General features: G+C 43.9%; 2 protein-coding genes and 1 long non-coding RNA gene across 9 annotated transcripts in view; all 3 read left to right on the plus strand.

Annotated features, from left to right (window-relative positions):
- Positions 1 to 12,156: 12,156 nt before the first annotated feature.
- KCNJ16 (potassium inwardly rectifying channel subfamily J member 16) lies at positions 12,157 to 78,036 on the plus strand. Of its 6 annotated transcripts, none has more exons than XM_025279385.3 (2): positions 12,157 to 12,903; positions 76,218 to 78,036. In XM_025279385.3, the coding sequence occupies exon 2, from the start codon at positions 76,315 to 76,317 to the stop codon at positions 77,575 to 77,577; it is 1,263 nt and encodes a 420-aa protein (XP_025135170.3). In that variant the 5' UTR covers positions 12,157 to 12,903; positions 76,218 to 76,314; the 3' UTR covers positions 77,578 to 78,036. The 6 variants fall into 6 exon arrangements, with proteins under 6 accessions (XP_025135170.3, XP_025135169.3, XP_025135171.3 ...); XM_025279384.3 differs by lacking the exon at positions 12,157 to 12,903 and adding an exon at positions 16,027 to 16,233; XM_025279386.3 differs by lacking the exon at positions 12,157 to 12,903 and adding an exon at positions 50,241 to 50,623.
- A 29,948-nt stretch (positions 78,037 to 107,984) lies between these two features.
- KCNJ2 (potassium inwardly rectifying channel subfamily J member 2) lies at positions 107,985 to 120,530 on the plus strand. Of its 2 annotated transcripts, none has more exons than XM_006047567.4 (2): positions 107,985 to 108,120; positions 114,224 to 120,530. In XM_006047567.4, the coding sequence occupies exon 2, from the start codon at positions 114,444 to 114,446 to the stop codon at positions 115,725 to 115,727; it is 1,284 nt and encodes a 427-aa protein (XP_006047629.1). In that variant the 5' UTR covers positions 107,985 to 108,120; positions 114,224 to 114,443; the 3' UTR covers positions 115,728 to 120,530. The 2 variants fall into 2 exon arrangements, with proteins under 2 accessions (XP_006047629.1, XP_006047628.1); XM_006047566.4 differs by lacking the exon at positions 107,985 to 108,120 and adding an exon at positions 108,758 to 108,956.
- Positions 120,531 to 142,910: 22,380 nt separating this feature from the next.
- Positions 142,911 to 144,179, plus strand: part of LOC102401240 — a 4,035-nt gene continuing 2,766 nt past the window's right edge. The window contains exon 1 of the long non-coding RNA XR_326573.4: positions 142,911 to 143,952. This is a non-coding gene — a long non-coding RNA (uncharacterized LOC102401240). The remainder of the gene's footprint in view (positions 143,953 to 144,179) is intronic.

The raw sequence follows: 144,179 nt of genomic DNA on the forward strand, positions 1-144,179 counted from the left end.
GCAGAGTTGCTCTGACTGCCAGGAATTCGGCCTGGTTGTTTCCTCCCCAGGACCTTGAAAATCATGTCTGGGACCAAGGAAGCCCTCTGCTAACACTCAGAGGAAAACAAGTATTTTCACGAAATGGGGAGAATTCAAGGAAGAAAAGTGACTTAACGCAACACCTAGGTCCACAGCATGCACGGTGAAGACGAGACCAAGACAAGCATTTGGACGTGTGTCAACTCCTAGTTCCTTGCTTCCAGGATAATGAACCTTCACTCAAGAGGTGGGCTCTGCCAGTGTGCGTTTTTCTCCCTGAAGAATACCTGTAAGACATCCGTTTTTGTTCCAGAAGAGATTTCGCATCTAAAGACATCAAGTTCACTTGTGGTGGGCCCCAAGAACCACAGGCTAACGTGTATGTACTAGCAAGAGTCATGATAAAGAGACCCCAGGCTCCTGTCTAGACGCGTGACATTGAGGTCCACTTCAAGGCTCCTGTTTTTATTTGTAAAACAGGAGTGATAATTTTGTGTTGACTCCTGAGGTTACAAGGATTAAATATGATAACATACTTCAAACACTTTACGTACTTCCAGGCCTTTAGCAAATGCTACACAGAATGCAGCTGCTATTAATCACTCCAAAGGGTGGTTTTCAAGTGAGTTTTTTTCTCCTGCGGTGATTCTCTTTCAAATAGTTGGTAGGAAAGGATTTTTATCTGTTTGGGGGGAAAATAAGAACATATAGAACAAATCTACTTTTTAATTCCTTTGTTATGATATACTCTTCCCCTCAGCAAATATCTAGAACAAGAACAACTTAGATTCAGTACGAAAGGATCCTCATTCTCAAATGGTCATCTAACTAAAGACCAAAAGAACCATGGCAAGATGTGTGTTATTGTCTCCCTGGGCTTATTGGGCTTCCCTGATGGCTCAAGCAGTAAAGAATCTGATTTCAGTTCAAGAGACAGGGGTTCGATCGCTGGGTCAGGAAGATCCCCTGTAGGAGGGCATGGCAACCCACTCCAGCATTCTTGCCTGGAGAATCCCATGGACAGAGGAGCCTGGTGGGCTACAGTCCACGGGGTCGCACAGAGTCGGACATGACTGAGCATGCGGGCTTATCTTTTTCTTCCCTTGGTTTACTAGGCTTCACGGTGAATTCCCATTACTAGAATTGCATCATTAGCATATAGTTAGTATGTTAGAGAGCTCTGAAGAGAACTCTGCTCCCTAGAAAGTGGGTACCTTGGCCTTACCAATAGTATAAAGATGTCACTTTCCGTACTCTACAATTTCAAGTGATTTTCTTTTATGAATTTTAAATGCCCACCGAGTCTTGCTTGATGTAGAGGCACTGATTTCTTCTACACACAGAGCAGGTGCTGCTTTTCGGAAGTTGGAGGGATAACGAGATTACAGATTTTCCAGCCCACCTGTGCACGCAGATGACACTTCTGGGGTTTGGGGAGCTGCAGTCGGTTTCTGGCACCGTCACTTTGCTGGTGTGGCACTTGTTCAGACATTCTCAGGTTTCACTGAGCTTATGATTTTCCATCTGGTTGTTTTGGAATAACTTCCCTTTGTTCACTGACCAACCCAACAAATAGTAAACGGTGAGGAACAAAAATATTCAGGATCCGGGTGCCAGGAAGGCTGTGTTTCTGTGACAGAATTTGGCTTCATTTTTAGAAATAACACACATTTTTCCACCCCTCCAAATACTACCATCATCATCTCATTCCGAGTTAGGACAAGCTAAGGGAGCAGGTCCCTGTATAAATTATATTCTCTACTTACTACCATTTCTGGGTATGTGTTCACTTGCTAAATTGTATCCAACTCTTTACAACCCTGGACTGCAAAATGCCAGTCTTCCCTCAAACACAAGTAATTTCCAACTCACTGTGTTGAGAGACCATATTATTTGTTGCAGATGAAAATCCCACTCCTGAATTAGAATGTATAGACTTAGAGCTCTGTTTACAGAGAGAATTGATTGGCATGTTCTAGGAGAAGGAACGGAGAAGGCAATGGCACCCCACTCCAGTACTCTTGCCTGGAAAATCCCATGAATGGAGGAGCCTGGTAGGCTGCAGTCCATGGGGTCTAGAAGAGTCGGACACGACTGAGTGACTTCACTTTCCCTTTTCACTTTCATGCATTGGAGAAGGCAATGGCAACCCACTCCAGTGCTCTTGCCTGGAGAATCCCAGGGACGGGGGAGCCTGGTGGGCTGCTGTCTATGGGGTTGCACAGAGTCGGACACGACTGAAGTGACTTAGCAGTAGCAGGCCAGCAATATTACCAAATATCTGAACTGCATATTACAGGGCCATCTTTCTGGTAAAGTAATTTGACTTGGTTTATTCAAATCTGTTACCACACTAAAAACTGTGTGATAATTGGGTCGTATGTTAAAAAGAAAGTAAGAGAGAAGGAGGTGGCTAAAGTTCTAGCTTAAGCTCATTGAATAACACATTACAAATAAATTTCTGGACGATAACATGGAATGTTCACAAAATTTCTACACTGGAAGAAATCTTAGATTTGACTTTAGTCATCTTCATTTTATAGATGAAAAACAGAGACGAAGGAAAGTTAAAGGACATCTCAAGGTCACAGTTTAGTAAGTGGCAAAGTTGGGACCACAGGCTAGAGCTCTCAATTGTAAGACCAGTGTTTTTCCAAATATATAATCCGAGTGTGTCTTCTCTTCAACATTTTCCATTTCAATTATTTAATATACATCTACTGTTTCCCACACTATGTCCACGCATCTCATTTGAATGCTCTCTAAAGCCCAGACATGTCAATTGTTTGATGAGACTGAATAAAGTGACCCAGAATTTACCTTTTATTATATTTCAGAAATCACTTCTCCAATAGTTATTTTTTACATTTTACTGAAAATAGCTGTGCATTGGTATTGTCAACAGTAGTATGCTATTTCTTTCTCTTTTTATGTTCAAATAACTTCCATTTGAGGGTTTCAGCTGGCTGTTTCTGCCTCGGACTGTTCTCATGTTTTGCTTCCTCTTCCCCGGGGACCTGTGGAGCCCATCACCTGTCACAGGTCTAGAGCTGATCAGACAGGAGTATTTGCGACTGATTACTGCTCTCTGATCTCCTCCAGGTCCTGAGACGGGAGCAGAGCCAAAAAGTGAACTTGATACAATGCTGCCTGGCCCCGTACGCTGCCCAGCTCAGTCTCTGCTTCTTGAATCCCTAGGGTCCATTCATCTTGGGGCGCTCTCTCTTTACATAAATCACCCCAGGTGGTATTACAGGCAAGCCATGATGCTGTATTCCAATAGCTGGGTTATGCTGGAAATTACAATCATATGAGAGAAATCTCCTATGTAGAATGACAACAGGAACCCAGTAAGGGCAGGGCATTAGAAATGTGAGTTCCCACTTTAAAAATAATCTGGGTTTTTAAATGTAATGTGTTTCTCTTCTTTGCTTAAAACTTCAGAAATTTAGTGGGCAATGCTGGGAACGCTAGGACAGTTAGACAACAGTGAAGTCTCAGGTTTTGATAATGTCTCATCTCTATGGAAAAAAAAAATGAAAGAAGCATGACTCACAGTCTTTGACAGTTTACAAAGAATTGTACCACGCTACTCTGAGAAAGCCAAATATACTGGTTCCATAAAGGGAATGGAGATATTTGTCTTCAAAGAAGTACAGGCAAAGGGGTTTAATACCTTTAATGAAACAGTGTTCTCCTATGAAGTATCTGCCTGTTTCTTTTTCACTCTCACTGTAAGTACTGAGTCTTAACAACTGGACTGCCAGGGACAAAGAAGTTCCTGGTGATTAAATTTTTGTTTTATGCCTCAACCCTATTTCCTCCATAAGTCCTAGCTTTGGAGTTTATTATTATCAATATTATTTTGGTAGATTATGGTGATTTTTAAGAATAGGCATGCCATGTTACAGCAGAACTAACTGCTACAACTATAAAGGAGAACTGAACTGCACCAGGACCCTCTTGCCTTGGTCATGCTGTTTCCTATGAAGGATTTGCTCTCAACCCTCACCATTAGCACGAAAATCTCTCCGTGTTACTTCCTTCCTCTTCATGTCTGAACTTGTCCTCTGGCCATGCCATTCCTCAGGGCCCCATGGCTTCACTGCCACAGGGTGAACCTCACCAGTTGGCAATGCCTCGGACTCTGAGATGGGCTTTCCAAAGACCAAATGGACTCTTTTCTTGCCTTTTCAAAGAGAGCCACACAGGAAGGAAAACAAGAAATTCAACTTTTAAGCTGGGCTATTCATGGCCTTTGCTAAATCCTGGCAGAGAACCCTGGCTTTTCATTACGATTCATCTCACTGATTTCCAAATGGAATAATGAACCAGCCTTTTCATTAAGGCCATAGGGAAGCCAAGTGGGGTTGCCCAGGTCAGTAAGTGCTGCTATCTGATGAGTGAGAAACGGGTTACTTTTCAGTACTCATTTGGGGAGTTCTGTGTTTTCTTTCAGTGGGTACTATTCTGTGCGAATCAGCTCAAGGGGCGGGAGAAGTCCAGTTCTGCCTTCTCTCTTCAGCTAGAACAATCTATGCCTCTCTGCTCTGTGGGCGGTCGGAGACAGATAGACGGGCTCAGGAACCGGAAGTGGGGTGTTCGTATTCTTATTTCCTGCCTTCTGGAGAGCCCGCCATCACACCAGCTCCAGAACATTCTATCCCCCAACTGAACTTACTTACCAAGCAGAAACAGAGTCGCAAATGTAGAAAACAAACTTGTGGTTATGAAGAAAGGGAGGTGGGGAGAGATACATGGAGATTGGGATTGACTCGTACATACTACTAAATATAATAATAAGGACCTACAGCACAGGGAACTCTACTCAGTGGTCTGTAATGACCTACCTGGGAATGCATTTTAAAAAGAGGGCTATATAGATGTGTATAACTTATTCTCTTTTCTGAATAGCAGAAATTAACACAACATTATAAATCAACTACACTCCAGTAAAAATCAATTATAAAAAAAATCACCCCCCACAAAAAGGAACATTCTTTTCCTATAAACAAGAGTATGATTTCATTAGTTTCTTCGATTTTCAACTGAAGCCAACACACACTCATGCGCGCGTGCGCACACACACTCATGCACACAAACACATATACTATGATGCTTCTTTTTTCTACCAACCCCCACTCCCTCAAGCCTGGAGGAGGAAATGGCAAGCCACTCCCATATTCTTGCCTGGAAAATCCCAAGACAGAGGAACCTGGTGGGTTACAGTCATGGGGTCGCAAAGAGTCGGACACGACTGAGTGACTAACACACACACACACACACACACACACTCCCTAGATGTATCATTTTGCATAAGATTGGAGGATGGATTTATTTAAACTCTGTTCTAAATTAATTATTAGGAAATATAACGATTTTTAACACTGAATCTAATAAAATACTTTCTGGATAAATAATATAATGCTTTCAGTTCAGTTCAGTCACTCAGTCGTGTTCGACTTTTTGTGACCCCATGGACTGCAGCACACCAGGCCTCCTTGTCCATTACCAACTCCCAGACTTTTCCCAAACTCATGTCCATTGAGTTGGTGATGCCATCCAACCATCTCATCCTCTGTCGTCCCCTTCTCCTCCTGCTCTCAATCTTTCCCAGCATCAGAGTCTTTTCCAATGAGTCAACTCTTCACAGGAAGTGGCCAAAGTATTGGAGTTTCAGCTTGACATCAGTCCTTCTAATGAACAGGCAGGACTGATCTCCTTTAGGATGGACTGGTTGGATGGCCTTGCAGTCCAAGGGACTCTCAAGAGTCTTCTCCAACACCACAGTTCAAAAGCATCAATTCTTTGGCGCTCAGCTTTCTTTATGGTCCAACTCTTACATCCATACATGACTACGGGAAAAACAATAGCCTTGACTAGATGGACCTTTTTTGGCAAAGTAATGTCTCTGCTTTTAATATACTGCCTAGGTTGGTCATAATTTTTCTTCCAAGGAGTAAGCGTCTTTTAATTTCATGGCTCCAATCACCATCTGCAGTGATTTTGGAGCCCCCACAAAATAAAGTCTGCCACTGTTTCCACTGTTTCCCCATCTATTTGCCATGAAGTGATGGGACCAGATGCCATGATCTTAGTTTTCTGAATGTTGAGCTTTAAGCCAGCATTTTCACTCTCTGCTTTCACTTTCATCAAGAGGCTTTTTAGTTCTTCTTCACTTTCTGCCGTAAGGGTGCTGCCATCTGCATATCTGAGCATATAATGCTTTAATTTGAGCTAAATTTACTATATAATTCTCTGTAGTTTATAAATTATTGAAATGAATGCATTATATTTACTTACTTGGATATTATTAAATGTCATCCTTGAAGGTATTATTTTGTGTCCAGTCTCGAAGTCTTGTCTGACTCTGCGACCCCATGATCTGCAACAGGACAGGCTTCCGTATCCTGCTCTGTCTCCTGGCGTTTGCTCAGATTCATGTCCACTGAGTCAGTGATGCTATCTAACCATCTCATCCTCTGCTGCCCCCTTCTTCTTTTGCCTTCGATCTTTCCCAGCGTTAGGGTCTTTTCCAGTGAGTCGGCTGTTTGCTTCAGGGGGCCAAAGTATTGGAGCTTCAGTTTCAGCATTAGTCTTTCCAATGAATTTTATTATAGTTTTAGACTATATCATAGTCTTTTGAGTTTCAGGACCCAGTTCCAACCCTGTAAGGGACAGTTTCCCCCACCAATAACGGGTGATTCTCCAGACACTGATTGGGTGTCTTATCATTTAACTCAATTTTGAAATGGTGTTGGCATCAGATTCTGTAGTTTAAATGTTCAGCCCTACAAGACTGCCTCCTTTGCTCTTCAGACACCAGTTATGAGCCCAGATTGTTAACTGTGTTTCTGACCACCAACTAGCTCCATATTGTAGATTCCAACAACCCCGCTCTGACTCAGAATGTCAACCGTGGGTCCAGGTTGTCACCTGTACTTCTGGCTAACTGGCTATCAATCAGAGAGTCCCACAACCTTCTCCTTGGGTTTGATTGATTTGCTAGAGTGGCTCACAGAACTCAGAGAAACAGGACTTACTAAATCACCCATTTATTAGAAAAAGATATAACTCAGGAACAGACAGAAGAGAGGCACAGGGCAGAAAAGGTGCAAGGTTTCCATCCCCCTCCAGGTGAACCACTAGCCCTGGCCTGACACATGCTCATCAGCTTTGAAGCTCTCTGAAACCCATCCTTTTGGGTTTCTATGGATGCTTCATTCCGTGGTCATGACTGGTTAAATCATTGGCCTGTGGTGGTAGATTTGACCTCTGGCCCCTCTCTCCTCCCCAGAGGTTCAAGAGGGTGGAACTGGTAGTCTCAACCTCTAATTACAGTTGTTACCTTGGTAACCAATCCTCCAACCCTCACCAATTTGGGTTACCTGCAGGCTTTCCAAAAGCTATATCATTAGCATAAAAAAGACAACTTTATTGCTCTTATCACAGGAAATTCCAGGGTTTTAGGGGTTGTGTGCCTGGAAGAGATCTTATAAATCCCAACATCACTCTTAGACTGAACTTTCTGAACATCTAATTCCTTACATTATTAACTTTTTTAAAAAGAAAAAATGGTAGTGGGTTAAGGATTGTGATGAGATAGTATATAACTCGTTAGATATAACCATTTAAATATCTTCAGTTCAGTTAAGTTGCTCAGCATCAATTCTTTGGTGCTCAGCTTTCTTTATAGTCCAACTCTTACATCCATACATGGCTACTGGAAAAACCATAGCCTTGATTAGACGAGCCTTTGTTGGCAAAGTAATGTCTCTGCTTTTTATTTATTTATTTATTTTAATTTTATTTTATTTTTAATGTCTCTGCTTTTTAATATGCTGCCTCGGTTGGTCATAAACTTTTCTTCCAAGGAGTAAGCATCTTTTAATTTGATGCCTGCAGTCACCATCTCCAGTGATTTTGGAGCCCCGAAAAATGAAATCTGTCACTGTTTCCATTGCTTCCTCATCTGTTTGCCAAGAAATGATGGGACCGGATGCCATGATCTTAGTTTTCTGAATGTTGAGCTTTAAGACAACTTTTTCACTCTCCTCTTTTACTCTCATCAAGAGCATCTTTAGTTCTTCTTCACTTTCTGCCATAAGGGTGGTGTCATCTGCATATCTGAGGTTATTGATATTTCTCCTGGCAATCAGATATCTTTGTTAGAGGTAAACAATAACATCCAGCTATCTTGTTTGTGTGCATGCTAAGTTGCTTCAGTCCTGTCAGACTGTGTGGGACCCTGTAGACTGTAGCCCACCAGGCTCCTCTGGCCCGGGATTCTCCAGACAAGAATACTGGGGTGGGTTGCCATTTTGTCCTCCAGAGGATTTTCCCAACCCAGGGATCCTACCCAGGTCTCCTGCATTGGCAGGCAGTTGCTTAACCACTGCGCTACCAGGGAAGTCGGTGTAAAAGGGTACCCACTACTTGAATCTGCTCAATAAGTATTTCTTATTGGGCTTACCTTGTAGCTCAGTTGGTAAAGAAACTGTCTGCAGTGTAGGAGACCTGGGTTCAATCCCTGGGTCAGGAAAATCCCCTGGGGATCTAGACTGGGAACCCACTCCAGTATTCTTGCCTGGGAAATCTTATGGACAGAAGAACCCAGTGGGCTACAGTCCATGGAATCTCAAAGAATCTGAAATGGCTTAGCAACTAAACCACCACCATTTCTTGTTACTCTCATTTTGATTCTGATGATTATAGACACAGTAAAAATACACAGTTGGAAAATTTCAGGGAAAAAAAAGTTATCTTCAGTTTTATTTTTTTTTAACTGTGAAGCCATTCTTTATTATCTTCTGTCATACAGTGTCTTTTGTTTCTTCTGTCATTTTTGTTTATTTATTTACTTTTGGACCATGAAGCGTGTAGGCTCTAGTTCCCCAGCAGGGGCTGAACCCAGGACCCCTGCATTGGAAAGGCAGAGTCACCAGGGAAGTCCCTTCTCTTCAGTTTCAGAGCAATGCTTTTAGTCACTTACACAGAATCTAACAGGCTGGAGTAGATGTCTCCTTCATTAAATCAACTCATTTGAAAAGACACTGACATAGATGCATTTCATTCACATTCTGTACAAATCACTGCCTTTAGGAAATTAAGGTTTTACCCTTTTAAAAAAATTAAAAAAAATCATTTAATGAAATATTGTGCCTTATGTTAAAAAATGCTAAAATGGATTTCTCCTTGGAATAATAAATTCAAGTGGATTATTTTTCCCTCAACCCCCCACCCGCCCCCAGCTATTGTCACATATGCTCTGGAAGATTTGGAACAGAGAGGAGTACACAGAATCTGTTAGTTTTTGTTGTTGTTGTTTTGTTTCTGAGGAGGAAATGGAGGAGAGGAAGGCAGGAAGGAATCAAGGAGGCAAGGCTGTCTGGCAGGCAAAGCACGGGTGAGCAGAAACCTACTTTGAGTCAGAGTTGTAGCTGCCTCACAACACGAGGCGTTTTGATTTGTGGTTTGTGGGACTAGCTGTGTGAACTTTATCTTTACAAGAGGAAAAATCCCGTTTGCATAAGCAAAGGCATCACATTTCAATCTTATTCCCTTTGGAGATTCAAAGGCTCTCAAGTTCTCCCTCCTCCATAGACAAACATCAGCTCCGTCAGGCTTCTCCGCAGCCCGCACAGGACAAGTTAAAAACACGTGACTCTAGTAGACAAAACAAGAAGATAGACAGACTCACGGGAAATGTCTAGATTTTGAAAAGTACCTGATGTGGAAAAAAATTAAGAGAGACATAGGGATGGAAAATTCCTTTGCTGGCTTCCTGTTCTCTTTCCTGCTAAGGTGGGATTAGTTACCAGCTGTCAAAAGAAATATCACTTTTAATTCTTATTTAGGGGGGAAGGAAAGCATTAGAGGAAAATATGTCTTGGAGGAGAGGGAGGCTGGGAGGACCTCCCTTTTGACAATCTGTCTCTGCAGCTTGAAACAGGACAAGTGGGGAGTTAAGGAGAGGAGAGACAGTTATGTTGCCATATGAAAATCAAAGACAGCTGAGGACCTTGTGTAGGTAAATGGTCTCCTTCTAATATTTCCTAATGAAATAATCTAGGAGGTAATGAAGTTAGTCAGGAGTTTGGGGCTTCAAGTATTCAAGTAATTATCTCAGTCTTCCCTTGGGGAGAGAGAAAGAGTTCCTAAAAGAAATATGGTCTTTAGAATAAGGGCATCCTATGTAATCCAATCAACCTTCCTGGAGGATTGTTGCTGAGTCGCTAAGTTGTGTCTGACTCTTTGCGACCCCATGGACTACAGCATGCCAGGCTCCTCTGTCCTCCACCATCTCTAGAAGTTTGCTCAAATCCATGTCCACTGAGTCGGTGTTGCTATCTAACCATCTCCTGCTTTTTGGTGGATAAGCACCTCTCCCAGAGAAGCTGAAGCGCCGATATTTTGGCCACCTAATGCAAAGAACCAATTCATTTGAAAAGACCCTGAGGCTGGGAAAGATTGAGGGCAGGAGGAGAAGGGGATGACAGGGGATGAGATGGTTGGATGGCATCACCGACTCAATGGACATGAGTTTGAGCCAACTCTGGGAGATGGTGAAGGATGGGGAAGCCCGGTGTGCTGTAGTCCATGAGGTCACAAAGAGTTGGACACAATTTAGAGAGTGAACAACAAGTGTTTGGGCACACCTTCAAACAGCACACTGGAGCATCTACAAACCTGTCTCAGAGCACAGTTCCAATTGATGCCGACAGCTCAGAGTAAATCCTACCAGTAAACACAGGTGGAGATTGACTGTGGAGTACCAGAAATCCAGCACCTGTCTCACCAGATCTTCTTCACCTGCTTTTCTGGGATGTCAGGAATCCCATGGTTACTGATGCATTCTTTTGCTTTAAGACGAGAGCTCCTTGCCAGTGATTAAAAACCAAGATTCAAAACTGTGAATATAATTGAATCTCAGTTTTTTACTTAAAAGCACATTGGGGAAGAGTGGGAATAACTTTGCCAAAAGAAATTGAGGCTGCTGAATCATTTTTATCAGCTTTTTCACATTCTTATTCATAGTGTCTATGGTAAACATACATAACTTAAATATCTGAGAGAGATTCTCAAAGGTAGTCTCCTGTTCTCCCCTCCCCCGCTCTGGGAAGAACCTGTTAGCATGATTCATTCAGCGTATTGAGCTCATTTGAATGATAGTCAGTTGCATCATTTCTGTTTAAATCTCTTGCTGCAGTAGTGTGCGTCAGCTTATAAAATGCTGAACTGGATTGCACCTTGAGGAAGCAAATTCAAGTTAACCTTTTATTTTTTTTTTCCTTTGCCTCTTATCATGGAGGGCTTGGAGCATGGTAAAACAGAGAGTCCTTCAGGTGGAAATGAGACACAGTGAAGGAAGGTTTTGAGAGTTGGAATGATAAAAAGAGCGAAAAGACCCAGGCAGAATCCAGTAATTATGATGTTGGGTGTGTTCAAACAGGCAGCAAGAGAGTCTTGGAATTTCAGAGAGACTGAAGATTTGTCCATTTGGAGATGGACAAAGATAGGCCAGCTCAGTAAGACAGCTGAAGAAAAGGGCCAAGAACACTACAATCAATCACTCAAAAGGGTTTGGTCTCCAAATATGGTATACTTGCTTCCTTTTTTAAAAAAGCGTTCATCCCTTAGTATCAGTTGTGTTACAGTTTTCTGCTAGACACTCTGTTGGATTCAACGGGATAAATTTCAGTCAATCCTGACCCATGAGTGTATAAAACTTGGTGAAGGACATGACACGTGCAACAAAGAACCACAACATAGAGATCAAAGGGAGAATGCCTTTAAAAAGTTAATCTTTTTTTCAAAATCATTTAAAAATAAATTATGAATCAATGCAGTAGACAAGAATAGACTGAGTCAAAGGAACCTTGAAGGAAAAAATATTCTTTCAAAAAAAGATTATTTTACAGAGCAGTTTTAGATTTACAGTAACATTGAGGGAAGATACGGAAGGATATGGGGCTTCCCAGGCAGCTCAGTGGTGAAGAACCTGCCTGCCAGTGCAAGAGACTTCAGTTCGATCTCTAGGTCAGAAAGGTCCCCTGGAGAAGGAAATGGCAACCCACTCCAGTATTCTTGCCTGGAGAATCCCATGGATAGAGGAGCCTGGGGGCTACAGACCGTGGGGTCACAAGGAGTCAGACACGCCTGAGGCTATTTAGCATGCATGCACGTGATGCTATACATCCATCATTGTTAAATCATACAGAGAATTTTCATGGCTCCAAAAATCCTCTGGGCTTTCCTGTTTATCTCTCCCTCCCTCTGCTCCTCACCAACCCCGATCTTTTATTACCTCCATAATTTTAGCTTTTTCGGAATGCCATATACTCGGAATCATACTTTATGCAGGCTTTTCAGATTGCCTTCTTTCACCTAGAAACATGTATTTAAGGTTTCCCTGTGTATTTTCAGGGCTTGGTAGTTCGTTTCTTTTTAGAACTGCATAATATTCCATTGTCTGGGTGTAGCACTGTTTATTCACCTACTGAAGGATGTCTTGATTCCTTCTAAGTTTTGGCACTTATGAATAAAACTTCTATAAATACTCTGTGTACAGGTTTTTGTGTGGACTTAGGTTTTTAACTCTTGGTCTCAGTAAAGACCAAGGAACATGATTGTTGGGTTGGATGTAAAAAAAATAAGGTTTTAAATTCTAGAATTTCAGTTGACTTGGAGTTAACTATATGTTAATCATTAACCAGGAAAGAGGAACATCATCTTTGAAGAATGCAAATTGCATAGTTTAACTAGCTTGGGGCTCTGCAAACATTTTTTTCTGCAAAGGGCCAGATGCTAAATATGGGAAGTTTTGAGGACCACCTGGTCTCTGCTGAGACTCTGAGGGTCACAGAATTCTGCTGCCATAGGGTGAGTACAGCCATCGATGACATGTAAATGAATGGAAGAGTGGGGCTATGTTTAAAAAAAAAAAAACTTTATGGATCCTGAAGTTTGAATTTCATATAACTTTACATCACAAAATATTACTCCTCTAGGAATCTTCTCTCTGCCATTTAGAAATGTAAAAACTATTCTTAGCTCTCAGGTCTTACAAAAGCAGAAGTAAGGCTGAACAAACAAAAATAGTTCGTCCACGACAGAGCTAGAGTGGCACCAGCTCAATTCTATGCTCTAGAATGCTGGATGGGGTATAGAATTTGTGTGGTATATCTTCTTTTTAGAGTCTGTCTTCTTTTTAGGCCATGACTAAAATCATCGGACAGCAACAAAGTACAGATTATTGGAAAAGGTATCAGAGTTCTACCACTTGAGTAATGAATTCTTTCATCATCTTGTCATTTGTCAAATCTTTAAACAGGCTTTTTTCGGTTTGCCTCAGTTTCTCTCTGTTTCCAGGAGGCCTGTAGTTCCCCAAAGCTGAACTTCAAGACGTTTAGTTTTCAGTTTAAGGTAGATTTAGGAAGCACAGAATGTGACAGAGAAGCCGATCCAGATGATAATTTGACTTGGCTTTGGCAAGTGTTTTTCTGCTTACATGTGAGTATGGGCGTGCCTGGTGTTCTGGGAATTTACTTCAAACAAAGGGACGAGGCGGCGGCGATGGTCTGACTCGGGCTTGGGAGCCCATCCAGGTCCCCATCTTGCCTCCTCGTCTCCTACAGGGTCTTTCCTATGCCATCCGTCTTCAGCTGCCTTGTCTCCTCGGCAGTCAGCCAGACAAAGCCACCTTCCCTGAGACTGTCCTTGTAGAGAGAGTCATGTGTGTTCCGTTCAGTCCTTTCCTATGGACCACTAATAAAAAAATCCCAGCTCCCCGTCCAGGAACAGAGCAGAGTGACTGATAACTCTCACTAAGCAGTCTGCCCCGCAGACTTGTGAATGCCCCGCAACGGAAGTGGCCTCCATGTGTGTGGGCATGCAGGCATCTCTCCAGTCTTCAGATTTCTTGGCAGAAAGGCTCACCTCCAGGTCCACTGCCTCCCTGACATTTATGGGTGATTAAAAAGATATGTCCCTTGAAGGGTTTAAGCTCTTCTCCTGGGTTACTGCGTAACAGGTTGCAGATCACGCGCTCCTATCAGAATGTCCAAGCCTGATGGAGAGCTCGCAGGCTTGGAACACCAAGTACCAGCCTGAGTAGGAGCTGCGGTTGTAGTTGTTGTTATTATTATTTCCACTTTACAGATGAGGAGACTGGGATACAGAGCGGTCAAGTGGCTCCCAGTGTCACAAAGACAGTGAGTCCCAACACGGACATCCAATCTTGCCTCCTCAAGTGTTCATGCTGTTAAAAGTGCGAACACCTAGAGTCTGTCATACGGAGAGAAGTAAGTCAGAGAAAAAAACATTGTCCATTAATGCATAGCTATGGAATCTAGCAAGACAGCACTGATGAACCCATTTGCAGGGTGGGAGGAGACGCAGACAGAGAATGGGCTTGCGGACACAGCAGGGGAAGGAGCAGGTGGGAAGAATTGAGAGCTCTGACACGGGGTCAACTCGGTGCTCTGTGATGACCTAGGGAGGTGGGATGGGGAGGGGAGGGAGGTTTGAGAGGGAGAAGATAATGTGTGCACAGAGCTGACTCACCTTGCTGTACAGCAGAAACCGATACAACGTTGCGAAGCGACTATACTTCATTTTTTTTAATTTAAAAAAAAATGCAAACACACACCCAACAACACCCCAACAGCAACTCTGGTCGGAACTTAGGCACGGCCCCTTAAATTTGGAGGGTTAACCAAATTGGACAAGGCTTCCAGACCCCTGCCTACCAGCGCTCTTCCCAGGAAAGAAAAATGCTGGTTTCTGGCCAGCACAAACCTCCCTTGGCAACCCTCTGCATACAGCCCCGCCCTCCCCCTCCCCGCCCCCAGGTTCTGAAGAGCTGGGATTGTTATTTCTTTCCTTTCTTGTGGCTGACTTTCACCTTTTCTGGACCTTTCTCTTGACTGTACCACCTCGTTGAGTATTATTCAATTTTCTGACTCTCGATCAGTCAGCTTGACCCCATGACTGCCTCAAAATTTCATCTCACGCTTGAGGACTGATTGCTGGGGCAGAGGGACCATCAGATTGTACGTTCTAGACTTGAACAACAGCCTGTATTTTCTTTATTATCTCTGTCTTAAACTCTGATTCTTTTTTTAAAGATTTTGTTGTTGTTATTGTTGTGGATGGTTTTTAAAGTCTTTATTAAATTGTTACAATACGCTTCTGTTAGCTGTTTTGGTGTTTTGGCCACGAGGCATGTGAGGTCTTAGCTCCCCAACCAGGGATGGAACCTGTGCCTGCTGTGTTGGAGGGTGAAGTCTTAACCAGTGGACCACCAGGGAAGTCCTTTAAACTCTGACTCTTGAGGTTGTGGGCAGGAGAAACCTTCAGCCTTAGTCTCTTTCTTCTGTTTCTCAAGGCTTATTCACCTGTGGTTGCCTGTGCTTTGGGAGCATGTGTGCACGTGTGCCGTCTCTTTGCGACCCCATGGACTGTAGCCTGCCAGGCTCCTCTGTGCATGGGGTTTCCCAGGCAAGAATACTGGAGCGGGTTGCCATTGCCTTCTCCAGGAGACCGTCTCGACCCAGAGATCAAACCTGCATCTCCTGTTTTGCAGGCAGATTCTTTCCCACTGAGCCACCTGGGAAGCCACACTTGGAACTGCGCTGTACAGGGTAGATGACCACCGAAGACACGCTGAGTAAAGGGACGAGTGGCTGCTTAGCCATTGCAGGTTGTCTCGTCTCCGTTTTCATCGGCATCCCCTTTCAACTCTGACCTGCTCAGATGTATGCAAAGAACTCTGACAAAAAGAGCTTCTTTGCATTGCTCCAAGTCTGAAAACTGAGCCTTCAATAGCCCTGTCTGTAAATATTTGAGTCACTTACGGGCACTGCTGAACATATTTCTGGCCCAGGAAATCTTCCTCCTTTGTGTTCCAGAGCAAGTGAACAGTGAGTCAGGGGACGCCTGGGTGACCTTCTCCCCGGACCTCCTCCAGGGGTGCAGGGGCGGGGCCCCAGCCGCGGTCTCAGCTGACCGGTTGGCGCCGGCTTCCTAAGATGCCACGGGCTACCTATGCGTGTTCCCAGGGTGGAACTGTAGGAACAAGCCAGTGTCAATGGTTAACCCAGGCTCTTGGGGTCTGGAGCTTTTCTTGCCTGTATTATTAACTAAAGAACATTTTCACTCTTGCCCAGCTGTGAGTTCCTAGCTCCTAGATCCTCGGGAGAAAGGACACAGGTAAGCCTGGCTCTGTTTTTGTCCTTATTCAAAGTCATTCAGTCTGCGTTTGTTCATGCTGCCCTCTGATCAGAAAGCAGCAAAACTCTGTATCCAGCAATGTCAATATCAGTGTGGAATCAGATGCAATTAAGACAATTTAATTCCCTATGTGAGGGCTTTAAGTAGGCATCTTGTGAAACTTTGGTAAAACATAGTCTCAAATTGGTCTATAAAGAGCTTATGAAAGAGACCTTATGTTCCATTATATATGTAGATATCTAAAAGTGACTTCTTCAGATTCTGTATTTAATAGCGGATGGAGTATTTCATAACTGCTATCAAAAGCAAATCATGGCATCCATATATATGTACACATTTATGAATATATGGCTTCAGTGAAATGTACATTTAAGCATCCCCTGAAAATACTTCAAGAAAGTAGGCTGATTATTTTCTGAGGATTGTATATGAGACGATATAAAAACATCCATTTCTCTAGACTGATTTTAACATAGCTTCAAAATAGAGAGTTTCTATTCTAATTTCTATTTCTCCTGTATGTTCACCTTAATTTCTCCAAAGCTTTTTCTCTTGTCCATTAAAATCTGAGACCTTTTGTCTTTGAATATTTATTCAGAAAACTATAGACTTATCAATTCTTGCTCTTTGGACACTATGAATCTTTTAACATGTAAAATCAAATTGTCTCCCTTGTTGTTGGATGGAAGTGTATAAGTGGAAAACAAGCACTGTCTTATAAACCCAATGGATTTTGGTCATTTGCATCATACTCTTATATGGTTATAGGAATTGAGAGGTCTTTAGGGAAATGGGACTGGAGTGTTTCTTCTAAACATCTACCCCTTCCAGCTACAAGAGACAGACCTTAAAGAAGAAAAAGCATATTGATGCCTTTTTGCCACTTCACTTTGGAAAATGTAGACCAACTGCTCTCTGTCAGATTTTAACCAACAAAGTGACCTGAAGTCCCTATGCCACAGCTCTTTTGTTGAATACCACTGTAGAGTTCCGGAAATTAAGCCAAAAATAAGTATAAAAGTGAACAGGGTCCAGAGTTCAATTCAATTCAAAAAAAGAAGGGAGAGACAGAAAGAGAGACAGAGACAGGGGGAAAACCAGAGTAACTAACAGAAGCAATTCCTTAAGTGTTTTTTTAGAACACATGAGCATCTGTGATAAATCCAAGACATTAGTCCCATGCAAAACAAGACCATGACAACATCTGAAACTGGACAAAAAGACTGAAGTGGGAGGGGCACTCAAGTTGCTATTTTAATGCGTTTTCCCCAATAAGTATATTTTTAATTGCAAAAGAACAAGAGTTTTCAAGGACATTGAAAAGTATGCTTTTTCCATTATACATGTGAGTGGTGAGTCCACATCAAGATTTGGATATAAATTAGTTGAAAGAAATTAGGGAAAAGCATAGTTTGGGGGAAAACAATAGATATATAAAGAACGAGTACTTAGAGTAAATATTTATAACCAGGACAACCCAAGGATTTAGTTGAATTGTTTCTTTTCTGAATTTGTAAAACCCATCACTTAGCGGATGGTTTGGCTTTTATCCTCCATGAATTTATCCTAGAGCACCTTATGTTACTTTCTTTTTCTAGGAAAAGTAGCCTCAAATCTAACTTTAGGAACAGTAGATGGAAAATGTCATTATTTTGGGCATCACACGGACTATAAATATTTTTATGGCAGCGTGGGGAAATGGGCATTCATATGCTTACTATGTTCTGGGTGAAGTGGCTCTTCACTTCAAGTTTGGAAGGAGCTACTGTCTTAATTTTATAGATGGAGATCTAGGTTTTCTGCTCTAGCTGTGTAATCTGGGGAGAGCCATGTAACCTTCAGGTCTCAGATTCAAACTCACTCCTGTCTGAATTCCAAAATACATGTGCTTCTCATTACTAGATGACCTCCTACCTTTTCCTAGTATGACGTTACCCACAGTTATGAGACTTGATACAACCGCAAAGAGGAACTGTCTCTACAGATGTCATACGTGTGGCCATTGTCCGTAGAGTGGCTGAGGACACGCATGGGTACCCTCTCTGAAACTGATGAGTGAGTGATGTTTTCTCCACGGATATCAGTTTCAGCAAACTGGCAGGTACCTGTCATCGCGCCTCCATCCCTCTACGTAACGGAAACCTTAACCCTCAAGAATCTACCCGATCCTTTTTATAAGGTGATGACTGACACTGATCTTTTCCAGGCATTTATGTCACATTGATAAATACGTTTCTTCCAGAATGGAGGGCATCTTGCTGTTTGGCTTTCCCGCTAGTATCATTCTTTTGGATAATGGGAAATAAATAAGTTAAAGTCCTAAAGAAGACAAAGACATACATTTTGTGTGAAAAATGAAAACTCTAGAATTCTAATTTTTTTTCTTGCCACCACAGTCTCAAATTCTTGACCTCTATAAGACAGTGACATGGAAATAAAGGGTCATCTGATCATTTCCCTGACTGGATTGTTACTGCACTTACAAAAAAAATCCAATTTTCTGTAATTTATTCATTGATTGATCCTCTCAACAAATATTTACTAAATGTTAAAACATGTGAAAGAATGAGGGTTCTGTGGGAGATTGTTTGTTGCAATGAAGCCATTTTCCTTAGGAACTTAGGAAAAACAATTTGCCATTGAGTGATATAATGCTTCATGTATTTAACAAATATTTGTTGATTGACTACTCTGAGCCAGGCAGTGATTAGACTTCAAACATATACTGATGAAAAGCAAAAGACAAAAGTTTCTGCCTTCAGAAGTCTCATATTTTAGTAGATGTCTGGGAAGACGGTCAGTAAGTGAAATACATTGAACATTAATGGTGATGTCTTATAGAAGAAAACATAATAGAGAAAGAAATCAGGTGCGGGGGTGGAAGAGTGGATATTGTGTTAGTTATTTTAGAACAACAAGCATTTGTTGTCTCAGAGCTGGTGTTGGTCAGGAAGCCAGTTTGTCTGGGTCCTCGGGACCAGCATCTCCCCCGCTGCAGTCAGAGTCCAGTGGGACCAGAGGCATCGCCAGCCTTGCCCAAGCAGGGTTCCCCTCCAAGCTCAGTCACACGGTCCCTGGCAGAACTTGGCTCCTCTGGGGCAGTTGGCGGGGGGCTCAGTCTCTACGGCTTGTTGGCTCGAGTCCTCCTCCAGTTCCTTGCCACTTGGACCTCTCCATAAGACAGCGCCCAGCATGGCAGCTGCTTTCCATTAACTCAAGCAAGGGAGTAAGCAAGACAGAAGATAGAGTCTTTCTCCAGCCTCATCTTGGACGTGACAGCCCCTCAGCTTGGCCACGTTCTATTGAATGAGTCATTTCTTCCAGCCAGCCCTCAAGGGGAGGGATTTCACAAAAGCCTGAAGGAGGCGGGGGGTCACAGGGGGCCAGTGCCAAAGCTGCTTGCCACAGGTTTACATGTTTAAGTAGGACAGCCCGGGAGAGCTTCACCGAGGAGGTGATGTTTGGTCAAAGAGCTCAAGGTAGTGAGGAATCGAGCAGGCAGATACCTTGGAGCAGAGAAGGTTGGGTAAACGGAGCAGCCCGTGCAAGCTCTGACGTGCTGGGCCTATTTGAGAAGCAACAAGACCAGTGTGGCTGAAGTAAAGTTACAAAGGGAAGAGGGGTCCTGGAGGAATCATCTATGTGCCAGGATTGTTTTCCAAGATGGAGAGGATTCTGCAAGCGAGATATGTCTGAGATTTTCTTTTTTGAGATGTTAAAAAAGACCAGGGTAGGTATAGATTTCAATAGTTAGACAGGGAGCAAGAATACTGTGTGTGGCAGGTAGGTGATGGTGATGAGCAAAATACAGAGGTGGGGGTGAGGGTGACTGAAGCCCTGCTTCCTGCAACTCGACCGACAGAAAATAACACTGTGCTCACCAACTGAGACGTCTAAGGAATGCCCCGGTCTCATCTACACAGAAACTCATGCCAGCTGTTGCCAACAGACGGGAAACTACAAGGCAATTGTAGATTTCTTGGGGAGTAAACCAACCCTTGGAGAAGGCAATGGCACCCCACTCCTGTACTCTTGCCTAGAAAATCCCATGGATGGAGGAGCCTGGTAGGCTGCTGTCCATGGGGTCACCACGAGTTGGACTCGACTGAGCGACTTCACTTTCACATTTCACTTTCACTTTTCACTTTCATGCACTGGAGAAGGAAATGGCAACCCACTCCAGTGTCCTTGCCTGGAGAATCCCAGGGATGGGGGCCTGGTGGGCTGCTGTCTCTGGGGTCACAGAGTCGGACACGACTGACGCGACTTAGCAGTAGCAGCAGCGGCAAACCAACCCTGAATATTCACTGGGAGGAGTGACGCTGAAGCTTCTGAAGCTCTAATACTTTGGCCACCTGATGCGAAGAGCCAACTCACTGGAAAAGACCCGGATGCTGGGGAAGATTGAAGGCAGGAGGAGAAGGGGACGACGGAGGATGAGATGGCTGGATGGCATCACTAACTCAATGGACATGAATTTGAGTACACTCCAGGAGATAGTGATGGACAGGGAAGTCTGGCGTGCTGCAGTCCATGGGGTCGCAAAGAGTCGGACACAATTTAGCAACTGTACAACAAGATTGTTTTCAGTTAAGTTTCTAGGCCAAAGAGCTCCGCTTTGGGGGAAAGAAAGGCTTGTCTGGACCGTATAATGGTCGCACTGGAGGAGCCCACTGCAGGGTCATCTGCATCCTGCTTTCCTAGGAAGCCAGCATCAGAGGAGAAGTCTTTTTCATCATTTTTAGGTGTGTGCACCCTCGAGTTTTGAGCTGTTTACACACACGGGCTGGATGAGTGGATGGCTTGACTTTTATTATAGCTGTTATTCAGTAAAGGAGATGGAATCAATTCTTTTCCTCCTGTCCTCCCAGGGGCTTTCTACTCTAAGATCAAGGATTCAGATGCACCATGCATATAGCAATTGAAAGAGGATTTGACTTTTAAAGCTTTCTCTGGCTCCACATTCACTGTCTTTCAAAAATAGACCTGAAACTGTCCACGATGCAAGGGAAAAGTGAAAAAAAGTCAATAATCTGAGTAAGAAACAGCCCCCAGAATAGGTTTACCCAAAAGTTCCACATAAAGAAGGTGATTTTTCTCTTAACAATGTCGAGAAATATCACAAGTTCTGATTTTATTTAAACTCTGTGAGTATAATTTTAAAGACTTCAAATGGTTGCAAGGCTTTAGATTATAGTCCATAAGATTTATTCTTTTAACTCAAAAAGAAATATTCAGTTTTTCTCTTTTTTTAAGAAAAAAACTTATGTTCCAGCAAACATGACCAAAACCATATTTCATCACAATGAATTTTCATTTTTCATTCTATTCTATCTTAAATTAGAACCATGTTCCCATGCAATCAATAATCATTTATTGGGTCTGGTACCAAGATGACAAAGATCCGGTCCCTATCCTCAGTCTGGCAAAAAAAGGCAGATCTGTAAATAATTAAGGGTAATTCAATGACCTAGTACCACCATAACATAAGATATAATTAGCACACTAACGAATTGAACTTTTTTTCATGGAAGCAACATGGTGATAGACAAATGAGTGGCCTGTTGCTCTTGTCCTGGGTATGCTTTTTGAATTCAGAACTTGTACGTGGTGGAATACTGTTTTTTCTATGAACTCTTTTACAAGAATTTTTTTCCAGAGCTTAGTCTGACAATTCTTTTAGAATTATTGCTTTCTTTCCACTATAGTTTGGTAACTGTATAAGGGTTATCCAAAAAAAATAGAACCAATATGATACACACACACACACACACACACACACACATATACATATATAGAGAGAGGGAGACATAGGAAGAAATTTAATGCAAGTTTTGGGTCATATGATTGTGAGGGCTGGCAAGTCTGAAATCTGTGAGGTAGGCTGGCACTCTGGAAATTAAGAGTTAATATTGCAGTCCTGAGTCCAGAATTTTCAGGGTAGACCAGCAGGCAGGAAACTGGTGGACTATGTTGCAGCCTCGAGGCAGAATTTCTTTTGTTGCTTCTTTGGGAAACCTCACTCTTTACGCTTAATATCTTCGCCTGATTGGACAAAGCCCGCCCTCACTATGGAAGGTTGTCTGGTTTGCTCAAAGTCTACAGATTGTAAAGGTAAACCACATCTAGCAAACATATTCACAACAACATCCAGAGGGTGTTTGACCAAACTGGGCTGGTGCATGAAGTCATCCCTCCCAGGAACACAGGGAGTCTTCACCATGCTTGTGTTTTCCCATGTAGCTGTCAGACAGTCTAAGTTTGCAGCCTTAGTTTCTATAAAAAGAGATTAACTACATTTTACTTTTATATATATTTAAAATTCCACAAAACGGATATGCCCAACAATGCCATCATTTGTGTGTAGAAGGATCCAGATTCGACACAGCACGTTCTGTGCTACAATTTTTTAATAAGGCAATCTGGATAAAGACAAGAATTTCCTTTTCTTTTAATTGAGACAAAGAACAAATGTACTTTATTTAAAAGACACCCCAGCCTCCCAGTGGCATTGTCTCTCTTTCCTTTTCCCTACCATGTATTTCAGCTGTTGTATAGTCTCTCCTAGATTTGTGTGTAGTCTACTTTTTCTTTTTATAAAAAAAATTATTGGAGTAGAGTTGATGGACACTGTTGTGTTAGTTTCCGGTGGACAGCAGAGTGATTTAGTCACACATATACATGTATTCCTTCTTCTTCAGTTTCGCTTCCCATATAGGCTATCACAGGATATTGGGTAGAGTTTCTTGAGCTATGCAGTAGGTCCGTGCTGGTTATCTAACATACAGTAGTGTAGATAGTACTGTGTGTATGTTCATCCCAAGCTTCTGATTTACTGCTTCCCCCCTCCATGTTTCCGCTTCCATAACTGTAAGTTTGTTTTTAATATCTGTAAGTCTCCTTCCGTTTCATAAGTAAGTTCATTTGCATCATCTTAAAAATTGGATTGCACATATAAGTGATAACATATGATATTTGTCTTTTTCTCTCTGGTTTACTTCACTTAGTGTGATAATCTCTAGGTCCATGTGTGTGCTGCAAATGGTATCATTTCATTCTTTTTTATAGCTAAGTATGTGTAGTTTGCGGGCTTCCCAGGTGGCTCAGCAGAAAAGAATCCGCCTGCCAAGGCAGGACACTTGGTTCAATCCTTGGGTCGAGAAGATCCCTGAAGAAGGAAATGGCAACCCACTCCAGTATTCTTGCCTGGAAAAATCCCATGGACAGAGGAACCTGGCTGACTACATCCATGGGGTCGCAAAGAATCGACCATAGCTTAGCAACCAAACAACAAAAATGTGTATTTATTTTTCATATATATGAGTCCTGCCCCCAGAGGACTGTGTTCACAGGAGTAGCAGCATCTCAGGAGCAATGAGAAGCCACAAGATAAGCAGGGTGTATCTTTGAAGCATTAATTTAACTCAGCTTTTTCAGGGAGAGTAGATGAAGGAAAGCATTTAACTGATAAGCCTGGTTAAAAAATTATCTTTGTAATGCAGCATGTATTTTAAAGAAAAACCTTAAGACTGGAATACTGTGATTTTGGGCCCAGTCCTCTGGGTTATACTCTCAGATCTCCTAGGATTTTAGAGGTCGGGATAAGGGTCATATACTCATTTCTCTTTTGGTTTTGTTTTTTAATGAACAATTTTGAGAAGCACTATAAAAGGGGAATTTTTGTGAGGCTAAATACATGGGATAGGTTGGTACTCGATTGGTTAAAGGGCTCTGCCCACCTTCACCCCCAACGAAAACAGCTCCTCACCCACAAAGTTGGCAGTCTTCTCACAATTATGTACTTATTTCATGTACTTATTTCCTGAACAGTAGTTTTCAGGACATTCTGTCTCTACTCTTAGGAAAATAATCCAAAGTAACCAGCTTTCCTGGTGGCTCAGTGGTAAAGAATCTGTCTGCAATGAAAGAGACCTGGGTTTGATCCCTGGGTTGGGGAGATCCCCTGGAGAAGAGAATGGCTACCGGCTCCAGGGAGTTTTCTTGCCTGGAGAATCCCATGGACAGAGACTGGCAGGCTACAGTCCGTGGGGTTGCAGAGTCGGACACGACTGAGGGACTAACACTTTCAGCGTCATGAAACAAGGCACCTGCTTAATGGCCAGACCGCCCCCACCCCAAAATGTCCAATAGATCTCTGATTCAAAGTTCTCCTGTGTGGAAGCCACTGCCTTGAGTCTGCTGAAGAAGGCCTTAAGACTGATGTATGCATGCTCAGTCACTTCAGTCATGTCCAACTCTGCAACCCCATGGACTATAGCCCACCAGGCTCCTCTTCCACTGGATTCTCCAGGCAAGAATACTGGAGTTGGTTGCCATGCCCTCCTCCAGGGATCGAACCCACATCTCTTATGTCTCCTGCTTTGGTTCTTTACCACTGGCACCACCTGGGAATACTAATAAGACTGGTCAACTTGCACTTACCTGAAAGATGCACTCAGCTATCCTGATGAAGTATGAGGTTATTAACTGACCTTTAACATTCTCATCATGTACCACTGAGTTCTATTTATAGACGGCACAAGAAAATCTTTCCCTGGACATGCAATTAAAATTTGAGAAGATGCCGGAGTCTTAGAGGCTGTGTGCGACACACCAGGATTGCCACATCGAGAAGCCTGGTCCTTTTGTTCAGGTCAGGACTGAGTCAGCTTGTGGGTGGTTGGAGAACACTCAGGGAGAAAGCAGTGTGGCTAATTTGAGCAGATGACCTAAGACTTATGAGTTACACATATTTAAATTTAGGCTTTGTGGGAAGGGAAGGCGTTGCACTTCCTTATGACTAAAATTTTTATTTAACTGTACCAGATAACAATATTGAGTTGGAGATAAGATTACAGCATTTACACCAGAAGTTTAAAAGCTAAAGAAACATTCAGAGAAACAAATCTGAACAAAGGGAAACCATAAACAAGCCACCCCAAACCAAACCCAACAGAAGCAAAACAAACTGTGATTTCTGCTCACAGCGGGGCTCAGAACACTGTTTGGTCCACGCCTTCTGTTGCTGTAGCGGGATATTTTGTGTGGGCTTTTCCTAAACACCTGTGTCACCCCATTCCCGTTCTTTGTCGGCATAAAGAGTGGACCCTGCTTCTGCAGTTGTGCCTGGAATTTTATGTGGGGAAAAGTGACTGTGTTAATTATGCACAGAGTGGAACCATGATAACTCTGCCGTGGGTCTGGTCTTTGCAAGCATCAGCATGCGAGTGACCCCACTGCCACTCAGGAGACAGAACAGCTTTTATACTTTGGCTTCACAGATTGAACAAACCGTATCTCTGTTCTTCCAAGTGGGTGTGCAGTACTCATTCCACTGGGCACTAGGGTATACAAGGATAAGTCTATCAGCTCTTTGCTGTTGGGAAAGACAAAAACAAAGCCTCTCCAAGGAGCATGAGGGCAGAAAAATCAACTTTGCTGGGAAATTGAAGGAAGGGTCACAGTGGACGTAATTCTAATACTTGTGTTTCAGTGTAAAGAAAAAGGGAATGCTTGCCTGGCTTCCTTACGCCTTACAGACTTCATGCAGAATGTTTCCTGTGGCCCAGGGTAGCCTGAAACGATACAGGAAATTCAGTTCTGGAATGTGTGGCCCCAGTTTCGCTAAACTGATACAATCCAAACCTACCACCCCTGACACCTGCCATTTAGAATACAAACCAGCCCTGTGACAGAGTGGTGGGATGGGTGGGGGAGGTCGAAGGTGGGGGAACACAGGTGTACTTATGGCCGATTCAAGTTGTCGTATGGCAGAAATTAATACAACATTGAAAAGCAATTATGGTTGGCTTAGTCACTAAGTCGTGTCCAACTCTTTTGCGACCCCATAGACTGTAGCCCGCCAGGCTCCTCTGTCCAGGGGATTCTCTGGGCAAGAATGCTGGAGCGGGTTGCCATTCCCTTCTCCAGGGGATCTTCCTGACCCAGGAATCGAACCCAGGTCTACCTGCTTTGCAGGTGGACTCTTTACTGATTGAGCCACCAGGGAAGCCCACTCCAATTTAAAGTAAATCAACAAGAAAAAAACAAAACAAGAAGTGATTGAAGTATAGGTCTTATCTCCAGACAGCTGACTGTGTGGTGACAGAGAGGCCTCGTTCCCTCCGACTCGTGTTTCAGCAGAAGCATGGTGTAATAGAGCCCAAGCTCAAGGTGAGACCCACGCACACAAACAGGCTCTGGGCATGCTGCATGCTTGATGGCTTCCCGGGGTCTTGCTTTGGCTGTCTGGTGTTAGATCACCTCTATTTTTCAGAAAGGAAAACTGGAAAACAAATAATATTACAAATGGTATTCCCTGAGATCCTCTCATCTCCACCTTATTTCATGTGGGTGAACCGTGGTGCTAAATGATCAGCAGCCCCGTCCCCACACTGACCCAGACCTCTTCCTTCTCCTCATGAGGCTTGCTCGTTTCAGACGCCGACCATTTTCCCACAGGAATGAGGTTTGTCTTGCTCAAGTATGACTTGCTCCTCTTTTACCTGAGGGGGAAAATACCCAGAGCTATTAAAATTAAGAAATTCCTGGAACTTCCGTGGTGGTCCAGGGGTTAAGGATCTGCCTGTCAACACAGGGGACTCGGGTTCGATCCCTGGTCCGGGACAGTCCCCTATGCTGAAGCGCAGCTAAGCCTGTGCTGCACGACTGCTGAGACCCCTGAGCCCTGGAGGCTGTGCTGGCCCACAGGAGGAGCTGCGCAGCGAGGAGCCAGCACCAGCGACCCAGGGTAGCCCGGCCTCCCGCTGCCAGAACAAGCCCGCACGCAGCAACGAAGACCCCGCACGCAGCAACGAAGACCCAAAGTAAACAACTGAGGAAATAAATAAAAGAGATGCCTTGGCTGGTGGCAAAATTGCTTGACGATGGATGATAAAGGGAAAAGAAGCACTGAATAGGAAATAGTTACGCCTATCAAAATGCTATGCCCAAACTGTATCATAAAAACCACCTGTTTATGGTCACCATCCTAAATGGGTTTTCTCTACTGTGGGATTAGATTATGTTTGATATTCTCTTTCAGCTTCACCTTCGGCCTGTGGCTCTTCTTTGATGCTGTCTAGCAGGGTGGATTTGGTGTTTTACAAAGACTTCATGTTTTCTCTGTATCGTGAGAACAGGTGGCTTCGTCCGTTCTTGTAAGGGTTTGTGTCCACAGCGCAAGCTTTCTGTTACCAAAGTTAGGGAAAGCGGATGTTTCTGCTGAGTTTCCCGAAGAGGGGAAACGTACGCAATGTTTCGCCTGCCAACAGCAGAGGAGCATGTGTCATTTCACAGCGGAAATAGTATTTTCAATTTACTCCCTGCTTTCTTTTCTTCTTTGTTTTTAATTTAACTTTTTATTAACTTGATGACAATGTTGTGTTTGCTGTAGGTGTACAGAATTTGGTTCACTTACACATATATCTGTTCATCTTCGGGTTCTTTTCCTGTAAAGGTTATTACAGAATGCTGAGTAGACCTCCCTTGCTATACAGTAAATCCTTGTTGATTATCTGTTTTATATGTACTAATATTGGTATATATATGACTTTGAAAAACTTTCTTGGAGTATAGTTCCTTTACAATGCTGTGATAGCTTCTACAGTTAAGCTAAAAGAGTTAACTCACTTTACTCACTGATTTTTATTTAACAATAAAAACACAGGGTGTTAACTACGTGTGTGCATTGTTCTAAAGGCTTTACAAGCATTCATTCTTCTACCCCCATGAGAAAGCTCATTTTTACAGAGAAGAAAACAAGGGCTCAGAGAGGCCATGAAATGTCCCCAAGGTCACACAGCTATTAGTAGTAAATGGAATAGCTGACTTCGGACCAGGCAGGCTTTCTTTCTCTATAGGATGTGTTTTTAACCACTAATCCATGTGCTCTAAAGAACCTCAGTTCAGTTCAGTCGCTCAGTCGTGTCCGATTCTTTGCGACCCCATGAATCGCAGCACATGAGGCCTCTCTGTCCATCACCAACTCCCAAAGTTCACTCAAACTCACGTCCATCGAGTCAGGGATGCCATCCAGCCATCTCATCCCCTCTCGTCCCCTTCTCCTCCTGCCCCCAATCCCTCCTAGCATCAGAGTCTTTTCCAATGAGTCAACTCTTCGCATGAGGTGGCCAAAGTACTGGAGTTTCAGCTTTAGCATCAGCCCTTTCCCCATAAATTCATATCTGTGTGTTTACTAGGAACGCTGAATAATATTAACACGTAATTTGGATTGTTCACCCAACATTCGAGAAACCTTTGCACGAAACTCCAAGTGAAAGCCTGAGAAATGCACAGGCACTGAGACAACGGACTCAAACGCTGCCCCCGGACCCTGTTCTCTGCTCTCCGTTTATTGGCTTCTTTGAAGAATTCTGTTTTGCACGCCAAGCATTAAATTGTACTTTCTCTATCAAAGACATTCAAAGGATAGTAAAACGGCAAATCAGAAACAGAAAAGAAGATATCTGTACTCTATTTAATGGGCAGAACCCCAGCCTCACCGGCACATGGATTTGTCATTTTCATCAAAAGTTAATAAACACAAAAAGAATTTTAGCACCATAAATCAACAAGGATTTCACTCCACTGAGCAAGTATAATATCCAATCTAAGGAAAGTAATATTTCATTGATGGGGAAAAATACAGTCGTTCTTTATGTTCCTAATGACAAATGGAAATCTGCAGGCTTTAATACCAAATATTGAACTAATACCAAACAGGTCATTTGTTTGAGGGAAAAAAGCATAAATAAATGTAGAGCCCAGTGGGCCTTGACAGATTTTTTAGTTTACAGCTTGAAGTCTCTAATTATTCAGTATAAAATAGACCTCTTTCTTTTTCTGCCAGTGAATATTAACCTCAATAGTTAGAAGTTACTGCTCATGGTATGCAAATATTTCCAATGGGAGTTTTCATGGTAAAAGTAGAAGCTGCCTTTAGTTTTCACTCTTGCATTAAAATTACTGCATTGGCCAAAATGTTTGTTTGGGATTTTTCCACAGTATGTTACAGAAATACCCAAACAAAATTTTTAGCAAATGCAATAATTAAGAATAACAGTTATATGAAGTCACCTGTGTTAACTACTCACTGCATAGCAAATCCTGTATTTCATTTATTACAGATGAAGTCAAATTTATATTTTGAAGAAGAGCAGCTGATAGACACAAGGATCAGTGTAATGGAATTGTCTTTTTAATAGTAAAATATTTTCAGTAGTCCCTGAATGAAAAAATACACATATATTTTAAAGAAAGCTGTCAGCATTACATTTTTACTATTCAAAACTAATTACTTGAAAATGTGCTATGGTACTGGAAAATAGCTTGTCCTGTGCTAAGTCGCTTCAGTTGTGTCCAACCAACTCTTTGTGACCCCATGAACGGTATCCCACCAGGCTCCTCTGTCCATGGTGTTCTCCAGGCAAGAACACTGGAGTGGGCTGCCATGCCCTCCTCCAGGGGATCTTCTCGACCCAGGTCTCTTATGTCTCTGGCATTGGCATGCATTGGCATTCTTTACCACTAGCGCCTCCAATAATTAATCATTTTCTGGCATTCATCACAAGAATGTCTCTGGAAGAAATAGGATGTTCATATTTTAAGCTGAAAATAAAACCACTGTTGGACACGTTTGGCAGTTGCCCAACTCTTAGGACCTTTAGTGCACTCGTCTTAAAGACCCTGAGCTCCTAAGGGTTCTAATAAACCTCTTTGTCATGTGTGGCATTTCCTTTTACGTAGTCTCAGCTTTTAAACTAAAGACCAGATCCTTCAGTCGCCTCTTTTTGTTTTTCTTGTTTTGTTTGTTTTTACTCTTTTCCTGATTTGATCCCTAACGAAAATAACAAAAAGATCTGTGGTAGCACGTCAAAGTTTAGACAAATCTATTACAACAATAATCACGTTTTATCTTCAAAACAACTCTGTGAGATCAGTGAGAATAAAGTAGCAGAATTCTTTTTTTTTTTTTTTTTGACATTTAAAAAAATTTTAGTTTTAATTGGAGGATAAATGCTTTAAAATATTGTGTTGGCTTCTGCCATACATCAGCATGAGTCAGCCAGAGGGATACACATGTCCCCTCCCTCTTGAACCTCCCTCCCACACATCTAGGTGGTCAGAGAACACCTATTTGAGCTCCCTCTGCTATACCGCAACGCCCCCACCAGCCGTCTCTTTTACATATATTACTGTCTATGCTTCCATGCTCCTCTCACTTGTCCACCCTCTCCTTCCCCTACTGTGTCCGCAAGTGTCTTCTCTGTATCTGCAACTCCATTGCTGCCCTGTAGATAGGTTCATCGGTGCCATCTTCCTAGATTTCATATGTATGCTTTGATATAAGAAATTTGTTTTTCTCTTTTTGACTTACTTCGCTCGGTATAATACACTCTAGGTTCATCCATGTCATTAGAACTGGCTCACATGCCTTCCTTTTTATGGCTGAGTAACATTAGTCATAGAATTCTTAAGGATATCGGCGGGAACATTAAGGATCAGGTCGGTCAAGTGATACAAGGCAGACAAGGCAACCCACATCCCAGGGTGTCACCTCCATATCCACGTCTCTCTCGAATACCACGTGTCTCCTCCTCCTCGTCCTCGATCTCTGCAAGAGAGAAGTCTTCAGAGGATGACAGCTACCTTCTCAGTGGGCAATTTGTACCATAGAATCAGACAGACCTTGGTTTTAATCCAGATTCTGCCCCTGATGCCTTTTGTGACTTACGTTTGAGGTTCCCAAAGTGTGGACTGGCTCTAACAGAGTTCAGATCAGGTGAGAACTTCTTGTTTGTTGTTTTTTAGTAGCTGACTTTTTGTGAACCCATAGACTGCACCACGCCAGGCTTCCCTGTCCTCCACATCTCCCAGAGTTCGCTCAGACTCATGTCCATTGAGTCAGTGATGCCATCCGACCATCTCATTCTCTGTCATCCCCTTCTCCATCCGCCTTCAATCTTTCCCAGCATCAGGGTCTTTTCCAATGGGTCAGCTCTTTGCATCATGTGGCCATATTATTGGAGCTTCGGCTTCAGCCTCAGTCCTTCCAATGAATATCCAGGACTGATTTCCTTTAGGATGGACTGATTGGATCTCCTTGCAGTCCAAGGGACTCTCAAGAGTCTTCTTTGGCATCACAGTTCAAAAGCATCAGTAAAATGGAACTTGTAAAAGATACAAACTCTCAGGCTCCATCTCAGCTTTTCCGAGTCTGTCAGCAGCCAGGGTTCTTGGCCTCCTGAATCAATAGAAGTTGAGGCTGGACAGGAAGCTCAGGTGGGGTTTTATTGGGGTCCCTCCTGTGGCAGGAGGGAGTGAGAACAAGCAAGAGGCGCCCTTGTCCACTCGCTCCCCAAGGTGGGCCGGTTCCTTATTTGAGGTGATGGGTAGGAGTGTGTCCAGGGGTCAAGTCAGGGTGGTTTAGGTGTTTGGCCCAGCCCCTGAAGTGGTGCTGTGTGCAGGAGACACTCAAGGTTTTGCCCCGGGATCTTCAGAGGGGCCAGTTGGGGGTTTAGGTCTCTTTGTGTCCCTGCAGTCCAGACTTTGCCCCCACTGCCCATGCACACTGTTGATTTTAGTTCCGAGCAGTTTCTTGTATTCTGTTGCTGGAGGAGACATGTGTCCTGGAGCAAGCTCTGCAGCAGAGGATCCGAGGTCCCAGCCAGTCCCCGTCGGCTCTGGGGAGGGAGCCCAGGGCATCTAACAAAGCCCACCGGTGATTCACACCCACAGTCAGGTTTGGGAACCAGCAGAATGTGTGGGCCAAGGCACTTCACCACCAGCAATGAGACCTTATGCCTGCTTTCACTGAACTCTCCCTATGCCCAGATTCCTGAAGTTGGAAGAGAAAGTGAAAGTGAAATCACTCAGTCGTGTCTGACTCTTTGTCGACCCCATGCACCAGGCTCCTCTGTCCATGGGATTTTCCAGGCAAGAGTACCGGAGTGGGTTGCCATTTCCTTCTCCAGGGGATCTTCCCAACCCGGGGATTGAACCCAGGTCTCCCACCTTGCAGGCAGATGATTTCGCTTTCCCTGGTGGCTCAGATGGGTTCAATCCCTGGGTCAGGAAGATCTCCTGGAGAAGGGAATGGCAACCTACTCCAGTATTCTTGCCTCCCCCCGACCCCCCCCCCCAAAAAATGGGCTCGAAGTTGGAAGAGAAACAACCACCTAAAGCCATGGGTCTTTGTTTGCTCCCAGAGCTCCTAAAGCTGGGATTTTGGACTGGGAGGAGACCATGAGGGAAAAAAAACCCACACACACTTTATGTTACTGAGGTGTAAACCTACAGGGTTTCCATTATGCGGTAGTTTGTAACCAGAGGGGCCACTAATACATAAACTAACTTCACTAGGAAGAAGGGAAAATATTGAGCTGTAAACTAGGCTTGCCACAAAGTGTAACATTTTTCCTGACGGTTACCCACATCTCTGTTTACCAAATCTGTATGTAGATAAAACATTAAAAGCTAGTTACTTCAATATTTACAGAGAACACACGGCTCTGACTAACTCTGTTTAGAATCTCTAGTTATATCACACTCAAGATAAAGGCAGAATGTGTATTCTTAGCACTCTCTAACCTTGGCAGTAACTGTCTCCATCATCCAAGGTCTGGTGCTGACATCCTGGGGAAGCTTTAAGCTAAGAGCTCTGACCGGGACTGGAAGGGTCCACTTCGGTCCGGTCTCAGCTGCCTCTTTGCACAGCAGGAAAGCTGTTCCGTCATGTGCTCAAGCATTTATTTTTTTAGGCTCCACCTTGAATTTAATCACACACTTATCTGCCAAAGTATTTGTGCTGGTAAAACAGGGTGACTGGATCCAGGCAGATCCTGCTGATTCTGCTTCTGTCCAAAGGGTCAGTGGCAAAAAGGCTGATGATGGCGATTTTATAATTGAATGGGGGTAATTGTTCTGGGTTTTTTGTTTTCCCCTTGAAAGAAAATGCTGCAGGCTTGAAAGCTCTAAGATAAGGGGGAAAGTTTACCGCAAAACACTCTGTGCTTTCTCACAAACCTCCAGCTAGTAGAAAACAGGTCATCTTTGTTCCAGTCTGGCTGGGTAAGATTGACACAGCACGTGGGTAATTGAGGCCAGTGGAAACCTTTGGAATTTATTTTCCCAGGTACTTTTCTTTTCTGGGCTGGATTATGGACCTCATTTAGACACACAGAGTCTTCCTTACACACTGAGTTTAATTCATTGGGTTCATTTAGCATATTCGTCTGTTAAAGATACTTAAAAGCCCATAGATGTCACTGGGAATGAGCAAATTCTTTAGTCTCTCTTCAATGATCTGCAGTTTCTCTACTTAAGTGACCAGGAATGTATCAAGTACCATGCAATTTTGCTGAGTTTGTCAAACAGAGAATCTGAAAAATGGACATGTCCTCCATTTCGTTAGCCTCGATGGCCAGAAATGTAACCAAAACCTTTCAGAAATACTGTTTAGCAGGTTTATGGCTACTGAAAAAATACTTTAAGTCCTTAGCCAGGCAGGTAAAAGTTTTGCCATTTGGGATCCAAATTCATGTCTTGGACCTCGGTGCCACCATTTCTCTTTCTCACTTGACAAAAATGTGGTGCTATTTCCTCCCATCTGGAGTATGTAAGCCCCCTCCCTCTTATTTGAACAAATGTCTCAAAGTTAGAACCAAGTCCACTTTTCCCTGGTTGCTCAGTGGTACAGAATCCGACTGCCAATGCGGGAGACATGGATTCCATCCCTGAGTCGGGAAGATCCCCTGGATGAGGAAATGACAACCCACTCCAGCGTTCTTGCCTGGGAAATCCCATGGACAGAGGAGCCTGGTTTGCGATCGCAAAAGGGTCGGACACGACTGAAGCAACTTACATCCACCTTTTACAGGATACCTTTCCAACTGAAATAAACCAACAAGAGCTCCTTTCGAATTCATGCTGGTTTCCATCCCCTCTTCTGCTTACCCACCATCCTCCATGACAGTTTCCCACTCAGTTGACTGTGGAAACATAACTGAAATAAAAATACAACTTAAGTGATTATTTCCTGTTTGTTACCTCTTGTCTTTGAAACCGCTTACTAACTTCCTATGGACTGGCATCATGTCTTATAAATCATAAATTTGTAAGTAGCCTACTTGTTATTGACCTCTTCAACTCTTTAATCAGTAGGAATTAAGAAGAGGAATTCCAGGGAGGCTTTACAGAGGGGTTATGCTGCAGCAGGATCGGGTGGGTAAGGTGACCTTGCTCCATCTCTGTGGGGCCTTAATGGGGGCAGACTGGTGGGTCAGGTGGAAGGGTGGCTTTGGTGGTTAGCCCACCTCCTTCCTGGTGCTGTGTGTAGGAATCACGTGTAGTACCCTGCTTTGCTTCCAACACCTCAGAAGTGGCAGCTGGTTTTTATTCAGTCTTTTTGTAACTTGCTCATAATTTGCCCCAACTCTGCCTGCACTGGATCATTTGTAGCCCTTTATAGTTTCTTTCTATCTGTTGCTCTGGGAGATGTGTGTTCATGCCCAGGCACTGCAGCAAAGGCTTCCAGGTCCCAGGTCTCAGCCTGTCTCATACTGACCACCTAGAAATCAATAAATGGGGTGGGAGGGGGCCAAAGAACGGCATTTACTTCTTTGGGGCAAAGAATAAAAAGTTAGGCTTATTGGGCTTCCCTGGAGGCTCAGATGATACAGAATCTGTCTGCCATAATGGAGACTTGGGTTCGATCCTAGGTTGGGAAGATCCCCTGGAACAGGAAATGGCTACCGACTGCAGTATTCTTGCCTGAAGAATCCCATGGACAGAGGAGCCTGGCGGGCTATAGTCCATGGGGTCGAGAAGAGTCATACATGACTGAGAGACTTAACGCTGACTAACTAGGAATTATATATAATAGGATTTCGGTTCAGTTCAGTGGCTCAATCTCCTCCCACCTTCAGTCCTTTCCAGCATCAGGGTCTTTTCAAATGAATCAGTTCTTCACATCAGGTGGCCAAAGTATTGGAGTTTCAGTGTTAAAATCAGTCCTTCCAACAAATATTCAGGATTTACTCCTTGATAAAAAAGGGCTTCCCTGGTGGCTCAGAATCACCCTGACCTCCTACTCCATGAAGAGTGACCTTTCCTTTATTTTACCCTCTTGTATAATACATTTATTTTGAGACTCTCTGTTGCATCAACTATACAATCAAGTATTATGATGACCTGGGCAGGGTGGGGGGAGCTTAACTTAGACCGAGTGATGGGGGGAGGGATGGTTATTTATCCTGTGTAAGCAGAACCTCATTTATGGACCAGAAAATCAGGTGTTTTTTTAGACCAGAAGGTCTAAAATGTGGTCTGTGTTACAAATGAAAACTTTGAAAATACCTATTTAAGAGCACATTTGCGTAAACCGTAGAGGGATATATATATATATATATATATATATATATATATATATATAATTATTATTTTTAATTTAGTTTTTTATTGTCTTATGAATCTCAGTTTCCATATGGGAACAAAATAACTTAAACCACATCTTCCAAATATGTTCTTGCTCCCTTTAGCCTGTATATTCAGATTTATGTGATAAAACTATATAAGTGGATTTACCCCTAGAAAAAAGATATCTAGTGATCTGTAGGTACCATGTAAAACTGAAGAGCAACTTTTAAAGATTTCTGTCACTTTTTGATAATGTGATATTTTACAACCTAAGAGTGAGTTTAGTGTCCAGAATGGCATTTCTGGAGAAAAACAAAAAAAAAACTTTGAGGTCAAGCAGCTGGTTTGAAATCACTGAATTTACTCATCTAACAATTTGCCAAGATTGAAAGGTAGTAGCAGATTCCTCAGAGAGGAAGAGATAGATGGAGAAAGTCCTAAAGGACGTAGGAGACGCTTTCAGATCCCAGCGTGGATGTTGATCAGCCTCCCGCGACGCCCTTAGCTGGGTGGCTTAACACAACAGAAACGCATTGTCTCACGGCTCCCAAGCCGGAAGTCTGAAGTCAACGCGACCCTGCTTCCAAAGCCCCACAGGAAGCCCCGCCCTTCCCGCGCCCAGCTTCCGGTAGCCCTGGGCGTTTCTTGGTTTGTGGCCGCGTCTCTGTCGGCATCTTCACGGGCTTCCCAGGCTTCGTCGCTCTGCGTGTGGTCCTTCTTTGAAGGGCAACTTTCACACCAGGTGAGGGCCGACTCTGATGACCTCATCTTCACTCGATGACATCTGTGAAGACTCTGTTTCCAAATCAGGTGCGGTCATTGACAGGTACCAGAGGCTAGAACTTCAGAATATCTTTCTGGGACGTCACACTTCAGTCCATAAAAGACAATGACAGAAAGAAATGAGAGGCTCCAGACTTTCCTCAGAAAAGAGTTGCTGTTTAGTTGCTGAGTCGTGTCTGACTCTTTGTGATCTCCTGGACTGTAGCCGGCCAGGCTCCTCTGTCTATGGGATTTCCCAGGCAAGAATACTAGAGTGGGTTGCCATTTCCTTCTCCAGGGGATCTTCTTGACCCAGGGATTGAACCTGCGTCTCCTGCATCGGCAGGCAGGTTCTTTACCACTGAGCCAACAGGGAAGCCCCAGAAAAGAGAAGAGAAACACAACAAAATGAAGAATGGTTTTACTTTCTTTTTCTGCATTCTTTCTACTGTTAGGCTTTTAGTTGATGTTGGCCAGTATGGAATGGTAAACTGGTATGAGGTGGAAGCATTTGTTTTCCTGCTTAAAGTTCTGACTCATCACTCTGAAGGTTCGCCCTGACTATTGGCATTCGATTAATCATCACTAGTACATCATGAGAAACGCTGGGCTGGAAGAAGCACAAGCTGGAATCAAAATTGCCGGCAGAAATATCAATAACCTCAGATATACGGATGACACCACCCTTATGGCAGAAAGGGAAGAGGAACTAAAAAGCCTCTTGATGAAAGTGAAAGAGGAGAGTGAAAAAGTTGGCTTAAAGCTCAACATTCAGAAAACAAAGATCATGGCATCTGGTCCCATCACTTCATGGGAAATAGATGGGGAAACAGTGGAAACAGTGTCAGACTTTATTTTTCAGGGCTCCAAAATCACTGCAGATGGTGACTGCAGCCATGAAATTAAAAGACGCTTACTCCTTGGAAGGAAAGTTATGACCAACCTAGACAGCATATTGAAAAGCAGAGACATTACTTTGCCAACAAAGGTCCGTCTAGTCAAGGCTATGGTTTTTCCAGTGGTCGTGTATGGATGTGAGAGTTGGACCGTGAAGAAAGCTGAGTGCCAAAGAATTGATGCTTTTGAACTGTGGTGTTGGAAAAGACTCTTGAGAGTCCCTTGGACTGCAGGGAGATCCAACCAGTCCATCCTAAAGGAGATCAGTCCTGGGTCTTCATTGGAAGGAATGATACTAAAGCTGAAACTCCAGTACTTGGCCACCTCATGGGAAGAGTTGACTCATTGGAAAAGACTCTGATGCTGGGAGGGATTGGGGGCAGGAGGAGAAGGGGACAACAGAGGATGAGATGGCTGGATGGCATCACCGACTGGATGGACTGAGTTTAAACTCTGGGAGTTGGTGATGGACAGGGAGGCCTGGCGTGCTGCAGTTCATGGGGTTGCAGAGTCGGACACAACTGAGCGACTGAACTGAACTGAAGTAGGTTACATTAATACTGTCCATAAACAACATGGAAAAATACATTTCACAAAGAGGAAAGGAAAGGAAACATAGAAAAGGGAAAATAAAAGGAACATTTAACCATGGATTAAGGAAAGGTGGAAGGCATGAAGTGTTCTCCGAAGTAGTTATCCTGTAAACATGAAGAAAATTGGGATTCAGGTCTTGACGCAGTAACTCATGACTCAGATTTTCTTCCATAACTTTTCTTGTGGGCCCCAGACAGCTGCCCTGCATTCTGAAGCTCCCTCTATATTTTCCAGACTTCCTAGCCTAAAAATAAAATAAAATAACAATAGTAACATTTGCATTTACTTAAGGTTTCTTGGGGTGGGATCAAACTGAATATAGAAGTAACCTTCACAGAGTATCTGCTGGGAAAAACAGGCTCAAATATTTTGGCCAACCCTGTTGTTTGGTCCTTATTTTTCAGGGCAACAATAGCAGCTTTAAGTGTTGTATGGAAGCTGCAGTTTCATGAAACACATGTATGTAAAGTGGATTTCCCACATTTCCCACAACCAGGTTGTAATGATTGTTTTGAGAGGTTGAGTATACAAACGAAGGCCAATATCTTATACAACAAAACACCTCTAACCACTGAGTTCTGTAGCAAACACCCCTGAAAAATACATTTTTGTAGCAATGGATCCACAATGGTCAAGAATTGGTCATTGACTTCCAACATCCCCAATTTTTTCCCATACTTCTAACTTAGAACCAACCGGAGGACTGCTCATTGCAGAAGACACCTCATTCCAGTTAACCTGATCTCAGCTTCTCAAGCCCACAGCCCTGGATCAGACCATACCTGAAACCGTTTTTTGTTTGTTTGTTTTAATCTGTAATTCTTTCCCACTCTTCTGCCTCCATTTGGGTCTCTGCCAAACATGAGTGATGGTCACAGACTAGCTTGCTAAAGCAAACTGAATGACAGCCCCTGCTTGTTCTCATCTCATTTCTACAATATTTTATTATTTCTATATGTTGTTGTTTGGTTGCTAAGTCATGTCTGATTCTTTGTGACCCTGTGGACTGTAGCCCACATTCTCCAGGCAAGCACACTGGAGTGGGATGCCATTTCCTTCTCCAGGGGATCTTCCCCACCCAGGGACTGAACCTGCATCTCTCGCATTGGCAGGTAGATTACTTTACCGCTGCGTCAACTGGGAAGCCAAACCTTTAAATGACAGGATGAGCCCTGCCCAAGATTAGATAATCACTTAGGGCCACTAGACATTCAGTGGAGTGCCAGTAATTTTAAAAACCGGACGGACTGTTGGAACTGGTTCAAACTTGGGTCAAGACTCCTTTGACCTGGTTCAGATGGGTGATAATTCAGCATTTCTCATGGTTCTCTTTCCAGGTCATTGCAGCAAAGCTTTTGCTCCATGTGCTTCCTGCACACAATCCGAATGGGGGGTCATTTTCTTTGTGAAATGACTTCATCTGTGATGAAGTTTAATTTAAGTTTAGTATTTAAGTTTAAGTTTAATATTTCTTTGAGATGGTCTATTTTGCCTTTATTAACTGAGAAGTACATGATCTTTGAATTTTTAGAAGGCTTCAGTTCTAATCCTTCTGTTAACTTTTATTCATAGTGAGAGTCGTCTATTCTTTGGGAAAGTCTATCGATATGGTGGTTTTATTTAAAAATTGCTAGTGACATTAGTACCTATTTTATGGGTTTCTTAAGCATGGAAGCAATTTCTGTGAAGTTGCTACCAAAGTTTTAGTACTCATACGTATGTAGCCTACATGCAGTGGGCTTCCCAGGCGGTGCTAGTGGTAAAGAATCCAGCTGCCAGTGCAGGAGCCAGAAGAAGCATGGGTTTGATCCCTGGGTCGGGAAGAACTCCTGGAGTAGGAAGTGGCAACCCACTCCAGTATTCTTGCCTGGAGAATTCCATGAACAGAGGAGCCTGGTGGGCTACAGTCCATGGGGTTGCAAAGAGCTGACATGACTGAAGTGACTGAGCACAGCACAGCACTCATATATGCAATACATAAAAGTTACTCAGTCACATCCCACTCTTTGCGACCCCATGGACTATTTGGTTCAAGGAATTCTCCAGGCCAGAATCCTGGAGTGGGTTGCCTTTCCCTTCTCCAGGGGATCTTCCCGACCCAGGAATCAAACCTGGGTCTCCTGCATTGCAGGCGGATTCTTTACCAGTTGAGCCACCAGGGAAGCCCCTATTAATCAGAATAATGGCTCACATTTCCAAAGGAAATAATCTCATGTGACAGCACAGAACATTTGGAGCAAAGATTTATAAACTGCTGGTAACTGGCTAGCTTTCCAGATTGTGTTAGCCTTCAGACAAGCATGGATACCTAACAATTAAGCATTATGTCATATGGAGAATAAAGGCAATTGTCTTCATAAATCAGTTGATGTTTACTTGCTCTACTGAAAAATATGTCTCTCAGACCTGGGATAATTTGGGGTTGGGGAGGCAGGGCTATGTTTAACCTCAAGGCTTTCAATGACCTGTGCAGATTGAGCAGTTAATAGCGAGCAACTTGGTTAAGGTTTTTTTGATATAAACTTGCCTTTTTAAGTAATTTTTATTGGACTACAGTGGATTTACAATGCTGTGTTAGTTTCTTCTGCCCCGCGACGTGAATCAGCCATCCATATCCGTGTATCCCCTCCCTTTTGGGCTTCTTCCGAGCGCGGTCACTACAGTGCATCAAGTAGAGCTCCTGGTGCTGTGTGGTATGTTCTCAGTTACGTATTTTATGTGGTTGTTTGTGTTGTTCAGTCACTAAGTCGTGTCTGACTCTTTGTGACCCCATGGACTGCAGCATACCAGGTTTCCTTGTCCTTCACTATCTCCCGGGGTTTGCTCAAATTTGTGCCCATTGAGTCAGTGATGCTGTCTAACCAGCTCATCTTCTGCCGCCTCCTTCTTCTCCTGCCTTCAGTCTTCCCCAGCATCAGGATTTTTTCCCAAGGAGTAGGCTCTTCACATCAGCTGGCCAAAGTATTGGAGTTTCAGCAATAGTCCTCCCAATGAATATTCAGGGTTGATTTCCTTTAGGATTGATTGGTTTGATCTCCTTGCTGTCCAAATGACTGTCGAGCATCTTCTCCAGCACAATGTAAAAGCATCGATTCTTCTGCACTCAGCCTTCTTTATTGTCCAACTCTCATATCTGTCCATGACGACTGGAAAAACCACAGATTTGATCAATAGTGTATATATGTCAATCTCCCAATTCCCCTCTTTTCCTCTTGGTATCCATATATTTGTTTTCTACATCTGTATCTCTATTTCTGCTTTGCTAACTTGACTTTTTGGAGTATATACAAATCTACATTTGTCTATACCACTCCAGAGGTGTGGTAAGGTACATGACCTGGCCAGCTGAAGAAGGTAGCGTGCTCTTTATTTTCTTTTGCATCCTATGAGAGTCAGAGAAAGCATCTGACATGGGGAAACGCTCCTTTTGCAGACATGACATGTGTGCAAGTTTAATTCTGAATCAAACAAAGGAAAAATTCCTGGGCATTTTACGTGCATTTTTCTTAATATGATCACAGAATTGGAGTTAGCCATTTAATCCTGAACGAGACATGACCTCACTGGGGTTTGTTCCCCAACTAAATTTCGGAGTTCCACACCAGGACGCGTCAAATTGCCTGTTCGCTTCCATTCCTATTGCTGATGTCAGGGGCTTGTTTGAGGGCGGGGGCGGCTTGGGGAGGGGGGGGGGCGCTGCCTAACAAATGTTTTCAGAACAAGCCTTTGTGGGAAGTTCACTGTTTTTGTCATAAAGTCCATTTAGTGGTCAATCTGGAAACCCAGGCTGGAATAAGTTACCTTGTTAAAATTCTTCAATCCCAAAGCATTGGTTTTTCTTGGTGAATTTCACTGAGAACTAGAGACACAGGTCTTTACAGGGGAGGGGGGTCCCGAACAGGAGCCTGTCAAACAGCGTTTCTAAATGCACATTTTCAACCAGATGGTTGGTTTGTTTTTTAAGGGACATTCCTGTATTTGCTGTATCAGTCAGGATGGTTACAAATTACTTTTCTTTTATCAATGCAATTTTCCAATTCAGCTTTCTCACAATAAAAGAAAAACAGTGAATTAGATATACTGATGCAATTTTGCAGGCAGATTCTTTACCTTCTGAACCACTAGAGAAGCAACTTTTTCTAAATATGACGTGTTTTTACAGCAGGTTCTGTAGCTTCCTAACAAAGGCTACCACATGAAAACATGTCAGATACCCAGTGGAACATTCCCAAGGAGGAACCCTCAACACAGCTCTGCAATAGCATAGTTTCTAACTTCCCTATGCTGATGGTTTCAATTATTTTCCATCCTCTTTAAATCTCAGATCCTGCCTTCTGTACCCGCTGTCCACCTCCTTATGGAACCAGGAAATAAAGTCACCAGCTTCTTGCCATCCACCCTGCAGACCTGACTGCAACCATACCCACCTTTGAGATCTTCCTTGACTCTCCCCCAACCCCTCCCTTCTCTGAGCAATTCCTTTCTTTTCTCTCTCCCTCCCTGAAAAACTTCTGCTTCTTGGGGATTCAGATTCCCAAGTCCCTCTTGAGTCTGTTCCCTCTGCTTCTTCCCCTTGCTGTGGTTGTTGTTCTGTTGCTAAGTTGTATCTGACTCTTTGTGACCCCGTGGACTGCATCACGCCAGGCTTGCCTGTCCTCTTCTATCTCTCAGAGTCTGCTCAAACTCATGTCCATTGAGTTGGTGATGCCATCCAACCATCTCATTCTCTGTCACCTTCTTGTCCTCTTGCCTTCAATCTTTCCCAGCATCAGGGTCTTTTCTAATGAGTTGGCTCTTCATATCAGGTGGCCAAAGTACTGGAGCTTCAGCTTTAGCATCAGTCCTTCCAATAAATATTCAGTGTTGATTTCCTTTAGGATGGACTGGTTTGCTCTCCTTGCAGTCCAAGGGACTCTGAGGAGTCTTCTCCAGCACCATGATTTGAAAAATCAATTCTTCATTGCTCAGTCTTCTTTGTGGTCCAACTCTCAAATCCATATGTGACTACTGGAAAACCCATAGCTTTGACTATGTGAATCTTGATCTGCAAACTGCCATCTCTGCCTTTTAATATACTGCCTAGGTTTGTCATAGCTTTTTTCCCAAGAAGCAACCATCTTTTAATTTCATGGCTGCAGTTACTGTCCACAGTGATTTTGGAGCCCAAGAAAATAGTATCTTCCTCACTTTCCTCCCTATCTGTTGTCTGGCCAATCCAATCTTACCATTGTTGCCAGAACACATGCTCTTAAATTCTAATCAAATTCTTACTCCCCTGATCAAAGCCCTAGCATCCTGGCTGAGAATAATTGAAATTCTTGGACCTGAACTTGCCAGATGCAGTTCACCACTCCAGCTCTGTCTCATACTTCTCTGCATCCTAGAGCTGGCCATCAAGCCAAATAAACACTTTGACTCTCTCTGCTAACTCCTATTCTGTGTTAAGAGACTTTGTTTCCACCACTTGCCTTCAGGATGAACAGAAGAAGGGTGTAAATTACACCCTTGGGAAGGAGTGACTCATAAGTAACTACTGCAGTGTGGATTCCATAAAGAATGGTCCCAAGCACACCCACAGCTTTAAAGAAGGCAGCTGTCTACCCGAGAATGAGGAAGGAACCACATGAAAAGAAGTGTATTCATAAGCAGAATTTTAAGTTAAATATTTATAGAGTTTTCTTAATTCATGATAAGGACTTCATAAAGGTTTACTGAATTACAGGGAAACATTTAAAACTTTTTTTTTTTTTGGTGGAAAGGAAAATTTGCCTGCTTTTCTTTTGAAAAAAATTTATTTTATTTTATATTGGAGTATAGCTGATTAACAATATTGTGACAGTTTCAGGTGAGCAGTGAAGGGACTCAGCCGTACAGATACATTTTCCCCTTCTCCCCCAACTCCCCTCCCACCCAGGCTGCCACATAACACTGAGCAGAGTTCCCTGTGCTGTACAATAGGTCCTTGTTGGTTATCCATTTTAAATAGAGTAGTGTGTACCTGACCACCCCAAATTCCCTAACTATCCCTTCCTCCTACCCTTATCCTTTGCCCCCTGCAATCATACGTTTCTTCTCTAAGTCTATGATTCTTTTTTATAAATAAGTCTATTTGTATCATTTATTTTTAGATTCTCGATCTAAGGGATATCATATGGTATTTCTCCTTCACTGACTTACTTCAGAACAAAACAGTTAAAACTTTAAATCACTTTTTGTACTCTCCCTCTTAACAAGCCAGCCATTTAAAATTCAGGTTTTCATTCCATTAAAGAAAATGACGACTTTGATTAAGACTTAGTGGTATCTAACCATTGCTTACTGATACATATATAATTTAATATATATCAGCTTTGCCCAATTCTATTTCCAGTACAGACACTGAAGGCTAACTTTTTTTTTTTTTTTTCTGACCCAAATATTAGAAGCTCGTGGTTTTTCTGGGACTTTGTCTTTCTCTGCCTCCCTATCCTCATTCCCAGGAGAAGTTTAATTTTGATGAAATTGGATCTTCAAAGTGGAATTTTGAGTGGAATCTGAGCAGACTCTGGACTTTCCAAATAACATCTCAGTAACTGTGATTTCGGAGAAGGTGATGGCACCCCACTCCAGTACTCTTGCCTGGAAAATCCTATGGATGGAGGAGCCTGGAAGGCTGCAGTCCATGGGGTCGCTGAGGGTCGGACACGACTGAACGACTTCACTTTCACTTTTCACTTTCATGCACTGGAGAAGGAAATGGCAACCCACTCCAGTGTTCTTTCCTGGAGAATCCCAGGGACAGAGGAGACTGCTGGGCTGCCGTCTATGGGGTTGCACAGAGTCGGACATGACTGAAGTGATTTAGCAGCAGCAACTGTGATTTAAGATACATCACATTTTAAAAGAGAAGCTTAGAGACGAGCACCTAGGACCTTGAACAAATCCTAAGACACAGCTTGTGACCCAGGGCTCTGATGGAGCAGACCCTTGTCAGTGCCCAGGAGCCGGTGTGCACCCTCTTACCTCCCCACTCTCTGACACATCCCATCAGCAACTGGGCATCAGTCAGGGTCACAGTCTACACCACAGAGCTAGGCAAACTCTGTACAAAACTAAAATAGAGTCACCGATTTAGAAATATATAGAAAGCTCCATTGGGTTGCAAAGAGTCGGACATGTCTAATCGACTGAACTGAACTGAAAAAGCTCCTTGAAAAAAAAAAACTATGGCAAACTTAGCACGTTAGAAAGCAGAGATGTCACTTTGCTAACAAAGGTCCATCAAGTCAAAGCTATGGTTTTCCCAGTGGTCATGTATGGATGTAAGAGTTGGACTATAAAGAAAGATGAGAGCCGAAGAATTGATGCTTTTGAACTGTGGTGTTGGAGAAGACTCTTGAGAGTCCCTTGGGATGCAAGGAGATCCAAGCAGGCCATTCTAAAGGAGATCAGTCCTGTTTGTTCTTTGGAAGGACTGATGTTGAAGCTGAAACTCCAATACTTTGGCCACCTCATGCGAAGAGTTGACTCATTGGAAAAGACTCTGATGCTGGGAGGGATTGGGGGCAGGAGGAGACAGGGATGACAGAGGATGAGATGGCTGGATGGCATCACCAACTCAATGGACGTGAGTTTAAGCAAACTCTAGGAGATCATGAAGGACAGGGAAGCCTATCGTACTGCAGGCCACGGGGTCACAAAGAGTCGAACACAACTCAGTGACTGAACAACAAAGTGAAAAACAAACTTATGGTTTCCAAAGGTGAGAGACGTGGGGGAAATGAATGAGGAGACTGGTATTGACATATACACAGTGCTATACATAAAGTAGAAAACTGTATAGCATATTATACAGTATATATATCTACTCATTATTCAGTGTAGGTTCCCAATGCAATCTATAGGAGAAAAGAACATAGAAAAAGAAAGATACACGTATCTGACTCACTTTGCCATGCACCTAAAATGAATACAACATTGTAAATCAATTGTGTTACAGTAAAAAATTAAAAAAAAAAAAAAAGAAATTGGTGAATTCTATGATCAGTCCTTCTTTTCCCTGTGGAGAACCTATCATTAAAATTTGCCTGCACACAACTGCTCATGAACAAGCTGGACATCCCAGCAGTCTTGGTTGACACCTGCTCTCTTGGTGACTCATCATTTTGTCATTGGTCCCAACCCTCTTCACTTTCAAACCTGACAATTTAAATCATCAGTCTGCATATCAGGATCCTAGGAGGCTTTGGGGGGGTTTTCCCTGAAGGAAGTGAAATCTGACTTGGAAGGTAAGAAGTAAGTGTGAGATTCTTATCATTTTTGTCAAAAGAACTGGCTATCTGGAGTAGAATGGGACAGGAACCTCCTATAAGAGCCACGGGAGACACATGTTTGTCTGAGTTGAAGGAAGGATGTCCTCATTGAGAGAGGTGAGTCATCACAAAAGAGGAAGAGAGCATGAGCCGGGCACTTTGGTCCTTGTCAGTGGCAATGTCCCCACAGAGACCAAGGGCCACCTCGAGGGGCAGTTGTGAGGTGGGCTCACAGGCTTCTGAGGGTTTAAGATGACCTCTCGCAGGTGGCTCAGTGGTGATGAATCTGCCTTCCAGTGCAGGCGATGTGAGTTCAATCCCTAGGTAGGGAAGATCCCCTGGAGAAAGAAACAGCAACCCACTCCAGTCTTCTCGCCTGGGAAATCCCATGGACAGAGGAGCCTGGTGGGCTGTATAGTCCATGGGTTTGCAAAAGAGTTGGACACAACAGAGAAACTAAACCAAAATAACAACTCTCCTGACAGCACCTGACAGCCACTGTGGCCATTCCTACAGGGTCTTCGCCTGGGAATGTGTGTGTTTGGGAGATGGTACAACAACCAGCAGGAGAAGTGATTCATTCCAGTTCAGGGGGAAAAACAATCCAAGTAGAATTTTGTATGGCGCCTCATTAAGTTTGTTTTTTTTTTTTTTTTGGACTAGCGATTCGTTTCATATATGATATTATACATGTTTCAATGCCATTCTCCCAAATCATCCCACCCTCTCCCTCCAACAAATCACAGAAGAAATCAAAATATGCATAGAAACAAATGAAAATTTAATTAAGTTTTTAAATGGGACAATGATCACTGATTTGAGAGGAAGTCCCTGCTAATCCATTGACCACGGATTGATCTCTGAGTCCAGATGTTGAAATCTATTACCATCATCTACTCCACTTTGGTACGGTTTGGCCAGGGAAAGGAAAATAAGTCCGTGAGTTGTAAATAAGCTAAGGATGTAGGTAATGGACGAGACTTCCCTGAGTGGCTGGAGAAGAATGCCCTGTTTAGCAGTGAGAGGTTCAGACACTTCCTCTGTCTCCTCCTTCACCCACAGGACTGTTAGAACAGCAGGAAGCCCTCCAGCCAGCAAAAGTGACTCCTGTGAAGTTTGTCTGGGTCTGTCCAAAGCCATGGTTTCAGCAGGAACTGAAGCTATGCCAAACAATGTAGAATTTTCCCTTAGGTATGGAAAATGGTGTTAAATAATTCTGCCCGTTACCTAGTGTCTACATTTGTTTTGTTGTTGTTGTTTAGTTGCTAAGTTGTGTCCAAGTCTTTTGTGACCCCATGGACTGTAGCCCGCCAGGCTCCTCTGACCATGGGATTTCCCAGGCAAGAGTACTGGAGTGGGTTGCTGTTTCCTCCTCCAAGGGATCATCCTGACCCAGGGTTTAAACTCACGTCTCCTGCATTGGCAGGAGGATTCTTGGATTCTTTACCACTGAGCCACCAGGATTAGACTGTGATTAATTTGTAGATGAATGTTAGAGCTATTTTAACTAATTTTTACTGAGAAGGTGTTAAAAGGTTTTATATTTTCTATGGTTTATATGGTTGTATACAATGATATAAATGATGTTTTATTTAAGATGGAACTAAGCAAAGTATTTTGCATACTGTAGGACAAAATGGGATAGAAAAAGATTTTTTAAAAACTTGATCACTCACTTTTCACCCACATGTGGTTGGTAATGAAACTTGCCTAAAGCAGAGACCGTTATTGGTCCAGTAATAGTATTTCATTCTTTCCTCTTGATTCTATAATGAAACCGTGAGAGCAAATAGGACTTCCCTGATGCCTTGGTGGTAAAGAATCTGCCTGCCAATGCAGGAGACACACGTTCGATCCCTAGGTCAGGAAGATCCCCTGGAGGAGGGCATGGCAACCCACTCCAGTATTCTTGCCTGGAGAAACCCATGGACAGAGGAGGCTGTCGGGCTACGGTCCATGGGGTCGCCAATAGCTGGATCCGACTAAGCACCTGAATGACAACCAATTGTAACTGTGGTCACTTTGGGGGAATTTCTAGGTGGTCTGGGGGTTAGGACTTGGTGCTTCCACTGCTGGGGGCTGAGTGCAGTCACGGGCTGGAAAACCACAATCTCACAGGCTGTGCGGCATGGCAGTCTGGGGGCTTAAGCAGACTGATGTGGCAAGTGGAAGTGCGTACACGCACATTCTCATCCACCCAGTTAGTCTACGTCTTTTGTTTGGTGCATTTAAGAACTTGCCTGTCAACGCAGGAGATGTAAGGGAAGCAGGTTCGATCCCTGGGTCAGGAAGATCCCCTGGAGGAGGGCGTGGCAACCCACTCTAGTATTCTTGCCTGGAAAATTCCATTGACAGAGGAGCCTGGTAGGCTACAGTCCATGGGGTCGCACAGAATCAGACATGTCTGAAGCGACTTAGCACACACAGTCCATTTACATTTAAAGTAGTTATCTCTCTGTATGATCCTATTACCATTTTCTTAGTTGTTTTGGGTTTATTCTTTGTAGGTCTTTTCATTCTCTTGTGTTTAAGACATCTTCTTTAAGACTCTGAAAAGAAAAAAATTTTTTTTTAAAGATTTTTTTGCTGTGGACCATTTTTGTTAAAAGTCGTTATTGAATTTGTTACAACATTGCTTCTGTTTTATATTTTGTTTTCTTGTCTGGGAGGCACGAAGGATCTTAGCTCCCAGCCAGGGATCCATCCCACACCCCCTGCACTGGGAGGTGAAGCCTTAGCACTGGATGGCCAGGGACGTCCCAAGAAGTGCTTATTTTTTTTAATAAAAATGACGCACGAGAGTCATTGGAGGGCATTTACTTAATCAAAAATTACTAAGCTGACAGCATTTTATACAGCAAACTGTCCGTCTCTCCTGTTAGAACAAGAAAACTCCCAGAAAAGTAAGCCCCTCCCAAGCCCCACCTTCCTTCCCAGCCCACCAGCCCCATTTTCTACTCCATTTGACAGCAGAGCTCCTCACAAAGCAGATGCATGTGACCCCCACTTCCTCTCATTCCTGATCTAATTAGGCATTTGTCTCCGAAACTCTACTGAGACATCTTTCATCAGAGCTACCGGACATCTCAGAGAAACGTCCCACAGTCTGCTCTCAGTCCTCGTCTTGACTTCTCACTAGCCTCTGGCACACAGGATCAATCCTTTCTCTTGTATTATTGTCTTCTCCTCATACCACATCTCACAGGTTTTTTTTCTACTGCAAGAAATTCTCCTTTTCAGTCTCCTCTCTTGGCTCATCCTCATCTTCCCAACTTGAAACTGACTCGTCCCAGACCTCAGTCACTGGAAGCTTTCTCTTTTCTAACTGCCCTCACTCCTTGTGTGGGCTCATCCATGTTCCTGGTTGTAAATGCTGTAAATGTACTCGTAACTTCCAATCCTACACCTCTCCTGAAATTAGAGAAGAATGCATGTGCGTTGTCTACCTGACCTCATTTGGTTGCGAGTGTGTCCAATTACCACGATAAAACCTCAACTGCAGAGTCCCCACTTCAAAATTCCTTCTCCTACTTCCATCATCTTACTAATTGGTACTAGCATCCACTCAATTTCTTGGAAATGGCCACATTTTCATGACTAGTTCATTCCAAATTGTAAGACTTCCCAATAGGTGAAAAAATGGACACTGAGTAAGACTTATTCTCTCATATCCCAAACTTAGAACAAAGAGACAAGCCAGGAAATAAAACTGGAGTCTCAGAAAAACAATCTAAATGCTGTCCTGGAAACCATTACTGAGGTTGTCAGTGGTCTTCTGGGGCACACATGCCCTTGGAACCCAAATGAAATGCTCTTTGCCTTGTGTGTACGATTGCACGATGAGACAGGGTGTGTGTTTGCACAGAAAAATCCTTACCGCGACAATCTAGGGCACCCTCACTTAAGAACACACTTGGAAGAAGTTGTTCAAGTCCTGGAGTTGTTAGTGAGAAGGAAAAAAAAAAAAATCCCTCCTCTGGGACTATGAGATGTTTAAGGGCAATTTTGGGTTGTTTTGTGAATGGGGGCGAGCCTTGTTAAATAAGCTTAAAAGACAAAGATATCGATGGGCAGGAAGGGAGGCTATTTCTTCTGGACTCTTGCTTTCTGGAAGTCACCACTGGCAAGACTGTGTACTACGGGTAGGCATGGGAACAAGGGAAAGAAAGTGTTGATTCACTGGAGGCGAGCAGAGAACGCAGTGGCCTTTGTGTCTGCTGAATGCGTCCGGAAAGGCAAAGGAGAGCCAGATTCCCCGGTGGGCTTTCTCATCTCCATGGCGGTGGGCGCCAATGGCTACAGAGAGAGCTTGGAGGAGCAGAGCGGAAAGAACCCCCAAGCGCCAGCCTCCGCGCTCCTGTAAGACGCGGACACAGGGTCTGAGCTGACCTGCACCACCTGTCACTAAGGTAAGACCACGTAGTGGGTTCCAGAGAGAACCAAGCTTGAACGAATTGCTCTTCTGCTCTTGGAAGCTCATACTCTTTTTGGGTGGGCTCCTTTGCAATGCTTCCTTTGGTTCCGTCGTCATGCTTTATTGCTGTCCAGTCTAGGGCTAGAAGTAGTCTTCCTATAATCTCTGGGGAGAGCTGAATCAAGCAGATTAGAAAGCAAGCACCATTTTTAGATCAGGGAAGTAACCATCAGAGAGAGAGACTTAAAAGCATGATGACTTATTCAGCCTAACATGGCTTATTGATGTGGGACAACGTGGCAAAGATGTGTCCTCAATTCCCTGTGGAAACAGTCTTTCATGAAACCCTCTTTTCCGTGTCTGTGTCACTCTTCTCTGCCCCACGTGACAACAGAGCAGCGTTGAAGATTTGAGACTGTGTGCTAAGATATGCTGTCATTGATTTGGCATTTATCATGCCTTTACAGCTGCTAATATAGACAGAAATACTGTAAAGACTCTAGAAAAAAAAAAAAAAAAACTGCTGAAAGGTAACGTCAATAAATAGTAAGCACTTCGGTCATTGACGTCTGATAGGGTAGGAAAGCACTGGGCTTTTACACTTTGCACGTTCTCCTTCTGCTTGTTCTTGTCTTTTGGTTTGCAACCTGGAGGGTTGCCATGGAGTCGATAACATCGGTTAACAGCCCATGGCTTCAGATTTTGTTTCTCTGGTGAAGTGAGCAAAGGCTGATATGCATGTAACTTGTTTACCTGGAAATTCCAGGGTTGGACAGATGCAGGTCTCCGGGTTTAGCCATGTTGTCATTATTGTTTAGTTCCTGAGTCGTGTCCGACTCTTTGCAGCCCCAAGGACTGTAGCCCGCCCGGTTCCTCTGTTGGTGGGATTCTCCAGCCAAAAATACTGGAGTGGGCTGCCGTGCCCTCCTCCTGGGGGTGTTCCATCTCTTGCATTGCAGGCGGATTCTTAACTGCCGAGCCACCTGAGAAGCCCAGGTTTAACCATAAATACATCTTAGTTATGAAACTCTTGAAGCTTTTCATTTTCTTTTGATATGCCCCAGTTTTAAGTCTTTTATTGAATTTGTTACAGTATTGTTTCTCTTGTTTATATTCTGGTTTTTTGGCCACAAGCCATGTGGGACCTTAACTCCCCAACCAGGGGCTAAACCTTCACTCCATGAACTGGAAGAAGTCTTAACCACTAGAGCGCCAAGGACGTACCTAAGCTTTCCTTTTCAAAAGCCCTTCCCCCTCCTTTATCTTCCGGTGAGCCTAGAAATCCTTCTGAGAATTCAGATGGGCCTGGGGAATATCCCTAGAGGTCCTGAAAGCCCATAACCCTGATGGTACAGCCTGCCCTTCCCACGTGATTCCACTTCAATCTGCCTCCTTCTCAAAAGCCGTTCATAACCTTTCTCTCTCTTAGCTATCATTTAATCTCCTTCGACATGATACCTGGCACACACAGTGAACACAGACTCAATGGAGACAATTATTATTAGCTTCATTTTAGAGAAGAGGGAAACTCTGATACAAACAGTGATAGTTATTAGCTAAGCTTAAAGTCGTGTCTCAACTCTGAGGCTCCACTCCGAGGAACATACATCTTATTCTCAGGTTTGAGAAAATTACCAGCCAGTTGCAATTTTGCAGCAAGGAAGGTTGAATATTGTGATGTCAAAGTTGTGGCAATTTTTAAAATCAATTTTTACTGGCATATAGTTGCTTCACAATGTTGCATTAGTTTCTGCTGTACAGCAAGGTGAATCAGCCACACATATATGCATACCCCCTCTTGTCGGGATTTCCTCCCATTTAGGTCACCTCAGAGCACAGTAGAGTTCACTGAGCTTTATAGTAGATTCCCATTTGTTGTCCATTTCATGTTGGTATCATTCAGTTGCTCAGTCGTGTCCAACTCTTTGTGACCCCATGGACTGCAGCACGCCAGGCTTCCCTGTCCTCTGCTGTATCCCAGAGTTTGCTCAAACTCATGTCCATGGAGTCAATGGTGCCATCCAGCCATCTCATCCTCTGTCGCCCCCTTCTTCTCCTACCCTCAATCTTTCCCAGCATCAGGGTCTTTTCCAAGGAGTCAGCTTTTCCAACAAGTCAGCTTTTCAGATCAGGTGGCTGAAGTATTGGAGCTTCAGCTTCAGCATCAATCCTCCCAGTGAATATTAGGGGTTGCTTTCCTTAGGCTTTGCTGGCTTGATCTCCAGTGTCAATTGTGTATATGTGTCAGTCCCAACCTCCCAGTTGATTCCACCTCCACCCCTTGGTCCTGGCAGTTTGCACCAGCCTCGACCCGCTACTCACGTGGTGTTCTGAGCAGCAGTATTCCACTGTCCGCTTCCAGACGCCCACATTCCATGGCTGGGCCGCGCCTCTCTGATGAGGCCAAGCTTCTCAGTGATGCAGCCGGGGTCCAGGAAGGTATGCAGGAGGGGCTGGCATGAGGGGTGATGAGAGTCAAGAGGAAGGTCAAGGGTCAAGAGGGTCAAGGGTACAGGCCAGGGACGTTCTTCTGTGTGCATGTGATTTAATAAAGACAAATCAGCCATTTCACATTTTGATCTTTTTAAAAATCAAAACAGCTGCCCCTCAGAGGTAGAGACGCAGACGTAGAGAACAGATGGGAAGGGGGAGGGGGGCACGAACTGGGAGAGTGGCACTGACGTGCACGCCACTGTGTGTAAATAGAGAGCTAGTGGGAAGCTGCTGAGTGGCCCAGGGAGCCCAGCTCAGTGCTCTGTGATGACCTAGAGTGGTGGCATCGAGGGATGGTGGGACGGGAGGCCCCAGAGGGAGGAGCATGTATCCACATAGATGATTCATATGTCAGAAACCAACACAATGCTGTAAGGCAGTTATTCTCCAATTAAAAAAAAAAAAAAAAAAAAAACATCAAAAGCATCTACCCCCATCACGATTACTGTGACTGCTTCCAATCAGCCAAGGCAAAATTCCTGTTTTGGTCCAGGTGAAAGCCACTGACATTTGGGGCACACCTATCATTTTATAATGCGACCTGATTTCATTCCCATCAGTATCCTTTTAAAGGGGCCAGGATAAAAAAGAGATAAGATAACTAGTCAGAATTCACATAGGTAAGTGGTACAGATGAGATTCCCATAGAAATCAGTCAGACTCCAAAAATCAAATCTAAATGATTCAGAGAAAGACACTTCATTTGTTTGCATTACATAAATAATATAAATGGAATAACAGGTTGTGACAAGTACCTGATAAAGACTTTCTGGGACCCAAACCATCAAAACCTGAAGTTGGTTTCCCTGCAAGATCCCTCACATTTGCATTGAAGGGAAGCCTGGAACCAGCTTCCCTGATGGCTCAGCCGTAAGAATCCACCTGGCAATGCAAGAGACTCTGGTTCCATCCCTGGGAGGGGAGGATCTCCTGGAGGAGAAAATGGCAACCCACTCCAGTATTCTTGTCTGGAGAATCCCATGGACACAGGAGCCTGGCAGGGTACGTGACCATGGGGTCACAAAGGGTCAGACACGACTTAGCGAAGAGACCACAAATAAGCAGCCTTGCATACAAGACTAACAGACCCCAAAGCACCTCCTGCCTTTGGAGCTTCCCTGCCAGCCATTATTCTGGGCTTCCCCTAATTTTTCTCTTAAGAAAAATCTATGATTTGGCCTGGGATTTTTTTTTTAATTTAGGGTGCACACAGAAATACAAAATAAAAGTAAAGACAGATCAGCTAAAAAGCTGACGCAATGAACAAGGGCATAAGCAGTACCAAAACATGGGCCAGTTTGATCTTTCCTATTGGCATGAAAATATGGCTCATAATTATTAAAAGTTAAAAAGTAGACCCAACTGTTTTTACTTTAATGAGAAGATGAGGTCTTTCTTACACTTCATTTTTAATCCTCCTGGACTGTCTTTCACCATTGTTCATTTCATAAAGTTGTTCATTTCATGAAGTGCTATTTACTAGTTAGCAAAAAACACCATAAAAACCTTTAAATCTTTGTATAAAAAGAAGCCTTCAGAGTTGCCTAATTCAACTTGCTAACAAATTCAGGAAATTCTTCTATATATATATTCTTCAAGTGGTCATCCATTTTCTGAATCACTAGCCTCACTCTTCACCAGATTGTTACAGCTTCTAAAACGGGTGGTGACTACAGCCGTGAAATTAAAAGATGCTTGCTCCTTGGAAGAAAACGCTATGACAAACCTTGACAGCAAATTAAAAAGCAGACATAGCACTTTACTGACAAAATTCTGTATAGTCAAAGCTATGGCTTTCCCAGTAGTCATGTACAGATGTAAGAGTTGGACCATAAAGAAGGCTGAGTAGCGAAGAACTTGATGCTTTCAAATTGTGATGCTAGAGAAGACTCCTGAGAGTCCCTTGGACTGCAAGGAGATCGAACCAGTCAATCCCAAAGGAAATCAATCCTGAATATTCATTGGAAGGACTGATGCCGAAGCTGAAGCTCCAATTCTTTGGCTACCTGATGTGAACAACTGACTCATTGGAAAAGACCCTGATGCTGGGAAAGATTGAAGGCGGGAGGAGAAGGGGACGACAGAGAATGAGATGGTTGGATGGCATCACCAACTCAATGGACATGAATCTGAGAAACTTCGGGAGACAGTGAAGGACAAGGAAGCCTTGCGTGCTGCAGTCCATGGGTTCACAAAGAGTTGGACATGACTTAGCAACAATAGCAAAGTGTTTTTGAGTCCACGAGTGAATATCTCCTGCTTCGTCCATTCTTTTCCTAGGTCTCCTGTACCAGTTCTTCACTACTGCCATGACTTCTCCTGAAAAGCAGAACATCCAGAATTGGACATTAGACCTCAGTGATGGAATCGCTGCAGTTCAACAAACTTTTATTACTTTCACAAAGAGCTCTGTGTGGATGAAAATCTATTTTTGTTGACTCTTGGCCTCGATTTTCTGGGAAAGATTTTTCAGCTTGTTGGCCACCCCTCCCTTCCTCTCTGATCCTCTTTGCTGACCTCCTGAGCTTGGGGATGGATCAGCTTTCAGTGGAATCATCTGCCTAGATTTCCCTGCTGTGAATTTTCCCAGTGCCTGGGGCTTAAGGGACCAGACCCCACATGCATGCCCATTAGCTGCTTGTTCTGAGATGGGTCAATCCTGACTGCTCCTGAATGGCTCAAAAACATGTCGCAAAGAACTCAGCCAAGTACCCAGTGCTGCTCTGAACAAGCTCCCCAGTCCTAGTGACTGAGCTTCCTCTTTTTTTTTTTTTTTTTTTTTTTTGATGAGATCAAATCCAAAGAACCACCTTCACCCTGCTTCTTCTGCCAACAGCTCCTTTCCTCATTAAAGCTTAGAACTTTAGCTCTGGAAGGAGCTGACTTTCTTATAGTCCTTTTCCCCTCAGCGTTGACTTTCTTTTTGACTCCAGATAAATCTACCAAACTAGTTAAGCTTTCATTGTTTATCACTTGCATGCATGCAACTCTGCGGACCTATGGGCTGTAAGCCTGCCAAGATCCTGCCATGGGACTCTCCAGGCAAGAATACTGCAGTGGGTTGCCATGCCCTCCTCCAGGGGATCTTCCTGACCCAGGAATCAAACCCGAGTCTCCTGCATTGCAGGCAGATTCTTTACTGCTGAGCCACCAGGGAAGCCCTTCTTTATCCCTTGCAAACTATAATATAGAGAATGGATAAACAAGGTCCTAGTCTATAGCACAGGTGCTGGTGGTGGTTCAGTCGCTAAATCGTGTCCGACTCTTGAGACCCATGGACTGTAGCCCACCAGGCTCCTCTGCCCATGGGATTATCCAGGCAAGAATACTGGAGTGGGTTGCCACTTCCTTCTCCAGGGGATCCTCCCGACCCAGGAATTGCCTCCTGCATTGCAGGCAAATTCTTTACCAAGTGAGCTATGAAGGAAGCCCAGGTAACTACATTCAATATATATGACCAAATATAATAGGAAAGAATGTGACAAAATATATACCCCACTCTCCCAATTTATTCCTCCCCTATACACACTACTATATGTAAAATATAGCTATAAAGACCTACTGTACAGTACAGGGATCTACTCAATACTCTGTAATGACCTATGTGGGAAAAGAATCTAGAAAGGAGTGGATACATGTGTATGTATAACTGGTTCACTTTGCTGTACAGCAGAAACTAACACAACATTGTAAATCAACTGCACTCCAATAAGTTTTTGTTAAAAAAACAATGTGTGTGTATGTGTGTGTGTGTATATATATATATACATATATATATATATGTAACGGAATCACTTTGCTGTGCAGCAGAAATTAACACATTATAAATCAACTGTACTCCAATAAAATAAATGTTAAAAAATTCTTCATCTTCAAAATGGGGATGGTATTAATACCTGGTTCACAGGCTTTGGAAGGAAATTAAACAAATTCACGGAGGTAAAGTACGGGCAGTTAAGAAGCGTTTCTGTTCACGCTGGGGATAGTACATACACAACCCTTGTCCGCCTGGAGTCTTGTGCCCCATCCTGAAGCCCAGCTCCACACACAGGCTCAGTTGCTTTTATCCATACCTGTTTGATGGGAGTGATCACCTTCCTTGGTGTCTACCTGCTGCCCACACTCACCTCTCTTTTTAAAGCATGTATTGTTTGTATTCATCTGTTTTTGGCTGTGCTGGGTCTTTGCTGCCACATGGACTCTTCTCAACTGCAGTGAGCAGGGCTGCTCCCTAGGTGCAGTGACGGCCTCTCCGTGTCGTGGGTTCTCTCGTTCCAGAGCTCAGTCTCCAGTGAGCGGGGCTGCTCCCTAGGTGCAGTGCCGGCCTCTCAGTGCCGTGGGGCCTCTCGTTTCGGAGCTCAGTCTCCAGGTGTGCGGTTGCAGTAGATGCGACATGCGGGCTTAGCTGTGATGCAGAACGTGGGATCCTCCCGGACCAGGGATCGAACCGTGACCGATGCGATGGCAGGCACACTCTTGTCCATTGGACCACCAGGGAAGTCCAGCCTCTCCTGAACTGCTCAGCTCTGTATTTCCCTATCCTTGTCGGCCTCGCACTATGTGGCTAAGACACGAACACGAAAGCCCTCCGAGTTCTTTCCCCCACACTACCCTCCCTCAGCCCCACTGAATCCCTGGCCGTCCATGGTTGCTGGGGGGGGGGCCTCCCTCCAAGCACAGCTGGTGTCCCACTCTGGTGGATAATCCCAAATCCGTAACCACTGACCTCTGGGCTCTGGCCATCCCATTGCCTCTCAGCCCACACATTAGATTTGGTTCCAAGAAAGGCATGGCTGTCTTCTCCCTAAATATGTGCTCCCAGCCATGGGGCTGACCCTCGGAGCTCCCCAGGCCCACAGGCTGCAGCCGTGAGCATAGCCAGCCATATTCCACCACCAGCTGCTGCATCAGGCTTAATGATGACCTCTGAGGCTGCAAGGCTCAGAACATGGCTGTCCTCCATGCGCAGGGCTGTAAGGTGAACCTCCGCAGTGGAAGAAGGCACTCCTTCCCGTCTAAAAAATCTGGACTGGAACATAGTGCATTCTTCCCCCAGGGGCACTTCTTTTGCAGTGAAGATGGAAATGTGATTTCTCTCATCTGACCCTTAGATTGCTTTGTATTGTTTCATGAGATGGGCAGTCAGGTGTGGCCATGAGTCTCAGGGAAAAATCAAGTGCGTTATGGACTTGAAGGTCCTTGAAGCCTGTGGTGCATGCAGCGCAGACCACGTGGGGAGGACAGGAGGGAGCGGGGAGGCAGCAGAGAGCAGCAAGGTCAAGGGCAGGTCACAACCGGCTTCTGTCGGGGTTTGCATGGGAAAGGCCAGAGGGCTTTGTAGCTGCGAGTTCAAATGACTTAGGAGAACTCTGGGTGATTAAGGGTGCTTCCAAGTTGCTTCATACCTGGCCCTGGGATGAGAAGGCAGAGGAATATTACCTTCGGGGGGTTGTAGCCACCTAGAGGAGACATGGTCCTGGGTGCGGTAATTTGTGTATCAGAGTTGTGCTCCCCACTGAGTTCCTTTCTATCTCTTTTAAGAATTGTCTATCCCTCCCTGGTGGCTCAGATGGTAAAGAATCTGCCTGCGATGCAGGGGACTGGGGTTCAATCCCTGGGTCAGAAAGATCCCCTGGAAAAGGGCATGGCAACCCTCTCTAGTATTCTTGCCTGGAGAATCCCCAGGGACAGAAGAGCCTGGCAGGCTACACTCCATGGGGTTGCATAGAGTCAGACATGACTGAATCAACTGAGCACACACATGGGCTCAACAGATGGACCTAACAGCCAAACTTCTGAGCTTCCCTGGTGGCTCAGTGGTAAACAATCCACCTGCCAACGCAGGAGACATGGGTTCCATCCCTGATCTGGGAAGATCCCACGTGGTGCAGGGCAATTAAGCCCATGTGCCACAACTATTGAGCCTGTGCTCTGGAGCCTGGGAGCCTCAGCCCCTGAAGCCCGCGTGCCCTAGAGCCTGTACTTTGCCACAAGAGAAGCCACCGCAATGAGAAGCGCACGCACCGCCCCAAGGAGGAGCCTCCACCTGCCACAGCTAGAGAGAAGCCTGCCCTGTGCAGCAGCAAAGACCCAGCACTTAAAAGGAAAAAAAAAAAAAAAGTCACGCTTCTGGTTGTAGAAGGAACTGATGTCCAAACCAGCCTGTGTTCTTTGGACCAGAGCAGTACGAAGCTTTACCCTTGCCCCTCTTGTCAGGGCACTCTGTGACGTCACCCACACGGGATTGTTTTCCCTTTGTGTTCACCCACTTTGGCTCAATTCCAAAGGGCGTCCAGAGGCAACGGGCCTTCCCTCCAACCCACCCGCGGGCTCTGTCATCTCACAACTGGGGACGTTCTTCTCCGTGGAAAGGCATCGCCCAGTCTGCTCTCATGGCGGCCTTACCGCACCCCCACCGCGGCGCTGGGCTTCCTCCGCCCTCCTCCCTTGCCGGCCTCTTTCCATTCTGAGTGCCTCCGTCAGGTGGCTTTGCTGGCTGGCGGTCCCTGAGGCTTGAGTGCACATCCAGGGCTGATCTTATCAGTGGAGTGGCTAGACATAGCTCAGGAAAGCACAAAAAACAACCTCAGATGCTCAAATATTTTCCCACAACCTGCGAGTTACAGGAATAGCATTGTCATTGTTGTTCAGTGGCTCGGTCGTGTCTGACTCTTTGCGATCCCAGAGACTGCAGCACACCAGGCTTGGCTATCTCCCGGATCTTGCTCAACCTCATGTCCTTTCGGTGATGCCATCCAACCATCTCATCCTCTGTCACCTGCTTCTCCTCCGGCCTTCAATCTTTCCCAGGATCAGGGTCTTTTCCAATGAGTATCAGGTGGCCAAAGTATTGGACTTTCACCTTAAGCATCAATTCTTCCAATGAATATTTGGGGTTGATTTCCTTTAGGATTGACTGGTTTGATCTCCTTGCTGTCCAAGGGACTTTCAGAAGTCTTCTCCAGCACTGCAATTTGAAAGCATTAGTTCTTCAGCACTCAGCCTTCTTTACGATCAACTCTCACACCCATACATGACTATTGGAAAAACCATAGATTTGACTATGCAGACCTTTGTTGGCACCTTTGGTGTCTTGGCTTTTTAATAGGAATAGCACACTTAATTCTAGGAAACCTGCTTCAAGCCTTTATACAAAGGGTATGTACACCGAAGATGATGACGCTCACTCTCATGCACCATCTAGAACCTAGCTTGGAGACCTGGGCTGCAATCCTTTCTTTCACTTTCTACCTCTATGATAGGCAGTGAACAACTCCATTTCCCTAAGGTTTAGTTTGTTAATTTGCAAACCCAAAGAAGGTATAATAAAACGGGAATTGGGGGCTTGCTCTTAGGACTAGGAAAGAGTGCCCCAGAACTGAGGACCCTCGAGAAGAGACCCAGAAGGACCACGGAGCCAGCGTCACTGGCAATGGAGGCTGGGAGCGCCTTGGAGGACTTGATGAGCATCGCACGTGGCCTGTGGGTGGGACCTCCCTGGATGCATCACTCAACCGCTTGGCCATCACCTATTAGAGGGCTGAGATTTTGATTAATGCTGTTCTATTGAGCTGACAGTAAAGTCTCCTTGTGGAGGTGGACCGGGGGGATATGCCTACACATCCTGATGTGTTGCTTCATGACAAAGAGTGTTCTTAGATTCAGATGACAAGGATAGATGTCACGCATGGCCCTGCAGGGGACACCAGCTTGGCCTGATGGCACAGACATAGATGTTGTGTCTCAGCCCTGGGCCCCAGAACCCAAGAAGCAAATGGCAGCTCTTGGTTGGTGGTGCTGGGGAGTGGAATTCACAAGATTTTTGTGCCAAGTAGCCAAATCCAAATGATTAAGAGAGCAAATATCCCCTCGACCTATTACATCTCCTCTCTTGAATGTCTGTGGGTGTGGAATCTGGCATGAGTATATTCACAAGCTGTTGAATATACTCATGTCTTTGAGGGCAGGCTTCTGATTTTTTTCAATGGCATCTAGTCTATTTTTCTATGGGAAATTTGGATGAGGTTTGGGAGTTTAAATTGTCAATGATATTTACATTTCTCAGTTTAAAAACCAATAGTTCTTTCTCTGGTCCTAGATTCTATGAAGGGGAAATAGTTATTTTAGTTCATAGCATATTCTTTCTGTTAAGATTTTAAACTTCTGCAGTACTGCCAAGGCTCATCAATTGAATGAATTTTTCAGAAATGTTATCTCCCTTACATGGGTGCAAGCTGGCATTTTCATTAAGTCGAAGCCAAAAGTTATTTTGTTACCAGAGAAAAGATGCCTCTTTGTCACCTCCTCCAATCAGCCTCAAATGAAAGGCAGCTACAGTTACAATAGTTATGAATGATTTTTAATAAAATCAGTAGCTAAAAATTGTGGAATTTTCAAAACATATTGGAAATCTCTCTCCATGTCGCTGTGCTGTGTACATTATTGGCTAAAAATGAATTTTGATTTGGATGAGGGGGATCTATGTATTTGTTCAAGCCTAGTACCTCTTGAATTTCCATAGGCAGATTATTTGCTGGATGAATTAGCCCAAGGAATTAAAAATAAAAATTTATAAACCACTTTTTGCTCCACTACCCAGAATGTTCCCCTTGATTACATCCTGCCTCTCTGATAGCTTGAATTCAGGGAACAGAAAGTCATTTTACAAGCCAGTAGTGTACAGAAATGGGGCACGCTTTTCGGAGCCTGTGATTTATTCCAAGCCAAATGCAAATCGATTTCTCACTTCTTTTCTCCTATGGTTTATCTATGGCACCGTCTTTCTTCATTTGCCTAGAAAATCAAGTATTAAGTACAAAAGTTGAATCCTGGGGAGGCGCCTTTTGGGCCTTAAATGCTGGGAGAGGTCTCAGACCTAAACGCCTTTCTTTTGGATCTACAACGTGATGCCACCTTCATATTCTGAACTCTAGTTGTGGCCTGTGGATCCAGTTGCTCTTCAGCATGTGGAATCTTAGTTCCCTGAATAGGAATCAAACTCACGTCCCCTGCCTTGCAAAGCAGATTCTTAACCAGTGGACCAACAGAGAAGTCCCTCAGGGGCCTGTCTTGACAGAGCTTGTGGGGTGTCCTTGGCAAGATTGATATCAGCTCAAGGGCAGTAATCATCCTTGTCATCCTTGGGAATATTTCCCCCCCATGCCAACCTAGTTAAAGGTTGATTGCAAGGAAGAATACACAGAGGCTGTTTCCATGACCTTTCCAGCTCCTTACAGGCATTGGTAGGATAGAGCCTTTTACACTGCAGGTGAAAGACTGACTTTACATCTTACCTGGAGATTTAAGGGGAAAGTGCACCCATCTGCTTTAGACTCAACTCCCCAGTGTTCAACCCAGTGACTATTCCCACCCAAGAAATGCTGGGAACATATCATTTCTTCTTTTTTTTATTGGGGTATAGTTGTCTTGGGGCTTCCCAGGTGGCATTAGTGGTAAAGAATCCGCCTGCCAATGCAGGAGACATAGGAGACCCGAGTTCAGTGCCTGGGTGGGGAAGATCCCTTGGAGTAGGAAATGGCAGCCCACTTCAGCATTCCTGCCTGAGAATCCCATGGACAGAGGAGCCTGGTGGGTTACAAGCCATAGGGTTGCAGAGTCAGACACGACTGAAGCAACTTAACATGAATAGTTGCTTTACAATGTTGTGTTAGTTTTGCTGTACAATGAAGCAAACAGCCATATGTATACTTAGATCTGCTCCCTTATGGGTCTCCCTCCCACCTACCCCCATCCCACCCACCTAGGTTACTGAATCAAAGACAACACAAACAGATGGAGAGATGACACCATCTTCTCGGCTTGGAAGAATCAATATAGTGAAAATGACTATACTATCCAAAGCAATCTACAGATTCAATGTAATTCCTATCAAATTACCAATGGCATTTTTCATAGAATTAGAACAAAAACATGTACAATTTGTATGGAAATGCAACAGATCCCAAATAGCCAAAGCAATCTTGAGAAAGAAAAACAAAAATGGAGCTGGAGGAATCACTTCTGTTTTTAAGCTAAGTATTGCTAATCTCTGGTGGCTCGGATGGTAAAGAATCTTTCTGTAATGCAGGAGACCCGGCTTTGACCTCTGGGTTGGGAAGATTCCCCCTTCCCAAGGGTGTCTCTGAAGACACCCTTTAGAGAAGGAACCCACCCCAGTATTCTTGCCTGGAGAATTTCATGGAGACAGAGGTGCCTGATGGACTACAGTCCACGGGGTTGCAGAGAGTTGGACACAACTGAGCGATTAACATAACATTGCTAACCTGGGTCAGCCCTGTTTGTATAGGCATTCACAGGTAATGAAATCTAACCTTCCAACTTAGGTAGGGTGATTTCTTCTTCTTCTGTAGCACTCTAGTGGAAACTGAAGCACAATCAGAGGAGAAGTAGAGGAAATGAAATACATGGAAACTCAAGAGTCTATCAAATGCACTAACTTCTGCCAGCTACCTAAGTCTTCTGTTTTCTGTAGTGAGTGGCAATGCTTTTTTGCCAAGTGCCTTTGAAAAGGCTCAGGCTAATAGAAAACTAATCTCATGTGACAGGCAACACACAGCTTAAGGTATTGTCTCCATGGCCTGTCTATCCAAATCTTCCTAGAGAAATCATTTGTCTTTTATTTGAAGACCGTATCCATCTGACTGTATCCACAAAGGAAAACAGGAACTGAAATAAGAGCCAATCACAGTTGCTTTGTTTTCCTCCCCAGTAAAGATGTCCTGAGTTTTCATTTTGACAGCTTAGAACAGACACTCAATCATTTAAAGGTCAAAGATGCAGTAGATACTATCCAAGGAGTTCCTGGTCCATGAGCAAATGACATTTTTGAGTTCAATGATACCCAGAAGATTGAACAGATTAATAAACAGACTCTCTGTAAGTGTCAAAAAAAGAAGATAATTTGCAGATGATTCTCACAAAATGGGAATATAACCACAGAGAGATAGGACTTGGTTTCTGGTTGGAATCCCATGCATACCAAGCTTGGAGAAGGTCAAACCTGACAGCACACACACTTCCCATAACATCTGTTTCCTTTGGAATGGGCAGTTAGGTTCTACCAATGCAGCTCCCAAATCAGACTACATGGGAGCCATCCTAGGTCGGTCAGAGATGACCTGGTGTTTAAAAAGCAACGTGAGTGACTAGTAGGAAATGGGTTGTATTCTGAGTGATACTTGTGATTCTTCTGAGCTACTCTGGCACGGGTCTGGAAGGTTGTGGGCATGCTAAGTCACTTCATTCGTGTCTGACTCTTTGCGACCCTAGGGACTGTAGTTTGCCAGGCTCTTCTGTCCATGGGATCCCCTAGGCAAGAATACTGGAGTGGGTTGCCATTTGCTACTCCAGGGGATCTTCCCAATTCAGGGATCGAACTCACATCTCTTTCATCTCCTATGCTGGCAGGCCAGTTCTTTACCATTGAGCTACCTGGGAAGCCTTGAAAGTTTTATCAAGGCAATTATGTGCTAGGAGGGAACTTTTAAACAAACATGGAAACTGACAATCTAACCATTCTTAGAAAAAGTAAAATGGCAGATAACTCTCAATCTCTCCCTCTTTTTTATTAATTTTATTGGAGTATAGCTGAATTACAAAGTTGTGTTTCCAGGTGGACAGCAGAGTGATTCAGTTATACACATACATACATTCCTTCTTTTCCACATTCTTTTCCTATGTAGGTTATTACAGTCTATAGAGTAGTGTTCCCTGTGCTATACTGTAGGTCTGCATTGGTTATCTATTTTATCTATAGTGGTGTATGTATGTTAATCACAAACTGCTAATTTATCCCTACGCCCACCCCATGTTTTCCCTTTGGTAACCATATGTTTGTTTCTGAAATCTGTAAGTCTGTTTCTATTTTGTAAATAATTTCATTTAAATCCCTTTTAATTAGATTCCACATATAAGTGACACCATGTGATATCTGTCTTTCTCTGTCTGACTTACTTCACTTAGTTACTATCATCTCCAGGTCCATACTCCACTCTTTCTCTCTCCTCATTTGGATCGATACTTGAATGGACTGTAGCCATAGCTACGAGCACAGCAGTTAACTCCTCATTAAATGCCAGGGACTGTGAAAGCAGGTTTGGGGACATAGCTCATTCACTCCTCCTAGCAACCTGTGAGCTGCTGCTTTTCACGAGGGCAGGCAGAGGCTCAGGGACTATCAGGCAGAAGTGCACAGTCTTGCTAGTGATCAAGCCTCTGAGCTCAATGTCATGTCTGTTAGAACCCAGCATCTCAGTTCTTGAAGTTTCAAGACAGTAGATCTCAGTCGTGAGACTATATGACAGTCCACGAGGGAGCTGAGTCGGGGATGGAAGCAGAATGATGGGGGTGGGACCCGGAGATCTTCAGGTGTAACAGGCTTCCCTAGAATCTCAGAAGGAGGTGGTTAATAGACTACAGTTTAAAGAACACACATCTCCATCTCTGCTTTGCAAATGGGTTCATCTGTACCATTTTTCTATTAATAGAGTCCACATATATGCATTAATGTATGATGTTTGTTTTTCTCTGATGGGATTGCCATATAAACAGTACTACATATATAATAGGTAACTTGAGAACCTACCATATAGCTCAGGAAACCCTACTCAATGCTCTGTAGTGACCTAAAATGGAAGAAAACCCTAAAAAGGGGGGATATATGTAAACATATAGCTGATTCACTTTGCTGTACAGTAGGAACTGAGATGACATTGTAATCAACTATACTCCAGTAAACACTGAAACACAAAAGTGAACAAAGAAACAGCCCTCATACCCTCCTGCTTGTAGGGGTATTTGAAGGAGATTTTAGGTTCCTGAAGATGAGTTATGAAGAACTGGCTAGGGCCAGCTCTTTAGGCCAATCAACAAGGAGATCAAACCAGCCAATCAATCCTAAAGGAAATCAATCCTGGAAGGACTGATGCTGAAGCTGAAGCTTCAATACTTTGGCCACCTGATGCGAAAAGCCAACTTGTTGGAAAAGACCCTGATTCCGGGAAAGACTGAAGGCAGAGGACAAGAGGGTGGCAGAGGGTGAGATGGTTGGATATGGACATAAATTTGAGCAAACTCCAAGAGATAGTGCAGGACAGAGGAGCTTGGCTTGCTGTAGCTCATGGGCTTGCAAAGAGTCAGACAGGGCTCAGCGACTGAACCACAGCATCATAAATATCTAATTGCCCTCTTCAAATTCACCTGTCTCAAAAGATCATTTCCTTGTGTCTTAAAGATCCATTGACATAGACCTTAAAGTAGTCAAGTTGGAAAATGGCACAATGTTTAACATTTTCTTTCCAAAGCGATTGCAATTATTAGGATGAAAGAAGGATCCTTAAAACAGACTTGCGAACACCAGCCGAGCAGCGCAGGCATCAGCAGCTTAGTAGGTGGGAGTGGGTAGGGGAGGGAAGGCAGCTGTGAGGGAGAGGAACCGCTTCAGATGCCTGTTGAACTTGAGCTCTGCTGTATGTAGCCCTGATCTGTGGCCAGCTGCTTGCATGGTTTCTCCAGCAGCCAAATCTGACCCAACTCTCTCTTCCCCCACTTCCTTGTTTTAAATGAGATCTGGTTTTACTTAGATGAATTAAATGTCACTATATTTGTTTCTGTGAATTGTTCCAGCAGAACTTACAGCATCAGTGTCTGATTTTGAACGTCTGCAAGACTGTCAGCCTCTCTGGGCTATTTTTAGTTGCCTTTTAAAAGTTCTAATAAATGCTTTTAGACAGCGATTGGTTTCCTTTCCCTTTAAGGAGCCTCAGAATTGGGATGCTTCAAAGTACCAGCTGAAAATACCTATTTATTCTATATATTTTTTTTTTTTTTGCAGAAGGAATGCATGTTCATTGTAAAATTTTAGAAAGCATAGATAGACAAATTAGAAGGAAAAAAGGGGAGAAAAAGTATATCATACCAGAGAGGGTCACAATCCATATTTGGTTTATATCATTCTGTCTTTTCTCCATGTTTAAATGTATTTAAACTTAAAAAAATTATATTGTACAAGATGTTTTATAGTCCTTTTTCATTTTTTTCCACCAAACAATATGTTTTCTATTTTTTCTGTCATGCTTCTACTCTATCACATTTAATGGCTACATTAAAAGTAATGAGTAATGATACCATTGTACCATTACCTATGAAACAAGCCCACATTTATTAGATAGTAAGCCATATCCAAAATCTGCTTCTACAAAGAGTCCTACAAATTAGCCACATCTCTCTGTTCATTCATGATGGTTTCTTCAGGATAAATTGTTACAAGTGAAATTGCTAGATCTGAAACTGTACCAAATTCACACACTGTTGTCGCATGTAGCCAACTCACTTCCAGAAATAGTTCAAATTATATATATATATACACACACACACACACACACACACACACACACATACACACACATACACATATATATGGGCTTTCCAGGTGGTGCTAGTAATAAATAATCTGCCTGCCAATGCAGGAGACCGGGGTTCCATCCCTGGGGCGGGAAGATCCCCTGCAGGAGGACACAGCAACCCACTCCAGTATTTTTGCCTGGAGAATCCCATGGACAGAGGAGCCTGGTAGCCTATAGTCCATGGGGTCACAAAGAATTGGGCACGACTGAAGCGACTGAGCACACATGCACACATACACATGTGTGTGTGTGTGTGTGTGTATATATATATATATATATATATATATATATATATATGTATGTATGTATATGCTGTGGTTTATTTGTTAAGTCATGTCTAATTCTTTTGCCATCCCATGAACTATAGCCTACCAGGCTCCTCTGTCCATGGGATTCTCAAGACAAGAATATTGGAGTGGGTTGCCATTTCCTTCTCCAGGAGATCTTCCCAACCCGGGGGTTGAACTCACATCTCATGTGTGTCTGTCACATGTAGCCAACTCACTTCCAGAAACAGTTCAAATTATATATATATATATATATCCACCTGTAGGTGAATTCTTTACCACTGCACCACCTGGGAAACCCCTATATTTTATCTTTGAAATAAAAATACAATAGCATGCATTTGCATTAGGAGAACCACATTTCTAATCATTGAATCATCTTTTTAACAAGTTCTATTAAACACGTTTTAGTGCCAGACATTTTTTTTTTTTTTTTTTGGATCTCCATATCCTCGCCCTTTAACTTCACTGCTGGAGAACTGTATTGTGGAGCTTGGACCATTCCCCATGGTAACAGGAGAAGGGTTGTTTACATTTCAGGATAATCACACTGGATGAAAGTGACAAGAGATGAAGGCCATTGTGGAAACCAGGAAAGCCCAGGTTCTTACCTGATCAGGAAAGCGTGAATTCAGCGACAAAAAACACAGATGAGTTCCTGTGGTGGTAGGTTCTTGTGAGAACCAGGTCTTAAAACCGTCCAAGAACAAAGGACACTGCAGCCAGCCTACAACTAGCAATACTGAGAGCCTCAACAAGGAGAATGACGCAAACTGACAGAACAGGGCAAGGGGCCTGTGCTGAGAGCATCGTTACCCATGGCAGGAGCCAGGAGGGCTGAGGGGCATCTCTCAGCTCCGGCACCCAACCTGCTCTGCTCCCCGGGATTGGTGGATAGACTCTTCCCTCCCCCATGGCAGGGGCCAGGAGGGCTGAGGGGCATCTCTCAGCCCTGGTGCCAGCTCCTGGACCCGACCTGCTCCACTCCCCAGGACTGGTGGATGGACTCTTCCCTCCCCCATAAAGGAGCCAGGAGGACTGAGGGGCCTCTCTCAGCCCCGGTGCCAGCTCCTGGACGCTACCTGCTCTGTTCCCCTCGGGAAATGGCGCTGCCCCTGAGGCTCCAGCCACTCCCCAGATCCCTCACTCATCTTGCTTTCTCTGTGGTATTTACTCCACACTCTCCGTGATCGTCTCCTTTTATTATTTATCAATGCCCAGCTCGCAAATGCAAAGGTGGGTGCGTGCACACATGCTAAGCTGCTTCAGTCACGTGTGTCTCTTTGTGACCCCGTGGACCGTAGCCCACCAGGTTCTCCCGTTCGTGGGATTCTCCAGGCGAGAACAGTGGAGTGGGTTGCCATGCCCTCCTGCAGGGGATCTTCCCGACCCAGGGACTGAACCCCAGACTCTTGTGTCTCTTGCATGGCAGGCTCTGTACTACTTGTGCCACCTGGGAAGCACCACAAAGGTGGCTGGCTCATTCTTGAAGGTGGGTAGGACAAGCACACAACAGAAGTTCAATTAAAAAAAAATTAATTCAAAAATGCAAAATAAGAAAAAAAAATCACAAATTTTCTACTGGAGAGTTTTAGAGACCACTGGGGAAGGGCTTTCCTTACACAACAAGGGGAAACTGAACTGTGGTCTCTCAAACAGACATTAAGATCTCATGATAACAACTAAGATGGGATGGCAGGTTTATTTTCAAGATAAGAACAATAAATACCTTCAGAGCGGGCTCAGCAATGCAGGTATATAGCATTTAAAACAGAAGACAGCGTGATAAGCTGTTTGAGAATTAACTTGTTAACATTACTGAGCTTGTCAGTCTTATTTCCTTTAGGTTGGTTCCTCAGAGTAAATAGCAATAAAATTCTTAAACTAAGCTGGAAGTATATGTATCATGTACATAGGGGTGTGTGTGTGTGTGTGTGTGTGTATGTGTTGAGAACAAGGTCTAGGGGATTTTCTATTTGGTAATAGTTGTGAACTGATGCTTTTGAATGGTGGTATTGGAGAAGACGCTTGAGAGTCCCTTGGACTCTTAGGAGATCCAACCAGTCCATCCTAAAGGAGATCAGTCCTGGGTGTTCATTGGAAAGACTGATGTTGAAGCTGAAACTCCAATACTTTGGCCATCTGATGTGAAGAACTGACTCATTTGAAAAGACCCTGATGCTGGGAAAGATTGAGGGCAGGAGGAGAAGGGGACGACAGAGGATGAGATGGTTGGATGGCATCACCGACTCAATGGGTATGAGTTTGAGCAAGCTGTGGGAGTTTGTGATAGACAGAGGAACCTGGCAGGCTAAGTTCACGGGGTTGCAACAAGTCAGACATGACTGAGTGACTGAACTGAACTGAATAGTTGTGAAAGATGAAAGAAAATGACTCAGCCCCTAGGGTTTTGGGGAAGTGGTGGAAGAAAAGAGAAATGGCCCAGGCGGCTTAACAGTAGGAAGCAGTGATGACATCCACGTCTCTCGGGGACCACACATGGTCTGCCCTTGTTGTTTTCTCACTCAGTTGTGTCTTTGTGACCCCGTGGACCGTAGCCCACCAGGCTCCTCTGTCCATGGGGTTCTCCAGGCAAGACTACTGGAGTGGGTCGCCATTTCCTCCTCTAGGGGATATTTCCAACTCAGGGATGGAACCCAAGTCTCCTGCATTGCAGGCAGATTCTCTTCCATCTGAGCCATGAGGGAAGCCCAAAGGAAAAGTGGGCTGAAAAAAGGATCTCCAGATAAAGCTAACAGCAATATCACCAGGGTGGGATTTTTGCATGTTTCCAGCATCTCCCTTCTCAGCTTATTCTTAAGTTTGCTGATAACATATTATAACATATGTTATAATATATATGTATTTATATATTTAGTAACATACATGTTATCAGTGAACTTAAGGAGACGCTGAGTATGAAACCCCTCTATTCAGTGTAAAACTTTGTAAATTGATTCAGAAAGAGAAGCTGTAAGATTCTATCTGGGAAGAGGTAAAACCCATGGTTACTGAGAAGCTGGACCGGGGTTGGAGGGGTAGGGGTAGGAGGGGAGAGGGAACAGAGGTGGAATGGAAGCTCGATGTGTAGCCATGGCTACTCCGGGGGGTGTGAGAGCAGCTGAGAAGAGAACATGAAATGGGTTTGTCAGCAAGGGAGACACTGAAATCAGGCAGACAGGGGGTACGTGGAGGAGGACGAGCAGCATCTTGCAGGGAGTGAGTGAAGCAGACATTCAGTGACTGAGTGTCAGGCCCTCATAAGAGCATCTGAGTGTCTTATTGACGATTCCAGGCAAGGTCAGGCTCAGGCTTAATTCCAAGACAAAAGTTGTGGGATAGATTTTGTGCAAAATAGCTTGTTTGGGTTCTCTCCTAACTTATTAGCATCCCTCTTTCTTGCCTCTTCACCAACCAGAGCCCATCCACTTGCCCCTGGATCACACCTCTCCTGTACTCCCTCTCCCCTCCCTCCCACCCTGACTCCTACCAACAGATCCTCAAAGACCATGACCTGCATGGAGAATTCAGGCCACCCTTTCTAATCTCTACCCTGTCAACTCTCACGTTTCCACTAAAATTTACCCCATCTAATAGTTTTGCCAGGAAAGTAACTTGATTCTGGATGACTTCATGAAAGTCATTTACATGGGAAAGAAAGTGCTTGTTCATCTCAAAGGCCACAGATGTGAATAAGTGAATTTTATCGAAGATATTTTAGACTTTTATTGGTTCTGCCTCTCCATTTATACAGAGATGATTATTGTTGCTATTCATATATTTATATTAAGTAGATGCTAGTGACCAGATCAGATTTTATTCCAAAAGTGACAGAGGATTGTAATGTCTTAGCCACTGTGTTATACCCTCAATGTGCTAATGAGAAGCTTAGGCCTGAAGAACTATTTACAGAGTATTCTGCTTGGTAAACAACTGAGTTTGAGAGTATATAGCAAAATGGCAGAAGCGCTTCGAAACTGGTAAGCCTGACTGAGGCGCTTTTGTGCTTTGAGAATAGGGGATAGATACGCAGGCTGCTCCTTCCTTTTGCTGAAAATATTCCCTGTCGTTTCTACGTGCACGCTCCGAAGCTCAGTCACGTCCAACTCTTTGTGACCCCATGGACTGCAGCCCACCAGGCTCCTCTCTCCATAGGATTTGCCAGGCAAGAATCCTGGAGTGGGCTGCCATTTCCTCCTCCAGGGGATCTTCTCGACCCAGGGATGGAACCCCTATCTCCTGTGCCTTGGCAGGTGGGTTCTTTGCCACTGTGCCACCTTCTGTAGCCCATGCACTTTATTGGTAAAGGTTTCTCCCTGAATTCACACCAAGATCTGAAAAACCTGGGGCCTAACAGCAGATGTCACTAGTCAGAGCAGACCGAGGAACGCTTTGTAATGTCTTGACTTAGCACAATGAGCAAGGTTGGAGAAAAGTTGTTATCAGGGTTGGATCTCCTCACCCTTCTAACTTTCTTTCTCTCACCTGTGTGTCAGGAGTTCCTCCTAAGTTTCTTTGAAAATTGTGATGAACTTGGATGCTGTTTTCAGGGAGACCCACCCTCCTCACTATGTGTTGCCTCCTACTCAAGCCACATCTATAAAAGAACTCCACGTCAGGACAAAGTCCATGTAACACTGAAGATCCTTTCCTATCTCTCTCATTAATCGCCAGGCAAGATAGTTTGAAACTGGGCTAGAAACAGGGACCTTAGGTCTACCATTTGTTTTTGAAGTTTATAGCCCACCATTTTGTAATTTCAGTGCTCAAATTTCCATTTTTATTAAAAAAAAAATGGAGTTTTGCAGGCAATGAAATAGCCACCATTAGTTTTAGGAGACCAAGGAATAAAGCATGCAAAAAGAAATGCACAGGCAGGGACACTGAAGATAGTTTGCATGCGTGGTTTGTTGCTCAGTCGTGTCCAACTTATTGCTACCCCATAGGTTGTGGTCCCCCGGGCTTCTCTGTTCGGGGGATTTTCCAGGCAAGGATACTGGAGCAGGCTGCCATTTCCTACTCCATGGTACTTTCCTGACCCAGGGATCAAACCCGAGTCTCTTGTGTCTACTGCATTGGCAGGTGGATCCTTTACCACTAGCACACCTGGGAAGCCCTGAAAATACTTTTTCATGATGATGGTGACAAGATGGCTTTGAAAGCATTCAGGTAATTTTAAATCCCAGTTTTAATTCTGAGGAAAACAAATGTTAACTATAGAAATGTCCAGTCAATCAGCAAACCTTATCCTCTGTTCTTTATCCATAAACTATTAGAAAAGTGCTCAAGTTAACACAACATATGAAACAGGGGTCTAAACATAAAAAACACCTATGTTGTTTCTAGCCATTTTGACAACAGGGCCTTTGTAAAAATCTTAGCACATGGGTAGGCTGAGAAATGGTAAACACTAAATTAATTAGTTTGGCTATGATCTAACATTTAGCTTAAAAGAAACTGCCTTTTAGGAAATGCATCATTTACGTGGTGGGGAAATTGAAGGATAGATGAATAAACTGTACACATTTAAACAGAATCTGAACACTTTTCTCTGGACAAGTTGGAATAAATGATCAGGATAATAAACCACAGTAGAAGACCTGATGGTTTCAGGAATAGAATTCTCACAGCTGTTAACTTGTATCCCTGACATTGTTACATTATGCAGAAATAATTTTTCCACTGATTCACATTTGCTCACTTGTAGCTTGTATTAATTGAAACTTCATTCACCAATTAGTATACTGTGGAAGGTATTTTTTAAAAGGGCTTGTTTTTAACAGTTGTTGGCACTACTGAAACTCCAAGCAATGCCAAGTAAATGCCATTTCAAAGAAAAACCTCTCTTTTTCCTTTTGGCAGCAGGAAAGAGCAGTGTGTCTCACAGCAGCTCTTGATTTATGACTCCCACAACGGGTGCAGTTCCCTTGAAGGAACTGGGTTAGAAGGAAGCATGGATGAAGAGAATAGCCCTATCTCTGAATCGGCTTCTTAATTTGCAGTCCTGTGGGCCTCTGATGAGACTGTTGCATTCTCATGCCTCCAAGGATCAGATGAAGGAGTAGAAACTGACAACTTTGAATAGCTTCCTGTTTGTAAGATGTCCATTCCAGGCACATCAGACAAACCTACAAAGAACCCCGTATCCTGTGGGCAACATTTGTGGAAATAGGTTTTTTTTTTTTTTAATTTAAATGTATTTTTAATTGGAGGATAATTGCTTTGCAGTATTGTGTTGGTTTCAGCCGTATCTCAGCATGAATCGGCCGTAGGTATACACATGACCCTCCTTCCGGAACCCCCCTCCCACCTCCAGCCCCATCTCACCCTCTAGGTTGTCACAAGCCATGGGGTATTTTACCTTCAACATTTCAGGATGTGTTTGCTCAGCCATGGGCCATATCCTGAAAGTATGCGGCTGTCTCCCCAAAATGCAATTGAAGAGCTGACCAAAGACAGAAATGCTGACCAAAGACATGTGGCTAATCAAGGCAGATCTGAAGGCTGATGGATGAAGCAGCCAGAGCAGACGGATAGACGGGGAGAACTTGGACATGCCTCCCAGGACATCTTGGCTGTAGACAGAGTGTCCGTCCTCACAATGGGCCACCAGACAAAGTGCTTATTGTAAAGTGGGCCTGGTCCCTGGAGAAGAAAAATGATGCCTGTTGACTTGGGGGGTGGGGGTGGATTAACTCATTCCTCCCTTTCATAGTGGGAAGGCACTGGATGAATACTTGGTGATTAATTTCTTTGGTTGGTTTCAAGGTGGAGGTGTCTCAGTGTCTACAATAATATTTATTCCTGTGAAATTTTTTATGCAGTCCAGCAACAAGATCCTCTAGTCCAACGTCTCCCCCTTCCTCCACTCTCCCCTACCTGGCACAGGTAGATGATGCAGAAAACAGGTTCTAGTAACTAGTGAACCATTAGCACTGGGCCCCAGGGACTTGGCGTTTTTGGCAGATAAGTAACTAAAGACCATTCAATATTGAATTATTCAAACTTACTTTCAGACTTGAGCTGGAAAACCATTGACCTATATTGAAGATGCTGAAAGCAATAATAACTGTAGGTATCAATATAACTTGATCTTTTAAAGACCGAATGGATTTGGAGGGAGGAAAATGCCTTTGCCCAGGCAGGGCCGTGAAAACCTTAGCAACACGGTGAAGAGCTGGGTGAGAGGGCCCAACCGCAGCATGCTCCCTTTAAGAGGGAAGCAAGAGGAGCGGCCTTGGCAAATTTTCGGCTTCTATTCAGAAAGAGAAGAGCTTCCAGTGTCAGAGAAAAAAAGGAAAGAAAGACAGAAGAAGAAAAAAAAAAAAAAAAAGGATGGATGTTTTGAAACAAAGGCAGGAGCAATTTTATACTTTATTGAAAGCTTACCTGGGAGTGGTTTTAACTCCTCCAGGGTTAAGAAAGATTTTTTTTTTTCCTCTCAAAACTAAAGGAGGAGCTAGGGTAAAGGAGTTGAGTCTGAAATAGCATCCTTGTCAGTTCTGTTCTGGCCTGGGAAGTAGACAAGGAAGAAATACCTCCGTGGAAGAGAGAAGAGGCTGCAGATACAGAAGGCAAGGGGCTGTCTACGCTAGAACCTGTATGTAAGTTACATTGTAACAGTAATGTAGAAACCCCCTCTTTTCTTAAGTTAATTTTTACTGGAGCACAGTTGCTTTACAATGTTGTTAGTTTCCACTGTGCAGCAGGATGAATCAGTCACAGGTGTACATATATCCTCTCCCTCTTGGCTTCCTTCCCCCTCAGGTTACCACCGTGCATTAGGTAGAGTTCCCTGTGCTATATGATATGTGATCATTAGTTATCTATTTTATAATATTTTATACACCATATCAATTGCATATATGTGTCAATCCCAGTCTCCCAATTCCTCCCTGCTCACCACCCTTTGGAACATAGAAACTCTTAATTGCCTCCTTTTTCTAAGGAAAACCATCTGACTTAAACAGAAAGCCTCTAAGAGAGTTAGACAAATACCTGAATTCTATTTTGCCTTTTTACATTATAGATTGTTTTGTTTTCTAAATGTCCTCAGTCCAGAAGAGTCTACAAAATGAAAACATTTTTGTTTTTTCTTTTTTTAACGTTGGGTCAGAAGAGGCTGTGAGGCCTCATTTGGGATAATCATAGTGTTTACTGAAGCCTTATGCATATATAAAAATGTTATTTTCTCTAATTACATATTTGTTCCTGTAATGACTGAGCTGGATTCTAAACTGAAATGAGTGATCAATACTTAATGTTTCTGCCGTTCAGATAAAGTCTGAGCTGTTTCAGCCGGCATCAAATTGCTTCGAATTGGGCCAATTGCTCTAAAGACGGGAATTGAAAGCTAAAGAAGCGTGTGGAATTTTCTGTTTTTCAGGTTTGAAGTGAAAAAACCCAAACTCGCCAATAGCCGCGCTCCTAGGACCCTTGCTTCCCCGGCAGTCACCGGGATATACCCCCGGGCGCTGGAGAGCATGACCCACTACTGCAGCGGCTACCCCGTCGTGAGCGTGGACCCCAAGTGCCCGGGGTACGCGCCGGAGCACCTTCTGGCCGAGAAGCGCAGAGCGAGGAGGCGTCTGCTGCACAAGGACGGCAGCTGCAACGTGTACTTCAAGCACATTTTCGGGGAGTGGGGCAGCTACGTGGTGGACATCTTCACCACCCTCGTGGACACCAAGTGGCGCCACATGTTTGTAATCTTCTCGCTGTCCTACGTCCTCTCCTGGCTGACCTTTGGCTCCGTCTTCTGGCTCATAGCCTTCCACCACGGCGACCTGCAGAACGATGGCCCAGACGCCACGCCTTGCGTGGACAACGTCCACTCCTTCACGGGGGCGTTCCTCTTCTCCCTGGAGACCCAGACCACCATCGGCTACGGCTACCGCTGCGTCACCGAGGAGTGCCCGGTGGCCGTGCTCACGGTCATCCTGCAGTCCATCCTGAGCTGCATCATCAACACCTTCATCATCGGGGCGGCCCTGGCCAAGATGGCCACGGCCAGGAAGAGGGCGCAGACCATCCGGTTCAGCTACTTCGCGCTGGTGGGCATGAGGGACGGCAAGCTCTGCCTCATGTGGCGCATCGGGGACTTCCGCCCCAACCACGTGGTGGAGGGCACGGTGCGCGCGCAGCTGCTGCGCTATGCGGAGGACGGCGAGGGGCGCATGACCATGGCCTTCAAGGACCTGAGGCTGCTCAACGACCAGATCATCCTCGTCACCCCCGTGACCGTGGTGCACGAGATCGACCGCGACAGCCCCCTCTATGCGCTCGACCGGAAGGCCGTGGCCAGGGATAACTTTGAGATCCTGGTGACGTTCATCTACACCGGGGACTCCACGGGGACGTCCCACCAGTCCCGGAGCTCGTACATCCCCCGGGAAATCCTCTGGGGCCACAGGTTTCACGACGTCTTGGAAGTGAAAAGGAAGTACTACAAAGTGAACTGCCTGCAGTTCGAGGGCAGCGTGGAGGTCTACGCCCCCTTCTGCAGCGCCAAGCAGCTCGACTGGAAAGACCAGCAGCTCCACAGCGTGGAAAAGGCCCCGCCTGTGCGAGCATCTGCCCCACCCGACGCCAAGGTCAGAAGAAGGTCGTTCAGCGCTGTGGCCATTGTCAGCAGCTCGGAAAACCCGGAGGAGACCACCCCCTCTGCCCCCGAGGAATGTAAGGAAGCCCCGTACCAGCAGGCCCTGCTGACTTTAAATAGGATTTCTGTAGAATCCCAGATGTAGTCCTGAATCTTAACTGTGAGGGCTACCTACCACCCAGCGGTTCTTACTCTCTAGCCAATCACCATAAGGCAAGTAGTTATGTATAAACAGAGCTTTTGAAGAATGTGGAACCTATCTTTGATGGTGATGAAAGATAAATAGAGCAGGTTAAGCATGATAAAAGATATCTAAACATTATATTATATACATTTGTTTAATTTTTTTTTTTTGGCTAGCAACTGTTGTATTAGGGAGGCTATCAAGAAGCCTAATTGATTAAATTTCATCTCTTTTAATTATTCCATACACTTGTGTTATCAGTTGGAAGTTAATATTTCAGTAATAAGGAACAAAGATAGGATACGAGGACAAATAATAATAGAGAGTAGAAAGAAAAATAGCATGGATGATAAAATGTTAAACATATCCAAATTGATAGTGTAATGAGCTACCTATAAAAACCTTATGTCTTACAATCAAGATGTGCAAGGAGTGCATTCAGTAACTTGTGATGTTGAGCTGTTTCACTGTGAACTCACCCGACCCGTTTGAGTTACCGTGTTCACCCCTCCCAGGGTCTTGGTATCAGCTGGCAGAGAATGTGTCTGTAAGAAGTAACGTATCACCAAATTCTGACAGAGCCTACATGCCACTTGCCAGGGAATGATCAAAAAGGGCTACTGCTGCTGCTGCTGCTGCTAAGTCGCTTCAGTCGTGTCCAACTCTGTGTGACCCCATAGACGGCAGCCCACCAGGCTCCCCCGTCCCTGGGATTCTCCAGGCAAGAACACTGGAGTGCGTTGACATTTCCTTCTCCAGTGCATGAAAGTGAAAAGTGAAAGGGAAGTCGCTCAGTTGTGTCTGACCCTTAGCGACCCCATGGACTGCAGCCCACCAGGCTCCTCCATCCATGGGATTTTCCAGGCAAGAGTACTGGAGGAAAAAGGGCTAGAAGTTACTTTTTCTCTCGTCCGTAAGGCAGAAAAAATGTTGGCATTACTTTTCAGAGAGAAATTTCTCTCTCAAACGCCCTGGGAGATTGACTCCAAGGAGTGGCTGTATGTGGAAGAGCAGAAGTAAGGCAAACAGCTTTGTAACGCCGGTGACGAGGGGGCTTCTTCCAGCCACCTGCCCCCACCTTCTTTGAGGAGGAAGGACTGGGATCCTGGAGAGTCATAAACAGTCTCAGACTCTCTGAGAGAAAGCATGTCCCTGTATCTTGAAAGACTGGAACTCTGGTTACACATGGGATGGGACCTTTTTTATTTTTATTTTTTGGGCAGTTGGGTGGGGCGTTAGGAGGTGGGGAGACTGTGAGGAGAAAAGTCTTTATTTTCGCCTACGAGCAATTATGTATATTTTCTATCTCGGTCACTTTAGAAAACAGAAACAACTTAAACTCTGGATTTTAAGAAACCCTTCCTTGGAACTTGGAACCATCATTTAAATGAAGGATTTTGTGAAATATAATTAAGGTGAATCACCTTAATTTTGAATGCACATCTTGAAGCAGATCAGCTAAGTGCTTCGGAATTACTTAAATTGTAGGGCAGGAGATAAATGTGTACACTCTATTTCCATGTTAAGAGATGTTAATCATGGTTACTTTAAACACAAACCTGATCACCTAGGAATGAAGAGTCACTCTAAGCTTTATCAACTGAAGAATTATCAGCTACCTTCAGAATTATCTGTGTGATTTTTTTCCATTGTTGCTGAGCTGACATTAAGTATAAGCCACAGTTCTCTTTTTGTTTATTTATATAAATATAAATATGTATACACATAGTTTTTGCTCTTTTCTGGAAAATTCCCCCCTCTCACCATTTAAATTAAAGCACACAAGTAAATTTTACTGAATCAGAGTACCAGATTACCAATAGAAGTAAAATATATGGGTACATAAGCTATTTTTCTTTTGTTTGCTTTTCCTCCCTCCCTTCCTTCTCTCCTTTTCCTCCTTCTTTCTTTTGCCTATGAGCAATAAAGTCATTTTATAAATGCACACGTGCAAATCTTTTATTCCTGCTGTTGTATGGATAAGAGATCTCTGAAGATCACAGGTTGCAACATTGTCCTGGAGCTTAATGTCAGAGAGAAAAATCATGCAATTTATTTTTCTCATCTTGCTTCAGAAATGCAAAATCCATTTTTTAAATTGCACATGCCCTATCAAGTTGGATTTCAGAGTGGCAATTACTCAGCTAAATTAGAGTACTGCCATCTACCAAGTAGAAAACCACCTCCAGAACAACGAGCAGACTTGCCCCTCTCCCCCTTTATAGCTTGCTTCACACCAGTCTAGTTCCATTCACTTTACTTCCTGGATGCTGCCTGTCCTGGTCTTGCATGGATGTCCAATAAATACATTCTGTCCAGCAAACCTCTTACCCAGATTAGATGTATTAATATGACCAGCATCCTGTGTAATACGTATCTCTCATTTTCTGTTTAGATTGATAACACGCTCTGATGCCCCAATGAGTTACTTTATGATAAAGATCTTAAAATTGTGCAAAAAGTGTGTGCCTAGGCTGGTGGGAACTCTGTGGATGTGGTCAGCGCTGGGACAGGGCACCAAACATGAGATTCTTGTTCCTTCGAATTAGGATGTGTGCAGAATTAGAAACCATTTTAATGGGTTTCTAACAGCTTGCAGAACAGCTCTATTCAAATGAACGGTTAAGTGCTCCTGTAAGCATTGAAAGAAATCAGTCTTCAAAATAGCATTTCTAGTTTGAAACACTCTGTCAATGACGAGAATTTTCTTTTTTCTGGCATGCCTCTTCCCCTAAAAAAAAAAAATGACATTATTCAGTAGACCTAATTAGACAGAAAATAGATCGTGGCATCGAGGCTCTGCTGTCGTGTGTATTTCAGCCTGGGAGGAGGGAACACAGGAGGAGAGAAAGAAAAGCTCTTTCCTGTACCACCGACTAGGTGCTTTCCACAGATGCACTTAATCACCACACAAAAACAGTGGGGTGGATATTTTTAATTTCTACATCATCTCATCAAATATCTCATTCTTGACTACTTCTTGACTGACAGATTCCCAGCTGGGATAACCAAGTACCTAGGTTAAAACAGAAAATTCCAACTACGTTTCCCAGTCTCCCTTGCAGTCGAGGGTGGGGTGGAGGCTGTGCTTCTGTGAGGTAGTTCTGGTTCCTGAGATGTCAGCAGAACTCTCTGAATGTGACCTTTAAGAAAGCTCATTGGGACTTCCCTGGCCATCCAGTGGTTGGGACTTTGCCTTCCAGCACAGGGGCTGCAGGTTCAATCCCTGGTCAGGGAGACTCAAGGCCAAAAAAAAAAAAAAAAAAACAAACTTAAAAAAGATGCAATATTGTCACAAATTCAATAAAAACTTAAAAATGGTCCACATCAAAAGAAAATCTTTAAACAATACAGATAGCTTTTCGGCTGGGTCTGTCTTAGCTGTCTGTTACGCTCATGCATTCACCCTTCTCCTCACCTGGACCTCAGTCATGGTAGCTGGAGCTCCTGCAGCCATCTCCTGAGTGTGAGGATCAGGGATATTCCTTACAAGGGAAACTGGACAAGTAGGAAAGCGTGTGAGCCTAGGTAGCACACCTCCGGACTTGTGTAGAGATGACAATAAATACAATTTCTGAGAGTAATCTTAAAGGAAATCAACCCTTAATATTCACTGGAAGGACAGACGCTGAAGCTGAAGCTCCAACACTTTGGTCATATGATTTAAAGAGTCGACTCATTCGAAAAGACCCTAGTGTTGGGAAAGAATGAAGGCAAGAGGAGAAGGGGGTGACAGAGGACGAGATGGTTAGATGGCTTCACTGACTCGATGGACATGAGTTTGAGCAAGCTCTGGGAGATAGTGAAAGATAGGGAAGCCTGGTGTGCTGCAGTCCATGGGGTTGCAAAAAGTCAGGTACAACTTAGTGACTGAACAACTATGCGACTCAGAGTAAGGCATAGATCTAGCGGAACTGGCTTCCCTGGTGACTCAGATGGTAAAGAATCTGCCTGCAATGCAGAATACCTGGGTTCCATCCCGGGTCAGGAAGATCTCCTGGAGAAGGAAATGGCAACCCACTCTAGTGTTCTTTCCTGGAGAATTCCATAGACACAGGAGCCTGGCGGGTTACAGTTTATGGGGTCACGAAGAGTTGGACATGACTGAGCAACTAACACGAGAAGGAATTATCCAGGAAGCAAAGACTCGGAAGGAAAAATAAAACGGATGTACAAGTTACATCCAACTTGAACTTGGAGATGACCTTTGATGGAGTGGGTCTCTGTGGAAACCACAGATTTTCTGGAAGGGTTGAGGAAATGCCTCTATGATTGTGAAACAAATACAAAAGGATTGTTCTGGGCCTGGGAATGCCCCGGAGACACCGAGGACTAAGTGACTTCAATGTGAGAGTGGGCCTGGCTCCAGTGGGCTGCCCTTCCTCTCCTTCTGCCCCTCCTGCAGATTAGGTTCTGTGTTTGAATGGGGCCCTCACTAGGGCTGGTGAAATCTATGGAGACCCAGGCCGGCAAGTGCTGTGCAGCTTGGGCAGAAAAGCAAAACTCCCCCGAGGCCGTGTTTAAGAATCCTCGGCAAAAACGAATGAGAACCTCCATATAGCACAGGAAGCTCCCCTTACTGCTCTGCAGTGACCTGAACGGGAAAGCAGTCCAAAAGGGACGGGATATATGGATATAGATATATGTGCGTATATAGATATAGGTATAGTTGATTCATTTTGCTGTGCAGTAGAAACTAACACAGCTTTGTAAAGCAATGTACACCAATAAAAATTTAATTTAAAAAAGAAGAGCTCCTGGCAAGGTCAGACTGCATGAATTCATCTACATGAACTCTAAGTATATATACCAAGAAACCCAGACCCTGGTTTTAAATATTTTATTTCATTTCTTCAGAGTTGGCCAGGATACATGCCAAGCGGATTCTCTGGACCACTCTTATTTAAATGATTAGGCACTTATTCTACTCAGTTTAAAATATTCTACTAGTTCCGTCTATTATAAGCACTGATTCTTCCGTTTCAAATGTTCTGCAAGGCGTGTGTATAAACACCTGAGCTTTTTTTTTTTTCTTTGAACTTGTTATTTCGATTAGGGTATAGCCAATTAACAATGTTGTGATAGTTTCAGGTGGACAGCGAAGGGGCTCAGCCATGCATACACATGTATCCACTCTCCCCCAAGCTCCCCTCCCACCCAGGCTGCCACACAACACTGAGCAGAGTTCCCTGTGCTGTACAGCAGGTCCTTGTTGGTTATCCATTTTAAACACAGCAGTGTGTCCATGTCCATCCCAGACTCCCTATCCTTTATCCCCAGCAACCATAAGTTCCTTCTCTAAGTCTCTGAGTCTCCTTCTGTTTTGTAAGTAAGTTCGTTTGTATCATTTCTTTTTAGATTCCACACATAAGGGATGTCATATGACACTTCTTCTCTATCTGAATTCACACAGTATGACAATCTCTAGGTCCATCCATGTTGCTGCAAATGGCATTATTTCATTCTTTTCAATGGTTGAGTAATTGTCTGTATGTATGACGTCTTATTTATCCATTCCTCTCTCAATGGATGTTTAGGTTTCTCCCATGTCTTGGCTACTGTACAGTGCTGCATTGAACACTGGGGTGCATGTACCTTTTTATTTCATGTTTTTCTCCGGATGTATGCCCAGGAGTCCCCGGAACTTTTTTAAAAGGAAGCTTCACCTGTGGACTTTTGGAATCCCCACCTCTGCACCTGGGGCAATCTTTACAACCCCATGGACTGTAGCCCGCCAGGCTCCTCTGTCCATGGGATTCTCCAGGCACAAATACTGGAGTGGGTTGCCATTTCCTTTTCCAGGGGATGGTCCGGACCCAGGGATTGAACCCAGGTGTCCTGAATTGCAGGCGGGTTCTTTACCATCTGAGCCACCAGGGAAGCCGGCTAAATCACAAAACCCGGCTAAATCACAACCCTACACTTGCTGTGCCCAACCTCTCTCTTTCCTCTTACTTTCACTTTTAAGGGAACGGGATGCAAACACTTGGGTACTACACACAGAACGCAGGGAGGAATCACACAGCCCAACAGCCAAGGCAGCAGGGAGGTGCTTGGCAAATTCTCTGTGAAGGCCTCCTGGGAGGGCAGAGCTTTAAAAATAAAAGTTAGTAACTGGGACGCAGTTCAGATCCAAGTGTGGGCAGAACGCAAGCAAGGCAGCCTCCGGGGACTCTCTCCCGAAGAGACGACATCTTCCTGCAGCTGGGACACCATCGTTCGCCTGCATCGCTTCGGAAGCTTTTCTGCAGTAAGAGAAACCCCACGTCGGAGAGAATTCGCAGGCTCCTTTTTCACGGCTATTAGTTTACTAAAGCAACTTCACGCAGTCCTCTGAGGGCGGTGTGGTTGGGTCATGAGATCTGGCCGGGGGCAAACAACATCTTGCTCCATCAGGTCGCCCCGGGTTCCTTTCCTCCGGGGATATCCAGGCTTGCGGTCTGGGATCTTTTGTGCCAAGTCGGGAGACTTAAGTCAACATGGCTGAATATTTTAAAGTTCAGTAGACTCTGAGTTGCTGAGCACCTACCAGGGAACATTTAAAGTTACATAAATGCTTGCTGTTTGGTCTCATTGATTTATTTTATTTGCTAAATACTGCAAAGTAAAAGAACAGTGGATTTAGAGTCTGTCTGTTATCCCAAGAAAAAGCCGCTGGACTGAGATTGAGAGGCTTCTCAATAATTAAGGTAATCCGAGCTGGGTGATCTCTGCTGTCAGGCTCTTGATGGAAGCCCTGGAGAGTCTGCTGGCCGCAGAGAGACAGGTTAATCATTTAAAGTTTTCAGCAAGCCCGGTGGATGAAAACCCAAACAGATAGATTAAGTCTTGCTAAATTACGCAGCCAAAGAATGCTTTTCCCTCTGTTCTCTCATTTACCGCTGGGGCCTATAAAAGCTTCTTAATCATGAGCTAAGTAACTTGAACTTGAAACACAAACAGTCCCCAGAGGTTCAGACCCTGCGAAAACGTCTTTACAGAGACTGATCAGAAAGCTTCCAATTTCCACATAAAATACTTGAGTCACATGCGCTGCACACTGTGGTTCCAGGCTCTTTATTTGAATTAGAAGCACATGTTGGAGATCAGTTATTTTCTGTGCACTGTGCTGCCCGTTGATTGCATCTGATACCAGCTAGCCTGGGAAGGCAGGCTGGCCACGGGGCAGGGTTCAGGCAAGAGGGGAGCCTCTGCCAGCCGCTGCTGATTCCGGATTCAAGGGCTTCTAAAATACTAGAGGGACCTCAGCTCATCGGGTCAGAATCCATCTTACGTAGGAGGAAAAGTTAAGTTCTCTTATAGAGACGAAATCATGGAAGTGCAGCAGAAAAAAAAGCCCCACAAATACCGAGGACCAGCGCTCTCCACAATCCTCAGAGGCGATGGTTGGTCCTGATGCTGCTGGAGGTTGAGACATTTCCTTTCTGTAATCATTCAACCGGGAAAGCAATCCCTTTGATATCTCTGTTAAATATTGATGTTGCTGTTAAGTCATATCCAACTCTGTGACCCCACACACTGTAGCCCACCAGGTTCCTGCATCCATGGGATTCTCCAGGCAAGAAGACTGGAGTGGATTGCCATTTCTTCCTCCAGGGGATCTTCCCAACCCAGGGATCTAACATGGGTCTCCTGCATTGCAGGCTGATTCTTCACCATCTGGGAAGCCCCCAGTGGCTGAAAGTGAACTATTATAACCCAGCTAAGCCTCTGTGAATTGAACTTGGAGAAACTCAGTCTGTGATGGGCTGGTGGGCCCCGGGAATGTGCAGAGCCCCCAGGGGACTGGCAACCACACTTCGGGTGCCAGGCAGGTGTTCTCTAAGCTGTGACATCCTGTGTGGGGGATCATGGACTTTCAATCAGATGGACGTGGGCTCAAAGCCCAGGTGTGAGCTTGGGCAAGTCCCTCTTTGTCGCTGAGCCTCCCTTTCCCCGTGAGTATAAATAGAGGTGATGCTACTACATTGGAATTTATCAGGATCCTCACACACACATACCCTGATAAACTCTTCACATGTATACGTGTGTGTGTGCATGCGTGTTCAAAGATACACACATGCACACAACTCTGTGGCTTATAGGAGTTGCTCAATCAACGAATACTCTCTGTTTTTCTCCACATGTATCCATCACAGGAGCATGTTTCAAAGGCACTTGGAAGTGAAAGTATTGTTGGCTGTAAGATTATGCTGTTTTAGTAAGGATCACAAAATAATATTTTTTTCCTAAATATGCATGTTTTCATCGTGACGTGTAGGTTGATGGCTGAGGTCAACTTTCTAAATGTGTTATCTTCCCGCTCCCCAAAGCTATTGATTTTAGTCCCGTCCCTGTGACTAACAAAGCTGTGCAATTTAGGGAAATCACTCAACCTCCCTGGTTCACTGTTTCCAAACGTTTCTGGTTTGAAGTTTGCTTTATATTTTTTCTTCATTCTTTGAAACCACAAAATATGGTGATTGCCCCCTCACTCTATACTTTTACCCTTGATTTTTTTTGTTTGTCTGTTTCTTGGGTTTTTTTTATGCTTTTTTCATTGATGTATGTATTTGACTACAATTATTTCTATTTTATAATTGCTGAGCTATCTCAGCTTAAAAATTGAGAAAAATTCCTTATTCATGTTATTTTCTGCTTCTTTTCAAATCTTTCCTTAATGAATAGCTAACTATGATGTAATTGAATATTTTTCATGATAATCAATCAATAACTCATTAACAATAGTAATATCTATTGAACTTAGTTTCCAGATCCCACATTACTGTATTTTTTAAAACTGGACTTACTTGAAATGGCAAAAGTTCAGGCATTTAAAATGACACGTCTGATTCCATTAAAAAAATGAAATATTGCTTTTGCAATTACAAAGGCCGGAAGTGAGTAGTGGCATAAAAAACATAGTCACTAAAACAGAGCACTATGATTCTGATGAGGGCAACCTGAATTTATAACTAACAAAGGGCGTCAAAAATACTACTAAGTTTCGAGACGCTAAATCCTTGATTGATGGAAGCTGGGGACGATGTTCCCCAAGGATGCTATTGGACCTTTGTGTTATTATTAAGAGGTGCATCTGCAGATCGGTGACTTGTGCAGTGAATGTCTGGGCAGCTGCACCTGGCCAGCCTGAGTTCCATTTCCCTGTGGGAAAAAGTGGCTGCTTTTTTTTAATATGCTCCCAATGAGTACGTAACTGCCTAAGCTTGCCCTGCCTAGATTCCCAGACCCCAGTCGTCTTCTGGTCCCTGAGCTCTGAGGAGAGATGGTCTAATCTCAGCACGAATCATAAAATCAACGGACAGTATATTGCAGTGTTTTGGAGTTTCTTTCCAATATTCCATCTGGCATGGAACCCAGAGAGATGGCAGTTTGTGAAGAGCAAACCTGGACCCCCAACTGTAAACCAAAGTTTCCAAAATGGCTTTTTCATTCTTACATTGTAAATAAATATCAGAGTAGTCATGAAAGACTAAAACCTTGACAGCTGCCTCAGATTCATCAAACAGTACAAAGCATGGTTTATCCGTCTCCAGAAATGCAACTTGCTATTATCTAAGCTGTCAGGTTTGGCTTTTTTTGTTGTTGTTACTTCTTTTTTGTTTTTAATTTTATTTATTCGTTTATTTTTGGCCGTGCTGGGTCTTAGTTTTTCCACGGGCTTTTCTCTAGCTGTGATGAGAGGGGGCTCCTTTCTAGTTGCGGTGGTGGGCTTCCTGCTGCGGTGGCCCCTCTTGTTGCGGAGCACGGGCTCTGGGGGCGCTCAGGCTTCAGCACTTGCGGCACGTGGGCTCAGTAGTTTGGCTCCCGGGCTCACGAGCACAGGCTCAGTACTTACGGCGCACAAGCTCGGTTGGTCCGTGGCATGTGCGATCTTCCCAGATCCGGGACCAAATCCGGGTCCCCTGAATTGGCAGGCGGAGTCTTGACCGCTGAGCTGCCAGGGAAACCCAGCTGTCTCAATCAACGAAGGATCTGCACACCAACTTGTGCAAAGTGGGGACGCCTAGGGTTGGGGACTGGAAGAAAGCAAAATATCAAAGATTGTGGCAAGCAGAGGGAAGAAGGGTAAAAACAGAAACAACAGCTCCTTCTCGTTCCCCGGAGGCTAGGGCTATGTGTTGGTCTTGAGGCGCATCATAATGATAATGATAACTGCAGGGTTAATGACAGCAATTATGTCAGAGCCTCCAGTAATTGCCGTCTACCAGGAGCCTGAGGGTTTTTGGTCCCCACTGTGCCACCTTGTGGTGACAAGAGAACACTTGCTTTTTTCCATGAAGGAAATCCATTGCGCTTTTATCCCCCCCACAGCCAAGGGATGATATTTGGAAGCATAGCGTGGGAAGTACGTTGCCAATGAAGCCTAGAAACAAAATCTCATGGGCATCATTCAAGTCAAACATCGCACAGGCGTAAAAGGAACAGATTTAACAATGGTCTAAGGATGAGTTCCACGGGCCAGGTTTCCCCTCTGCTATCTGGACATGGATTTTACAAACAGTAGATGAAATCAGGGTTCATTTAGATGTCATTCTCAATTTACGAATATAGACATGGAAGTCTGGGTCATCTCCATTGAGACTCTTAACAAATAATTTAGCAATCTATTTATAGCATGAGACAGTAGCCAGCCATTTAGGGATCAATGGCCAATACTGTATTAGTATACCTGGAAACATTTTAAGAAACTCGGTTTTAATAACACGAGTACAGATTTGCTTTTATAAATATATATATTATCAGAGATTTGCTGTGTAAATAGAGATCTCATCTCATACTTTTTATGCATTTCAAAAAGTTGTGATATCGATTTAAAGGATTTTTCCGTTTTCTGAATTCCATGTGTGGCCACATCCAGATGTGAGAAATAGAACAATTGAGCACTGGTCACCTTCTCACACAGCGACTAAGTAATGTATCTTGTCATCAGTTCAGACGTGGACTGGCCACGGTTTCTCGTTGTTAGCGCTTGTTTTAAGCATATAGTGTCTTATCAGGGATGAAGGGAGCAGAGCGAAGTGAAGCTCCAGCGGTCCTCTCACCATAAACAGCGTGTGTGTGGAGAGTGAGAGAGCGGAACAGACTCTCATGGAATCTACAGATGTGGAATGGAGTGGAGTAGAGGCACTGCCCTGCTCACGAGGGCTTCCAGCCTCTTCGTCTCTCCCTTGGCCTGTTTCCTTCTCTCTGCATCTGTGAACTTCTCTGTCTCCATCTCTCTCGTCGTCTGTATCTTACCTCCTGGTCTTTCTGGGTATCTCCTTGTCACACGCTCTAATTCACATACCTGAGATCTAGAAGGGGGGTGGATCTAGCATTGAACCCCGGCTTGTTGGGTCACTAGCAGGGCACCCACTGGCCAACTTCAGTCACCCCTCAGCCTCCAAGGGGACCTGCTCCCAGGATCCCCCGGGTGCCAAACCCCACTGACGCTCAAGCTCCTCACATCACAGAGCAGAGCACAGTCCGCGCTCCGTCTCTGTGGACCCCACGTCCCCTCACATACCCTGAGGACTGGCTGAACCTGTGGGTGTGGGAGTGGCAGACACAAAGGCAGACGGTACTCAGACTCAGACACAGTTTCCTCATCTGTGGAACAGGCATAAGAGTTCTCACCTCATCGAGTTGTAGGGACGATTAAGTGGTGGGTTGCATGCAAAGGCACTCGAGACAGCAGCACACAGGGAAAATGGTCAGAGCTTGGAGACCGTCTCTATGTTTATAGTCTGAATGATGCATCTCTTCTCCGTATTCAAATCCTTGCCATTGAAAGACACTGCAATGCTGCCTCATTTAGGAGTGTAATGACACCACGAATTAGAGATACACCTCATAGAAGTTTAAAACTGTCTGTCCATCCATCTCTCTGTCCCATCTCTCTCTCTATCATCTATCAATCATTCACGTAGCTATCTGTCCATCCATCCATCAGATCTATCTAGTGATCGATCCATCTACCTATCTGTCTGCTTTCCAGGTCTAGAACTATTGCAGCCAGTGAGATAAGAGTTTTCAGTCACAGTACCTGATTTTTCTGGAATTCATTACTTCGCGGCTTCCCACACTGAGGTTTATCTTGTGTCTGGTCATTCACAGACACTCTGAAGGCAACTAACCAGAAAAATAATCTTGCCCTTTTGGAAGAACTACCTAGTGGGAGAGACAGGAAGTAAAGAAACAATTTAAGGCCAGGCATAGTTAAGGGCCATGCAAAAAAAAAAAAAAAAAAAAAGATAAAATAAAGGTGTGTATTCCTGCAAAGATGGGGGGATGTCATTTTATGTAGGGCCATTGGGGAAGGCCTCTCAGTTGAAGCAATGTTTTCTCAGAAGCCTAGAGTAGAGAAAACAATCCCAGTGGATCCCTGGAGAAATAGAATTCCAAACCAGTGCAAAGACGCTAGAGCAGAAACAAGGTTGAGAACCTGGGGATAACAGCAAAAATGAAGACCTCAGTTTTGCGTTCCAGATGGCTCTTTGACACTCAGCGGGGAACAGTCGGTAGGAGGTTGTGTATCCATGAGTTGGAGTTGAAGCAGAAGGTCAGAGCTGAGGGTGTACACTCAGATGCCTCTGCGTAGATCTGTAGGGAGAGGTACAGGCTTGCAAGTGTTCTCCCAAAGGCTGGATAGAGGGTGGGGAATAGGGTACCAGAGCTGGGGACGCTGAAATATTGTGAGTCAGAGACACAGTGGACACTCATTCAAGGGGGATGAGAAAGAGCCAGCCAAGAGGTCTCAGAAAAGACAGAGAAGCGTGGTTACCGAAGAGCAAAGCAGAGAAAAGGAAGTGACAGGAGTTTGACTGTGGATGCGGCTCGGACCCCAGGGGTGAGAGGGCGGAGCTGGCCCTGGACTTGAGCATCTGCCTGGAGTCAACGTCTGACTCCAGGGGCTTCAGCGGAGAACAAGGGGTGAGAGATAAAGGACCACGCTGGAAAAATCTTGACGGAAAGGGGAGAAGGTCAGTGGAAGAGTCAGCGCTGGACGGAAAGGCAGGGTCAAAGCAAGCTTTCCGCTGTGTCTTTCTTTTGTTTTCGGGAGGTCGTTGAGCATGTTTATGAGCAGATGGGAAGGATCCTGTATAGAGGAAAAAATAGATGATGTAGGAGAGAGAGGAGATAATTAAAGAATTGGAGTCCTTGACTAGATGAGAGGGAGTGGAAACTGGACTACAGGTGGAGGGCGGGCGTCATGGGAACCGCAGGGACAGGATGGGAGACCATGCATCTAGGTCGAGGGGGAGAGGTGGGCTTCACGCTCGGCTAGAGGGAGGGGCTGACAGCTGAAGACATTCTCTTCTCTGTTTCCCTTTATTTTCCATGATCCAGTGGATGTTGGCAATTTGATCTCTGATTCCTCTGCCTTTTCTAAAACCAGCTTGAACATCTGAAAGTTCATGGTTCACGTATTGCTGAAGCCTGGCTTGGAGAATTTTGAGCATTACTTTACTAGCATGTGAGATGAGTGCAATTGTGCGGTAGTTTGAGAATTCTTTGCCATTGCCTTGCTTTGGGATTGGAATGAAAACGACTTTTTCCAGTCCTGTGGCCACTGCTGAGTTTTCCAAATTTTCTGGCATATTGAGTGCAGCACTTTCACAGCATCATCTTTCAGGATTTGGAATAGCTCAACTGGAATTCTATCACCTCCACTAGCTTTGTTCGTAGTGATGCTTTCTAAGGCCCACTTGACTTCACATTCCAGAATGTCTGGCTCCAGGTGAGTGATCACACCATTGTGATTATCTGGGTCGTGAAGATCTTTTTTGTACAGTTCTTCTGAGGTTAGTAATCATATTCAAAGTAACACCAGCCAGCATGATTGTATTTTTATTCATCTAGAACATTTATCATCCAGCTGAGTTCCCAAGAATTTATCCATATAAAAGTCCAACTTTCCAAATTAGTATGCTTTCTTTTTGTGAGGGGTGCATGAGAGTGGTGCAGTGGTAAAGAATATGCCTGCCATTGCAGGAGATGCAAGAGATGAGTGTTTGATCCCTGGGTCAGGAAGATTCGGTGGAGAAGGAAATGGCAGCCCACTCCAATATCCTTGCCTGGAGAATCCTATGGACAGAGGAGCCTAGTGGGCTATATAGTCCATGGCGTAGCAAAGAGTCGGACACAACTGAGTGACTGACCGCATGCATATGCACTTACATGTTTCAATAACAGAGAAAACCGAGTTGATCAGCTATTGAAACGTGGACTCCAGCATTTAGAAATTAGCACTAGATCACCATTTTGGCTCAAGAAGAACATCTGACCACACCCATCTGTCCATGGGATTTCCCAGGCAAGAACACTGGAATGGGTTGCTATTCCCTCTGCCAGGGGATTTTCCCCACCTGGGGATCGAACCCACGTTTCTTGTGTCTCCTGCCTTGAGAGGCAGATTCTTTACCTCTAGCACCACCTGTGAAGTCCTGTACCCATCTGTATACCACTGCTATAGACTTCCTTCCCATCAATCCATCCTTCCTTTCCATAGCCAGTTTTTGAGGGGAGGGGAGGGGAGAAATCATCATGGATTTGTTGCTGCCTTCATTTGGGACATATTCTTTGATATCCTTTTGTTTCTTTCTTCTCTCTCTCTATCTCTCTTTTTTTTTTTTTTTTGTGTGTGTGTGTGTGTGCATCAGTTGCTCAGTTGTGTCCAACTCTTCAAGACCCCATGGATGTAGCCCACCAGGCTCCTCTGTCCATGGGATTCTCCAGGCAAGAATACTGGAGTGGGTTGCCATGCCCTTCTCCGGGGGTTCTTCCTGATGCGGGGATCAAACCCAGGTCTCCTGCATTGCAGGTGGATTCTTTACCATCTGAGCCACCAGGGAAGCCCTAATTTTTTCAACTAAACTTTTTACTTTGTATTGTAATATAGCCGATTAACAGCATTGTGATAGCTTCACGCGGCCAACCAAGGGAGTTAGCTGCACACACTCATGTCCTTCCTTCCCTGAACCCCCCTCCATCCAGGCTGCCACATGACACTGAGCAGAGTTCCCTGTGCTCTACAGTAGGAATATCCTTTTAAAATAAAGTATTTTTTTAATGCAACTTCTAAGTTTATTTTTCACACTTTTAAAATTTCCTCTTACAGAGCACACAGTTAATGAAGGTTAAAATCAAATGGGGATATTTGCAACCAATTTATTAGAACATAAAAGCTAAATAAGTTCCTTGAAAGTGTTCTAAGGAGAGAGTGATGGAGTCAGGTCTGATAATAGGCTTTTCTGTGAATAAATGAAACAGTTGTAAAGCCATGCTCGAGTGTATTTTAGTGTATAGGTGACCATATTGATTCCTGGGGCATGCACAATCTTAAAAATATTGAAAAATATTGTAAATGAAATTCTATTTTAATGTATATTTTGTGGGTATTGTAAATTTAATTGTGATGTTTGAATGAGGGGAGTGTTTAACTTTAGCTTACAGTAAAGGGACGTCTCAGGTGGCCCAGTGGTAAAGAATCCGCCTGCCAATGAAGGAGACACAAGAGACACGAGTCAATCCCTGGGTCAGGAAGATCCCCTGGAGAAGGAAATGGTAGCCCACTCCAGTATTCTTGCCTGGAGAATCTCATGGACAGAGAAGCCTGGCGGGCTACAGTCCATGGGGTCACCGAGTCAGACACAACTGAGCCTCTGAGCATACACACACACACGAATTGCTATTTCCTGGGTCACTAAAATAAATCATTGATTTTTGTTGATTATCACACTCTACAAACAAAGTTTTCCAAAAATTTGCTGGTGTGCTTGTTTACAAAGGAAACACTCTTGAAAACATCCTTCTTGTGCTCTGATTACTTGCAATGATGGTTGCCAGACTATTTAGTCTTTTCAAGAGTGTGTATAAAGGAAATTCATATTCCTGTAAGAACATTGTGTCGAAGAGACACAAGATCAGTGTTTTTAAACTTGTATGCAATATGAAGAAAGAAGGTAGTAGTCCCTAAGTTAATATTTTCTATATTGAAAACTATGATGATAAGAATATTAATTATGGTAACACCTCTAGATCAACCTTCAGAGATCACCAGCTTAAAGTAACTGCAAAAACAAAGAGAAGAAATAGTATAGTTAAGCCATGTCGAGTGTCAGAACTGAGACTGCCCAGGTCATGGAGAACTAAGGTAATGACTCATATTTTATATCATAATCATTTAAAGGATATGACTTCCAGGGGACTTAAATCCATGCAGGGGTTTTGAAAACTGACTATAACAATTTTATTTCTGGTAGATCAAATTGGTAAGAGATCCAATAAAGTAAAATTTATGCCATTTTAGTTTGACCAAAGAGATCATAGAACAATAACTCTAGACAGAACTTTGTTCAACTCCTTCAGGGTTAAAAAGAGAATTAATTTGCCATGAATTTTTGAATGAATATTTAACCCCAATGATCACTCAGATCCCTCTTTCAAATAAAATATTTTGATATTAAATATAATGGATTCAGGGGAATCCTATATTAAGGTAATTCATATCATCATTTTCATTTCATTAGAGTAGATTCTGGAACTCAAAATTTCATTAAGATGGAATGAGTTGGCTTTATTTCTTTTTAATATTTGATGAATTTTCTTCCTAGAATTCCTCATGACATGCAGCCATTTATTATATTTAAAATCTCATCATCTTCCTCTTTGATTTTTTTCCCTCTGTTATGTTTCTCTGCAATTGACTCCTAGCAGCAGTTATTAAAAATCTACCCACCTATACCACACAATCTGAACAGCAAATTGTTCTATATGGAAGTATAGCCATTAATCCTACTATGTAATTGTGTTATAAAAAAATATATTGTCTGCCTGTCAGAAACAAGCTCACTGGAAATCAGTATTTTCTGGAAGATTTTCACGTGTTAGAATCCGATTTACAGGGTCCGCCTATGGGTTTAGCATTTCATGTTGTCAATAATGAGAAAAAAAGAAAAAAAAAGGGAAAGAAAAGGGGTAGGGGATTCATGATGAAATGGGCAGCAGCTTTTCTTCCTCTTAAAGAAAACATTGAAATGAGCAGAAGTCCAAAACCCTTATGTCTTCGATATTGAGCTTTTGATATTAAAGGAAATTTAACTCTTACCCAACAGGTTAAATTAGACTTGTAGGCACATTCAGTGGACTCAGGGAGAAGAGACCAAACCTCAAGTAATTCCTAGAAATATTGAGAAGGAACAAGTTTTTAGGTAAATTTGCACTTCAGTTCCTAGAGGAAATGTACCAGAATTTGCAAAATAATCCAATTTATTCAATTATTTGTAGTTTTTGAAAAAATCGCTACACACTGTTAATTGCAACATTTAATGATTGCTAATGAGATCGAATTAAAAATTGGTTGGGAAGCAACCCAAAGGTAAATAATTACCTGGTGGTTTCACAGACTTTCAGATCCCTTTATAGCAGGGGTCCCCAACCTCCAGGCCACAGACTGGTACCACCTGTCAAATCAGAAGTGGCATTAGATCAGAAATCAAGTGCACAATAAATGAACCATCCAGAAACCATCCCCGCACCCCCGCCCACCCCCCATCCTTGAAAAAAATGTCTTTCATGAAACCAGTCCCCCTTGCAAAAAATGCTGGGGACCACTGCTTTATAGAACAGCGTACTTGTAAAAGTCTAGCTATAGATTTGCAAAAATCAAGAAAATTAGCAATGTTGAAAAATAGGTGAAAATATATTCAATCTCTGTTGAATCAGTTTTGCTTTTTAAAAAATTCTGTTTTTTTTTTTTTTTTAATGTGGACCATTTTTTTTTTTTTTTTTTTTTACAGTCTTTACTGGATTTCTTACTCTATGGTTTCTGCTTTATGGTTTGTCTGTGGTTTTCTTTGGCCATGAACCATGTGGGATCTTAGCTTCCTGACCAGGGACAGAACCCTCACCTGCTGCACTGAGAGTCCTTGAAGTCTTAACCATTGGACCGCCAGGGAAGTCCCTCTGTGGAATCAGTTTTGACATTCATTGCTTTTAAGGCTTAATATTAGCCTTAATTCTATTTTACAAATCTACTTGGAAGCCACTTAATTGTAATATGTAAGTTAATTTGATCAAGATATATCAATGATAATTAGTTTGAACAGAAAATATGTGATGGCTGAATACATATTTCACCATCATTAGATAGTTAATCTGAAAATAAATCTACGAATATTTCATCTTCACTTTAACAAGAAGGCCTCAACGGTCAAACAAATCCTTCAGTTACATTTATTCAGCCTAGAATCAGAGGGGTGGGAATAGCATATCTGTCTTTCCGACTCAGCTTGGTCTTATGCTCCGTACCTTTAGCCCAGGCCAGTGGTCAGCAGACTTTCCCCACTCAAGGGCCAAATAGTGAGCAGTTTCGGTTTTGTGGACCCCATATGGTCTCTGTCTCATCCACTCAACTCTGCGTTACACACGAAAACAATCAGAGACACTATGAAAGCAAATAAGCATGGCTCTGTTTCAATAAAACATTATAAATCCAGAAATTGGAATTTTATAAAATATGCAAGTGTCAGGCTTCCCAAGTCGTACAGTGGATGGGAATCTGCCTTCCAATGCAGGGGACATGGTTCGATCCCTGACCCGGGAAGGTCCACTTAACTGACTCAGCAATTAAGCCCGTGTGCCACAACCACTGAGCCTGTGCTCTGGAGCCTGGGAGCCACAACTCCTGGAGCCCCCCAGCCTAGAACCTTCGCTCTGCGACAAAAGAAGCCACTGCAAAGAGAAATCTGCGTGTTACTCTGAATAGTAGCCCCCTGCTCGCTGCACCTAGAGAAAGCCTGTGTGCAGCAACAAAGACCCAGCACACACACACACATCAAGAGTCACAAACTCGTCTTTTTTCCCCCTACTATTTAAGGGCATAAAAATATTCTTGGCTCACAGGCTGTATAGACCACGAGCCACATCTGTTCTGGGGGCTCTGGTTTGCAGATTCCTGTTCTATGACCACGGAAGGGATGACCCTCTTGATTTAAAATATTAGACAGACCCAAGTTTCAGAGAAAAGCTTTATTTCCTATTGGTCTTCTAATATAAGGGTATTCTCGTAACAAGTGTGAATCGCTGCTCTGGGCCATTTTCTTGCTGCAGATAATTTCCCATGAAAAATGTTCAAACTTACATTGTTTCTCATGAACAAAAGAAGGAGGATATGCTTGGGAGAAAACTCATTTCAGAGTTGGCCGTATTTGGTGCCAGGGAAGTCCCTCCATAAAAGAATTTTGGAAGAATTGTTTTGTTTTTTCAAACAGCATTATATTTATGGAGCTCCATCATTTATGAAAGAGACTCCCGTTTCTTTAAGACTGTTGTCACAGAAAGCAGAAGAGCAGTCACTTGGACAGTGGACCTGTGACTCTCGGGAACCCTAGGACTCTTCCTGCAGTGCCCACGGCTGGGGGATCAGTGGTGCCCACCCTCTGGGCTCTGTCTCAACCCTGGGCATCCAACCACAAGGTCCGTGCTCATGTGGTCCTGACCTCTTCGCCTTTGGCCCCCGGGGAGTCTGTTGACTTGGCTGTTGTTGTCAGAAGAATTGGTTTTTAAAGAGAAACCTTCCAGTGATGTTATCTCTGTGTATGTTCTCCTGGGTTGCTACTTTTTCCCATTTGAATTCAGTTCATGGAGAACTTCTAAGACTGAATTCTCTTTTGAATCAACTATATTCAAAAGTTTCCAAGACCAGCTCTTCGCAATCTCTGCGTATCTCAGGATCTGAGCCAGGAAACACCGTGGAGATTTTCCTGGAGAAGTCGGTGTGCAGACAGCAGGGAAGGAGGAGGTGGGATGGGGGGGAGGAGGAGAGGGCGGCCCTGGCAGGGTAGCCCTTGAGCTCTTGCTGCACGAACACAGGCCACCAGATGCACCCACAGCCAAGGGCAAAAGTGCGGCTTCACCCATCAGCGTGACGACTGATGTCCTTGCTCTCCAGCTGATGGAAAATTCCTGGAGGAGAAAGAGAAGAGAAGAAAGGAAAGGAGGCGGGGGACTGGTTACGAGACCTGAGCTGAGAGAAGGAGAGGCTGATCCCCAGCCTCTTTCTACTGGTCCCAGTAAATCCCTCACTGAAAGCTCGGTTTGCAAGAGTACACTTGCTTATGTAAAGAAGCCTCCACTGCAGGGCTGGGGCAGAGGAAGTGTAGGCACCTGTCACACTTTGCACTCTTTGAAGCACTTGCTCTCATCATAAAGGAAATAAACATGGCATCCTTCTCCGCAGAGGCTTCCCGGTGGCCCAGTGGTAAGGAGCCCACCTGCCAATGCAGGAGATGTGAGCTTGATCCCTTGTCAGGAAGATCCCCTGGAGAAGGAAATGACAACCCACTCCAGTATTCTTGCCTTGGAACTCTTATGGACAGAGGAGACTGGCGGGCTACAGTATATGGGGTTGCAAAGAGTCAAACACACTTAGAGGCTAAACAACAGAAATAACAACAAATTTTTCCCAAAATACTTTTCCCTTGTTAGAAAATCCTCTTCTTATATTTTGTAGAAAGAGGGCAGAGTGTGATTGATGAAAGGTGATATTATCAGAAGTAGTTTTTTTTTTTTTTTTTAAGTCACTGCTAAGACTTTTATCTGCCCATAACTCTTTCTGAAGCCAAGTTCCCTGGCTATTCAAACCATCTGCTTGCCTAGCAAGTTAAGTTTGGGACAAAGCAGTTATTTTTCTAGGACTTTCAGGCAGAATCAAACCATCACAAACCAATCACAGAAGGCTGCTCCCTGCAGCCCAATAGTAGAGACGATTTTCCCATCATACAGTGAACCTTTTAGATGCTTCAGAAAGAAAACTCACCAGCAGGTACATCTCTCTGTCTAGAGATCCTTTCTAACCAGAAGGTTGTTGAGATCATCTAAAGTGAGTGCAAACAGGTCCTCTAGGGAGAAGGTTTTTCGACCAGAAGCTTTAGTTATGAGGGTTGCCATTGTTGTTCCTTGCAAGGAAGAGAATAAAAGTGTAATCACAGGAGGTCATGTGTAAATTTATGCTGTTTTTACTGGCACTTAACCCTTTTCCTTCCAGGAATTGTTAGGCTTCTTAGCAGTCATAGATCAGTCCTTGGGTATGTTCTCACCCAGGGTGACTGGTTGACGGTAAGATCCCTCCGTTGTCCAACAGAATAGAAGTCAGGTCATGTAACTGACTCCCTGGAAATTACGTAAGAGAAATAAATACCTTGGTATTTGCACAGAAAGGAAATTATGCCATTCACTTAACTCAGAGTCTCTCTCAAAATCAAGCCTGTGAGAAAAACTTTTTCTTGGTCTTAGAGGGTCTTCAGAGGACTTAGGGGTGAATTCTTGGGTCAGAGAGACCTCCAGTTCTTACGTGGCTTCAAACGGGCTGCAGGTCAGGTAGCTCCAGATGGAGATGGGGAAGCGGGCTCAGGAGACCTGAGAAAGGACAGAGCATCCATCAGGGCCTAGGGTTCTTTCTTGTTTTCTTGTCTTTTCTTTCTGTTTGTGATTTGACGTCATGGCCTGTAAGTCAACTCACAGAGAAGGCTTTCCCTAAAGGAGGAATAATTTCAGAAATGATTTTTTTTTTTTTTTTTTTTGTGGACTGGACTGTCTCACCTGCAGAAGACGGTTGATGTTTTAGGTGCTCGAGCGTGTTGGTGCTTTGGCAGCATGCTACCTTGTAGATTATGCTCTGCGAGGCGGCCTGTGGAGCTGGAACTGTGCAGAGATGAACCAAATACTTCATTAGGACAGTCAGCCCATGCTGAGTGCTGTGCCTTGATTACTGACTATGTTTGGGTCCCTGCCTCCCAGCTCCCTTTTTTGGTAGGATTTGAAATAAGGTATGGACCATGGCGAAAAGGAGAATGAACCAAGACAAGAAATGCAGGAGGAAAGAAGACAGAGCATAGAAAGGGGTAAACTAATTTCTGTGCTTAATTCACTTAGGGAAGAACACTGATTCATTCAGAGCCCAGGATTAAAGAGGCTTGCATAAATTTCAATTATACTGCTCGGATCTTGAAACTGCGGACATGGCATCGCTGACTAAGTCTTTTGTGCTAAATGATGCTTTGACTGGGCAAATGTTCAGATCACTTCTGCAAGAAAATGCAAATAGCCTTTTCATAATTGTCTTCTCCTCTCAGAAAACTGCCTAAGATATGTATACTCAGTTAGTGTCCTATGGAAATACTGAAGCTGGTTAGCCTCAGAGCTGTATAGATCGCTGCTGGAAAATACTGAGAGAGTTGCTACTTTGTGCTTTGAAGTTTTCGTATTTTAATGCCTAAGAAATATGGGTGCAATGGTGAGTAGATGCTTTCTTAAGATTGCAAACTGTAAAATATAAGTGAACTCTGAACACCGTGAGACGAGAATCATGACAGCAAGTCTTTGAGAAACAGAGCCTCAATGCTGACTACAGCTCTTCCGTCAGAATGAAGCAACTACAAGTCAAAATTGAGCGTCTCCAACCTCTAAGGGGTTTCTTGGCTGTGTCATCATTCAGTCAACAGATGCAACCCTGTGTGCGTACGTGTGTATGCGAGCGTCTGCATTTTATAGATACTCTCATTTTGCTTTCTGCCAATTCATTTTTTAAGTATATTCCTTCCTTTACCTAATTCTGCACTGAGGAGGCACTGTATTTTTATATAAAATAATAGACATTAACAGCAATAGCCCTGGGGTTTGCCCTTTCCTCCATGTGGGAAATATATTATTGTTTTTCAAGGATTTTCCTTTCAGAAGCATGACTGCATGTGTTAGCACAGATGAGAGGTTTCATGTAAGTAAACAGGACAGCTAGATCTCCTAACTGATTTTTTTTCCCCAAGTTGACTTAACAGGTACACTGTGAGTCCTCACATAATTCAGTTTCCATGCAGGGAAATGACAATCAGGTTACAAAAGAGCTTTATTTATAATGTATAACTGACAAGTTCTTGCCTGGCTGAAACGTGGTGACTCAGTTATGCAAGCCCTGTAAAAGAATAGATTTGGGTATAAGTACAAGTTTTGAAACGAGATCTTCTTTGCTGAAAAGAAGATCAGAAGCTGAAACCCAGGGACAGAATGTAAGCCTGTTGCAAATTCAGAGGCCTTCTTCTGCTAACCATGGAAGCTGTTTTCTAAAATTCTTGTTCACAGTGGTAATTTGTTTGAATTTCTTTAACATTTGAAAATTCACATGCAGGAAAAGCAATATCTAGATTTGGTCCTGATTAGTACATTAAAACATCTAAGCAAACACCTATCCAATGAGTAATGCCATAACTTGGGTTTTCTTTAATCATATACTATAATATAATAATAATATAATTTTTTCTTTAATCATATAATGCTATTAATGTTATTTTTCTCTTACCACTTGGCATTCATGTTATTAGCAATAGTAGGATACAAGCATTTTATTTTTGCATAGTTGTGATACACATTTTATTTATTTGCAACTGATACACAGGGGCTGTGGCTGTTAAAACAAAACTTTATCAAAAGCCTGGAGCCAAATATCATCTGAGGTTGTAGGCCTTCAGTACAGAAACTGGTCAATGAAGAAGGATTGAATTGAATCCTCAGACACTGATCAAATTTATTTTTAAAATGGAAAAAAAAATCCTCCCACAGCAAGAAAAGTGGGCCAAACATTTGGAATTAGGTATAAGGATAAAAAGGCTAAACTTTATATACTACAGTCAGGGTAGAAATTTGGAGGGAATTAGTAAGCGCCTGTGAAAAATACAGGTCCTATTCTAGGATCTCCCAATTTTTCTGAGGAGAGATGCTATAAAAAGTTATATTCTGCAGAAAGTGGAGGAGGAGGTCCTGGATTTGAAATCAGCAGGTCAGAAGCCATCCTGGCAGGTTCCACTCACACAGCAAGTTCTCTTGAAATGGGATTTCTATAACTCTCTTTTTAATGAATTAAAATTGGAACTTGGTAAATCATATTAAAAAAAAAAAAAAAGAACAAAAGATCCCATGGTAGGACTGTGGCCAGAAGCAGTGGAGGAAGAAATGACAGATGAAGGTTCCAACAGGCCTGCTCACGCCTCTTATCTTTTCACTCACTCATCTGTCTACAGAATAAAGTGTCCACTCGTCCTGCTTGCCTTAAGGGTCTAAAGTCTGGCTCAGACTTCATGTTCAATTCTCATATCCCTTTATTCATGAATTTATAAAAATGCTGACCACCAACTGGAAAAATTCATGTTACTCACTTATCGAATGTCAATTTCTATTTCCAGATATAGCTGTAATATTCTCCTGAATTCATCAGACACTTACCTCTTTATGATTTTAGCACATAATCAGGCACTGCCATTGACTACTATGTTATTTAAAGGCTTCTTATGTAAAAGTGGGGCTTCCCAATATCTCTTTTAAATATCTTTTTCCTCAAACTAAGTTATTTTCTCATCTTGTAGCAGCAGTGGTAGTATAAACTACCATGATCTACGTGATTGCTACAGGTCAGGCATTTCAAGTATATTATTTCTAAGCCCTATAACAGTCGCTCACGGCTAGCTAGGTCAGTGTCGCAGATCGTATCAGGCTGACCGAAGGCCCAAAACTCTCCCCCCTGTGCAATGCTATCACCATTGTCAAGGTCATAACTTAGAATATCCTTGAAATTCAATGCAATGGAATTTGATTTGAAATAATTGCAATTAAAAAAAAGTTGTAAAAGATCATAAACTTTAACCTAGTAATTCCACATTTGGACACATATTCTAAGAAAACAGCAAGAGATGAAGATAAACGTTAGTCTACAAAGACAGTCAAGGCATCCTTGTGGGCATAAAACAAAAATGAATACAGAAGTACAAGAGCGGGTGACTCATCCAAGTATGGTTCATACACATTATGGAAATAAAATATATGCAAACATTAAAATATATTCTCTCAAATGGTTTTTGATTGTATGACAAGTGTGTGCACGCTTGGCTGTGTCTGACTCTTTGCAACGCTGTGGCTCCTCTCTCTGTCCATGGGATTCTTCAGGAAGCAATACTGGAGTGGGTTGCCATTCCTTCCCCAGGGGATCTTCCCAACTCAGGGACTGAACCCGTGTCTTCTGCACCTCTTGCCCTGGCAGATGGATTCTTTACCACTGTGCTCCCTGGGAAGCTCTGGGATATGACAAATGCTTACATATAAAAAATATGGTACTCATTTTTCAAAAAGTATGGCACAATTGATTTAAAATTATGAAAAATAAATAAATATAAAAAATTAGAAAAAGAACTGTAAGACAAAGTGTAAGAAATAACCAAAGTATTTATAATGGTGGGAATGTGGACTTATTTTATGTTCTTACACTCTTCTGTATTTGTAATGCTTATGTTGTACGTTTCTCACAATGGGCATATATTACTCTGATAATTAAAACAAAAACACCTAAATACACATTACACTTAAAAACCCACACACACAAACTGTTAAAACCCGTAACCCCAAACCTTGATATTCAGGTATGTATGTGCCCTTTCTTTCAAAAATACCATTGTTGACATTGGGCTTCCCTTGTGACTCAGCTGGTAAAGAATCCACCTGCAATGTGGGAGACCTGGGTTTGATCCCTGGGTTGGGAAAATCCCCTGGAGAAGGGAAAGGCTACCCACCCCAGTATTCTGGCCTGGAGAATTCCATGGACTGTATAGTCCATGGGGTTGCAAAGACTTGGAGATGACTGGTTGTTTATATTACACAAAATATGTTTTGCAATTTCTTTGTAGCTTGTGGCACATTCCTTAAATGTCTACAATAGTGATGAGCTTTGATTGTCTGAAATTATTGGTTTTGTTGTTAGTTTTGGAAAAAGCCAAGTTGCATGCATCTCATGGCAGGGCTACCTGCTGAAGGCACCACCATCCATAAGAGAATGCACCAAAGCTGCAGGCTTTTCACCTTTAAGAGAGCTAACATGCCACAGATAACACACACACACGCAAAATGATCATCGCAATCATTGTGTTAAGAGCCACCATAATGGTGAGGTCTGGCCCTCAGATGCATATCGTAATTTCAGAGTGTAATTGTCTCACCCGCACGAGATAAATAAAGGTTTCCAGAGCCTGACAGAAAGTTTACTAAGTAATCACTCAGCAGCTCTAGAAGTGTGAGCTTCTTAAAGAACCATCCCACTTATTGTTGTTGGTTTTAACATATTTGATGAAAAACAAAGATCCTATAAATGGACAAAGTGAGCATGCAAATGAGTTCTCAATAAACGAGCATATGATTTTCTTGTTCAGAAACATACAAACATATGCACAGTTGCCGGCAGACAGGTAATCCTGTTTTTCCAGAGTTCTTTCTCAACTATTCATAACACAGCAAATACAAGGTCTGAAACATTTAAGTGCTCTGAGAAGCTAAAATAGACGCCATAAATCCATATCCCAAAGCTTTTTTATCCAAAAAGGAAACCAACCAAAACAAGGTAACTCCAAATTTAGCATATGCTCATACTATTTCAAAAATATACATCCACTTTAAGCCCTTTAAATCATATTTACTTTTACTTTGCCTATATTTTTAAACAACCTTGGTTACATAATTTCTCAGCCTAGTGCATATTAGAATCAACAAATTAGACAGAACAAAGTGACAGCCTAGTAAATTCCAAGCACGTTGGCAGAAGCAAAAATGAGAAGTGAAGGCTCATTGATGGAGAAGAAGGAAAAACAAGCAGAACAGCTTAAATAAGCTCAGTCTGGGGTCATTTAATGTAGAAGACACTGTTCTTATTGTATTTTGATAGGCTCTCTATTGCAGGTAAAAATGAAATGGCTTATGTTTATTATAATGAATCATTACTGAGTCATTATTCAAAAGTCATCTTATACCCAGAAATATTGTTACTTTCATTCTTTTCATCATTCAGCTGACATTTATTGAGCCTGATTTATTTGCTCAGCCATGTGCAAGGCAACAAGGATATAAAGATAAAAAATTGGCCGTGGACTTCAAAACAGTCCCGATTGGTAGATGGAAACAGATATAGGGGAAAATATATCTGTAATAGCCTGAGAGGAACAGAATATATGATACTGGAAATATATACAGAATGCTACAGGAGCCACCAGTTAAGAGTTTGAGGATGCATACGATAAGGGAAAAATCATTCCCAATCAAACAACTTCAGTTATTTAGAAAAGCCATTCTGTAATATGCTGCATTCCCAGGCTGCCAGATAAATAAGGCGACATCACTGTGTGTTACAGGGATGACAAATGACAAATAAGGCTCGTGAACTAAATCCCAGTGCTTTAGAGGAAGTTACGCAGGCAGCAGCATGCAGGAAGGACATGCCATTCTTAGAGGCAGCTTATAATTTATACACACAATTACACATATACAGACAGAGCTGAGCGCATAATGGGCATTTAGGATGCAATCCAAGTGAGGGGCAACCCCATCTCCTAGTGTGCTCTCAACATCCTTGCCACAACTGTGTGAGTATTATGTCAAGCGTGTGAAGTCTTCCATTCTAAAGACTTCCCCACACGTTCCCGTCCATTTCATTCCACTCCCCAGAAGCCCTCCAGATGCTTCTTTCCTCACCAACCCATTTTAGCACTTAATCATAGGTGCCTTATCGTGTCATTGAGTCATTCCACGTAGCCATTGTCTGTCTGCTCAGAGATCGTGGATCCTTGAAGGGGAGGAACTGTTCCTGTTCCAGACCTCTTCTGTCTCCCACATCACTGAGCACACGGCTGAAGTACAAAGTAGCTTCTCAACAAGTACCTTTATGGATTTTATTATGAAGATGAAATCTTACCAATATGGTAAGTGAAACTGCCAAAGCAATTTTCCCCCAGGTACGATTACATTTGGTCTCTTAAGATACCCTAGCAGGTGACTTGTTCTCATAGTAGCAGATGGCATACCCAGCCTGTCTATATTTCAAGTCAATGTGACACAGTGGTAAAGAATTCGCCTGCCAATGCAGGTGATGCAAGAGACGCTGGTTTGATTCCTGGGTGGGGACAATCCCCTGGAGAAGGAAATGGCAACCCACTCCAGTATTCTTGCCTGGAAAATCCCATGAACTGAGGAGCCTGGTGGGCTACAGTCCATGGGGTTGCACAGGATCAGACATGACTGAGTGACAGAGCACACACACACACACACACACACACTTACTTATCTATGTATTATGACTATTAATTATTACAAAGACTAGTGAGTGATTCTTGCTACCAGGAAGATGCAAATAACAGGAGCTGCTCTTCTCTTCTCATTATAAATTGGACCGCAGTGATGGTTAATGGACCCTTGAAAATAAAACTAATCGCTGGTGGTCTTTACTTAAGCACAAAAGAGAGATTTGTGTTCTTGGCAGAACAATGTCCTTCTGCGTCACACGACCATTCATAATCTGACTGCAGATCTAGACTGTGACTAATATTTGGCTCTAATATTTTAAGTGGTTACTCTGGAGGGAATCAGTAAGGACATAATTGTCACTTCCTTGGAAAAATTTAATCTACAGATGGATCCCAACACCCAACTGCACTGGTGTCCAACTGCATTGGAGTTTTTTTTTTTTTTTTTGCTAAATAAGGACTGATTCAGCCAAAAAGATATACTCTCAGAGAAATCTATATCACATACTCGCTCCAAAAAAGTACATTTATCCAAGCACTGAATGGTTTGGAACACTAGAATTTTCCTAATAGGGACATAGTGAAAGGTCTCATTCATTAAAATGCACGTTTATATTTTTCTTATAAGATGAAGCAATAGAGTTAATCAATGCTCTCCTGCATTTATTAAGTTTCAGTTATAAACAAAATTTAATTCTTCATGTTTCCTTATTTAGCTAAATTACTAAGGGAAACAGTCTATTCAGATTGGGAAGCTTCCTGTTAAAACAGTCAACCTTTCTCTAATTTTTGGTTTCAATAAATAAGGCTCGATGCATATCATTCCATGGGGGTGAAAGTGAGGTTGGTAAGAAGGACTAGGATACACGTATTTATTTGCAATTTATTTCTCATCAGTAAATTTATACAAACAACCATCATCTGAGAACTTTGCATTCATTTTTTTTAAAAAAGATTTTTCCTATCATATGAAACCATCCTGACCTGTGGTGTATTCAGTTTACTTAAAGTAGCATATTAAAATAAAACCATTTCAATCGTAGTTTCAGAGAAATGGTATCCCTTTCTGGGTGACTGGTTTTCAAAAAGAGCTCATGACCTGGAAATAAGAATGTTGGATTTTTGTGGCTTGGAAAATCCTCAGCCATCTACAGATGCATAGATTGAATCACAATAACAGAAGAGATCATCTATAAACGATGAATTTCCTCTTTCCATTTAGGTTTAATATGCTTTGAAGGATTCATCAGACCTCTCCGGTCCAATTAAGAAATCCACGAGGAAACCCGTCTGAGAGGCAGCTCATTGCAGCGCAGTGAGCCGTACCGCATCCTTTGTCCACTGGTCATGCAGACTTAGCTTGTCTGTCTCCAGGCTTTTTCAGCTTTAGGCTACAGCCTGGCTTCCTATACATCCACCCCTTTGGCACAGTTAATCCAAACGGCCTATAAATAGCACTTGGCTTCACACAGGTTAAATGAGACCTCCATGGTGTGACCCATGATTCCCACGGAGAGGGCTTTAAAAGGTAAGAAAGTTGGTGGCAGGGCTCGAACCACTGTACCATCGCCACAAATGGAATGAAACAGCCAGGCGCTTGGCTGTCAGAGTCACGCCGCCTGCACAACCTGTTTCAGGCCCTTTTAATGTCTGTGTCTTAGGAAAGTGACTAGGAAGAGCGGCACGCTGGCTGAGGCAGGATTCAGAGGGACCCGCGAAGCCCAAGCGCACTTCACCAGCACCTCCTAGGGGCCGAGCGCGCGAAGGAGGCTCGGAGGTGGGTCCCGGCGCGAACCCCGGTTCCCGGTCGGTTTCATTCTTGCGCTCGCGCACAGCCACCCCGGCGGTACCGCCCAGAAAGACGAGCTAGCGTGTGGAAGTTGTTTGGCGTCTCAAGGAGGCCCTGGAGAGGTTTAAACTACGCGGAGGACACATTTGATCGCTTGAGGAAATAAACATTCACCCCACACACACACACACACACACACACATACAGGGACAGCAAACTTGGTGTAAGGAGGATTCTTAAGTATTCTTTAAGAGCAAAGCTTCGTGATGACACCAAAATGCTCAGGCGTGCGCGGCTCCGCAGTGTACACACACACACACACACACACACACACACACACACACACACAGTGCTCCAGGGTCCACGCCCGGTTCACACTGCGGTTGACAGCGCTTGTGAAAGGGTCTCCGTGCCCTCGCCCGGTTGCTGGGCGGGAGGGCTAGGAGGCGCCGGCGCGTGGCAGCGCTGAGCGCCCGTAGGAGTTGCTCCTGCAGAGAATTCAGGAGTCTAACTGCTCTGGGTTTAGATCAGCAGAGCGTGCGGGGCGCGCTGGTGGATACCGGGATTGAGGGCGGACCCCGCGGCAGGGAACGGGCCGTTCACCCTCCCGAGGAGCCCCGGCGCTCTGTAAGTAACTCGCCCCCAGTCGGGAGAGGGAAGGGCCGGGCGGCCCGGCGCGCGTCGGCCCCCGGTCGGGCTCTGCGCGCCGCTCGCGGTCCCTTTCCGCGTTGCATCGGCGGCTCCTCCTCGCCCCGCTGGTTCAGCCCAGGATTCGGGGGGCGGGAAGGATCGCGGGGCAGGGGTGGGAGGTTGCCCCGGGTGGGAGGGAAGGGGAGAGGAAGACGCGCCCCCAGCTGACAGGCAAGCTTCCCAGGCGGCCACCGGGCGGCCGGGATACCGGCCCTCCGCGAGCCCCTGGGGGCGCGCGCCCGGCCCCGCCGCCGCCGAGGACAGGAAGGGGCCAGCGTGGGGCTGGCCCCGGGGTGGGAAGCTCGGCCCACAGGCGGGGCTGCAATTAGGCCGCCGCCGGAGCCGGGCCGCCGGCGTCCCACCTGCTGCGGGCCCGGCCGGGCGCGGCCGCCTCCTTCTCCCCTGCGGCCGGGCGTTGGGGGCGCGAGGGGCGGGAGCCGCGGCAGGTTCTCGCGCCGGCCCCGCGGGCCCAGCGGCGCAGCATCCTCCCCCCGGCGCGGTCCCCGCGGGGCCGGGAGCGCGGCGATTGGCCGGCGCGGCCGGGGGCGGGGCCGGGCGGCCCGGTGCCTCGCGGACGCCTCAAAAGAGCCCAGGAAAGCGCAGAGCGCACTGGAGACCCAGCCCGCGCGCAGCCCGCCCCGGCGCCGGCCCGCTGGGTCTTGGGAATTACTGGTTCGCTTTGGCTCCCTCGCTTGTACAAACTCCTGGATCTCACATGCCTCTGTAACCCCCCACTTCCACTCCATGTCCCCATGCTCCTGCGCCAGCAACAGGTAAGGGCTGCTGTGTGTTTTCTTCCCTCCTTTGCTCTCCTTGCCTGTGGGTCCCGGGGAGAGGACTCGGGCTTCCGTCCCCGACCCGGCCCGGCCCGGCCCGGCCGCCCCAGAGGTGCCCAGCTGTCAGGCGGCCTTTAGTTCTCCCCCACGCGCCGGAGTCCCAGAGCCTGCCTATAGAGTTTGTGTGCGCACCAGAACATCCTCAGAGCTAAAAATACTGAGACATGCTTGGAACAGTTGAGCAATAGAAACATTTCTCTGCAGCATCTGTTTGTGCTCATAACTTCCAGTGCACCAGCTGTAGCGAGATACTCAGTTGGGAGACCCGGGCGAGGGAGCCTCTGTTCGATTCTGTCTGTCAGGAGGAAAAAAAAAAAAAAAGGCAGTGGATGCGTGTAGAAAACCGGTCTCAAACCTTGGCAAACCTTGGGACTCAGCGCCGGTCTCGGTCCTTGGCGTCTTTCCTCCCCACCCCCTCTGTCATTGCTTCAAGTGTGGCTTGAGTTCCAAACCCAGCGAGCTTCTCTCAAAGTTGCTTTGCCGGGGAAGAGAACGGGAGCTCGCGCTGGATCTGAGCCCTAAGATCGCGAAACTTGCACACCTCCCCTAAGCAGCTTGCTCTTCTTGGGAATAATCACGTTAATACCGAAATTTGAAGACGGTCAGGTTTCAGGGAAGCATGGTGGTCGAAACGACTTGATTCTGCAAAGGGATTGCATCATAACATAGAGTCATGATGACAGTTGGAAAAAAAAATCGAGATAGGAAGTGGGCAGTTTATTGTCTGTGTCTGGGTGATCCTGTCAGCAGGATGGTAACAAAGATGCGGCTGTGAATCCTGGGATTTCTATTAACCAAGAATTTACCTTTTAGGAAATCAGGCCTGATTTGAAAGCGTGTTTTGGGTATGCAAAGAATGCCTATTGCTTTGTGCCACTTGCTTTCATTCCGTTAGTAATCGGTAGGCTGTGATTTTCTCCCACTAAGGACTGCCGTATGGCTGCTCTGTGTTACCTGTATGCTTGCTAGCTTTTTCCCTCTCACTTTCACGCCTGCTCCAAGTGTTTTATTTTTATTTGTCATGATCCAGAAAAATCCCCAGGCTGAGGAATTAAGAGACTGACTCTAAGGGTGGTGGGAGGGGTCAAAGTCGGGGTCAAGGTCATGTCACTTTGCTTGCACTCCCTGCCCCTCCCCCCTGCTGGCACTTTCTTTTTGTTATTGCTCTCCATAGGAATATGTGTTCTGAGCTCTTGTAAACTGACCTTAAAAAAAATAGCACGCGGGGTATTTCTGCTTCCTTCTACTTCCTTCAGACTTTCCGGCTGCCCAATCCTTGTCGAGTCCTTGCATGACTTTTTGAATAGCATAAAAGACCAACCATGTCTTTACCTGGACAGAAGGACAGTTTCAAACTTTTTTTTTTTTTTTAGTCTTTATTTTTGTTTGCTATAGAGATATATAGTTCAGCATGTGCACATACCAAGTGATGCTATATGCATTGTTGAGTATGAAAGATGTGGGGTTCCCATAGATGAGTGGGTGCCCCTCCTCTCCAAGAGCCCCTCCCCCTCCCTTCTGTTTACTGAGCTTCTGAGAGGTTGCTTTGCCAGCCTTGAGCTCTCGTAGCAACCGTGTGCCCAGAGCACACTCAGGCTGGTCTATATGGCGTCAGCTGGGGAATAGCTGCTCTAAACACTCATTAGCAGACCTCTCGTTCAGTCCTTTTACCATCCCTGTCTCCTCTCTTTACTCAGAAACTTTCTTATCCGCTCCACACCACAACCATAAGAGGGGGCCCACTTATTCTCATTTAGTCTTCCTGGTTAGCATGTCTCTGTTCTTGGATTATCCATCCTGGGAATATCTCAGTGATGGTAAAAATGATCTGGATATATTCATTACACTGTGTTATCTCTTTGGCCTCATCTCTGTCTCCAGCTCTCTCTCCTTTAACATCTACCTTGAGATGGAAGCCCTGAAGTATTTTTTTCCACTGCTTATGCTTAATTTGGGCTCAGCCTATAAATAGTCTTAACATGAAGAGCAGCACATGTAGCCTCTCCATTTCCCAGAAATACTTTCTTCCTCATTGGTTATGCCCTGGGTAAAAATGATTGTTTGTGTCTATTAAGTTTATTTCAGGCCCTTACATATTCTGGCTGAAAATGGGGGCATTTGCACATTGTTCATCAGATCACATGTGAATTCTCCCAAGCTGTGCCCCTCAAGGAGGGCAATCACTGGGGGTTTTCATCGGTTCTTAATCAGATGATTCTCAAGAACTTACTTAGAATGTGGCCCTAAAATGAAGTTGCATGAAAGCCCTATTCCTAATTAAAGTGTTTTCCCAGAGGCTCATGAATTGGTGATTTTCAGTGTGAGAAGGGCAGGCAAGGAAGTTTTCTGCTTGCCCACAACCACTCAGGCATGTGGGCAGGTTAATAGGAAAGACAGTCTTCAGAGTGGAATATTAAGACAGTTACCCTATCAGACTTTGGCAGCATCTCAGCTTTTGCTGTATCATCAGCTCCACCAAAGTCTGAATACACATCATGTGTGTGCGCATATACACACACGAATCTGTTTTGGAACGTATCTGCTGGAGGTGACAAAAGTTTCCATTTTGCCAGAAAAATCTTTCTTCCCAACCCCCTTTCCAGGCAGAAATGGTAAATTTCTAAATGATGCTCCGCATATGGAACAAATTCTGTCATTAGCAATGGAAATAAGACAATAATAGTCACTCAATACAGGCTCTCTTCAAAATTCTAAATGCGGAAAGCTATTCATTTGTAGGAAGCTGGTCGTGTGTGTTTTGTGGAATTCAGACGAATGTCCTGGGGTCAAGATTTTTAGAAAGTCATAATTCAGTCTTTAGATTTCATATGACTGTTATGCTTTAATCTGGAAAGAGAGCAGAAATCAGTCAGATGAAATTTGAGACTGTCTACTCTTGGTCCGTAATGGTAACTCAGATGGAAGGATTGTTTTGAATCATGAAAAGGGAATTTCTTGGTGTCAGCTTATAAGATCCTGAAGTCAGCCAGAACTCACGGATACAAGCCTATTTAAATGAGGCCTCCCTGCCGCCCCTTTCTTGGAAAATGCACCTGCATTTGGGGTCATATTATTGTCTATATTTGTGTGTGTGTCGAAGGGCTTGGCAGTTTCATATGAGCCAAATGAGCTGAAATCTCTGTTTAAAAAAATTCCTTCTGTGTCCAGGGTCTAGAACTCTGAGGAATCAGTCTTGTTTCTTTTGTCCAAGTGCAAACTTCATGGGAAGCAGACAAAACATTGAAGCAGGTGGAAGGGTAAGAAGACACAGTACCTTCTTTTTATAAAGTAATTCAAAGGCAGTTTCAAATCGGGCATCATTCAGGTGTCAAAAGCTGCCAAAATGTAACACACATTGCAATTTTCACAGATGACTAATCTCAGGAAAAATGTGTTGGGGCACATTCTTGCATAATAACTTGGATAAAGAGGCAGAAGTGAAACGACTGTAACAAGTCATTTTCAAAGACAGTATACCTTGCCTTTTTACTCAGGGGGTGCGTGAAAACAGATCAGTGATTTGCTGTCTTTGCAGCTGGTCTGGTTGCATGTGGTTCTGTTAACTGCTTCATCTGAGTGCAGTTTAGGGGGAGAAAGAAAAAGTGGTGTCTTCGTCATCAGGGTGTTGACGAATCTCTGATCCTGTCCATCTGCTGTTCACTGTCCCCCTTTAATCCAGGAGACAGCTTTGGTGGTTTGAAAGTCAAGCATCCCTCCATTTTTCATTTCTCTGCTGTGTTCATTTTAAAATTTATATTTGGTTGTCAAAACACCCTAGACTTTCTCCCAGCCTTTTGCAAATCCAGGAAAAATTATATCCTTTGGACCAGACATGGAAAGTCAAAAGTCAGGAGATGATTTTTAACTACAGGGGCGGGGGTGCAGGGGACAGGAGATGAGCAGAGAGAGGAAAACTGAAAACTGCTGTTTATTTGTTCACATTAGGTAAAGGTGAGCATCTTCTCTACAGGAACAGAGGTCAGAAAGCAGCACTGCGAAGTGCGAGTGAGCTGAGGGGGGCCTGTGACTTACTGCTACAGAGTTGTCTGGGTTTGAAAACACACAGACTTGGACTCCCGTGAAATGAGTCCCAGCCTTATCTCAATCCACTGAAGACCTGATCCTTGAGCACAAAGGTGCTTACTTCCTTGCCTGTCATTACACACGGCAGTCCCATCTCCAGAGAATTTCAAGTCTCTCATTGCTAAGCAACAGGATCACTCTGTATCCCCCAGAGTGAGCCTGCATCTTCAAGTCAGAATCACTTGCAGGAACAGAGATGTTATCAGGAGTTTCTGCCGCTTTTGGTGGCTGCTGTCAGTGTGTGACGTGATGGAATAAGCCCAAAATGTCTCCAGAAATCCTCGTCCCTTTCAGATGATTGGAAGGGCTGTTTGCTCAGTTTTGTCTGTTAAATGAACTAGTCAATGCTTTTGGATTTCAGCCTCGTCATTGAGGGCTGTCATGTTCTTCCACAATGCACCTGCTGCCCCATGAATATGAACATTCTGCATTCATGTGAAATGCTCTCTGATGTGTCCGAGTTCTTAAAGCTTCATGACAAACCTGGGAGTTAGAAAAGTCTTTCTTCTGCTTAATCACCAGGGACCCTAGCAAGTAGAGAAGGCAAATGAAGAGCATAAGAGGAGACAGTAGAATATTCTAGATTTCTGGCCAAAAATAGGGGAACAGGAATCTGAGACTTTGGATGAAGGGAAGGGATAATTAGGGATGGAGGGATATGTGCGCACTGCTATATTTAAAATGGACAACCAACAAAAATCTGCTGTACAGCACAGGGGACTCTGCTCAATGTTCTGTGGCAGCCTGGATGGCAGGGGAGTTGGGAGGAGAATGGATACATGTATAAGTATGGCTGAGTCCCTTCGCTGTCCACCTGAAAGTGTCAAAACACTGCCAATCAGCTATACTCCAATATAAAATTTAAAAGTTAGAAAAAAACACTGTCATGAACAACCACCTCTTCTGTGTTTAGCCACATCATGTTTTTAAGTAATATAAGAAAATAGTTTCTTTCTATTTCTTTAGGGCTACAGAAAGAAATAAAAACCCCAGCAATTCAGCATAAAGGACATTGATGTATATCTGTCTCTGTTTCTGGCTAGGAACTGTTGCATTAGAGAGTAGAACCCTTTCCTAATGAACTTCTTTTGTAATAAAAGATCTCTCTCTCTTTTTTGCAGGACCTGTTCTCTGGATGTCAGCTGAGTTACTAAGGTGACTCTGCATGTCAAGAGACAGACCTGGGTAGCCAGAACCTCAAGGCCCCTGGAGACCCCATCCCTCCTTCTTTTTTTGTGCGTGTGGGTCCTCACTGAACATTCAAACCTGTTTCTCCAAAGGGTTTTGCAAAAACTGAGACTGTTTCCCAAAGCAGAAGCGCTGGCGTCCACAGCAGAAGCGATGGGCAGCGTGCGCACCAACCGCTACAGCATCGTCTCATCGGAGGAGGACGGCATGAAGCTGGCCACCCTGGCGGTGGCCAACGGGTTTGGGAATGGCAAGAGCAAAGTCCACACCCGCCAGCAGTGCAGGAGCCGCTTCGTGAAGAAGGACGGACACTGCAACGTGCAGTTCATCAACGTGGGCGAGAAGGGCCAGCGGTACCTGGCCGACATCTTCACCACGTGCGTGGACATCCGCTGGCGGTGGATGCTGGTCATCTTCTGCCTGGCTTTCGTGCTCTCCTGGCTCTTCTTCGGCTGTGTGTTTTGGTTGATCGCGCTGCTCCACGGGGACCTGGATGCGTCCAAGGAGAGCAAAGCCTGTGTGTCCGAGGTCAACAGCTTCACGGCTGCCTTCCTTTTCTCCATCGAGACGCAGACCACCATCGGCTACGGCTTCCGCTGCGTCACAGACGAGTGCCCCGTGGCCGTCTTCATGGTGGTCTTTCAGTCCATCGTGGGCTGCATCATCGACGCCTTCATCATCGGTGCGGTAATGGCCAAGATGGCCAAGCCCAAGAAGAGAAACGAGACGCTGGTCTTCAGCCACAACGCCGTGATTGCCATGAGGGACGGCAAGCTCTGCCTCATGTGGCGGGTGGGCAACCTCCGCAAGAGCCACTTGGTGGAGGCACACGTGCGTGCGCAGCTCCTCAAGTCCAGAATCACCTCCGAGGGGGAGTACATCCCCCTGGATCAGATAGACATCAACGTGGGCTTCGACAGCGGCATTGACCGCATATTTCTGGTGTCTCCCATCACCATCGTCCATGAGATCGATGAGGACAGTCCTCTGTACGATTTGAGCAAGCAGGACATCGACAATGCAGACTTTGAGATCGTGGTCATCCTCGAGGGTATGGTGGAGGCCACGGCCATGACCACGCAGTGCCGGAGCTCGTACCTGGCCAACGAGATCCTCTGGGGTCACCGCTACGAGCCGGTCCTCTTCGAGGAGAAACACTACTACAAAGTGGACTACTCCAGGTTCCACAAGACGTACGAAGTCCCCAACACGCCCCTGTGCAGCGCTAGGGACTTAGCGGAGAAGAAATACATCCTGTCGAACGCTAACTCGTTTTGCTATGAAAATGAGGTCGCCCTCACAAGCAAAGAGGAAGACGACAGTGAAAACGGGGTCCCCGAGAGCACAAGCACGGACACGCCCCCGGACATAGACCTGCACAACCAGGCCAGTGTACCTCTGGAGCCCAGGCCGTTACGACGGGAGTCGGAGATATGACTGAGTCCTCCTGGGCAGTGCTTCCTCTGAAACACGGTCTGTTGGTCAAAGGCCCAAAACAGTTACGCACACGACGGTACCAGGGGCAGGTGGTTCGAGGCAAGTGACCACAAGGGACTGGGGCTAGCGCGGTGGTTTTAGAGAAAGACTGTAAGCGCGAAGATGAACCTAAAGCACTAAACAGGCCTCCCCGTGACCCGAAGGCGCATAACACGTTGTAGAATAAGTTATGGGGTGTTTGTGTTTGTGTTTTGTGTTTTGAACCAAACTTGAACTTGCAGGCAAGCCTTGGTTGGTGGGGTGTTTGACTTCTCCAGAACGCTTCTCTTTGGGGAACAAGAATGTTTTTAAATGGCATCACATTTTTCAATGTTTTAAAGGCAAGACACTGCCTTAACTTTTGAAAAGCTGCTAACTACACCAACATGTGTCGTATTGTTGCAGTGTAGTTTTTTTTTTTTTCCTTGTGTGTAATTTAAAAAGTCAGTGTTGAACTTTGTTGAAAGCTCATGATATGCGCTTCAAAGTGGCAAGTATTTGGCTATTAGCTGCCAAACGAGAGCCTGATTTTTTGAGGCCAGTAATTTGTTTGCTAGAATTGATTCTCTCTCTCCCTCTCGTGCTGTCTGTCTCTCTGGTTACATAAGGGCATTATGTAACACTAGCCAAATGGTAGCCTCCGGGCTGTTGTTAATGTTTTTTTTTTTTTTCCCCCTCCAAGATGTTAATGGGTTATCTCAAATTTTAAGTTAGACTACCTAAAATAAATACCAAAGATAATGCACATTTTTGCACAGTGGAGCTTACACTAAAAGGGAAAGAAAGCCCCACGGCTGCCTTGAAATCAAGAGACAAGAACTTTGAACCTCAGCAAGACCTTGAACTACCCTCTCCTTTTGCACCTTATTGAGAAAATAGAACATCACACACACAGTTAAGTGTGATGCTTTTAATTTTTTGCTCTTTCATGTAACTTTCACGTCATAGGAAGAAGACAGGGGAAAGTAAAATTCACACACACACACAGACACACACACACACAGACACACACACACACACACACACGAAAGATATAAGCAACTTTCCTTTCCTTCGAGGTGGTGCTGGACAGGCGAATGCAACTTTGAGAGATGATGATGACCCCTTAGATGTTTTTTTTTTTCTGGATTTTTCCATGTTTTGTACATTCCAAAATTCATCCCAGAAGATAAGACCTAGGTTGACATGAGTTGGCACCCTCCGCGCTGAGCCATCCAACCCGAAAGATCAGTAGGTTTAAACCTTCAGGCTGAATTCCTTGCCCTGGTGGTGGGTGCCTCTCTGGCTTGAGTTCATTTTCTAAAAGATGCCACGCCTGGCCTGTGGGCTGGTTCTTCCCATCAAACTGTTTGGACCGAGTCCTCCAATATCTGAGAGGGTTGTGAATGCCCCAGTGAGAAGTTAGCAAGATGTGGAAGAGCCATTTTGATGTAGCTCATCAACTTAAGTATTTAGGAAGAAGGGGAACATTGCCTTTTCTTTTTTTTTAAATGATAGAGAGCAGGAATGAAAATGTCTCAGTATTTTAGGGTCAACAAGAGCCATAACAATCCTAACAGTGTCACAAGTAAAGGAGATAATGATCTAAAAGTGTCCTTTCCCCTCGGTGGATCCACACCTGTCTTTGAATCCGAGTGGATCCCTTTTGCCTGTGGAGACCTGGAGCCTGTTACTTGGGGCACATCATTTCCCAGAAGCTTCTCCTGCCTGGCTGCCTGACTCGCTAGGAACATTTTGTTTGGTTCGGTTTTCTGCTCTAGCTTGATATAACGGAACTCTGTTTTGGTTTAAAGTTCCTTATTTGTGAATTCTGGGGTCACTGATTTTTTTCTTTTTCAATGGGAGTCTCAAAATCAACTCTCTTTATGGTATTACACCCCTGTATGCCATTAAAAAACAGCTTGTTCTAGAATCCTGTATTTCATCAGCCCGTGTCTGGGATGGTCTCTGGTTCCTGACCAGCCATATCTGCATGGGGTGCCTGCAGTCAGAGGACAGTCTCTGCTCTTGTCTGCCTTTCGAGTCGGTGGGTTTGAACCCTGTGCAGTTATTTGCATGGAAACCAGATTAGAGCTCTCAAGCGAGGAGATGATATTTGAAGTCTAGACTTACAGGCCGATGGGGGAAGTTGTTTAGAGACTTAGAGGAATTGGGATGGAGTGGACACAGAATGTACAGTCTAATGTACATGGCGACCGTCCTGCCATTGATAGGGAGAGGGTGTTGAGGGTTTCAGCTGCTGCTATTCCGATACTTTTGCAAAGGAAAATAATCAAACCAAAGAGTATTCCGTGATCTGTAAGTTACATGAAGATACAGTAGAGGATGGGGGTGACAAAGACACCTTCTTGTCGCACAGTGCTTCCACTTAAACACTTGACATGTTTGCAGTGGGGCGGGTGGAGGGGGCAAGAACGAGGGAGGGAACTCTTGCAACTTCTTTCTAAAAAGAGAAAAAAAAATTAAAATTTCTGGTGCACAGGTTTGTTTTTTTTTTTCAAGAAAATTTTGCAGAAGCTATGTTTTTAAAGTGTACATTTTATAAAGTTTATCAGATATTTTCATATTTAAAGCCAAATGTAAATAGAAGTCTGTAAAGGGAAGAAAATTGCCATAGAAAGTATAATTTCAGTGCAGCAATTTCTGAGAGCTAGTACCTATATGCTACCGGTTAGCATGGTTTTAGCAAATATTTACCAGCCTTATAAGGTTTGTCTTGCTATGTTCTCCTGTTATTTATTTCAGCATGGACTGTTCATTTGAAAACTTTTTCTAAGTATTAGTATTTTAACAGTTACAAGCTTTAAATGGCAATTTTTGTGTTTTTTTTTTTTTTTTTTTTTTTTCTGTCAAGAGCCAAGACACAGTAATGCACAATGTTTTTTTGTTTTGTTTTTTTTTGCTGCATTTTACCTTCAGAACCTTGGTCTTTATTGACGGGGTCTCCTTAGTGCACACATGTCGTGGGAAGGCAGACTGAAGACACTCACACTGAGTATCTGGGGTCTGTTGCCAGATTCTTGTTGCTTCTCTGTTGCAAGCAAACCCCCACTGAATTTATTTAGGAGTTATCCCCTTTTGAAGAATCTGTGCCCGTAACTGGATGGGCATTATATTTTTGGGAGGAGGTTTAGATTCCTGGGTATCCTATTTTTAAATAAAAGGTAGACAAAGTGAATTCTATTTTGATTATTGAGAAAGGAATATTAATAGTTTTCTATCCCTCTAGGATTATACTTGAATCAGACATTTTAAGGATGTCACCATAACTCTGAAGTCATTTCCAAATTCCTGATGATAATTTGTTCAGTTTGTTTTACCTATTTTTTTTTTAAATTCTATCAGTGCATTATTCGTCCCTTCCTGTCCTTTCTTCCCTGTCAGCTCCCATCTCAAACCTCGGTGTTTATTCAGTGCATTTTGTCCCCTGAATATTGTTACCCTGGCAAGAAAACAAATGTCGGTTCATATTTGATGATAAGCCACACAGTAAAAGCAAAAAGCCTGTTCTGAGAAGCAGAGTGGATTTTTTTTCACTCTGTATCTAATAAAGTTAAGGTTGTTTAAAAAAAACAAGTGTTACATAGTCACTTACTCCCAACAGATCCCTTTTCTAGTTATGTTGGGTTTCAAGCTCTGGGCTACGGTGAACTGAACGACCCCAGTCTTTGACAATCCTGAATTATTATCTTCCCGTTTCCTGTCTTTTTGTATCTGAAGTCTTCCTAATGTACTGCACAAACCATGGATTGTACATATTTTTATATATTATGTCTTATTTTATTATTTCTAAATAAAAAGTTAAAAATTGAAAACAAATCAGTGCAAGAAATTTTTGGGCTCTCTGTGTGATCCCTGTAGCATCTGAGATAGAAACCAAAGGTTCCCAAATGAGAGGACATAAACCCAGATAGGTGGGATGAAGGGGACCATAGAAATCTCCAGAACAGGCGTGGTGCAGTGGCAAGTTACCTTAATCCCAGTAGGAGGAAGTCGGGCCTGGATTTTGTTTGTGGACAGAATGCCCTGGGTGGAGAGGAGAGAGAAACAACCAAAAAACAAGCAAACAAAAATAACAAAAACTATTGAATAGAAGGCTTAGATTTTAAGTCTCTGTGTAATGATAAAAGTTACTTTGTTGAGCTAACTCTGTGTAGGGTTCAGCTTTATATTAGCTCATTTCCCCAAAACCAAATCAGGTTGTTATATTCCCGTATAATAAATCAGAGTTGGCAAATATGTCCCATGAAAGGCCAGATAGTAAACATTTTTGGCTTTGTGAAACAGTTCTTTGTCTTAACCATGCAGCTCTGCCCTCATACTACAAAAGCAGCCACAGATAATATGAAAAAAAGGTGCAGCTGTATTACAATAGAACTTTACTTATAACAGGTGGTGGACCAGACTTGGCCCGTGGCCTATAATTTATTGACCTCTGTTATAGATGAAGAAACCAAGGCTGGATTTTAAAGCTAATGAATCATTGAGCTGATACTCAAATGCAGGTTTTATCTGCCTCTAAATTTCATTTAATCCACTAAGCTCTATGGTGTTTTAGAGAACATAGTTACCAAGGATATGTGGGTCTCAGAGAAAACATCAATTCCTCTGGCAGATTTTGAATAGCTTAACTGTTTTTCACCAGTGGAAACACTGAGGAAAATCTCCATTCTGAAATATGGGTTGCTCCTTAAAATTTTTCCTTTAATAAATACTCGATATTTTTCCTTTTAACAAATATTTTTCCTTCAGTAAAGTCCTTACTGTGATTCAAAGTGGTTCTAAGCTCTTTATGAGTATTAAATAATTTAATCTTAGTGGCGTCTGCACTATTATTATCCTTATTTAATAAATGAGGCTACTGAGGCTCAGGGAGGTTGAGTGTCTTTTGTGAATACACACAGCTATTAGGAATTAGAGCTGAGATTTAAACAGAAGACATTTAACTTGCAGCAACATGGATGGACCTAGAGATGATCATACTAAGTGAAGTAAGTCAGAAAGAGAAAGACAAACACCATATGATGTCACTTACATATGGAGTCTGATGCAAACGAACTTAGCCATGAAACAGGAACAGACTCACAGACTTGGAGAGCAGACTTGTGGCTGCCAGGGGGCGGGGCTGGGGGCTGGGGGCTGGGTGGACTGGGAGTCTGGAGTCAGCAGGTGCAAACTGTTACCTAAAGGCTAGATCAGCAACAAGGTCCTATTCTATAACACAGGGAACTGTATTCAGTACCCCGAGATGAACCGTAATGGAAAAGAATATGAAAAAGAATATATATATGTATATGAAGTTTGGTTGATTTATAATGTGCTAATTTCTGCTACATAGCAAAGCGATTCAGTTGTACACATATATGTAAATCAACTGTACTTCAATTGAAGAACAACTGGGGCCGTTTATCTGGGCTTTCTCATCACTACTCTCTGCTTTCCATGTGGAAGCATTCTTGGCGAGTTTCAGCGTTTTGTTTCAGGCCTTTCTGCTTCTCCGTTGTTATTCTCTTAGGTGGGGAAAACACATGCCTTTTGTCTGCATAGAGTCCGTGAACACAGGACCCCCCCACCTCCTTCAGAACCTGCTCCACAATTGCTCCCTCGGTTTCTGGGGAGAGGGCACAGCTCACAAAGGTAGACTAATGACAAATTTCAGCTTCGGTTGTGGGATGTGGGTAAATTTCAAACTTCAGATTAATTTCAATTAACTAGCAATTGCTGAGGCCTGTCCCGAGGTGAAACCACAAAGCCCTGTTACTAACCAAGCGGCAGGCACCTCACCACATCACAGGCTTCTGTTTTCCTCCAGCTGGGAGCCGCCAAGTTTAGGGAGAGCCTCCTGGTGGCTGGTCCCATTCAACAAGATGCATAATGGTGACTCCAGGCAAAAAGTTCAATGCTTTATGGGTCTCACCACTACTCAAAAAAAAAGAAATATATAGACATATATATATGTCTCACCACTATAAAAAAAAGTATATACCCACACGCATATATGATATACAAAAGGAAAAATCAAGGGTGGAATTTCAGAGTTTTTCTCCTTAGGGCTTCTTCTTAGTGACAGCCGAATAAGACCTCCCAACTGCAGCCTTTTAAAGGAACAGCCCCCCAGGTAATCCTCCCAAAGGAGAAAGCATCTTTCTCTCTAGCAATGTCCATTTGAAAGCTCGAAACACTGACTGCATCAATCAGATTTGGTTTCCTAAATTGAAAGAAGAAAGAAAGGGAAGAAGGAAGGATGGGAAGAAGAAAAAGAAAGGAGGAAGAAAAAAATACAGGAAAAGAAGCCTAGTTTTATGCATTTTAAATGAAGAACCAAGCCCATGATTAGCATATTTCAAGAAGCCAGTCTTTTTTTTTTTTTTCAAAATAGTTTGGATCAAGGACCTTAAGGATCTGATGATTTGAGCTACTGTATGAGTCTTGTCATAGTGACTCAAAACTTCTTACGTTATTGTAAGGCGATACCTAGCAGTCATGGGTGCAATAGAACTACCGTATCGTCTGGCTCTGGACTAGGGTGACCAGTTGTCCTGGTTTGCCTGGGATGCAGGATTTCCCCAGCATGCAATACAGGCAGTCCTAGAACTGGAAAGGCAGTCATCTGCTTTGGAAGCCAGAGGAGAAACAGTTGGGAAGTGGAAAGAGGGACAGTTAAGGAGCCTGTGGAAGGGAGGAGTTTAGGAAGATGAGCCAGATTCCGCACGAGCGTTACTAAACAGTAAGAATAATAATGATGAATAATTACACATAAGTGGTTCTCCTCGAGTAACTGAAATTTGTGGCCTTGAGGGCATTCATTGTTTTGGAGGAATGATTTGCTAAAATATTATACAATTCTCTGCCTCAAAGAACAGTGTGTATTATTTAATGTTTTCTTTTGTGATTCAGGCTGTGAGGGGCACCTCTTCCTGGGGGTGGGGGTGGGGTGTGTTGAAGTCTGTCCATTGAACAGACAGCTGCTGCTTTGGCCTAGCGTCATTCAGGGTCTTGCTTCTCCCTGCTGCTTTGAGGAAATCAGATAATCCATTCTACAGGTCATATGACTGAGAACCACACAAAGATGAGGCTCCAGCGTTGGGTTTTTGTGGTGATGGTACTAATTTTCAGAAGTCCCTTGTTTCCGGTGTGAGATTGCATTCTGAAGGGTCGACTCTGTTACGTGGTTTGACTTCTAGAAAATTCAATTCAATTTGACCAAAAACGTATTGACGAATTATGTTATGGTTCTGGTTACTTGACGTTTTCGGTATGGACTTTGTCTTTAAGAGGTCATAGTTTGGAAAATGGGTGGAACTGTTGTACACTTTCTCTTAAAATTGAGTTTTATATATAAAAACTTTCTGTCTAATAATCTGTGTCTGTGTTAGTCGCTCAGTCGTGTCCAGTTCTCTGTGACCCCATGGAGTGCAGCTTTCCAGGCTCCTCTGTCCATGGAATTCTCCAGGCAAGAATACTGGGGTGGGTTACCATTTCCTACTCCAGGGGATCTTCCCAACCGGGGATCCAACCTGCATCCCCTGTGTCTCCTGTATTGGCAGGCTGATTCTTTACCATTAGCACCACTCTGACCCCAGACTCTGCTTACTGGTCTGTGAAATGATCTTTGCCTTTGGGCTGGTATCTGGGTTCACTCCCATATAACCAACAAATGGATGGCATCTCATACTGTGTAGCTTTATTTGGCTTTTGTTTTTCAACTTTTTGCTAACTTACCTCTACTTCTAAAGTCCCAGGTAAACAACTTTTTATTTGCTCCTGCAGACAGTGTATTTCAGGAAAATGCATCTTGCTCAGTTGCTCAGTCCTGTCGGATTCTTCATGACTCCATGCACTGCAGCACAGCACGTCTCCCTGTCCTTCACCGTCTCCCAGAGTTTGTTTAAACTCACGTCCATTGGGTCGCTGCTGCCATCCAGCCACCTCATCCTCGGTCGCTCCCTTCTCCTCCTGCCCTCAATCTTTAAGAGTTGCCTTTAAAATATATAAATATTAGGCATTAGGTACTTAGACCCATAAAAATAGATCATTTACCAATAGAGATATTTCAAAGGTACGTGTAGACCCAACTCTCACAATATATGGCAAAAGCACACTCGGATGGCAACCATTCATACAAAAACCAGGGAAAGCACATCCTACACGCCAGGGGTTTTCTTTGGTCCAGCAGTGAGCTCTTTTTGTGGCCCGAGCTCTCCTCCCTGCCTTTCCAGGCTCAGCTGAAAGGCCCAGCCCACCTCACTTGGGCGTACTCAGTCAATGAGACAGCTGAAGAAGATGCCCCAGGGTTGCCATAGAAACCAAAAGAAGCACCGGAGCACCTTCTCCCGCATACTCGTTAATTTCATCTGAGCGACTTTCTTCAGGAACCAAAAATAAAACGTGCACAAGGATGTAATTATATAAAAAGCTGTTTTGGATGATAAATACAGTATGTATTTTTGCCTCAGTCTATAGCTTGCTTCTATCTATTTCGAAACATTTGAACTTTTTCAGCAGGAGTCTCTGTGTAAGGTTTAATTGAAGCGAAGCACAGATTTACTAAGATAAGGCAGTGAGGCTCGCTCAGGAAATTCTGCCTTGCCCTGGCTCCTACCTGACATCTCATTGTAAAGTTTCTTAAAACCAAGCCCACTTCCAGCGTCTGCTCGGACAGGGCCGTCTCAAGCTCACTGGAACCGACCGAAATCGCTCTGCCTTCAGGTGTGCACCAGTCTTAAACGTTCTATAGATTTATCATCATTTTCTAGGGTGATAAAAAAGAAGTGGGCAGGAGAATGCCAAAACAGCAATTAGTGGAGAAGGCCAACAAAATTCTTTTTTTTTAAAAATCCTGTTGCTACTTGCAATAAACAAGCTCCTTTCAGAATGAAGAGATGGGGCATCAAAATGCGAATACCTCAATGCTCCTGTTGCAATACTCACCTGGGAGAAAGCTTTCAGAGCCTGACCCTGTTCTTTCTACCTTCTAATGGACGGATGGATCAAGTTACTGATTCTTCCTACCATCCATCCACAAGGCAATCCTGAACCTGCATGTTGGCATGATTTAAAAAGGACTTTAGGTTGCTATTTCCTGCCAGTGATTTGCATGAAGCTCTGTGCAGTATAGGATTTACTGAAAAAGGAAAATGCAAAGGTCCAAGGTGTGTCTGGTAAGCAAGGATACACCCTTATTTGTCGTCTCTGCATCTGCACTGTCTGTGCTCTTGAAGGACTAACCTTTCATCATTTTACAAGGAGGGAGGGCCCGAGATGAAGGTTTCCTTTGAGGTAAATCTTTTATATGAATAAGATATAAAAGGATTTTCCTCTTCGGAAGAGCTGGCAGCCTGCAGGTTAAAAAAAAGTGACTGGTCCAGCTAGTTCTGTTTGAAAAACTAGACTGACTCTGGTGTTAAAATGGTTATGAAAATCAGTTGTGTGTGTGTGCTAAGTCGCTTCAGTCATGTTTGACTCTTTGCTGCCCCACCAGGCTCCTCTGTCCACGGGATTCTCCAGGCAAGAACACTGGAGTGGGTTGCCATTCCCTTCTCCAGGGGCTCTTCCCAACCCAGGGACTGAACCCGCATCTCTTACATCTCCTGCACTGCAGGCAGATTCATTACCACTGAGCCACCTGGAAGGCCAAACTCACAACACTTATGTCCACCAAGAAAGAAGAGAGAATTCATTTGGGAAATATTGACAAGGCAGCAAGCACCGCCTAGAACCACCATGAGTATTGGAGAGTCAAAGGTCCTCTTTTCAAAGAGCTTTCAGTGGCCTGAAGAGAATGAAAACAATTATAGTAATCTAATTTTAGATTTCTATATCTGTGCTCTGACCTTGGCTATCAAACTAAAAGACCTCCAACACAGAGTCTGTGTCAGAAATGCAAGCACGGTATTCTCACTCTTGCTGAGAAAATCCATCACATTACCTGTCCTGTTATAGTATATGCCTTAAATGCCAAGGTGGGTTTTTTTTTTTGTTTTTTTGTACTAGAGTTTATCAGGTGAAGTTCATGCACCTGGACCCTGGCACTATGTGAAGGAAAGTCATTGTTCTTGGCAAAATGCTCAGTAACAAACCTATCAGATTACAGAATGGATTTCCTTTATCTCGGGGCACTGGACTCTATTCAAGGGGCAAAAGGGATAGGATTTCACAGCGTGTTCGGACATGCTGGTCATTTTTTATTCTGGTTCTTTATGAGAGAAGAGTGCAGTCTCCTGGCATACCTCCTAGTAGGGTCAATGCCTGAACAAGAAATGCATTCAGTGCCCCCGATTCCTACTGCCGAACAAAATGGTTTTATCGACCCCAAACACAACTGCCTCCCACATGCAAAAGCTTGGGTCTTGGACCTTCCAGCCAAATGAAAGCAGCCTTGCCCTTTGGCAGCAGTGGGGTGGTATTTCTACCAGGGTTCATTATGTAAGGAGACCTCCTCTGTTAACCTCAGAGCCCAAACTGATTTCGCCTCATTGGACTCTGAGGGATTCTTTCCCTATCATTTATATATATATATATTTTTTTTTTTTCTTCACCATCTTCACTTCATTTTGCAGGCCAAATCATCACCAAATTTTCATGTCACCGAAAGATTTATGGAAAACTGCTAAAATGAACCATCTATTTTCTTTTTGAACTAGAAAGAAAGAATTTATTTTAAAAGAAAGCAGAATTTCTGACAAAGAATTACGAGGAGGTTCCTTTTGTCCAACCCTCCACCATAACTCACACACACACCAAACTAAATGCCCTCGTGATGATGCTCAGGGCCTTCATTTTCTTTCTCTCTTTTTTTTTTCTTTCTTTTTAAACAGATTTAGTTTATTAATTTGGCTGCACCGGGTCTTAGTTTGGGCATGGGGGACCTTTAGTCACAGCATGCCGGATCTGGTTCGCTGGCCGAGGATGGAACCTGGGCCCCCTGCATTGAGAGCACAGAGGCTTAGCCACTGGACCATCAGGGAGTCCCCTCAGGGTGCTCATTTTTAAGGAGTCTCACTTGTGACATTGGTTAGATTCGAAGGGGAAATTCAGCCCAGAAACTGTACAAACATCGTATAATTTGAGTCATTTGACCTGAAGTATTTTTGCTTACTATATGTGCTATGGTTACAGGCAAGGAAGTAAAAATTATAATGGGTTTGTGGGTGATTATTTCTTTATAATCTATTTATAATTTTCATTTTGTACAGTAAAAATATACCTTTTTTTAGGTCTAATTAAGATTGTAGAGATGAACTTATAGTTCATTTTTCCTCTTCTTGTTTTCTTTGTTTTATGACAATGAATAGTCTATAAAATATCATGAGTACCGTTTTTGCCAAAATCCATAAGTTTTTGAATCTATAACATTCTCATTTTTTTTAAGTTTCTAAGTACTTTGTAATAACCCAAAGTTTATCAAATAGAAGTCTTTTAAAACGTCCAGTTGGACTTTTGTTAATTTTTTGTGTGGTTTTGTGTGTGTGTGTGTGTATAAGGAGGCTCATTCTTTGTGCTTTTAATATGTAATTTTATTGAACTGTGGTCAGAAACGGGGAAGACAATGGCACCCCACTCCAGTACTCTTGCCTGGAAAATCCCATGGACAGAGGAGCCTGGTGGGCTGCCGTCCATGGGGTCGCTAGGAGTCGGACACGACTGAACGACTTCACTTTCACTTTTCACTTTCATGCATTGGAGAAGGAAATGGCAACCCACTCCAGTGTTCTTGGCTGGAGAATCATAGGGATGGGGGAGCCTGGTGGAGTGCCATCTATGGGGTTGCACAGAGTCGGACACGACTGAAGCGACTTAGCAGCAGCAGCAGCAACAGCAGTAGTGGTCAGAAAACATAACATATTATTTTCTTTAAAACATAATGGCCAGTTTTTGTGAATGTACCATGACTGAAAATATATATATTTATACTTTGTTAGGATCAATGTCTATATATTTATATAACTGTTAATTATATCATTATATAATTAAAATATTCAATACCCTTAAATATTTTTTATTTGCTTAATCTCTTAACTACTAACTAAGTGTGTTTAGGTCTCTACCATAATGGTAGAATAGTTCATTTTTACTTGTATTAATGGTTCTTGTTTCCTGTGTATCTCAATGATATATTATTAAGTTATGGTATATTATTATGGCATATTGATACATGATATATTGATATATGTTAAATCATCATGAATGATATATTATTCATATTAATTGTTAAATCATAGGAAATTGTAGCTTTATAAAGTAAAATAATTATCTTTTTGTCTTGTATTATTTTTTGTCAGACATTAATGTGGTAATGATGTTTTACAGCTTGGGTTTTTTTTTTTTTTATTTACCCAATATATCTTTCTCCCTCCCTTTTATTCTCTATCTTTTTATGTCTGATTATTTTTACATTCCTGGTTTTCACCTCAAATTTGAGGAGAATATCTATGACTATTATGAATATTCACATATTCTCTGTTTTCTTACTTCTTTCTTTCTTCTCTGTCCATTAGTATATTAATGTGTTTGTCTTTGTTTTCTCTTCTATTGGCTTTTGCATGTATGTTCATGTTCTTTAATTTTAGAAGTTGTCCTTATATATTTAACAATTGTGTTTAAACAAATCATTCTGAAAATGCCTAGAACTTGTTTGCATTTTTGCCTAATTTTTTCCACCAAGACAAATGCGCCTGTGTTCAGCATTTCTGCACCCCTACAGAACATGATAAAAGTCAGAGCTGAATGAATTTTAGTGGATTTTTATTTTAAATGTGATGTAAATTCATTATGCTCCATAAATTAAGATGAAACAGACACTCCAGTGATTCAAGTGGAAGCCAAATTTACCATGTCAACAGAGGAATCTGGATTAAGCTGTCAATGGCAGGAACTCAGTCAGGTTGTTAATTTGATATTGAACATGGCAGCCTTCACAGTCTGGTGTGAACCCACACCAGCTTCCACGCACACACTGCTGCACGAAGGACCTCCCTGAGTCACTCTGATGCACCGGAGTTTGAGATCTCCTACACGGGACAACATAGAAAAGTGGTACCTCACCCCAGTCTTTTTAAGTAGTTGGCTTGGGAATGGGACCCCAAAAGTTGCATTTCTAACAAGTTCCCAATTGCACCAGAAGCTGACACATAGATCCCACATGAGGAACAACTGGTCTAGCACAAGAGCTCTGAACAGGAGCCCTGGGAACTTATCTTGACAATCACAAGCCAGACCTACCATTCTGGGAAAGCCACTTCCTCCTCCCAGATTCCAGTTTCTTCAAGTAAAAAAGGAAGAGGAAGGATCAGCTGGTTCTGAGGTCCAGCTAACTCTAGTCTGTCTTTTTCTCCTCTGCAAAGAGGCTATGGTTTGTTTTCTATCACATTTGATAAAAGAGAGCATAACAGTGTATTCATCAGTGAGTTTGATTGAGATAATTATATAAAGACTTTTCTTTTAGTGTTTACACACCAGTAAAAATTTCATACACAAAGATACAACAGATTTGCTGGAGGCAAAAAGAAAATAAAGGAAGTAAAATTCAAACAGAATAGAGAGTAGCTTATGTAAGTTATGCCATTAATATTTATATGTTTATATAATGGGTTCAAAAGTTGCTTCTGTGTATTTCTTTAGTAGTCAGATTCAAGGAAAAAGGTCAAAGTAAGGGAAATGGTTTATGAAATATATCAAGTGCTATGGTGATCCAAAGGTGAAGGAAAATACTTGTATTCAGGGAAACTGGTTAGAACAGAGAGGATTTGGGTGTCACGGGAGCTTTGAAGATAAAGCTGAAATGATGAGTAAGATTTGAATGGATAGAGGTGGTAGCCAGGACTTTACACGCAGAGTACCCACTGCAAGCAAATGTCTAGATACTGGAGACCTAAGGTGTAGCTTGATAACAGCAAGGCACCCATCTTGCCTACACCAGGAAGTTTGCTATGCCGGAATGTTTGACAATGTCTAGAGATCACTGCAGATGGTGAATGCAGCCACGAAATTAGAAGGTGCTTGCTCCTTGGAAGAAAAGGCATGACAAACCTTCAGCTCAGTTCAGTTGCTCAGTGGTATCTGACTCTTTGCGACCCCATGGGCTGCAGCATGCCAGCCCCCGAGTCCATTTGTTCCTTGACAAACCTAGACAGTGTATTCAAAAGCAGAGACGTGGCTGACAAAGGTCTGTCTAGTCAAATCTATGGTTTTTCCAGTAGTCATGAATGGATGTGAGAGTTTGGGATGGACATGTACACACTGCAATATTTTAAATGGATAACCAACAGAGGCCCCCTGTACAGCACAGGGAACTCTGCTCAATGTTTTGTGGCAGCCTGGATGGGAGGGGAGTGTAGGGGAGAGACGATACATGTATATGTACACGGCTGGTCCATTCAGTGTTCACCTGAAACGATCATGATATTGTTAATCAGCTATATCCTAACAGAAAATAAAGTTTAATTTAAAAAAAATGTCAAAGAAGAAGACACAGGAGACATAAGGGAGGGCTGGAAGGAAGGGGAAGGAAGACACAGTGGACTTTGAGGAGTGGGCAGGGTGTTTATAGGGGGAAGCCCAGTGAAGTAGGCTCCTGGAAGGCAGATAGATTCAAAGTAACACTTCTGTCCACATTCCTGAACTCTTCCAGTTGAGTTGAGCCCAAGTTACCACCCTCATCTGCAACAGTGCAATCTTTTCATCCTCATAGGAAGGGAACTCAGGCCTGGTCCTTGGCAGTTCAAGGAGCCAGTTTCACCCGAACTCTGTCTTATTTCACTAAATGTTCAACAGTTGTCAAGGGCATTCCTGGGTTTTGTTTACTACAGGTTGTGTCTGCCTCTGTGTGCATCTCCCATGATTCTGGGGTTGTAAATTTGCAAGTCACATTGGCTCTCTGGGCATGAGTTCACATGTATGTAAATCACCTTCGCATGCTGCTACATACCCACTCAGGCTGACGGTTCAGCACATCCCAACATGTACATTTGAGAGGGTTCCATGAATTACATTCTTTGTTCTAATCCTGCGTTGACTCATTCCCGTGTATTGCCATGGCTCCTGCTGCAACTTGACCCAGGGTGCTCTGTTCGCCTTGTTATACAGTCTTACTTTACAGTGGGCAATGCTGCTGTCTCTCCACCCCTGATGGCAGAGTGGGGTCAGAGGAGGCCAGGAATTAATCACTTTCCACAGTGCCCCAGCAGAAACAGGCATCCTGATAGATTCATTCACAGACTCAGCATGGACAGCTTCATTCCTCTGACTTCTGCAAGGCACATTTTCTTCCATCTGAGGATCTGCCCCTGCTTCCAGTTCCACAGAATCAGGCAAGTCTGGAATCCAGGTAGGTTGTCTATTCCAACCATATTTTGGCCACGTAATTTGAGTTTGTGCTGCAGAGAGGAAGTGCAATCTGCTAAGGAAATGGAAGCCTGGTTAGTTGTGAAACTTCTATCTGTATCTCATGAGCTTTCTGCTAGCTGATTGGTCAAAGTGCTCTCCTAGTCGTGGAAGCACACCTGTTCCATGAATTTTGTTGACGGGGCTGGATTTGGTATCATAGGGTCTCCAAGGTACTGGTCTCCATGTGCAAAAGTCAGACTCACCCAAGAAGATGAGGATACACCAGGGTAATCTGTTGTGAGAGCTGCTGAAAGATTAACATGGTGGCAAGTCCTTCTTAGGAAGTGAAAGGATGGGGGAAGCTGTCTCTTTCTTGTCTTCCACATGCCACCAAAGAAACAATTTCCAGACAGACAAACTGGTCAGCGCCATTGATCTACTATGCTTGGTATGGATGATTTTCCAGTGGACACCTCAATCCTTCACTGACTCAGGACCCCGAGAACCTTACATTTTATAAGGCTGCAACGCTTCCTCATTGATGGAGAACCTATTGCCTGGATATTTTTGCCTAGCTGCCAGGCCATCCTTCCCAAACTGCATCATTCACATTCCTGGAGGTTCACAGTCAAAGTGAAAGTGTTAGTTGCTTAGTTGTGTCCAACTCTCCGTTACTTGATGGACTGTGGCTGCCAGGCTCCTCCTCTGTCCATGGGATTTCCCAGGCAAGAATCCTGGAGAAGGTTGCCATTTCCTTCTCCGGGGATCTTCCTGACCCAGGGCTCAAACCCCCCTGTGCTGAGTCCCCTGCATGGCAGGTGGATTCTTTTCCTTCTGAGCCATCAGGGAAGGAGGCAGGTGAACTCCTCCCTGGCCTTCCCTGGTGCCTTGGTGGTAAAGGATCTGCCTGCAAAGCAGGAGAAACAGGAGATGTAGGTTCAACCCCTGGGTCAGGAAGATTCAAGTCTACAGATTAAATGAAGTGACCTTAGTTCAGTTCAGTTCAGTTCAGTCGCTCAGTCATGTCCGACTCTTTGTGACCCCATGAATCGCAGCACGTCAGGCCTCCCTGTCCATCACCAACTCCCAGAGTTCACTCAAACTCCCATCCATCGAGTTGATGATGCCATCCAGCCATCTCATCCTCTGTCGCCCCCTTCTCCTCCTGCCCCCAATCCCTCCCAGCATCAGAGTCTTTTCCGATGAGTCAACTCTTTGCATGAGGTGGCCAAAGTACTGGAGTTTCAGCTTTAGCAAAAAGCTACAAAAACCCTTAGGTTTCTGCTAAACCTTCGTTTAGTATTATTAAGGATCCATAATGAGTTATCAGGGCTTCCCAGGTGACACTGTTGGTAAAGAATCCTCCTGCCAGGAGATGCAAGAGACATGGGTTCTATCCCTGGGTTGGGAAAATACCCTGGAATAGGAAATGGCAACCCACTCAAGTATTCTCACCGGGAAAATTCCATGGACAGAGGAGCCCGGTGGGCTGCATTCCATGGGGTTGCAAAGAGTCAGATGCCACTGAGTGACTGAGCAATTGGTTATCAATTTACCCTGATCTTTAAAATAATTCATAAGCTGCTGCTAAGTCGCTTCAGTCGTGCCTGACTCTGTGCGACCCCATAGACGGCAGCCCACCAGGCTCCCCCATCCCTGGGAGTCTCCAGGCAAGAACACTGGAGTGGGTTGCCATTGCCTTCTCCAATGCATGAAAGTGAAAAGTGAAAGTGAAGTCACTCAGTCGTGTCCGACTCTTAGCGACCCCATGGGCTGCAGCCTACCAAGGTCCTCCGTCCATGGGATTTTCCAAGCAAGAGTACTGGAGTGGGGGTGCCATTGCCTTCTCTGATTCATAAGCTACCTATACTAATCTAGAAATGACTGGGAAAAAATTGGAATTTATTTCCCTGTGTGTAAGTGAGGCTGAGCAATGGTTACCTTGTGTGACATTTAAGTGCCTTGACAAATTCCATTTAATCTGCCTAAGTCAGGACTTCTAGACAAAATGACTGAGTAAAAGCACTTTCATTTGGCAGTCCTCCACAAAAGACACCCAAAACATCAAAATTAAAAAAGAGGAAAAGAGAGAAAAGAAATCTCTTCTCACTGATGAAAGTCTGAAAAGCACAGTGAGACCTGGATTGTTCTGAAGCAGGCCACCAAGAGAAACTGTATCTTCAGGTTATAAGCTGTATGGCTAGTATTTTTTTTTTCTTCTTAAAGTGACAAAACAAAGATACAACCAAAGACCATTTATTCTTGGAAAACCAAAATGTAGGCATAGAGAACTTACCTGGGGGGGGGTGGTGGGAAAATCGCACCAACATCAAGTTTAATAGAGTCCTAGTTCCTGCCACAGAGCAATGGGGAGACAGAGGAAGATGAAGAAGTCACCAGCATTTTCCAAGATTTAATCCCCCAACGAGAGAAACGTCTAGGGAGAGGCAGGTATCTGTGATAGTCAGACCAGAACAAGAAGACCAGAAAAACTAAGGACATATTCCCAAAGCAGAAGGCGGACAAATTAGGTGACAAAATCTTCTAAGGAGGAAGCCACTGAGAGATGGGGCAAGCTTACCCTAGCAGAAAACCTGGCATTTACAAGGCGTTTAGCAAATATTCCTTGGTTGATGGAAAGAAGGGCTTCCCAGGTGGTGCAGTGGTAAAGAATCTGCTTGCCGGTACAGGAGATGGAAGAGATCCCTGGGTCGGGAAGATCCCCTGGAGAAGGCATCCCACTCCAGGATTCTTGCCTGGGAAATCCCACAGACAGAGGAGCCTGGTGGGCTACAGTCCTGGGGTCATGAAGAGTCAGACACGACTGAGCAGATGGAAAGAAGGAAAGGACAAAGGGAAGGAGGCTGGGAGGGAGACAGCAGGTGAGTGGCAGGTGCTTAACCGTCCTGTCCCCAGGTTTCCACCCTTGCCACATACAGATGAAGCCTTTGTTTCTTTTCTGGTTCCTTACCGAATGTCTAGAGCCCATGTGGCATTCTGGGCGTATCTACGTCTGGGCCGGAAGGCTAAAATGTGTTTGATCTTAAACTCTCGGGACATGCAGGAATAGTCTAAGTCTCCTGAGAAGTCCTTGGATAATGAGCAGGTGTAAATTCTCTTTCACACTTCTTTGAGCCAATCATTAAAAATAACAGAAATACATTTAATTTCAACCAAGGGGCTATCTTTGGATTCCATGAAGATGAGATTGAAGAATGTCTATTTACACTTTCTTTGGTGTTAAAACAATATTCGTATTGGTGTCAAAGTTAGAAACAAGTTAACTTTTAAACCCATGCATTTTAAAAGTGACATATGTCTTATTAGTACTTATGAGAGTTTCTTAAACTTTCTTTGCTCCCTTTTCTCATGTATTTATTGTTTTTGGGTAGTCACTAAGTCATGTCTGACTCTTTGGTGACTCCATGGACTGGGCCGCCAGGTCCATGGGAATTGTCAGACAAGAATACTGGAGTGGGTTGCCATTTCCTTCTCCAGGGGATCTTCCAGAACTTGGGACCAAACCCAAGTATCCTGCTTCACAGGCAGATTCTTTATTAGTGAGCCACCAGGGAAGCCCTTTCTCATGTATGAAATGGTAGTAACAGTATCTGTCATGGTTGGTGAGAGGATATAAATGAAAACAATTTATAAAGCACCTACCATGGTGCCTGGTACATTGTAAGGGTCTGATTTCCCCATTTTTAGACAAGACCCTAGTATAATAGTATCTTCTGTGTCTATCTTTCCCAAAGTACTTTGGAACCACTTTTTTTTTAACCCATTAAGGTATTCGAACACTATCAAGCAGAGAAAGTAAGACCTAACATTTCTAAAATGTTCAAAATAATGTGTTAAATGTAAAAGGACCTGAACGTGAAGGGTCGTCTATGGAGATTGAAGGCATAGTTCTTTACAGTGTGAACAAAGTCCAAAGTTGATTTTCCCTCCTCTGACTTCCTGTATTTACTTCCATTCACTTACCAATGTCAGCATATCAGAGAGAGCAGTACTGCCGAAAGCAGACATTCCAAGTGGGGAAGTTGGGAGAAGTCTCCTTGCCAAGCTCAGCTTGGATGGTGGGAGGAGCTCCCTGCAAAACACCCTTGGCAGAGGAGCCAGCTGAATCCCAGGACGCTGGTCTCAAGTTACCCAGAACTCAAGAGCGGGGAAGAATTCTTGTCTTGCCTATCAGCCTGTTCATGAAGTTAATTTCCAACCAGGGCAGTAGCTCTCTCTAGGGTGTTTTTGGGAATATATGGGGGTGTTTTGGGATTTCACTACAACTGGTTGTTGTCTAGTCGCTCAGTTGTGTCTGACTCTTTGAGACTCCACGGACTGCAGCACTCCAGGCTTCCCTGTCCTTCACCATCTCCTGGAACTTGCTCAAACTCATGTCCATTGAGTTGGTGATGCCATCCAACCACTGTAGCTGGAGGATAATTCTAATATTTAATGCCGGGGACCCAGGGACTCTCCAGTCCTGCAGTGTGCCAGGGAGTCTGCAGATGAAAAAGTACCCATCCAGTTTGCAATCTCATGTCTTAAAACTATAGCCAGTCATGCATAATCATGGGCACATGTATGTGTCTATATAATAAACTATACATGTGTATGAAGAAAAACATGGATTCCGTCTCAAGATGTTGATACTGACCAGGGTTCTTGGCCTACGCCAATCAATAGAAATTGATCAGAGGCTGGACAAGAAATCCAGGGAAAGCTTCACTGGGGCCCCTGATGCAGCAGGAGGGATGGAAGACAAGTGAGAGCTTTCCCTGCTTGTTCCCTGAGGAGGGTGGAGGTGAGCCTGTTCCTTATATAAGGTGAGGGGAAGCGAGTGTCCAGGAGTCTGGCTAGAGGGACAGCTTAGGTGGTTTGCCCACCCCGTTGGTGCGTCATGTACAGCACCCTGCTTTTGTTCCCAGCTCTAGAGAAGTGGCAGTTGGTCTTTTGGGCCTTTTGGTATCTCCTTATTCAGAATCTGGGAGTAGGGAATGGCAGCCCACTCCAGTATTCTCGCCTGGAAATTTCCACGGACAGAGGAGCCTGGCGGGCTGCAGTCTGCGGGGCCGCAGAGTCGGATGCGCCTGAGCGACTGAGCACACTCAGCGTCTGCCCCGACCGCATGCGCACAGCTGTCTGTAGCTCCTCATAGTTCCTTCCTATTTTGTTGCTCAAGGTGTTCGTCCAGCTGGGAGTGCCACAGTGAAGGTCCTGGGTCTCAGCCTGCCTCAACGCTGACCTAAGTTAAGGCATAGAATGTCTGGCTGATGCATTTCTTAACAGCTGAGCTGCTTAGAGATGGGTTTCCTCTGCCTCTAAATGTTGGACTCAAACCGCTCTCCAAACCATTGGATCCAGGAAGCAGCTCTTGGGGATGGAACTGCGTGTCTCCGCCACACTCAGCTTCTGTTAAATATTTAGAATGGCAACAGATCTCTAAGAATCATAATTTGCTTTTTTTTTTTTTAACCTCCAGGCTTAAAGTTTCTCTCTTAAAGAAGCCCTTGGGAGAAAAAGTCAGTCTGGGTAGCGAGTAAATCTGTGTGTACAAACCCACACAAGAGGCATCTTCTTCAGGAACGGATGCTTTTTCAAGAAAGATTTTTGTAGGTGGTTCTTTTTCATTCTGACGTTGTGCTTATATTGGGCTCCACCCCCACATTCTCTCTTGCAGTTGCATTTTCAGAAAGCCAACTCATAAAAAGATATGTATCTTTCTTTGCCCTATACTGGGGTGGAGACGCTGCTTATTTATATACACCGTCAAAAACAGATGCTATAGAAACACAGGCTCTCATTTTTGGGTGGCAACGTGTCCTTCCTAACTTCATGCAGACCTGGAGGAAATTATATCCTAAGGAGATGGAAGATGCAATAGACTGGTGAAAACTCCATTTGAAGAATATCTTTCTTGAGAGTTGTCCTCTTCAGGTGGAGCACTTTCAGGCTCCCTTTTCAATGGCTTATCTGGGTCTCTGAGCAAGGAAAGTTTGGCTCTTATGGGTGTATACTCCCCAGCAGGGTTAGGAACATTTCCTGATTCTTCCCAGCCAAAAGTTACAACATCAAAGAAGAAAGCAGAGTTTTATGAGAAATGTTTTCCTGGGAGCTCAAGTTATATACTGGGCTGTGGGAAGAGAGAAATTCTACTGTGATGCAAACTTTTGCTTTCTGTCAGAATAGCTGTTGTAGCAACTGAAGAGCTTATGTGTTGCCCAATTTGAGGGCAAGCTCCAAAAGCCAAAAATCTGTCCTTAGAGTGTGTATACTTCAGCTAATACACGTCTTCCTCGCATTATTTTATTTGTGAAAGGTGAAAGTAAAAAGGCTTGTGTGTTTTTCTAGCTGTAGGAGAAGGAAATGACAACCCACTCCAGTATCTTTGCCTGGAAAACCCTATGGACAGAGGAGCCTGGCAGGCTATGGTCCATGGGGTCGCAAAGAGTCGGACACAACTGAAGCAACTGAGCACGCACTACAGGATTAAGTACTTTATTTCCTACGAATTTTCTTTCTATCTTTCTTTCTATCTAGTATGAACATTTCATCATCAGAGTCCAATACTCCATTAAAAGCATCCTTGCATTATTTTTTTTCCTAGCAGTTTTAAGTTTACAGCAAAATTGAGAGGTAGGTTCCCAGGCAGCACAGTGATGAAGAATCCACCTGCAATGCAAGATCTGTGGGTTCAATCCCTGCTTCAGGAAGATCCCGTGGAGGAGGAAATGGCAACCCACTCCAGTATACTTGCCTGTGAAATCCCATGGACAGAAGAGCCTGGTGGGCTACAGTTCATGGAGCTGCAAAGACTTGGACATGACTGAGCACACGCAAACTATAAGAGCTAACTAGGAATGTACAGAAATTTCCCAGACGTGCAGCACCTCCCCCATTATTAACGTCTCCCATCAGGGTGGGGCGATTGTTACAACCTGAAATAGGAGGGAAGGGGGCAGGACGCAGCCTTTGAAAAAATAACAGAGCCGAAGACAAGACACAGACTTATTAGAATCAACTAGGTCCAAGACGGTGGGTGAATTCCACTGGACCTTGAGCCTCAGTATATGCTCATTGTAACACATCAGTTAAACAACACACCCACAGGCACCGCGACAGTTCTGAGGCCAACCATAAAAATCAAAAAGTGGACAGTAGCCCAACTCCTGGGAATGTCTACCCATTTCCCAAAACAGTTGGAATAATCCTCCCACTCATTAGCCTATGAAATTACCCAGCCCGTAAAGATTAACCACACCATATTTTGGGGCCTCTCACCTTCTGATATCGTCCACATCTTTTGTGTGGAGTGCATTAAATTCTAAATAAACCCACCCCTTACCTATCATTTTATCTCACTAAAGTCTTTCTGTGATGGGACACAAAGAACCTGAGGCTTGGTGTTGCATATTCTATGGGTGTCATAGTATTTTAATATTTGTGTTTTAAGACAGATATCACATTCCCTTGTGTGCTCAGTTGTAACCAACTCTTTGAGACCCCGTGGATTTTAACCCACCAGGCTCCTCTGTCCATTGGATTTTCAGGCAAAAATACTGGAATGGGTTGCCATTACCTTTTCCAGGGGATCTTCCTGACCCAGGGATCAAACCTGTGTCTCCTGCATTGCAGGAGCCTCCAGGGAAGCTGTTGAGTTCCTGGGATCACATAAAATCAGCACTTTCTCATCTGCCTACTTTCCTGGAAGATTCTATATCAGTGCTCAGAAGTTCTGTTCTGCTTGTCCCACTCTTTCTACTTCACACTTGCTTTCATATTCAATTCTACTTCCTGATTCTCTCTCAGACCGGAAATGTAGCATGGAAATCCAGCTCCCGCTTGCCAGAAACAAAAAGGTCTATGAAAACATAAAACTTGTGAAATTTCTAATCCAGTTGCACAAAAGCAGCAGTTTCTAACTCAGACTTTTCCAAAGCGTGCTCTCCTATAGGGGAAACCCTGTGTATGCTTCTATTCACCTTAATAAAGAGATGCTAAGAAGGGTCAGAAGAGGTTGGAATACCCACCAAAGGTTAAACAGAGGATCCCTCGGTCTTGCTGGGTCATCCTTCATCTGAGTCACACCTCCTAGGATGCTGGTGGTGTTCTCAGCACCCCATTGTGACTCTCATGACTTACTTCTGAGATGTTACGTAAGGATGAAAGTGAAAGTGTTAGTTGCTTATTTGTATCTGGCTCCTTGCAACCCTGTGGATTGTAGCCCGCCAGGCTTCTCTGTCCATGGGACTCTTCAGGCAAGAATACTGGAGTGGGTTGCTGTTTCCTTCTCCAGGGGATCTTCCCGACCCAGGGATCAAACCCGGGTCTCCTGCATTGCAGGAAGATTCTTTACTGTCTGAGCCACCAGGGAAGGCCACGTAAGGATGCTATCTATTTATGTAAACAAATAGACTTGAAAGTAGTAACTCTTTTCCTGAGCCACATGTACTCTATCATAAATACTCTGATAACCTACAGAAGTCATCGTGATTATTATGCTATCTAATTTGGTAGCAAACACACACTCCCTGAACTCTTGAGTCTATTGACTGAAATAAAAAATTAACCTCTTAACATCTTATTGTGCCTGTAAAGATGCTACATAAAAGAGAAAGTGATATTTCCTAGGAGTCAAAGATTTTCAATCTAAAACAGAATCATCACATTCAGTCTTCTTACTCAACCCAATCCAGAGACAGATCCTAAGAACTGATGTGACCAGTATATCAGTATTCTTCATCCTAGAAATCTGTTACTTTCTTTTTGACTTCCAAAAGACGCTGTCCTACTCAGGCAGGTGATATCTGCCTTCTCATTACTGTAGCGTTTGTGGCTTGACTTTTAGGTTTTAAATCCTCTGGACATCTCAAATTCTAAGGACTAAAATCCTGACTGTGTTTTAAGTTCTTCTATTACTAATAAAATAAGACAGTGCATCTACACATTCAAAACTGGTTTGGCTGATTCACAAAGTGGCTCAGTGGTAAAAGGACCTGCCTGCCAATGCAGGAGATGCAGGTTTGATCCTTGGGTCAGGAAGATCCCCTGGAGAAGGAAATGGCAAGCCTGGGAAATTCCATGGACAGAGGAGCCTGGCGGGCTCTGGTCCATGGGGTTGCAAAACAGCCGTACAGGACTTAGTGACTAAACAATAACCACAGTGGATCCCATACAGTAGAAAGGCTGTGTCTTGAGCAGCTAAGATGATAAACAAGGCATTTGTCACTTTGTACATCCTGGTTGTGTAGATACAGTACTTTTATCTACTACCTCATCTTTCAAGTCATTGTTCTTGGTTAGATAGCAGCAGTATCAGCAGTTAGTCCTTTGACCTCTTTGACCGTTGAAAGCAATAAGGCCTGGCTTCCGAGAAGAGTTACGGGGCAGAGCTACAGCTCAGGATCTAATCCAGCCCTCTTACAGTCTCTTTCTGTTGCCGTTAAGTCGCAAAGTGGTGTCTGACTCTTTGGGACCCTATGAACTGCAGCATGCTAGGCTTCCCTGTCCTTCAGTGTCTCTTGGAGCTTGCTCAAACTCATGTCCATTGAGTGGGTGATGCCATCGAACCATCTCATCCTCTGTTGCCCTCTTCTCCTCCCGCCCTCAATCTTTCCCAGCATCAGGGCCTTTTCCAATGAGTCAGCATTTCACATCAGGTGACCAGATACTAGCCACTGGTTTAGTGGCTAGTGACAAGGGCCTTGGCCCTTTGGCTTTGCAGGAAAGAATTCCTACAAAGACAAAAAGGTTGAAACAGGTAAAGTATTTATTAAGAGGAAAAAAGAGTACAGCACAGGTGAATAGACACACGAGTGGGCTCAGGGAGAGAGCCAGCCGCTGAGTTGCGTCCTCATGGTAGTTGGAATTACTTTTGTGGGGCACTTCTTCCTGGTTTCCTTTGGCCAATCATTCTGATTCGACTGGTTCACAGTCCATATTTGGTGCATATCAGGATCCTCCCATATGTGCGCATGCATCTCTTAGTCAAGATGGATCAAAACTGGTTTGGCATCTGGGTAGAGCATCCTGCAAGGAGCGTTTTCTGTGCATGTGTGGTTGGGAAGGCTCCTGACTTTGGAAAAGACAGATACGCGGTCTGAGTAGGGTCCAGCCTCCTCCCTTAATTGTCCTGCTATTCTTGTCTTGGAGTTTCAGGCAATAGGGAATGAATCTCCAATTGCTTTACTCTGGGGCAGGAGGGTGGGGTGGGGATGCTGGGGGCATCTGCTTCCTGCCTCAATCAGAATGCCAAATTATTGGTCCGAGGTGTAGACTGCTATTCAACCAAAAGAAGTGTATAGTAACATAGGATTTGTAACAAGGAAGGCAGACAAAGCACAGGGTAGCCAGGCAAAGCCAGGGAAAGTTATTAATATAAACATGGGACAGATCTTGATAAGAGCTGCAGCCACTGAGCAAAATGTGTTTTTGTCTGGTGAAAGTGGTGTTAGTTAATCTACCATCCATTTTTATTTTTAATTTATTTTTTTATCAAGATAACATTGGCTTCTAATATTATCTCAGCTTCCTGTGTACAGCACTGATATTTCTACTTCTAAACGCAGTGTGCTCACCACAAAAATTTTAGTTTCCATCCATCTGGAACGACTGTTTAGGAACAGATTTTTTTTTTTTTTTAAGAGGGGTACCTGAAAGTATGAATATGATGTTGAAGGCACATTGCTATTTTAATAGAAAATCTGAGAGCCTGTAGAATAGGATTGAGACGGTTTGTTGAGATGAATTTAGCCAGCCTCTGCCAGTGTTAATTACATACCAATTTCATTTATGGATGCAGTGTTCTTCTGTTTTACCTTTGATCTTTAATGTTTGTTCTTTTTTCATCTTTGAATTCTTCAAAATAAGTCTTCGTAGACTTTTTCCAAATGCTGGCATTGACACGAGTAGCCTATAATCTGTAGAGGGTTTGCAGTGATTGACATGCCAGGGTTTGTGAGTGGGAATTTTGTCATAACGCGTGTCCTGCATCATCTGTAATTTTGTTTTACCAGTTCTGTAATTCAGATTTTTGCTTATTCAACTTGAAAAGGCAGGTTGCTTATTTCTTTCTCTTGCTTACAAAGCATCTTTATGAGATGGAAAAAGAACCCTGATTTTGAGGGGTACGTAAGGGCATATCTGTTGGAAAGCTTCTCTTGACCATCATCTGAGTGTAAAGTGTTCCCAGCGCACAACGACAATGGCTGTCTCTTCCTGAAGACCTGTGTGACAAAGCCTTCAGGCAGAAGCAGTGGTCCCCTGCCACCATACCAGGCGAGAGTCAGAATGCTGCGGTCCTCTCTGGCTATAGGTTTCCCTGTAGTTCCAAGCAAGGTTGCTACCCTTTGGCTGTTAGTAAGCAGAGACCCAGGACTCTAGTGCAGGGCTATGTAATGAAGAACAGGAATTTCATGGGCTGTCACTCAGAATTGATTCTGGGAGCGGTGGGTTCACCTGCACACAGCCTAGACGCCGCTCCTTTTCGCGACCCGTATGAGCCGGAATTTCCCCTTTCTTAGCGTCAGCTCTATTGTCATGAGTGAAAATATAGACCTCCTACATATTACATACAACCCAGGAAATAATACTTTGGCCACCTGATGCAAAAAGCTGATTCAGTGGAAAAGACCCTGATGCTGGGACAAATCGAGGGCAGGAGGAACAGGGGGAGACAGAGAATGAGATGATTGGATGGCATCACTGACTCAATGGACATGAGTTTGAGCAAACTCAGGGAGATGATGAAGGACAGGGGAACCTGGTGTGTTGTAGTCCATGGGGGTCGCGAAGAATCGGACACAACTGAGCCACTGAACAACAACGTGTGTTACTGTGTTTGGTGTTTTCACTAAAATGCCTCACCTTTTCTTTTTTCGACCAAATAGTCTCTTACTCATGCTGGGACCCCAGTGCTATCTCTGCTGACAAGATTTTCTTTTTTTCCTCCAGCAGGACCAATTGTTTCCTTATTTGTGCCCCTACAGAAATGTATCTGAATTTTTTACCTAGCATTCTTTCAAAACAGAGGAATGAACCCAGTTCTAAGGGTCCAGAGAAATCACTGAAATAGTCATGAAGGGTAATTTTCAATGTAACAAGCACTTTGTCATTCTTATTATGGTCCAGGCTTATTGTGTTTACAAATATTAACTCATTGACCCCACCTAGCAACTGATGAGACAGGTACTGTTACTACTCCCACTCACCCGATGAGAACACACGGAGGCACAGAGTTTGAGATGCTCGAGGTCACACATGGGCCAGGATTTGAACCTTGGTGGTCCAATTCGCCAGTCGATGACCTTGTCGACTCCAGCGCTACATCATGTCCTTCTGATGAAGGCCAGTCTTCAGGGCATGTATGACAGCAGAATTTCAGGCGCACGGAATCGTTTCAAAGCCACTAGTAAGGGATTAGTCTCCTTGTTGCTCATGAGCCCACACAGCCATAGAATGTAGCCACTAGGTTCCCTTTGATCTGCAGCGCTGGCTCAGAGTCGCACAGGATCTCTTTACTCAGGTAAAGCAGCAGCCAGAACACTGTGTTCTCAAGGGAACCTGGTGTCTCCCCGAGTGGAGGAGTTGGCCGGGTCTCATGATTTATGAAGCCACAGGCTAAATGGAACTCCAGTTGCTCGGCGACTAGGTGTTTCTATACCCTATGGTTGCCCAGGGCATTTCCTAGGGGTGGAGCTCGGTAGTTGAAAGTCCACGGCTTGGGCATGACTTTTTCCTTCCTGGGAAAATGGGCTTTGAGACGGTTCAACATGATCCAGAAAGTGCAGGCTGTATGTAAACCTGCATCTTTTGGGGTATGTTTTTTTCCCTGATGGCAGTTCTTCATGGTCAGTTACCTTTGGTGAGTATATATTGACTAAAGATTAATAGGTTTGGACTATAGCTAATAATGCATTTGAGTCTTTAGGCTACTATTCCTCTGATGAATGCTTTGCTAAATGAGATGAGGAATCATTACAGACTAATCCTGCACTTCATGTTTTAGTTCTGTGTTTCCCTTCTGATTAGAAACGTAATTATTTCAAAAGTGGTATACATTCACTGCTGCTGCTGCTGCTAAGTCACGTC

The sequence above is a fragment of the Bubalus bubalis genome, chromosome 3 (genome assembly GCF_019923935.1).
Source record: "Bubalus bubalis isolate 160015118507 breed Murrah chromosome 3, NDDB_SH_1, whole genome shotgun sequence".
NCBI classification, from domain to species: domain Eukaryota; kingdom Metazoa; phylum Chordata; class Mammalia; order Artiodactyla; family Bovidae; genus Bubalus; species Bubalus bubalis.

Coding starts and splice junctions, on each gene's coding strand:
- KCNJ2 (XM_006047567.4), top strand. CDS start 114,444: ATGGGCAGCGTGCGCACCAACCGCTACAGCATCGTCTCATCGGAGGAG.
- KCNJ16 (XM_006047569.4), top strand. CDS start 72,981: ATGGCTTTGAAAGCATTCAG. Junction 73,001..76,217: donor ATGGCTTTGAAAGCATTCAG/GTAATTTTAAAT, acceptor TCTGTTTTTCAG/GTTTGAAGTGAAAAAACCCA.